The 109,018-nt window shown below is 45.9% G+C and overlaps 3 protein-coding genes across 4 annotated transcripts; 1 reads left to right on the top strand and 2 right to left on the bottom strand.

The window, feature by feature from the left end:
- Positions 1-490: 490 nt before the first annotated feature.
- On the bottom strand, positions 491-47,946 carry PDE6C (phosphodiesterase 6C). Its single transcript, XM_066355287.1, has 22 exons — positions 47,274-47,946; positions 43,116-43,268; positions 42,922-43,011; positions 41,478-41,618; positions 37,033-37,107; positions 35,564-35,628; positions 35,394-35,460; positions 33,826-33,873; positions 31,496-31,645; positions 30,801-30,944; positions 29,094-29,162; positions 22,647-22,793; positions 22,309-22,416; positions 21,510-21,619; positions 19,121-19,208; positions 10,085-10,185; positions 8,527-8,634; positions 8,375-8,438; positions 6,143-6,217; positions 5,946-6,029; positions 5,396-5,552; positions 491-1,591 (listed from the first exon to the last, which is right to left on the bottom strand). The coding sequence occupies exons 1-22, from the start codon at positions 47,739-47,741 to the stop codon at positions 1,530-1,532; spliced, it is 2,574 nt and encodes an 857-aa protein (XP_066211384.1). The 5' UTR covers positions 47,742-47,946; the 3' UTR covers positions 491-1,529.
- Positions 47,947-58,068: 10,122 nt separating this feature from the next.
- On the top strand, positions 58,069-66,270 carry RBP4 (retinol binding protein 4). 2 transcript variants are annotated; one of them, XM_066355323.1, is made up of 6 exons: positions 58,069-58,220; positions 58,355-58,483; positions 58,569-58,705; positions 58,854-58,960; positions 63,538-63,750; positions 65,962-66,270. In XM_066355323.1, exons 2-6 carry the CDS (start codon positions 58,373-58,375, stop codon positions 65,997-65,999), a joined length of 606 nt encoding a protein of 201 aa, XP_066211420.1. In that variant the 5' UTR covers positions 58,069-58,220; positions 58,355-58,372; the 3' UTR covers positions 66,000-66,270. The 2 variants fall into 2 exon arrangements, with proteins under 2 accessions (XP_066211420.1, XP_066211421.1); XM_066355324.1 differs by having other exon boundaries at positions 58,087-58,220; positions 58,360-58,483.
- Positions 66,271-66,416: 146 nt separating this feature from the next.
- On the bottom strand, positions 66,417-92,191 carry FFAR4 (free fatty acid receptor 4). The gene is made up of 3 exons (XM_066355322.1): positions 91,474-92,191; positions 79,304-79,432; positions 66,417-68,668 (listed from the first exon to the last, which is right to left on the bottom strand). Exons 1-3 carry the CDS (start codon positions 92,038-92,040, stop codon positions 68,279-68,281), a joined length of 1,086 nt encoding a protein of 361 aa, XP_066211419.1. The 5' UTR covers positions 92,041-92,191; the 3' UTR covers positions 66,417-68,278.
- Positions 92,192-109,018: the final 16,827 nt, after the last annotated feature.

Below are 109,018 nucleotides of genomic sequence, written 5' to 3' on the forward strand. Positions count from 1 at the left end.
AGAATCACTATATAGTTCTAGTAATCACTTTTAAAAGTAATCTCTCTTGATGTCCTTCCCAATGGCTTTTAAATGTGTTTTTTTTTTAAGTGAGAGAAGGGGTGATAGACAACCACATGTGCCCCAACCAGAATCCACTTGGCAACCCCCATCTGAGGTCAATGCTCAAATCAACTGAGCTATTATCAGCACCTGAGGCCAAGGCCGACCAACTAAGCTACCTTCAGTGCCTGGGGCCAATGCTCAAACCAATCAAGCTACTGGATGTGAAAGGGGAAGAGAAAGAGAAGGGGGAGAGAAAGGGGGAGAGAGGCAGATGGTTGCTTCTCCTGTGTGACCTGACTGGGGATCAAACTCAGGATGTCCACACACAGGGCCAATGCTCTATCCACTGAGCAAACTGGCCAGGACCCCTGATGGCTTTTGATAGTAAAGTTTTCACATAATTAAACACATGCTTCTTAATAATGCATAATATTTATTTGCTGTTTTAACCTGAGTTAGAATTATCCAGGTAAATGTCTTATAAACTGATAATTCTTTCAATGAGAAGAACAGTTCTGAACACAAAATATTCTGTTACACTTAAACAGTTTCAGACTTGTAGGGAAAGATGGGCATAGGACAAGACAGTTTATAAGCTGCCGAAAGCGGTGTGGTCTTTACCATTCCATTAGCAAGGGTCAAAGTAGAGGAAAGAGATGATAAGCATTTCAGATGGAATAACATTTGACATCCTTCTTATTTGTTTTCCATTTATAGTATTTACATGCATTATACATTCTATTCTGACAATAAGACATGCTGATGAGATATTTTTAGTTCAGGAAGGAATTTGAGTGTAAATATCAATGATTAATGTTAAGGACTGAATTGTGCCCCCTCAAAGGTCCAAGCCTAGTACCTCAATGTGACTGAATTTGGAGATAAGGTGTGTAAAGAGGTAATTAAGGTAATATGAGGTCGTTTGAGCGGGCTCTAATCCAGTATGACTGTGTCCTTATAAGACATTAAGACACAGACACACAAGAGGGAAGACCATGTAAAGACTCAGAGAGAGGCTGGCCATCTACAAACCAACGGGAGAAAAGCCTCACAAGAAACCAATCCTGCCAACATCTTGATCTTGGACCTCCAGCCTCCAGATGGTGAGAAAATAAATTTCTGTTGTTTAAGACACCCATTCTGTGGTATTTTGTTATGGTAGCCCTAGCAGATGATTACAGTTAATAAGAATTGTTAAAAAAGAATTGGTGACTAGTTTCAGGATTATATATTTTTAATTTAAAACAAATTGGCACCAAAAAATGCACTCATTTTCATGTTGTTTTGCACTTTCGTTGAACTTCATTTTACCCTCAGACTTCTCAGTCTATTTACTCTTGACAGTCACGCGGGTAGCTTTTCTGAAGCCCCTTTGTTATTTTACTTGATGGTTTGCTGAATGAAATTTGCTGAAGTGTTTTTGAATGTCTTCTGTTTTTCTTCAAAAAGTAAAAACATTTGAAATTTAGACCAGTTGGCTCATATTATAACATCAGACATGTTTTGGACTTTTTGTCATCAACACCACCTCCCGAATCTTCTGCAGCTAGTAAAAAGGAGAAAAGCAGTATTATTGGGAGTTGTGGATAGGTAGTGTTTTTATTCTAACACTCTAATGATATTAGTATCAACTTTATAGTCTAATAGTTGTGACAAAACAAATACTTAGGGCTTGATGACCATTTAAAAACTTGAATTTATATTCAGAATTGGGCCATTTAAAAATGGAATCTAATAAATAATTAGCGACTTATAACATCTGTTTCTCAAGGGAGTTACTGAACTACACAACGTGGGAATCTGGGTTGTTGCTTTGTGCCAGCCACGAATCTTGTTGCCTAGAGATACAAAATAATGTTCCTAGTTCACAGAACCTTCTCAGCATAATAGGAAAGAAAGCCAGAAATAATTCCTGATGCACATAAAATATGGAAGATCCATGTCCGACAACACACTGAATACTAAAAATGTCACGAGCCACTTAAAGGATATATATCCTGTTCAGCATAAAATTGAGATAAAGATTCAATTTAATTGTACTAAAAAATATCTTTACTTTCACTTGCTCAGTAAAATTACACTTCTGTTATCTTTTTTGCAGTGCAGATGAGATCTTACTGCTTTCCTGTTTAAATCCCATTAATGACTTCCCATTGCTCTTCTGGAGGTCAGATCCTAGAAGGTCCTCACGGCAGCAGCCTGGCGGAGCTGCCTGCATGGCCAGCTTCGTCTGGTACTTTGCCTGCGCTGCTCTCTATTCTCCCGCTCTGCACCCCTTCCTAAGTTCTTCATTGCACCAAGCTTATTGCCACTTCAAGGCCTTTGTCCTTATTCTCTTCTTTGCTTCCCCCCCAACCCCTTCTCCTTTCTTTGATTAACCAAAGCCTAATGTGTCCAGAGTTTAGCATAAGCATCCTTCTTCAGGAAAGCCTTGCCTGGTGGCCCAGGTACTCACCTCATACTTCCTCTGACAGTCCGGTAATTAATTGTTCATTTATTGTTTTAATATCTAGCTCTCCCACCAGAGGGCAGGCTCTGTGAGATAGGGACCCCATCTTTCCCCAGGGCCTGCCTAACAAAGGGTTTTGTACAGAATAGACACCCAATAAGTACATTTTCTCCCCTGGTATGTAGCTAGCCATGTGGCTCAGACCCCCTTAGAGGGGAATCAACAAAGGGGCCGGAGAATAGCCCTTAAGCATTAACCCCTGGGGATGACATCCAGGCCTCGGTCGTGTTTCAGCTCCACAGAACAGCAGGAAAACCAGACAAGCAATAATAATATCAAGGCTGACCTCAGGACCAACTCTACCGCTCACAAAAATTAGGAGATATTTCAAAATGAATATGAAGCAATAAAAAAAAGAAGTATTTGATTTTTTTTTTTTTATTAAACAAGAACATCAGAAAAGCAAACAGCAAGTCAAAGAAAGTTTAATTATGCAAATGAGATGCAAAACCAACTTTTATTTCATTGGTGAAAATGCACTGTACAAAAAGTCTGTAAGTACTGGAGTGTCTGCATGTGCCCTGATCCCCTAATTTTTGTGAGCAGTGTACATTGACTAATGATCCCCTGCCCTGGGATCAGTGGACACCGTAACCCTGCAAGGACATTTTTTAGAGGGCTGATTAATATTCTATTAAGATCCTTCCCTGGGCCCTGGCCGGTTGGCTCAGCGGTAGAGCGTCGGCCTAGCGTGCGGAGGACCCGGGTTCGATTCCCGGCCAGGGCACACAGGAGAAGCGCCCATTTGCTTCTCCACCCCTCCGTCGCGCTTTCCTCTCTGTCTCTCTCTTCCCCTCCCGCAGCCAAGGCTCCATTGGAGCAAAGATGGCCCGGGCACTGGGGATGGCTCTGTGGCCTCTGCCTCAGGCGCTAGAGTGGCTCTGGTCGCAACATGGTGACGCCCAGGATGGGCAGAGCATCGCCCCCTGGTGGGCAGAGCGTCCGCCCCTGGTGGGCGTGCCGGGTGGATCCCGGTTGGGCGCATGCGGGAGTGATCCTTCCCTGGGACCTCCCCCAAACTCTCCACCCTTAAAAATCCCTAGGCTGGAGGACCTAGCGAGCTCTCCCTCCCAGGAGCATGCCCACACCTTTCCCCTCCCCTCACTTCTTCCCCCCAGGCGTGTTACCTTTACCCTTCTTTTTGCCTCTGTAACTTGTTTCCTGAGCCCGTTCCTTCTACAGCTCATTTCTTCTACCCTTGTGACTTTTTAAATAAACTTTCTCTTAGTTCTGAATTATTTCCTAGCCAGAACTCAAGTACTGAGGTCTCTGAGCCGAGGGCTGGTCTGACCCCACTGGCCTAGCACCTGGAGCCGTTTTCTTGCTGCCACCAACAATCCCACCTGATTCTGTGGTTTTCATATTATTTCTACAAACTCAGTATTCTGCATAGATACCTCTGGAGCCACCTTCTAGAGTGGATGGAGAAGTCTAGCCCCAACCCCTACTTCACCTGCACCAGTCAATTCCATCTAGAATTATACTTAAGATCTTGTTTTGGAGGAAAAAAAACCACTAACATGTTTTTCTTTTCTTTTCTTTTTTAGCAAGAGAGAGACAGACAGGAAGAGAGAAAGAGAAGTATCAACTCGTATTTGTGTCACTTTAGTTGTTCACTGATGGCTTCTCATACATGCCTTGACTGGGAAGTTCCAGCCAAGCCAGTGACCTCTTGCTCAAGCCAGCAATCCTGGGCTTCAAGCCAGTGACCTTGGGCTTCAAGCCAGGGACATTTGGGTTTAAGCCAGCGACCATGGAATCATGTCTGGGATCCCATGCTCAAGCTGGCGACCTCCCATCAAGCTGGTGAGCCTGTGCTCAAGCCGGCAAGTTCAGGGTTTCAAACCCGGGACCTCGGCACCCCAGGTCAATGCTCTAGCCATTGCACCATCACCAGTCCGGTCCACAAACCTACGTCTTAAAATTATCAGATTGTGTACACTAAAGCAAGTTCAATGTTTGTATTTACTTTGTATGGTTTGGTCATGTGAGATTATGCTCAGTTTGACTTTTGCCCTCTCAAAAGAGGGAAAAACAAATTTCATCTAATCTTTTTCTTTCTTTTCTTTCTTTTTTTTTTTTTTTGTATTCCTCTGAAGCTGGAAACGGGGAGAGACAGTCAGACAGACTCCCGCATGCGCCGGACCGGGATTCACCCGGCACGCCCACCAGGGGCGACGCTCTGCCCCTCCGGGGCGTCTCTCTGTCGCGACCAGAGCCACTCCAGCGTCTGGGGCAGAGGCTAAGGAGCCATCCCCAGTGCCCGGGCCATCTTTGCTCCAATGGAGCCTCGGCTGTGGGAGGGGAAGAGAGAGACAGAGAGGAAGGAGGGGGGCGGGGTGGAGAAGCAAATGGTCCCTTCCCCCATGTGCCCTGGTCGGGAATCGAACCCGGGTCCCCCGCACGCCAGGCCGACGCTCCACCGCTGAGCCAACCGGCCAGGGCCTTTCTTTTTTTTTAAGTGAGAGAAGAGGAGATAGAGAGACACACTCCGGCATGCGCCCTGAGTGGGATACACCTGGCAACCCCTGTCTAGGGCCAATGTTTGAAAAATCTGAGATACTTTTAGTGCCTGAGGTCATTGCTCAGACCAAAGAAGCCATCCTCAGAGCCTGAGGCTTTCACTCGGACCTACTCAGCTATCTTCAGTGCCTGGGGCCATGGTCAAACCCACTGAGCCACTGGATGTGAGAGGGGAAGGGGGAGAGAAGGGGGAAAGGGGCTGGGAGAAAACAGATGGTCACTTTTCTTGTGTGCCCTGACCAGGAATCAAACCTGGAATGTCCATATGCCAGGCCGACGCTTTCTCCACTGAGCCAACCACCCAGGGTCTCATCTAACCTTTTTCAACTGTGTTTCCGTCTTCCTGCTTTTTCACCTCTTCTTCAATGACCTTCATCTTTGCATCATATTCATCAGCTAGGGATTTCCATTCCACTCTGTTATTCTGAAGGCCATTCAGCATAGGTGTGACTTCCTTGTGAAACCGTGAGAACTCCTACAGAGAATTTTAGGTCAAAAACTACTTAACTTATATGGTTGGTATTCAGTATTTTTCATTTGCAGAGGAACTAAAAGACATTGTTACAGTGCTTGGAACTGCTAGGGTGGATTGAATTCAGTGCCTTGGAACTGGGAAAGACAGGTGCCATCTTTCCTGCTGTCTTTCCTGCCTGCCTAAAGCAATCTGTTCAATTTGCTCTCGAGTTCTCCCTCCTTTTATCCCATTGTTGAATAAGAGATTGAGATAACACCTCACACTACTTTGGAGAAATAAGGATATCACTAAGGGCTTTCCTTTCAGGGCCCTTTTGAGTTTGGCTATAGCTTGAAAAAAAAATCTCATCCAGATGATTATGTATTTCACTCAATAATCAATTTGTTTACTTACCTTATATACAAAAGTACAAACAAAATCAATAAATCCAACTTGAAGTTTAGGTAGTTCGTCTTTTTTGTTTCTGTCCATCATAGGCTAGAAAGAAAAATAAATCCTTTAAAAAGTTTTCTAAGGTTCAGTGAACAAAATAGACTGATTTGTATTGATAATTTTTAATAACTAGTGTGCTTTTATGTCAAGGCCTTTACAATAGGTTGTTGCTGTAGCACTGTTCTCTCCAGATCTCCTTGTTCCCAGAATTCACTTGCAACCAGAAGTGCCACCTGCAAATAAGAAAGACTTGGTTCATGAAAGCAACCTATTAATAGAGAATTTGCATTGTATTAGCATGAGTGACATTTAAGAATAGGGTTTATAGTTAATGCTTGAGGTATTATTATACAATATGCTCTTTGGTTTTAAAAAGTTATTTACAGATTATATTGAAATGGGAAAGGGGAATTTCTCCTCCTCCCAGTTTTCTAAACTCATTCCAGGAGTGCCTACCTCCTGTTTGCTATCACCACCACCTTGCAACAGTAAAAAGGGGAGTTGGGTAGATGTTTCATTCTCATATGATATGTAATGTATATATTACATAATTATACATTGTATATATTACATAATAAAATATAATAATTCTTACATAATATATATGATGTAGAACAATATTATGCTTCAAGATCTAACGCCTCCCAAGTCCTCCTTTTGTCCTGCTTACCTGTTAGCATCTAGTTTATATCTGCATATGTGATATGCACAAGCACTCACACATGCGCACACAGAGACTAGCACACAGCTTTTACTTGATTATGATATGCAGGTATTTGAGAGTTAATTTATGTAGGTTTTTAAAAACCCAATATCAAGTTTACTGAACACCTACTAGCTGCCTTACATTGGCAGAAGACAGGCTTGCCAAGAGGAATAAGATGTGACCTTTTTCTTTAGGGTGCTCACAGTCTAGTGAAGACAGTCATGTCAACAGTGTGGTCAGTGCTATAAGAGTAATAGTACGAAGTGCTATGGATCAAGGAGAAGCACAGTGTGGTCAGTGCTATAAGAGTAATAGTACGAAGTGCTATGGATCAAGGAGAAGGGAGTAAAGATGAGTTTAATAAAGGAGGGAGTTGCATGTTGAAGATGAGATTGTAGGAGCAAAACCATCCTTAATAGAGGAAAGCACTAATGATTCATCCTCATACTGATTTACTGCCTCTGTTTAAAAAAAAAAAAATCATGCAATCCCTGAATAAGTGTATATAAACTTTTTACAGCCTGCTCAGTGATAAGGAATTCTTTCAAGAAAGCATTTTCTTCTCAATATTCCTTCTATTTATCTTGTTCTGGGCCCTGATCAAAAAGACTGACATTTGCCCCTGGCCAGTTGGCTCAATGATAAGAGTGTTGACCAGGCATGTGAGGAAGTCCCAGGTTTGATTCCCGGTCAGGGCACACAGAAGAAGTGACTAATTCTCCTTCCTCTCCCTTCTCTTTCTCTTCTTCTCCAGCAGCCATAACTTGATTGATTTGAAGGGGTTGGCCCCAGGTGCTAAGGATGGCTCCATGGAGCCTCCACCTCAAGAGCTAAAAATAGCTCAGTTGCAAGCATGGCCCCAAATGGGCAAAGCGTAGGTCCCAGACATAGGTCACCGGGTCGATTCTGGCCAGGGATTGCATGATTCTGTCTCAAATACGGAAAAGAAAAAAAAAAAAAGACATTTGTGAGCTGTTGAAAGCTATGTGCCTTTCTTCATTAACAGAAACCGAACAGGGAACATTTTATTTTTGTCTTAACTTCTCAAGTTCCTCTTTCCTTCTTTTTAAATTATAAACCAATTGTTTGAGAGAACAAGTCCAGGGTAATGAAAGATAATTGACTGTAAAATATATAGTCATATAAGTGATAGCTAAAATAGAATTCTGAGGCCCTGGCCGGTTGGCTCAGTGGTAGAGCGTCGGCCTGGCATGCGGGGGACCCGGGTTCGATTCCCAGCCAGGGCACATAAGGAGAAGCGCCCATTTGCTTCTCTAACCCCCCCCCCCTTCCTCTCTGTCTCTCTCTTCCCCTCCCGCAGCCAAGGCTCCATTGGAGCAAAGATGCCCCAGGCGCTGGGGATGGCTCCTTGGCCGCTGCCCCAGGCGCTAGAGTGGCTCAGGTCGCGGCAGAGCGACGCCCCAGAGGGGCAGAACATCACCTCCTGGTGGGCAGAGCATTGCCCCTGGTGGGCGTGCCAGGTGGATCCCGGTGGGGCGCATGCGGGAGTCTGTCTGACTGTCTCTCCCCGTTTCTAGCTTCAGAAAAATACAAAAAAATAAAAAATAAAATAAATAAATAAAATAGAATTCTGAGGTTGCCAACTATCCTCATGTTGACTTTTACAATGGGACCCAGACAGTCCTTGAGAGTGTGACAGAGAAGGAAACGTAACTTTATTCACCTGACTTTGTACCTCCCAGGGTTTGGTTATAGCTGACAAGTCACATGCAGTCATCATCATCGCCCTTTGGAAGAGAACAAAAATTGTTAATATAGAAAGAAATACCAAATAAGTTATTTTTGCCAAAGGTAAATATAACTCTGACTGCTCACATGATAATCTCTTTTTTGGTCGGATCAGTGGTTACGTATTTGATGGCCTCTTGTTCGGTTTCCATTTTTTCACAGGCATCAACAATTTTTTGAAACATGGTTCTCTTCCTAAAAAAAAGATGCAGCTATGCAATAGCATATAAAAACAGGGGTAAGAGGAAAGTATCTTTAACATGAGCTTTTCAGAAATCCTGAAACACATCCAATAATATATTGATATGGACCCCAATAATATATTGGTGCATAAAAGTATATCCATATTTACCTGACTGTATCTGAGACAAGCTTTATGGACACTGTATTGTTCAGTTAAATTATCTTATTGCATAAAATCTGTTGGGTCAACTTTTGTGAATACCATGTGGTGTAAAATTGAAGATATGCAAACCTTACAGTGATCTCATTTCTAGGGAGAGTTTAGTGGAAACTCTCATATGTATACAAGGGCATAGAAAGCAGTATTATGAGCAATTAGAAAAAATTTGAAGTAATCTAAATGTCCATGAATAGAAGAATGGTTAAATTAGTTGTGGTATATACATTTAAAAGGAATGAACTAGATTTCCATTTACCGCCAAGATAAATCTTTAAAAGGAACTGTTGCGTGAAAAAAGTAAGTTGCAGAAACCTATGTACAGTATGAAACCAATTATAGAACATTTAAACATACTTCACAATACCATATAAAAACAGAGATGAAAAGAACAAATATTCATCAACATCTGGATGGTGATGTCTGTGAAGGAGAAGGGAGGGGTCTTTCATGGAGTCGGGGGGGGGGGGGGATGCCTCACTTCCATCACTTTTTTTCTCCTTATAAAAGATCTAAGACAGGTGTGGCAAAATCTTAGCATTTGTTGAATCTGGGTTATGGATATTTGGATATCAATTATTTATTCTAAGTATGTGTCTTCATGTTATGTACTATATAATAATTAAATTTTGAATTAAGAAGGATCAGAGAGGCACAACTTAATACTGTTCATTCAAGTTATTAACTATTTGGATCCTATAGCTTGTTCACCTTGTTCTAACCCATTTTCAATATGCAACTTCACAGTTCACTAACAAGAAAATGTGCAGAAGCTCAAAGCGCCTGGTCCTTGGTAACTGTTACGATAAATAAGCTGACACTCTGCTGTATGTAACTCAGAACGCTGAAAGTTTGGTTAACGTGCATCAGGCTCACCAACACTATTCATCTCCCTGACTCTGACAGGATCAAATGTCAGACTCGGATCAAATGGCAGCTTCATCAGGACAAAAAGCCACCCTGTAAGCTTTTGTGGTATCACTCCTCTGGCAACGCACCAACCTTGCTGCATATGCTTCAACTCAAATTTCCTCAGATAACAAACTAGTTAATATTAGGGGTTTAGCTATTTAAAATGTTTCCAGATGTCTAATAAAATTAACTGTTAGGCATCTTGAAGGTATTATATTGATTATCCAGAAGAAAAATGAATAAATGTGTATGTGAATAAATGCTTTTCAAGTTCAATGCAATAGATCATTTATGGAAGGCAGACCCACACAGATATAGAAATGATGTACTTACTTGAAGTATAAAGCCAGGTCAGTTGCTATTATCGCAACTTCAAACAAATGAATAACTGTTTCAAACTGGCGTTTATTTAGGTTCTGGAAGATGTTTAAACTCTGTAAGATCAAAATTCACAATAAAGGGCAATCATTAATTTGCGTTTGATTCAACAAATAAACCAAACCATGCCTAACAAAAATAAAGATTATTATATTACAGAGAGAAGAAAACTAAGTCTTCCACTGTTTTGCTTTCAACTTTTATATCTTGGATTAAGTAAACCTCTCTACTTTAAGTAAGATAAATTACTTATAAAAAATAGATATTATTAGCAAATGTTCATGTAATCAATGTATGAGTTTTTGGAATAAATAAAAGTGTTTTCTTACAGGATCATTAAAAAAATAATAATAGATTAGAAATTTGCTTGTATTAATTGAAGAGCTTTAATAAAGAATATTCAATAGATGTCAATTACCCACCAGGTAATTTCAGAGTGATCACAGAAGCTGTTGGGAAACTTCCAGAAACTGCTAATTACACTGGTACTTATGTGTAGGAAAAATAATAAAATCCTCCCAGGCTTTTCTTAAAATGTTCTCTTGCAATTACATTTTACAAAGGTTTAACTAGACCTTTCTTCAAAGAGTTTCCCATCACATTTCCTACTGCTCTAGAAAACCAGAGTGGGCTCTGGCTGGGAAGCCCTGGTGGTTGGACATGCCAAGGGTGCAGGTTCGATCCCCGGTAAGGGCATGTACAAGAATTACCACTAATGGAATGAATGCGTGGAACAGCAAATCGATGCTTCTTTCTCTCTCTCTCCCCCTTCCTCTCTCTCTAAGAATCAATAAGAATTTTTAAAAATTAAATAAAAATAAAAAGGAAAACTGGAGTATAAAGTTGGGAGTGATTTTTAAAAATTCTGATATTCCGCCTGACCATGCGGTGGCACAGTGGATAGAGCGTTGGACTGGGATGCAGAGGACCCAGGTTCGAGACCCAGAGGTCGCCAGCTTGAGTGCGGGCTCAGCTGGTTTGAGCAAATCTCACCAGCTTGGACCCTAGGTCGCTGGCTTGAGCAAGGGGTTACTCGGTCTGCTGTAGCCCACGGTCAAGGCACATATGAGAAAGCAATCAATGAACAACTAAAGTGCTGCATCGAAAAACTAATGATTGATGCTTCTCATCTCTCTCTGTTCCTGTCTGTTTGTCCCTATCTATCTCTCTCTCTCTCTGACTCTCTCTCGGTCTCTGTAAAAATAATAATAATAATAATAATAAAGTTCTGATATTCCAAATAGACCATTTTAGGCATAAAGGCTAAAGGACTGATATATAGTGATTTTGCCAAATAAAGTTGACTGTTATGAAATACAGGAAAAGTTTCACTAGAAAGAAAAGAGGAAATAGTCTATTAACCTACGTAGTGATTGAGGCGACATAACATAGAAAAGTATACTAGACTAAGCACTAATAACAACTCGCATAATGCTTACTACTTACCAGGCACTATTCTAAATGCTTTATGAATACGTACTCTTAATCTCTCAACAAACCACAACACCGAGAGGTTAAGTAACTTTCCCAAGGTTAAACGGCGAATACACGGCAGGGCTGGAATCTAAACCAATGCAGCATGGCACTATACTGTCTCTGGGTACACTCACAGGGAACCCAGGCTCAGTTCCCAGATTCACCACTTGGCAGTTGTATAATCCTGGACATGTCACTTAACATCTGTGCGTATTTGCTTTCTCAAACGGGGATAATAACAGCTGCCCTGCCTAACTGCCTAGCACTTAGTCTATGATCAATAAATATTGGTGGAATGTTGACTCAAATGAGATAACTGAGTGCATTTTAAAACCGTAAATTGCTACAAAGGCGGTATTATTATTCTTATTATATAAAGTTTTGAGGCTAGCTTCAGGTTAAAATAGAACTGCAAACCCCAAGGCCAACTATGGCTCCTGTCATTCCAGGAGATTGAAATATTAGAAAGCAAAAATGGACCTGACCAGGTGGTGGTGCAGTGGATAGAGTATCGGACTGGGATGCGGAGACCCAGGTTCGAGACCCCAAGATCACCAGCTTGAGCGTGGCTCATTTGGTTTAAGCAAGGCTCACCAGCTTGAGCCTGAGGTCGCTAGCTTGAGCAGGGGTTCACTCCATCTGCTGTAGCCCCCCCATCAAGGCACATATGAGAAAGCAATCAATGAATAACTGAGGTGCTGCAACAAAGAATTGATGCTTCTCACCTTTCACCCTTCCTGTCTGTCTGTCCCTATCTGTACCTCTCTCTGTCTCTCTCTCTGTCTCTGTCACACAAAAAAGCAAAAAATGGACAAGAACTCAAGTTTTCTGTATTATATGTTATACATATAAACCTTCACTTAAGTCATCTTTTTTATAACTACTTCCAGGACCAAAAAAAAAAAAAAAAAAAAGGAAAAAAGTACACAGCAGATGTAAGAAAGGGAAGCTGTGAAATTTTTTGCTAAAATAATGAGTTTATAATAGCAACTATAGTCTTTTTGAACTGATAGAATAAAAAACGACTGTTGAACACACCAAGAAGTATAAGTAAAAAAGCATGTCTAGATCAAAATCGATTTCTTACTTGAGACAGTTTGCAGCAGTCCCTTGGGCATACAATATCTATCCATACGCTCTGAACCAAATCTTCTGGATACAAGCTATTTTTTTTAAGACTTTATTTATTCATTTTTAGATAGGAGAGAGAGAGAGAGAGAGAGAGAGAGAAGGGAGGAGCAGGAAGCATCAACTCCCATATGTGCCTTGACCAGGCAAGCCCAGGGTTTCGAACTGGCGACCTCAGCATTTCCAGGTCAATGCTTTATCCACTGCACCACCACAGGTCAGGCCACAAGCTATTTTCAGCCTGGTCTGGATTGGCCAGGAAAAAGGAAGAGGAGAGGGGGCATTTATAACTTTAATCCCACTTAACATGCCCCTCAATTTGGCACCACAGTGGCCTTTGAACTGGCATGTGTATGTCAGTGAGTCACTGCCTTTATTTGCTCACTGCTATACTTTTTTATGTTCCAAATGTAATATGTATTGTAATTCTGACATATACTTTGTGGATCCAGTAATACTTAAAGTCATCCTTGACTGCTGTGGGGGGGGGGATGACGATGACTGGAGGGCATCTGTGGAAATGCTTTAAACTTTTAGACAAATGAGTGTTATAAGCACATGAAGTCATTTTAATATTCGTTGTACACTGAAAATTTGTTAAGAGAGCTCTCGCCACACATGCACAAAAAGGTAAATATGTGAGGAGATGGGTATGTTAGTTGTTATCTTGACTACAGTAATCATTCACTGTGTATATCAAAACATCATGGTGGGCCCTGGCCGGTTGGCTCAGTGGTAGAGCGTCGGCCTGGCGTGCAGGAGTCCCGGGTTCAATTCCTGGCCAGGGCACACAGGAGAAGTGCCCATCTACTTTTCCACCCCTCCCCTTCTCCTTCCTCTCTGTCTCTCTCTTCCCCTCCCACAGCCGAGGCTCCATTGGAGCAAAGATGGCCCGGGTGCTGAGGATGGCTCTGTGGCCTCTGCCTCAGGCACTAGAATGGCTCTGGTCGCAACAGAGCGACACCCCAGATGGGCAGAGCATCGCCCCCTGGTGGGCATGCCGGGTGGATCCCAGTCGGGTGCATGCGGGAGTCTGTCTGCCTCCCCGTTTCCAACTTCAGAAAAATACAAAAAACAAAACAAAACAAAAAAACAAAACATCATGTTGTACACCTTAAATATTTGTAATTAAAAAAATAAAATAAATAATAAGTTAGGAAGAAGAGCCAAATAAAAACAGAATGGGGAAGGGAGGAAAGCAAAACAGCCTGCTGAATTTAAATAAATAACCCCTTAGGCTAGAACTTCCTGTCTCTGCCAATGTCAGATTGTACAGAGCACATGAGCTATAACCATCGAACAAACAAATCAATATTTATTTTTTATGCACCAATTATTTTAATGTATGTTGCTTCCATTTGTAAACCTGAATACCTGCTGCTATTTGTTAAATATATGTGTGTGAGAGAAAAATATACATATAAAGAGAAATATAAAAATAAATGACTAATCCTGTTGTGCTCCATTTAAGTCATTCTTTTTTCCAATCCAAAATAATAAAACAGCTGTATTAAAGCTGAACGAGTATCAGAGGTCTGTCACTTTACAAAGTAAATCAATATTGGATTTTAAAAAGATAAACAATGGCATACTTCAAAAATTGGTAGAACTAAGGGAAAAAGGTGTAATTCAACTTTGCCATACTGCTTTTTAAATAAAGAGCACAGTAGACCTGAATTTCACTTATCTTTTTTCCTCATTTATTTTCACTTTTATCTAAAATCATGTACAAGTCTACTAACTGAAAACACCTTAATTCCACATCGTTTTATATTTTCTTTTTGATTCCTTTCATAGCAAGATTCTTTCTTAAAAGCTTCTAAGTGGTTTCTTTTTAAGATATGGATACAGATTCATATAAAATATCCTGCTTCTGTTTTGTGTTAGTTCCTGGAAAACTCTTGATCGAATTTGTGGCCATGTCTAAGAAATGTTCATACTTCACTGTACACATTTTGGGAACATTCTGGACCTTTATCATACTTTGTCTTATTTTTCTATTAGCCTTTGATTTCTTTTTCTTTAGTGTTAAATGTATTTTTGGAAGCTCCACTTAATCATTTTGGAAAAAATTGAGGATTAAACACATATACATGCATGTAATTGTTGTGTTTTTTAAAAAGTAAGCAAAGGCAGAACCTACGATCCTTTTTTTTTTTTTTTTTTTTTTGTATTTTTCTGAAGCTGGAAACGGGGAGAGACAGTCAGACTCCCGCATGCGCCCGACCGGGATCCACCCGGCACGCCCACCAGGGGGCGATGCTCTACCCCTCCGGGGCGTCGCTCTTTTGCGACCAGAGCCACTCCAGCGCCTGGGGCAGAGGCCAAGGAGCCATCCCCAGCGGCTGGGCCATCCTTGCTCCAATGGAGCCTCGCTGTGGGAGGGGAAGAGAGAGACAGAGAGGAAGGAGAGGGGGAGGGGTGGAGAAGCAAATGGGCGCCTCTCCTGTGTGCCCTGGCCGGGAATCGAACCCAGGACCTCTGCACGCCAGGCCGACGCTCTACCACTGAGCCAACCGACCAGGGCCGCCTACGATCCTTTAATTAGAGCAAGGGCTCATTTTCTCAATGAAAGAGTCTGTTTTTATTCTCTTCCTACTATTAAAATGTCAATAAAAACATAAATTTTGTGTAGCACACCAAAATAGGTAGAAGTGGCTCTAATTCATTCTGATTAGGGCTCCCAGGTGAGGACAGGCCACAGAAAGTACAGGCAGTTCTAGTTTCCATGTTGGAGAAGACTGCCAACATGCTCACGGCTCGCTGGTGACCGTACACAAGATACTGAATTTCTTCTTCATGCCTTCTTTGTGTAAGACGGGGTTGGTATAAAAAAGCATAAATAGCCTGACCAGGCAGTGGCACGGTGGACAGAGCTTCAGACTGGAACGCAGAGGATCCAGGTCTCAGGCTTGAGCGCGGGCTCATCTGGTTTGAGCAAGGCTCACTAGCTTGAGCCCAAGGTCGCTGGCTTGAGCAAGGGGTCACTTGTTCTGCTGTAGCCCCCTGGTCAAGGCACATATGAGAAAGCAATCAATGAACAACTAAGGTGCCGCAACAAAGAATTGATGCTTCTTATTCTCTCCCTTCCTGTCTGTCCCTATCTGCCCCTCTCTCTGTCTCTGTCACACACACACACACACACACACACACACACACACACACACACACACAGCATAAATAGAATTATCATATACTGTGTAAAGAAGTGGTTTTGAATAACAAAAAAGTTCTGCTACTTAGGCTGAGTAATTTATTTTGTCATTTCTGCAGAACACTATAATATTAAAATGTATATTCTTACAAATTTGACTAACAAGGTTTTTCCAGCTATTCACACAAGTGAAAGGGTGGGTTTCTGTCTGGCTAGAGTTTAGATTCTAATTCTCGAAGCACTGAAGCCCACTCGACTGGGATATAAGGACATTTTAGGTCAAAGTCTATTAATATGCAAAACAAAATGTTTGAGTCATGCCCATGAAATGCCAAAATTGCTAGCTAAATCCTAAAGATTTTCCTTATTAAAAAAATAAAAGGGTTTTAACGTAGATTTTTTTTATACAAAAATAAGTGAATAAATAAGTTGCATTGTCTATATATGATGGCTAAAATTTTCATTTTTTTCAGCATTCAATTCGCCTGTTTATTAAAAGCTCTGTGATTGCATTGCCTAGCAACTCTATTTACAGGCCTTAAAAGTCTGCAATTAGCAGCTTGAATAGCATTGTAGACAGGTCCTCGCAAGGATGGTAAAGATTACTGAGATACACTATTCCTGTTTAGAAAGAATAATAAAAACCTTTATATAGCCATCAAAACCAGTTCAGACTGCAGAGTAAATAACATTAAAATAAATTAAGATGGAAAACCACAACTCTATTATAAACTCTCCAGTCCCAGAAGGAAAAAAATATATGAGATAGAGGAGCTTTCCAGTGTTAAGCATTTAAATATTTGACTGTAGTTTTAACATATTTTTCTTTAGTAAATAAATGTAAAATGAAGTAATAAAATTTAAATACATTTGACATGATTTGTCTGTGGTATTACACAATCACTGGGAATTATAGAAAATTTTTATTCAAAAATATAAGATTGTGTCAACCAATAAAACAAAAATTTATAACAAATGGGGTGATTTACAATTTGTTCTTATCTCTGACTTGCTTTCAATTCTCCTTTTAATTCTCATAGAACAGGAATTATTTTATGGCATAAATCTTAGTGCAGGGAGAGGTTTTGGCTATGCATCAGAATAATTCCTTTTTTTTTTCTTTTTTTTTTTCTTTTTTAAGATTTTATTTATTCATTTTAGAGAAGAGAGAGAGAGAAAAGAAGGGAGAGAGAAGAGGGGGAGGAGCAGGAAGCGTCAACTCCCATATGTGCCTTGACCAGACAAGCCCAGGGTTTTGAACCGGTGACCTCAGCGTTCCAGGTCAACTCTTGACCCACTGCGCCACCACAGGTCAGGCCAGAATGATTAAATTTCTTGTTTAAAATGCAGAAGCCCAGTCAGTATGTACAAGAAGAAGCCCAGGATCTGTTTTTAACAGCCCCCCACCCCCTGCCGCTAAATCAGTGATTTTGACACGGCTGGTCTGGGTCCCCATGTCTGCATGCAGCACAAATCATAGGCTATTAAAAACACTCAAGTCACGTTTTGTTGGGTTTTTCCTCGTTTTTCTGCTTGGTTATAGTATTTCCTTTTCTGCCTTACAAGTATTTCCACTTGGCTTTTCATTATCTAGAAGAATGTAGCGTTATCTCGAAACTTGGGACAGATGTCTGTGTATTCCTTCCCCTGAGCCTTTAATGAAAGATTATGATCCAAACTGAGTCAAGCCTCTCTCAATGAGCACCTGCAAATCTAAACAAGTTCTCTGACATGACAAAACAATTGTCCCCCTCTGTCTAATAAATGACTCATTTTCATTGTTTTTTTGGTTTGGAACTTTTTCAAGTGATCTTAAAAAAAAAAAAAGAATAACTAGATTATATCCACCACTTTTCCACAAACCTATGTGTCCCTAAAATAAAACTGATAAAGGGAAGATTGACTTTATTAATTTCACATAATGTTAGTAGCATGTGATACGTGCAAATCAAAGCGAATATAAGACACATTCAAAGGCACTTCCTGCACACAGTTGTTCTGATCCAAGGCCTCTTCTCCCCTGTGACGGCCCACTCCTGGGAGTAGCGTCTCACTCCAGAACTCTCAGCCCCTCTCTGACGGCGGCGGTCCCATTCTGTCTTATATCCCCATTCCATGCCTCCCTCTACACCAGGAGTCCCCAAACTTTTTACACAGGGGGTCAGTTCACTGTCCCTCAGACCGTTGGAGGGCCGGACTATAAAAAAAAACTATGAACAAATCCCTATGCACACTGCACATATCTTATTTTAAAGTAAAAAAACAAAATGGGAACAAATACAATATTGAAAATAAAGAATAAGTAAATTTAAATCAACAATCTGACCAATATTTCAACGGGAACTATGCTCCTCTCACTGACCACCAATGAAAGAGGTGTCTCTTCTGGAAGTGCGGCGGGGGGCCGGATAAATGGCCTCAGGGGGCCGCATGCGGCCCGCGGGCCGTAGTTTGGGGACCCCTGCTCTACACCAAAGCTTGACTTTCTGAAAGCACAGACCATGCCACACAGGAAATGCCCATGAATGAAAAAGAAAATGAGTGGCTGTGTAGCCATTTTCTCTCGCTTTTTTAAAAAATTATTTTTCAATTACACTTTACATTCAATATTATCTTGTATTAGTATCAGGTGTGCCATTTTTCCTTTTTACAGTTACACATCTCCTTTTATTTCCCCTGTTGGCTTTTCTACAGACACACAGAGATTCTGTGACTTTCCATAGCTCTTTTATCTGCTATCCCAGCTACTTCCAACTTAGTTGTTCAAAAACTGTTGCACCTCACCAGTGGTGGCGCAGTGGATAGAGTGTTGACCTGGGACCTGAAGTCGCCAGCTTCAGTGCGGGGTTGTAGGCTTGAGATATGGAATCATCAACATGACCCCATGATCACTGGCTTGAGCCCAAAGGTCACTGGCTTGAAGCCCAAGGTCGCTGGCCTGAACAAGGGGTCACTGGCACAGGTGGAGTCCCGGGTCAAGTCACGTATGAGAAGCAATCAATGAACAACTAAAATGACGCAGGAAGAAAGATGAAAAGAATCAGCTCATAATTGCGTCTCTTTCTCACTAAACAAACAAACAAAAAATAAATTTTTTTTAAAGAAACCCAAAAACTGCTGCAATACAGCAGCGTCTATCAATTGACTTTTCTGAAGTATGCACTGTTGGCCTCCATAATTCAAGGCCATCCTCTTTCGAGCATTCTTGTGGGCGACCCAGGCAGGGGTCATACCTCGTCCTGCAGCAGAGTCTTGCTGTACTCCAGGTGGTGCCTCTCCAGAATGGAAGATCCGTGCAGCTTCGCCAATGGAGACGTGGATCTGGAAGGAAAGGGGCGTGCCCTGATTGCAGCTGGTTAAAGACTAGTCATATGTCCGTGCAATACAGAATCTTTACCATCTGAGGAGTTTTTCTTTCTTCTCTCTCCCTTTCTACATGAAATGGTTAAAAGTTACATATTCAAAAAAAATTTTTTTAGATTTAGAAGATGAGAATATGTTCTTTAAAACAAATTCTTAAAAAAATCCCAAAAAACCCAAACCCTAATTTGTTAAATGTATAAAATTGAATTATTGTTCAAATTCAGAAGTTTAGTTCAAACCCTGCATCTAAAATCTTTGTCCCCTGGAGTTTATGGTGGTAGAATATGATTTACAGAACGCAGAGCAAACCTGTTGAAACCTATAGACCATTTGTAAAAAAGGTGTTCATTAAGAATAAAATATTCTTATAAATAAAGCATAGAGAATATGGTCAATAATATTGTAATAACTATGTATGGTGTCAGATAGGCACTTTGACTTATCACTTCATAAATTATATAAATGTCTAATCACTATATTGTATACCTGAAACTAGTATAATATCGTATGTCAACTGGAAATAAAAAACTTTTTTTTTTTTTTTTCAGATTTCTTTTTTTTTTTTTTTTTCATTTTTGCGAAGCTGGAAACAGGGAGGCAGTCAGACAGACTCCCGCATGCGCCCGACCGGGATCCACCCGGCATGCCCACCAGGGGGTGATGCTTTGCCCCTCTGGGGCATCGCTCTGTTGCATCCAGAGCCATCCCCAGCGCCCGGGCCATCTTTACTCCAATGGAGCCTCGGCTGCGGAAGGGGAAGAGAGAGACAGAGAGGAAAGAGAGGGGGAGAGGTGGAGAAGCAAATGGGTGCCTCTCCTGTGTACCCTGGCCAGGAATCAAACCCGGGACTCCTGCACGCCAGGCCGACGCTCTACCGCTGAGCCAACCAGCCAGGGCTGGAAACAAAAAACTTTTAAAGAAAGAGGAAAAAAAAGAATTTCTAGGAACCAAAATGAAGATCATTTTATAAAGTAACATTTCTTTCCTCTTTCAAGACAGTAAGATAAATTTAATTTTAAATTGTCTGTTTCTTAATGTTAGCATCACAGGCCCAATGTGAGTGGGACCTCTCAGTCTTTGGCACTGGGTCTTTCTTTAGTTCTTCCTGTTCGAGGAAGGGGAGTAACATTAAAAATAACAAGGTGGAAAAAAGCTAAGATGGAGAAAAGGCTGAGGCCAAAGATCTTACGGAAATACAGAACAAATCATTTTAAGAAAGGAAGAAATCAGTAATACAGGTGACAGTCTTAGTAGAGAATTCTGATTTTATTTCAGAAAGAACAGAACTCTAAGGAGGGGAGGAATCATGAACAGTTCTGGTAAACCAAATACTCTCGTTAGGAATCAGAATTTTAACTCATATTCAAAAGCATATTCTGTGTCAGCACTGGAGATTTAAAAAACATCAGTCAGAAAGGGCTACAGGGGAGCTAGACATTCACCCAGTCTCAAAATAACACCTTACAGATTATTTATTAGTACAAAGGAGAAAATGTACCTTTGCATAAAGAGATCGGCTGCACATTATTCATAAATAGTTTAACTTAACCTCATAATGGGACAAATTAATATCATAGGTCTCCTGATTTAAGGCACTGAGAAGTATAGAATATCTATGTAGAATTTCTATCCAAAATATTTCCTGGAATCTAGAAATCTGGAAACAACCAGACAAAGCCAAACTGGGGCATATTCTGCAAAACAACTGGCCTAGACTCTTCAAAAACATCAACCTCCTGCCTTGGCCAGTTGGCTCAGTGGTAGAGTGTTGGTCTCATGTATGGATGTCTCAGGTTTGATTTCCGGTCAGGGCACACAAGAGAATTGACCATCTGCTTCTCTCTGCCTCCCTCTCCCACTTCTCTCTGTTTTTCCCTCCCACAGTCAGTGGCTCAATTGGTTCTAGCACTGGCCCCAGGCACTGAGGATGGCTCAGTTGATCTGAGTACATCAGTGTGAGGTGCTAAAAATAGCTCTGTTGCTTCCAACGTCGGTACCAGACAGGGGTTGCTGCATGGATCCCGGTCCGGGCACATGCGGGTGTCTATCTCTATCTCCCTTCCTCTCACTTAAAAACAAAACATAATAAAAACCATCAACATCTTGAAAGACACAACAAAGTTGAAGAATGACTCCAGATTAAAAGAGATAAAAGATATTGACAACTATATCTGGTCACAAGGTGATTTTTATTTATTCTCCCCTTAGACACCTTCACACGTCACAGTACATGTCGATATTGCACATGTGTTCACTTACTTCATCTGATACAGATTATTGGTGCCTCTGTGGTCAATGTCATGGCAGAAAGCAGCAGCGAGCATGGCAAAGGCTTCAAGATCTGTGTAGTATTTCTTTAGACTTCCTGTCTAAAATATATATATATATATATACATTTACTTGGATTAATACACTTCTATAGCACTTGCTGTGAGGCCTGCCTGCAATGCAGAAGGGGACCTACTGTATTTTTAGAGCTGGTTGGTTTTATTTCTTGTTGACTATTATAGCTCATTCTGAGCAATTACAAACCCAGCAGGATAGGAAGGGGTTAGGAGATGGGTGAAAAAATAAAAAGCTTAAGATGTACAAATTCCAGTTATAAAACATTCATGGGGATGTAAATCACAGCACAGGGAATACAGTCAATAATATTGTAATAACTACGTATGGTGTCAGGTGTAATTAATTTGTAAGGTCTATAAATGTCTAATCACTATGCTATACACCTGAAAGTGATATAATATTGTATGTCAACTATAATTGAAAAATTTTTTAAATTAAAAAAAAGCCCATCAGGTAACTGAAATTTCTTTTAAGGAGATATGTGATTGTTGTCACTTAGTAAGTTTAAGGTTTCCCTTAAGAGAGGATCCAGCCAAGTGCCCAGGGATCCCCATATTGTCTGGTATCATCCACAGGGGCCTTTGGGGCTTACAGGATATTGGGTTCATGCATTCAAGAATAAATGATCTAAACTGTGGACTGTCTCCAGTTCTTGCCACGCTCAACAGGGAGACGTGCAGGTTGATACTGACTTCCTGCACTTCGTACCCACCGTCAGCAGAGTGAACATGGTCTGCCCCACGTTGAACCCGTGCCGCCAGTTGTGGTAAGTGATGGAGCGGTACCCTTTTCTCACGGTGTACATCCATCTGGTAAGAACCTGTCACCACATGAAGAGAACACCATTCAGACTTTGAAACAGAATGCTAAAGGTTAGAAGGTCTGTGACAATCTTATCGGTGGGTCTTGTTTACAGAGGTTAAACTGATATATTTACAAAGTTAATAATAATTTAAAATCCAAACTAAAGTTAATCTTTTAAACCACAGGAAACGTTAGTGAAGTACAGCAAGAGAATCACCCGGTTTTTTACATTAAAGACTATCTGACCTCTACCGGTACTTTAAATTTCTCCACCACATTGATTTCAAAAAACAGTCGCAGTCCACACTTAATCAGCCCGTGCTCTGTAATGGGGAAGTCACTGAAGTGGAATTCATACAGGTCTGCTGTCTTTGGGTCTGGCAAATCCTCTTTCTGTTGAAATAAGGACAAACTGTGTCAGTTTGCATTCATCTTTTTTTCCTATAGTCTCACACATCCAACATTGGGTGTGAAACAAAACTACAGTAAAAAGACACCATGTGCCAGGCACTGGGTTATGCAGTTTGCATGTATTATCCTCACAAAAACCCTGCACAAATACCCCCAGTTTACAGGCGGTGAAACTGAGACTCAGCTATCTCAAGAAACTTTCTAAGTGGTGGGATTCAATTCCAATCCTACTCCAGTGGCTATTTTCTTTCTATGAATGCAAAAGAAAATGTTTAATTGCAGGACCTTTACCCATTTACAGTACTCAACCTCTCTTTTTTCCTTTTCAAGAAGTATTCAGTAAACAACAAAACGATTGTTTAATTCAATTTTATCATTTTTTTTTACATACTCAATGACACTTTACCATGGGACTGTGAGCTGCACCAGGGGGATCATGTCTCTCTTATTTGCTGTGGTGTCTAAGAACCCAGAGAGCTGTCCCGTGGAGGTGTTTGGTAAGTGTGTGTTGAATGAATGATTGAATAAACACATGAATAAATGAATGAATGGATGAATTGCCTGGCAGTGGTAATTGGTACAGTTGCAGATAACCTATTTAATCCACAGAACCATGTGAAAAAATAGTGAACGAGGCACATGAGTATTGACATGGCTTGGGATATTAAAAAAATATTTATCTTGGCCCTGGCCGGTTGACTCAGCGGTAGAGTGTCGGCCTGGCGTGCGGGGGACCCGGGTTCAATTCCCGGCCAGGGCACATAGGAGAAGCGCCCATTTGCTTCTCCACCCCCCCCCTCCTTCCTCTCTGTCTCTCTCTTCCTCTCCCGCAGCCAGGGCTCCATTGGAGCGGAGATGGCCTGGGCGCTGGGGATGGCTCCTTGGCCTCTGCCCCAGGCGCTAGAGTGGCTCTGGTCGCGGCAGAGCGACGCCCCGGAGGGGCAGAGCATCACCCCCTGGTGGGCAGAGCATCGCCCCCTGGTGGGCATGCCGGGTGGATCCCGGTCGGGCGCATGCGGGAGTCTGTCTGTCTCTCCCCGTTTCCAGCTTCAGAAAAATACAAAAAAAAAAAAAATTTGATCTTACCCTTAAGGAACTTAACTTACTGAAATAGTTATAAACAATACAGACTCTGGAAAGGTGAGAGCTTAGAATACTCACAGAGCATAGCATCAAGTGTATCAAGTGCCTGGGACTGTGGGAGAAATCGAATGCCCCGGGGCACGAGGGAGGAATTAAAGAAGGAGGTATTCTGGAGGGGTGTGTAATCAGCTGATTTGGTAGGAGAGAAAGCGCCAGGAGGCAGAAGTTCGCAAATGCCATATAGGTCTACTGGATAGACGTGGAGGAGCAGTTCAGTTCAGCGGGCATTTACCGAGTCCATTGTCTGTCCTTAATACTGTGATGAGGTCGCTTCTCTTGGTAAGCTTAAGGTTTGCCTTAAACTTTTTTATACAAATTTCAACACCAAATGGTATATGGATGTTTTAGGTAAAATTATGTTTTCTGGTCCTCTAGCCCCTAATCTGGGCTGGGCCCTCACACCCATGGCCTTCTATGCCATTCTCAGACTGTCATTTTAGGCAAAGTTTTTCCTGCTAAACAATAGCTTGGAGTCAGGAGACTAGTGTTCAGTTCTGGGTTCGGATTAGCTACATCTCTCAAATGGAACAAGCCTCAGTTTTCTCATCTGTAAAATGGAAAGAATGTTAGCAATATTTTTGTCTTTGGTGTTTTTAACTAAAAAGCAATTCCAATTCTATTTGCATGTATCAAAGAAAATTAGCGAAGACTCAATCCACAGCCCATGGTGATATTTTGCAGAACACCTTTTTCCATTTCTCATAGGACCTGTCTATGCCCTTTGTTCCTTTCTCTCTCTAAACCAGGGGTCCCCAAACTTTTTACACAGGGGGCCAGTTCACTGTCCCTCAGACCATTGGAGGGCCGGACTATAAAAAAAACTATGAACAAATCCCTATGCACACTGCACATATCTTATTTTAAAGTAAAAAAACAAAACGGGAACAAATACAATATTTAAAATAAAGAACAAGTAAATTTAAATCAACAAACTGACCAGTATTTCAATAGGAACTATGCTCCTCTCACTGACCACCAATGAAAGAGGTGCCCCTTCCGGAAGTGCGGTGGGGGCCGGATAAATGGCCTCAGGGGGCCGCATGCAGCCCACGGGCCGTAGTTTGGGGACCCCTGCTCTAAACCTTCCCTGATTCCTTGCCCAAACAGGCTCTTCTTTTTCACTTACTCATCTATTATTTAGTCATCCAACAAACATTTGTTGGTTCCTCTCTGTGTTCTCTGCATTATGGACAAAGCAATGAACAAGGCAGACGTTGTCACTGCCCCTGAAACATGTTCTCATGAGGAAAGACAGAAAATAAGCACAGCTTTCAAAAATCAGAGTAAGAGAGGAGAGTTGGGGGCTGTGGTGGGTGCCCTATGCTGCAGAGCCTCCCTGCTGGGGGCCGTCTCTGCTCTCCAGTCCCCAGGGTGCTACAAAAAGACTAAGTGTGAAATTGTTTGTTCGTGCATTTCAGGGTCAGTCCTACTTAAATGTAAACATGCATTTTAGCAGAGACAAAGTAAGCTCTCAGAATGATGATTCCCAGGCCCCGTGTGCAGTTAAAGAAGAACCAGTCTAACAACACTTTAATACAGAAATCACGGGTTTTGAAGAACACCCACTGGTAAGACTGTGATACAGAAAGGTCGATACAATAAAGGCTTTTGATTCATCTGAGAAGTAGAACCTCTCTGATTTTCTCCTCTCTGCAGAGTGGGGAGGGAGCTGCCGCAGGGGGCTGCTCGACCTGCTGCCAGAAGGATGCTCGGAAACGCCCGCAGGTCACGTCCTGGGTCTCAGTGTGCTGGGCTGTCGTGGTGTCTCCAGCCTCCTGCCTCACAGGCTGCTCCTCCCTGTGCTCACCATGGCTCTGGCTCCAGCCAGCTGTCTTTGGTTTCCCTAAGACAGCAAGCTATGTTGTGTCTCCACGCTCTGGTCTGTACGTCTCTCTTCCCCTTCTCACCTCCAGCCATCTCCACGCCCTTGGTGCTCATAGTCTGTGAACCTGTCCATTCAGGGCACTGTCATTACTTGTATTTTTGTCTCCCTAATAATCCTGAACTAGATAAAAAAAAACAAAAAACAGACCATACTATCTTCTGCCTTCAGGACCTGATAAAGTTTTTTTTGTTGTTGTTGTTTTTTTGGTATTTTTCCAAAGCTGGAAACGGGGAGAGATAGTCAGACAGACTCCCACATGCGCCCGACCGGGATCCACCCGGCACGCCCACCAGGGGGCGACGCTCTGCCCACCAGGGGGTGATGCTCTGCCCCTCCGGGGCGTCTCTCTGCCGCGACCAGAGCCACTCTAGCGCCTGGGGCAGAGGCCAAGGAGTCATCCCCAGCGCCTGGGCCATCTTTGCTCCAATGGAGCCTCGGCTGCGGGAGGGGAAGAGAGAGACAGAGAGGAAGGAGAGGGGGAGGGGTGGAGAAGCAGATGGGCGCCTCTCCTGTGTGCCCTGGCCGGGAATCGAACCCGGGACTTCTGCACGCCAGGCCGACGCTCTACCACTGAGCCAACCGGCCAGGGCCAAAGTTCTTTGTGTTACACTACGTCTCAGTAATTACTGAGTGAATGAAAAAATAATGACTAAAGGATGATTGAGTGCGGCACTTCTCTGGGGAGTTCTTTCCAAATCTTCTACCTATGAATAACCCGAAATGTTCTGGAAAACAAGAGAAAGATGACAGGAGAGCTTTCCTTTGTCTGGGTCAGTACACGGCTGCCTCAGCCCTTCCTAGCACAGTGACGTGCACCTGTTGTCACACCTATAAAACAGGGCCGGGCCTTCCCTGAATCTAGAGTTAAAGGGCACACCTGGAGGGAGAATCAAGGTGAGTTACAGACACATAAATAACTATGCAATTATGCTGAGATAATTTTAAAGAATCCCTCCGAAATACTTGTTTGTTTCTCAATTTCTTATGTTTTATGCAGCCATGATTTGGGGCAAACCTAGAGCCGATTTTCCATTAAAATAGTGTGTTTTGGTAAAACGACTGGTTCTTTACCCATTTTACAGCTTCCCCCATATAAGTCCCTTTCTCCTCTAAATAGACAACCGGAGAATTTCTAAGGTGTCATGGATGTCACTAAAAATTCTGTTTTACAAGAAGATGTACGTTGGTGAAGGCAGGTAAGGGGAAGGAAGGGTTGTCTTCTGGGCCAAGTGGTCTTCTGAGGAAAGTGCTTAGCGGTCGAGCCAAGAAGAACGGGAGCCTCAGGTGACACAAACTATGAGGGAGGAAATGGAACCCTCAAACAGGGCTCAAAGGCCACTAGCTTTTTGGTAGCAAAGGACAGGAAGACAGAGGCTATCAAAGATGGGAAGGGGGAAGGTGAGATATTCAACACGTCTTAGGTTAGAAGGCAGAAGACTTAATTCACGGATGGCAAAGAATCAGAGGAAAACAAAGATGAGGTAGTTAGTGAAGGAAATAAATGTGACATTATTTCAATTTCAATCAAATTGTATTCAAACTTTTAGAATTTAAGGCTTAGAGACCTCCGTTTTCAGTTAGGATTCCAGAAGGGCCGCACTCTAGAAATAATGGCTCAATCCTTTGTAGTAAAGGGCAAATCTGAAATGAATCATCCCCCTGCCCTCAAAAAAAAAAAAAAAAAAAAAAAAAAAAAAAAAAAAAAATCTAAACCAAACTTTATTCACCTGCAAAAAGAAAATTTAATCCTCTTTGCCAAAAGTTAATACCAGCTGAAGCCCCTAAAGGTTTTTTTTTTTTTGTTGTTGTTGTTTTTTTTTTTATTGAATACAGAGAGAGGAAGGGAGTAAGGGGGAGACAGAAGCATTAATCTGTTTCTGTATGTGCCCCAGCCAAGGACTGAACCAGCCACCTCTGCATTGCAAGACAATGCTCCAGCCAAGTGAGCCATCCAGCCAGGGCAGCCCCTAAAGTTTTTTATACACAATGTCCAGTTTTTAATAAAAATAAAATATCATGAAGCATGCTTTAAGATGATCAAGTGACTAAAAGCTAAGAGTGAACCTGAACAGCAGAACCAGACCTACAGGTAATTCAGCTATTGAGATAGAAAATTTCAAATGACTGTGGTCAATCAAGTCAAGAAAATAGAGAAAAATATACACAAATAAAATGATGAAAAGTTGGAATCTTAAAAAAAAATTAAATGTACATTCTAAAACTGAAAAAGGTTGTCTCTGGAATTAAAAACTTATTAGATACGTCTAATCATACACAGGGGAGGATGAGTTTGGTTAGGTTTAACAGTAGACACACAAAATACAGGACTGATGAATTGGAAAAAGAGTACATTTCAAAACCAGAAATAACAGATGGCCCAATGACAACTAAAAACAAAAGAAAACTGGATTACTCCAGGCTCCAGGAGCGAAGCTAGGGATGGTGCTGATAATTGTGCCTAGAAGGGTCCTATGTTCTGTAACCCTGTCATGTGCTCTGGGGTGGCCATGGCATATACAGAACTATTAAAATAGATCAGGACATGACATCTCCAGACTCTGCACCTAAAGTCCCTTAGGCCATAGTCTGGGTTAGCTGTGATTCTAAATTATGTGTGTGGATAGGACGGTAGGGGACAGAGAGGAAGAAAAGCAGGGAGGCAGAAGACTACTCTTGAGAAGAACTAATCTTTCTTTTCAGCTTTTTTTTTTTTTTTTTTTTGTATTTTTCCGAAGCTAGAAACGGGGAGAGACAGACTCCCGCATGCGCCTGACCGGGATCCACCCGGCACGCCCACCAGGGGGCGACGCTCTGCCCTCCAGGGGGCGATGCTCTGCCCCTCCGGGGCGTCACTCTGCCGTGACCAGAGCCACTCTAGCGCCTGGGGCAGAGGCCAAGGAGCCATCCCCAGCGCCCGGGCCATCTTTGCTCCAATGGAGCCTCGGCTGTGGGAGGGGAAGAGAGAGACAGAGAGGAAGGAGAGGCGGGGGAGGGGGGGGTGGAGAAGCAGATGGGCGCTTCTCCTGTGTACCCTGGCCGGGAATCGAACCAGGGACTTCTGCACGCCAGGCTGAAGCTCTACCACTGAGCCAACCGGCCAGGGCCAGAAGACGACTCTTGAGAAGAACTAACCTCTCTTTTCAGCTTTAAAAGTTGCCAGGGAAGAAGAAACTCAACATATAACTGAAAAATAAGCAAGCATGTCCTAATATATTTTATTCAAAAGGCACTAAGGATAGAAGTAAAACACTTACCAAAATTGTGACAAGTTGTTTTTCTTCACAGTCTTCGATTACATCTACATTTAACTTCTCTTTAAATTTCTAAAATGTAAAAAACAATTGAGGTATGAAATTCCTAGAAAGGAGAAGATTTCTCTCTGATTCTTCTGCTCATAAAATCATTTAAAGTCTATTTTAAATATACTGTAATGAGTTTCACAACGAAGAAGCATTCTGGATACAAAGAAGACCTAAGGCACCTGATTATAAAGAATTTTCTCCAAGAAATAACCTAATATAACTGATTTCTCTATTCCCCCAAAAGGTAACTATCATAGAGGAGAGAGAGGGGCTGGTGGTTTGTATGCATGGTAGGTAAGAAAATCGAGTGGCTTACATTTCTTTTTAATTTATAGCAATTTCCCTTTATTCTCCCCAGACTTTCTCATCTTCAACTTCTCAATCTCTCAAGTCAAATTTTCTACCTCTCACCCTGGTTGGGTAGCTCAGTGGATAAAGCATCATCCTGGTGTGCCGAGGTTATAGGTTCAGTCCCCAGTCAGGGCACGTACAAGAAGCAATCAGTAAGTACGCAACTAAACAGAACAAGTAAGTGCATCTTTTCCTTTCTCTCTCTCTCTCTCTCTCCCCTCAAATCAATAAAAAAAATTTTAAAAAGAACTTAGAAAATTCTCTTAACTCTCAAATCATCAAAACAAAAAACAAAGTAAAGGAACCACCCAGCAAAACTATACCTATGCATACAATCTAAAAGCTGGGGAAATAAAAGGAATAGAAACAGTGTGATATTGTTCCTTCATTTGGTGGGAATTAGAACACTGTTAGCAAATAACTACTTGCTTTCCTATCATCTGTGATGTTCATCTTGAACATGTTTGGCCAATGAGAATTTCAGTAAATGTGGTGGTTAAGCAGCATTACATGGCAATAGCTAACTGATATATTTCCCTTCCTGGAAATATTCTTTTTCTTGGTAACACACTTGAATCTAGATATCACTATTCAAGCTCCTACAGAGCCAGAAGCTATTTTTTTTTTTTTTTCCGGAGCTGGAAACGGGGATAGACAGTCAGACAGACTCCCGCATGCGCCCGACCGGGATCCACCCGGCACGCCCACCAGGGGTCCCACCAGGGGTCCCACCAGGGGATGATGCTCTGCCCACCAGGGGCGACCCTCTGCCCACCAGGGGGCGACCCTCTGCCCACCAGGGCGTGATACTCTGCCCCTCCAGGGCGTCGCTCTGTCGTGACCAGAGCCACTCTAGCGCCTGGGGCAGAGGCCAAGGAGCCATCCCCAGCACCCGGGCCATCTTTGCTCCAATGGAGCCTTGGCTGTGGGAGGGGAAGAGAGAGACAGAGAGGAAGGAGAGGGGGAGGGGTGGAGAAGCAGACGGGTGCCTCTCCTGTGTGCCCTGGCCGGGAATCGAACCCGGGACTTCTGCACGCCAGGCCGATGCTCTACCACTGAGTTAACCGGCCAGGGCGAGCCAGAAGCTATTTTTAACAAAGTGCTATTCCAACCAAGCAGCCTAGAAGCCAGTCAGGGCCTATGTACCCTGGGCCACCCCGTCCCTCCTTAACTCCTCCTCCTTTGCCTCCTTGCCTTAGCTCAAGACTAAGACTCTTCTCATTAGTCAGACCTCTGGGTTATTAGGTGAACTGCAGTAGTCCTGGTTAGATACCTCCTAATGTCCGCAGGACTAAATTGCCCACTTACCAAAATAGACTTGATTTCATCAGAAGAAGCCTTTGTCTGGTTCATGAGCATTTCCTGAGCTATGTTCTTTCTGTTTTCTAGCTTATTCATTTTCTCATAGGTATCAGTATTTAAAAGAGACCATCCAAGAAATTGCGTGAGTGTCTGAAATGTATAAAATGTGATTTGATTCTCTAAAATTAAAGAAAAATTTGTTTAAAGGCAGCAACCACATGCTTCCCTCCCAAACTCCCTGTTAATCTAAGAAAAAGACATACTAATAATGCCCCCGACAGTAAAATTTGACTAAGCCCCGATTTCCAAAGTGCACCATGCACCTGAATACTTAATCAGAGGAGAGAAATAACAAAAATCCAGTGGAATAGGCATGACTTGAAAATCAGAGAGAGGGCTGGGGGTAAGAACAGGAACGGTAGGGACTAGAAGGAGGTGGAGAGAAAGGAGAGGAACCTTCTTTCCCATTTCTTAGGCTTGTGAAGAATTTTGGTAAGCCAGAAGTTCATACTTTAGTAAAAAATGTTGCAGTTTACAGAAGTCCGGAAAGAGAAATGATACAATAACAACATGTTGGCTGCAACTATGTGTGACTCATGTCTTAATTGCCCTTCACAAATATCACTCCAGAATAACAAATAATTACGCTTCTATTATTTCATTAATTTCATCTGCCTCCCTTATTTTATAATTGCACTTACCTCAGTAATGTGCTCGTCATACTCATCAAAAGGTTTTCCATCCTTCCTGTTGTAAAATGTTGCTACTCCCACAATGTCTTCTTTCTTGTTGACAATAGGCAGGGACAAGACGTTTCTAATGACCCAGCCCGTTTCATCTACAGGTCCTTTCTACACACGAGAGAAACACTTAAGTTATTTTTTTTAGTTTTAAATTCTGAAGTAATTATAGATTCACAGGATGTTGCAAACAAAGTGTACAGAGAGGTCCCATGTACCCTTCCCCCAGTTTTCTCAGTGGTCACATCTGTGTCACTATAGTACACTATCAAAACCAGGAAATAGGCCCTGGCCGGTTGGCTCAGCGGTAGAGCGTCGGCCTGGCGTGCAGGGGACCCGGGTTCGATTCCTGGCCAGGGCACATAGGAGAAGCGCCCATTTGCTTCTCCACCCCCCCCTCCTTCCTCTCTGTCTCTCTCTTCCCCTCCAGCAGCCAAGGCTCCATTGGAGCAAAGATGGCCCGGGCGCTGGGGATGGCTCCTTGGCCTCTGCCCCAGGCGCTAGAGTGGCTCTGGTCTCAGCAGAGCGACGCCCCGGAGGGGCAGAGCATCGCCCCCTGGTGGGCAGAGCGTGCCGGGTGGATCCCAGTCGGGCGCATGCGGGAGTCTGACTGTCTATCCCCGTTTCCAGCTTCAGAAAAATACAAAAACAAAACAAAACAAAAAACCCCCCAGGAAATAGACATTGGTATGATCCATGACATTTATTCGGATCTCACCAGATTCATGTGTATTTGTGTGTGTGTGTGTGTGGTTCTTTGCAAATTCGTCACATGTGTAGATATGTGCACCCTCCACTAGAACTGAGACACAGAACTAACCCAGGCTCCGCTGCCTTAGCCTTTTATAGCCACCATCCCTCCACTCCCTGCTTGGGTTATTTTTAATTTAAAGAAAGAATAATCTGTGGGTGTTAGATGCGAATTCCTATGTTGTATCAGAACATCTGTAGGATTATACAGTCATAAAAGTATTCTGGTACATTCAATTAAGTGTCCTAGGCCCAAGTGTCTACGCTGTAACAACCCGAACCTCTGCTCTCTGTCTCCCCAGCCTGAGGGACGAGAAGCACTCGCCTCTGTGTTATCTCAGTGTTCCCTACTCCTGTTTTCTATCCTCCAACACCTGTCCAGCTAACTTCTCAAATGAAATCTCTTCTGTTGAAATCAGTCTGTTTTCCTGACTGACCCATCCAGGAGGTCTTTTGTTCTGAGATGTACTTCTATCTAGTAAACATCTGTCAAGCCCCTATGATGTACCAGGACCTGGCTAGTTGCTGAGTACAAAAATGAATAAATCACAGGTACTAACCGCCAGATGACAACAGTCAAGTGGGGGGTACAGATATTAAGGAGTGCTTCTCAAAGTGTGGCCCAGGGCCACACGCAAGATTTTTTTTTTTTTTTTTTGCTTCATAATCTCTGAGCATGAATCTTTTTTTTTTTTTTTTAATTTTTTTTTTTGGTATTTCTCTGAAGCTGGAAACGGGGAGAGACAGTCAGACAGACTCCCGCGAGAGACAGTCAGACAGACTCCCGCATGCGCCCGACCAGGATCCACCCGGCACGCCCACCAGGGGCGATGCTCCGCCCACCAGGGGGCGACGCTCTGCCCCTCCGGGGCGTCGCTCTGCCGGGACCAGAGCCACTCCAGCGCCTGGGGCAGAGGCCAAGGAGCCATCCCCAGCGCCGGGCCATCTTTGCTCCAATGGAGCCTTGGCTGCGGGAGGGGAAGAGAGAGACAGAGAGGAAGGAGGGGAGGGGGATGGAGAAGCAAATGGGCGCCTCTCCTATGTGCCCTGGCCGGGAATCGAACCCGGGCCCCCCCACACGCCAGGCCGACGCTCCACCGCTGAGCCAACCGGCCAGAGCCTGAGCATGAATCTTGAATGAGCTCGCAGGTAATTCTGCTGCCTTCGCAGTCTGAGAACTTGGCACGATGCCTGCACAGCACGTGGCGAAAGCACAGGTAGCCAAGCGCTCAGCAGACCACGTGACTCTTTCCACAGCCTCCTCCTGTCAGTTTGTTTGGTCATCCTGCGGGACCCAGGCTAAGCCACACCTCTCCCATGAAGCCTTCTCTATTTTCAACCATATGGAGCTTTTCTTCTGCAGAATTCCAGCAGCACTTAAAGTCTGACCCATCTAATTTAGCGTTTAGATATTTTCCAAATGCTTCAGGATGTTTTTTTTGGGGGGGGTATTGTCTCTCAGTCTAATGCAGACCATGAAGGGGGCAACGCTCTCCTCGTTTCAGCGCTGAGAGCGGAGGCCTGGCAGAGGGTGAGGTTACCTGAAATGTGAAGTATTCATCTGCAGGCGCATTCAGCATGTTACATATCTGTAAAGTGAGAGGAAACACAGGTACTGAAACAGCACATGTTGGAGCCATTAAGCCTACAAGGCCGAAGAGAGAACGCGTCCTGTGTGAGTATTTCTTCCATAGGTCTCCATGGCTCACAAGCAAGTTATTCACACTGGACCTTGGCGGGGCCAAATTTGCTGAGCATTGAAGCTGGCGTCTCTCCTGCTGACTAAGCCAGTGGAGGGCGTTTAGCCCCATCTCTGCTCCTTTCCCCACTCTCCCAGCCTCTAAGGAACTACTAGGTGAATGAACACTGCCCAAAACACAAGGACAACACTAAAGAAAAAACAAATATGCAAATAAATGCTGTAAACTTGGATCTGAAGAGGGAATAAAGAAAAATGTCAACATAAAGAAATGTTGAAAGCATCGAACATTCTTGCAGGGAGGAATCCCGATGCCAAAAGTGATACAGATGGTGGAGAAGCCCAACTTGGGGGAAAAGTCAGCCACGAGAAAGCGGAGAGTGTGGTTGAGGCCAAACGGAAAAGCTATGGGTGACCCTGTCTTTTAGCCTTAAGACCTATAGGACCGACCAGAGATGGCTTGTTTGTTGTCTCCCTGCACTTGACCTCTCTCCATCAGACCTGGCCTCCAGTGCCCCGCCCCCACCTGACGGACCAGGGCAGAGGTCCTCACTGCCTTTATCATTCACTACACTTTGCATTGCGATCAGTGACAAAGTGCTCTCTTTATACATTTTTCTTTTGTCAGGAATCATCCATGCTTCAAAAGTCTTGACCAAGGGAACTGCCCTTGAAATCAAATTAAACTCAGCACGAATCATGGGGTCACAGACTTCAAAGGACTCGGAAATTTGTGGGGCTGCGGAAGAACAGCTGGGGCCTACTGTGTGGATTGCTTAGGTGATGCCGTTATTTATTGCATTACATGTATTCATTTCATGGAGACACTAAGGAAAACATGTCTTTCTAGTCTTTGTATCAGAATATACAGTGTTTTATTCTAAACAACTTGATTTTGTCTCAGGAGCACAGTCAGTTCTGTAACTGATCAGTTTCCCCTTTTCTAAGCTCTGTGGGAAGGTTAGAGCAAATGAGCAGCCTAATTCAATGACCGTGGAGGGCCCTGAGGAGCAGGTCATTGTGACCTTTAGTTCTGGCTCTAATGTACGTGTCTCTCTTGATGTTTTTTCTTTTGATTTTACGCCTATTTTTATTTTGTGTTTTATTGCTTTATCTGGTTGTTGAAAGTTAAATCCTTTTTGCTACAAGGCAAATATAAGTAAACATTTATGGGATTTAAAAAAAAAAGCTGGGAATGGATCCACCTTTCTCCTGTTGATGAGCTATTTTCTCAAGAGTTTGAGAATCCCAAGTTAACCCACATTCAACTGCTAAGGTTGCTCTTTCCTATGACTTGTATAGAACTGGCCACCACACTTTTCCTTGATACATTCACATTTGTCTGCATCTCTTAGCTAATAAGAGTTTCAGCCAATATAGCTTAAGATTTGAATTTGTTCGATAACTTACAAATCCATTCTCAGCGACATATGTTGGCAACCCACTCACGAGAGTCCAGTGGTCTGCGGGCGGCGTCCTTGAGGAAGATTAGAAGAAAGAAAATCATTGCTCTACAGAGATATACCCTGTGCACAAAAATAAAACGGCAATTCCTGCAGCTGCTTTATGACAATACTCACGGAATCACTTTGATCTCTTCTTTTCCATGTAAAATGTAATCAATGATTTTATAAAAGATGATTTCCTTAGAGCAAAGAGAGGGATTATGAGAAAAATCTGATTTCCTCAAAAACACTTTTCAATAAAGAATTTATACTTAAAAACTCATCTTAATAGTGCCTTATTTCCTAACCACATTTTTCTGCATTTACCAAACTGCTCATGTTCTGATTACAAGCTTGTAATCAAACTAGAAATATTATTGGCCACTTACCTACAGAACAAGACTGTTGAACTAAATTTAAAAGGTTGAACTCACCTGAATAATTTTTAGGGGAACTTGTTTTTCCTTTAACTAATCCTTCTCTACCGTCCAGAAATATCTGACTGACAAGCCCAGGGGAACAAATCACGTAATTTCCCAGCCTCAGTCACTGTTCCCCCCACCCCCACCCCACTGGAGGAAGCACTTCCCCCTCCAGCACGGGTTTGTCTGAGCAGGTGCCTCAGAAGCCAGATTCGGTGGGTATGCTGAGAACCAGCCTCTCTACATCCTTGGACAGATGAAGCATCTGAGGCCTGGACACACTCTGTCCTGTTTCCTTCCCTTTCCTGCGTGCTGGGGATGCAATGGTGAAACCTGGTTCCTGCCCTGCGACGCTTGCAGTCAAGCGGGGAAGTAAATCTACCCCAACCCTTCCCTGGAGATGCCAATGCCAATGCCGATGCAGGATGTCCGAAGAAGAACTTGGACACAGGACGTTTAAAAAGCTGTGCAAGCCCTGGCCGGTTGGCTCAGCGGTAGAGCGTCAGCCTGGCGTGCAGGGGACCCGGGTTCGATTCCCGGCCAGGGCACATAGGAGAAGCGCCCATTTGCTTCTCCACCCCCCCTCCTTCCTCTCTGTCTCTCTCTTCCCCTCCCGCAGCCAAGGCTCCATTGGAGCAAAGATGGCCCGGACGCTGGGGATGGCTCCTTGGCCTCTGCCCCAGGCACTAGAGTGGCTCTGGTCGCGGCAGAGCGACGCCCCGGAGGGGCAGAGCATCGCCCCCTGGTGGGCAGAGCGTCGCCCCTGGTGGGCGTGCCGGGTGGATCCCCGTCGGGCGCATGCGGGAGTCTGTCTGACTGTCTCTCCCCGTTTCCAGCTTCAGAAAAATACAAAAAAAAAAAAAAAAAGCTGTGCAAGTAGCTCTGATGTGTCCCTCGCTGATCAGAACCACTGGTCCCAAGCCCTGACTTTACAGAGAAGGAAACTGAGACATTAAACAGTGAGTTAAGGCAAGGGTCACCCAGCTGACCTGGCACGGGGCTGGCACTGGCACTTCAAACTCCATGTGCAGTACTCTTTCTACTACCACAAGGTCCCAGAGGAAGTTACAGGACTAGAACCCGGGCCTTCTCGGGCTTATGTTCTCTTCTCTATGCACGGCGGCCTCTGGATTTAGCACCTCGCACCACACAGATAGTACCAAGGAAGGTGCCCGCACTTACTCTGCCATCTGGTGTCTTCGGACCTTTATAAGGCTCGACCTCTCCAAGTTTGATTGGCCATTCATCGTAGAATTCCTGGAGGCAATTATAGTAAACATTATTAAAGAAACTGTTTCATGGCCTACTATAGGTTATATGAATTTCATGTGTTTGCGAATTTTATTTTAAATTATAATTCTGGAATTTTAGATCTGAAAAAGATTTGTAATTCCCAGCAATACTGCTTATAGGAACTCATGACTATGAACAAGTCACTTAATTTTTTTCGTTGGTTAAATGGGGATAATAATGGAATTTATACTATAGGGTTGTAGTAAGAATTTATTGAATATTACATACAGAGCAACTACCATGACACATATTTAAAAGTACTCACTAGAAAGCAGCTCTTTTATATATAATTAAACTAAATCTAGATAGGCTGAGAGACCTTGCCAAGGTCTTGAAAACAGCCAAGAGTGTTGGTTGCCTTACTTAATGTCCAGTCTCCCCTCTTCTTTGCTAACAGAACCCAATTTTATTTGGGCATTGGGTGGTAATCTGTCAGGGATTATAGGCCTGGCACAGCCCACAAGTGGTTTATATGAGGTTACTTGGACTAGTTTGAAGGCAGGAAGGTGGCCTAGTTCTGGACAATGAAGATGGAGAAGAAGGCTGCCAGGGGGGCTCCTGGGAAAGGCATTCTTCAAAGGAAAGGTAATGAAAATGACACTTGCAGGGTGTTGTCATGCATTATTGTCACAGACATTGTCATGTCTATGTCCATGCCTTGAGCTGGAAGAGCCATCTTGCCACCATTAGAGAGGACTCACCCACATGCTGAAGAAAGCAAAGACCATCCCAGGACAACGGGGAAAACACCTAGGACTTTGATGACTGTCCTGAGATCTGAATTAACCAGCCTTAGAACTGTCCCACCTTGGGACTTCTTATTAAGTAAAATAATAACTATCTTATCATTAAAGATGCTTTTGTCTGGGTCTAATGCTACTTGTAGCCAAAAACGTCCTAACCAATATAATCAACTAGAAATTCCCAGAGCTGGGATCAAAACTGAGCTCTCCTCATGCTTGGTCCTGTATTAATCCACTTCAAACAGTTTTGCTGGAAAAATAACTTACAGTCACATGGACAGGAAGAAATATAAGTGATATGATATTCATTAGTTATGTTATTTATCTCTTATTTTTTAAAGATTGTTTTTATTTATTCATTTTTAGAGAGAGAGAGAGAGAAAGGGGGGAGGAGCAGGAAGCATCAACTCCCATATGACCTGGCAAACCCAGGGTTTCGAACTGGCAACCTCAGCATTCCAGGTCAATGTTTTATCCACTGTGCCACCACAGGTCAGGCTTTATTAGTTATGTTGAACTAGAAGAGCTACAACAGAATTAATGAAACAAGATGAGAAATGAGCATTATATTGTGTATGAATATATTAAATATTGAATTATTTCTACTTTAAAATAATTTCAACTTTTTAGACTATAAAACCTTGAATTGGTAATGACAATGTCATTTATTATGCCACTATTATGTACTAGGCACCATATATATGTATATAGTATGTGGGCATGTGTGTATGTGTGTATGTATATATGTATGTGCATATATATATATATATTTCTCACAACTGATAAGAGAGATATCCTCATTTTACAGATGAGTAAACCAAGAATCAGGGAGGTTAAATGACTTGCTGAAAAAAAAAACAAAGTCAGAAAACTGACACTACATGACTTTAAGACTTACCTACCCTGAAGCTACAATAATCAGGATGGTGTGGTATTGGTGAAGATAGAGACAAATCAATGGAACAGATTAGACAGCCCAGAAATAGACCCAAACAAATATAGTCAACTGATTGGCAAAGGAGTAAAGACAATGGAGAAAGGATAGTCTTTTTGACAATTGTACTGGAACAACTGGACATTAACATGCAAAAAAAAAAATCTACACTCAGATCTTACATCCTTCACACACAAAAATAACACAGAATGAATCATAGACCTAAATGTAAAATACAAAACTATAAAACTCTTAGAAAATGACATAGGAGAAAATCTAGGTGAATTTAGGTTTGGTGGGACTTTTAGATATGTCACCAAAAGCACAATCTATGAAAAAAATATGTAAAATTAGATTTCATTAAAATTAAAATTTTCTTTTCTGCAGAAGACACTGTGAAAAGAATAAAAATACAAACCACAGATTGAGAGAGAATATTCGTAAAACATATATCGGGTAAAGGACTTGCATACAAAATATACAAAGAACTCTTAAAATTAAACAATAAGAGATAAACACTGTAATTAAAAAGTGGGCAAAGCCCTGGCCGGTTGGCTCAGTGGTAGAGCATCAGTGTGTGAAGTCCCGGGTTCAATTCCCAGCCAGGGCACACAGGAGAAGCGCCCATCTGCTTCTCTACCTTTCTCCCTCTCCTTTTTCTCTATCTCTCTCTTTCCCTCTGGCAGCCAAGGCTTCATTGGAGCAAAGTTGAGGATGGCTCCATGGCCTCAGCCTCAGGTGCTAGAATGGCTCCTGCTGCAATGAAGCAACGGCCCAGATGGGCAGAGCATCGCCCTCAGTGGGCATGCTGGGTGGATTCCTGTCGGGCATATGCAGGAGTCCCCACTTCTCACTTCAGAAAAATACAAAAGGGGGAGGGTGCAAAATCTAAACAAACATCTTACATACATATGGTAAATAAGCATATGAAAAGATATTTCACTTCACATGTCATCAGGGAAATGTAAATTAAGACAATGAGATATCATACACATCTATTAGAATGGCTAAAATCCATAATACTGACATCACCAACTGCTGGCAAAGAGGTGGAGCAATAGAAATTCTCATTTATTGTCTGGGGATGCAAAATGGTACAGCTACTTTAGAAGACAGTCTGGCAATTTCTTACAAGCCTAAATATAGTCTTACCATGTGATCCAGCAATAGCCTTCCTTGGTATTTACTCAAAGGAAGTGAAAACTTATGTTCATATAAAAATCTACACTTTATTTATAATAGCCAACATTTGGAATGTTGGCAACCAAAATGTCTTTCAATAAGTGAATGAATAAACTGTGGTGCATCCAGACAATGGAATATTATTCAGTATTTTTAAATGGACTTTGTGCCTGACCAGAGGTGGCACAGTGGATAGAGCATCAATCTGGGACACTGAGGACACAGATTCGACCTGGGCCGGTTCACCCCTCCTTAGGCAACCTAGTGGTCCCCCGCTCCCGGGAGGTCACCATATTGATGCCGAACTTAGTGCAGACACCCGATCGGCATAGTGCACTACAGCCCAGAACTCCTGGGCTCAAGCGATCCTCCCGCCTCAGCCTCCTGAGTAGCTGGGACTACAGGTGCGCGCCACCACGCCCGGCGAGGACACAGATTCGAAACTTTGAGGTTACTGGCTTGAGTGTAGGCTCATCCAACTAGAGCAATGGCTCCAACAGCTTAAGCACAGCATTGATGGCTTGAGCCTGGGATCATGGACATGATCCCAAGGTCGCTGGCTTCAAGCCCAAGGTCACTGACTTGAGCAAGGGGTCACTGGCTCACCTAGAGCCCCCGGATCAAGGTACATACGATAAGCAATCAATGAACAACTAAAATGCTGCAACTACAAGTTGATGCTTCTCATCTCTCTCCCTTTCTCTCTCTCTCTTTCTCTCTATCAAAAATAAATAAATTTTAAAAAGAATTTGAGCCATAAAAAGATATGGAGGAAACTTAAACACATACTGCTAAGGGAAATAACCCAATCTGAAAAAGCTACACACATTAACTACATGGTATATGGAAAAGGCACAATGATAGAGGGAGTAAAAATCAGTGTAGCCAGAGACTTGGGGCAGAAAGAGGGAGGGATACTAGGTAGAGCACAGGATTTTTAGTTGAACTATTCTGTATGCTACTGCAATGGCAGAGATATGACATAAAGCATTTGCAAAAACCCATAGACTGTATAACACAAAGAATGAACCAGAATGTCAACTGTGGGCTTTAGTTAATAATCATGTATCTACATTGATTCATCAACAGTAACAAATGTATCACATTAATGAGAGATGTTTCAATGGGAGGAATAGGTAACAGGGGAAACTGGGGTTGGGGGGAGAGAACATGGGAGTTTGCTGAACTTTCTGCTCATTTTTGCTATAAACCTAAAATGTGTCTTAAAAAATAAAGCCAATCAATATTTTAAAAAGACTCATTGAAGACACAGACAACTAGAAAATGGAAAAGCCTAAGTCTTTTTTGCTCCAGAGTGCGCCTGTTTGTACCATGCTTTCTTGGCACTGGTTCTTGTGACCTATCATGACTGATTATTTACATAGTGGATACATTTTTTAATGGATTGCATTTCCTGTAAGTTGTATTTTACAGGTGATTTTAAGCAAGACAAAAATATAGGGAACAGTGAGGACCTTCTCCTTGGTCATGTCTAGCAGTCCAATGGAGTATCGTTCACAGTTCAGATATGCTCGGACCGTGTAGAGAGCTTTGTGAAACTGTCGCTCAACATCTGTGAGCTCTTCAAATACTTTATTGGCTGACCACATAAGGATCTGAAAATAGATATTGAAAAGAAAACAGTTAGAATGAAATACACTATGAAAAGATAGAGCTTTAGCTGGGAGGTGTATCAAATAAAATGAATCCATGTCACTAGAGTCTAGACCAGGGGTCCCCAAACTTTTTACACAGGGGGCCAGTTCACTGTCACTCAGACCATTGGAGGGCCGGACTATAAAAAAAACTATGAACAAATTCCTATGCACACTGCACATATCTTATTTTAAAGTAAAAAAACAAAACGGGAACAAATACAATATTTAAAATAAAGAACAAGTAAATTTAAATCAACAAACTGACCAGTATTTCAATGGGGACTATGCTCCTCTCACTGACCACCAATGAAAGAGGTGCCCCTTCCAGAAGTGCGGTGGGGGCCGGATAAATGGCCTCAGGGGGCCACATGTGGCCCACGGGCCGTAGTTTGGGGACCCCTGGTCTAGACGGACAGCACAATTTCATTTTTGAACATGTCCACATTGGACAAACACTGACTCTCTGTGTGGGATGATGAGTAGACCTTTGCAAGGCTGTGGGCTAAAAAGGTGAAGCTCTTATTGTTCCCTATGTCCAAGTGTTTTAACTTCAAAGTGCAAATGATTTAAAATTGGATGCAGATACTGTCCCTGGGCCGAGAGTCCAGTATTGGTGGTCCACGGGCTCTTGCTGACCCTCACCGGGAGAAAGCCGCATGTCTCCTTCCGTGCATCCTGAGCTAGTCAGAGGTAGCCCGACTTGAACACTTGGAATAGGAAGGGATCGTGGAAGCCTTCCATCCCGACTCCCTTCCCACCATTGTGTTAATGAAGAAACAGGTCTGGAGAGTGGTCCAGACTCAGGTATCATGGTTACCAGTGTTGTTCTTCATACTCTGGCTCAAGGAAGAAACAGAATTCAGAGGAATGGTTTGCTCCTCAAATTAATAGCTTTATGTACCAGGAACTGCTAAAAAACTTTATGAAAACTAATTTATCTAATGACCATTTTATAATCACAATAACCATGTGGGGTAGGTACTATAATTATTCACTGCCATATCATAGATGAAGAAAACATGGCTACTTCGGATAAAGACTGAAGAAAGACAAGCCAGTTACATGTACAAATGGAGGAGTAGGCAGGCGGGGAAAAGAAGCCAGGGCAGATCATGAAGGGACACCTGGCACTGAAGTTTGGGGAACTGCTCCATGTGGCTTAAACCCCCACCATGGGAAAGGAGGGGGCTGAGCTTGTGACTTATGGGTCTTTATGTCAGAACAGGTCAGCATGGAGTGATTCATGTCACCTTCCCTTTACCTGGCTTTTTCGAGATTCAACACTGTGCAGGTAGTTGGTATGATGAAGCTTTAGGATGACAGAAACAAAGGCGAGGTATTTGGAAAAGACCTACGGATGGCAGAGAGAGACAAATTAGGTATGACATCTTTCTTTCGGATACATAACACATAAGTTATCTGAGCCTCCTGCTGGATGCCCAGGGATAGCGTTACCTCTTCATCTTGTTTAGAAAACTCAGACGCATTTCTTTTGTTGACCGCCATGACCACAGCCAGAACCTCCTTGCCCATCACGATCGGGGTCGCCAGCAGGTTCTCAGTGACATACCCAGTTTGCTTGTCCATGAAGTCAGAAAAATGGCTGTTCTGAAAAACACATTTGTACATTTGCACAGCAGCACAGAACCGTGGGGTGCAGATCTAATCCAGATAGTATCGATAGACACTCAGGGCCCCAGCACAGTGGTCCTGAGCAATCATCCCCCATCCTGTGATTGCATAGAATGGAATTGCCTGTTTCAGAGTGAGCATTTTCCAGGGGGCCTGTGGCTTATCTAGGTTAGGCTGAGGTTAGGCCAGGAGAAAAGAGGTGATGTCACAGCCAAGGGGAAAGAAGGTCTTACACAGCGAATCTGGGCACTAAAGCGATAACCGTAACCCCGGAAGCACGCACTCGAGACGGAGTCTGAGTCTCCTGGTAACACTTCACTCTGCAGATCCAACACCTGTGCTATTTCATTCTAGATTCTACACAGGAGGAAATGTTCTCAAGTTCCACAGGCTATTTTGAGAAAATGGTTTATAAATTTAAAAAGTAGAATGATTGCTTATTACTGTATCTGAAAACCCTGGATAAAACCACCCATCAGATTACAAGGTAGGTGAAATGAGGCTTTCTGCTTTTTTTATTTTCACTAGCTCGAACAATCCTTACTTAAGTGTGTTTGAGTAAATTCTGTAGTTCTCAAATTCACAAACTCCCCTTGATGTCCTTCTTCAAAGAAACCACTGAAAGTAACTGGAGAGAACATTGTTTAGAACAGCAGGCCACCTGGATCCCTCCTCCGATTGTAGCATTGTTACATTCTGATTAAATACCCTTATCCCTTGAGAGCAGGAGTCAGAGAGGAAAGAAGGAAGAGAGAGGAAGAAGGGAAGGGTGCTATAAGTGCCCTGTTAATCATTGAAAACTTAGGGTTCTCCATGGCTTTCTTTTAACCACAGTCAGAATGAAAACCGCCCACCCATAGAATTAATCAACAGCTTTCCCAATAGAAAAAGAAATGATTAACTTCAAAGGAGTATCTCAGTTTCCTGTTATTTAAAGTTTTCTTGCTTGTAACCTGTTTTAAAAATAGACAGTAACCACTGACCCAGTTTTAACCACCCACACACAGCTCCCAAGCCCCTTTTGGCATTAAGATAATATTCTCATAGGTCATTTATTGAGCATCTACCAAAGAATCAGGCACTTGTGTCCATTTAATCTGCATATTTTGTTACCTATATTACTCAGTTGCAGAAACCCAATCCATCAGAGTTACCCAGGTATGTCTGATGCCGCTGCTGTCACCCTACACCACGTGGCTTCCCTGTTACACCCTTTGTGAACTCCCAAAGTTGAGAGTATCTGGTTCTGCCTTTGTCTAGGGGTGAAAAGTCCTTCTCTTACTTGTGCCCACACTACCAACCAGAGAGAAGTCATGTGTGGTCAGTGATCAGTGGTCAGAGGGAGGCCCCCGAATTCTTCAGTTATGGTCTCGGACCCGCCATGTCTTCTTGCCTAATTGATGTTGAGAAGATTTCTTACATAGACAGGATGGAAAGATATATACGCCTTTCACACGGGGTCTTTGCCAGAATCAAGTGAGATTAAGAACGGAAAAAGCAGCCCTGGCCGGTTGGCTCAGCGGTAGAGCGTGGCCTGGCGTGCAGGCGACCCGGGTTCGATTCCCGGCCAGGGCACATAGGAGAAGCGCCCATTTGCTTCTCCACCCCCCCTCCTTCCTCTCTGTCTCTCTCTTCCCCTCCCGCAGCCAAGGCTCCATTGGAGCAAGGATGGCCCGGGCCCTGCGGATGGCTCCTTGGCCTCTGCCCCAGGCGCTAGAGTGGCTCTGATCGTGGCAGAGCAACGCCCCCTGGTGGGCAGAGCCTCGCCCCTGGTGGGCGTGCCGGGTGGATCCCGGTCGGGCGCATGCGGGAGTCTGTCTGTCTCTCCCCGTTTCCAGCTTCAGAAAAATACAAAAAAAAAAAAAAAAAAAAAAAGAATTAAGGAGAACATTAAAAAAGAGAAAGAGACGACAGAGACGGGGTTCACTGCGGGTCCCGGGGCCCTGGGAGAGACGCTGCTCCCGTGCCCCGCCTTCCTGTCCGCCCAAGGAAAGGCCGGCTCACAGCTCCAGGGCCCTTCCACGTAGCATTCCACAGTTCGTCCGAAATGCACTTTCTTCTCTTGCATCTGTTCACCGAAGAGACAAGTGGTTTTCGACCCTGGCTGCATATTAGAATCATCCAGGGAGCTTTTAAAAGATTGGAATGCCTGCATCCCAATCTCTCTGAGTCTATGTAATTGATCTACCGAGCGTCTCAGACATCAGTATTTTTAAAAGAGCTCCCAATTTGATTTTAATTTTATCTAAAGTTGGAAAATCGCCACGCTTGGGGGGGGGGGGGTAATGCTTAGAAGCAGTAGAAATAGAGAACAAATGAAGATGTTGTCTCTCCTCTGAGCAGAGGAGGGTGCCTGCTTTCAACACATAATAGCTGTCCCACCGTAAGAGCCAGGAGTCCCCAGGAAAAGGGAGAGCTGACAGACAGGACACCCCGCCCGCAATTACCGCCCTGTCCATGCAGGGGCTCACCATGGACAGCAACAGACCAGGGCCACCTGCCCTTTATACAGCTCCACTCTGTCATTTCCTCCTCAACGTGGAGAACTGGGCTCATTAACAAAGTAGTACAGCAGAAGTCATTTTATCCACCTCTTCTTTAAAAAAAAATTCAGAAAACAGATCTTGTATGTCACATCCCTTTGGAGAGGCCTCAGCTGCAGACTGGCCGCAAGCATATTTCCGTGGGAAACCCTCAGGGTGTGTGGGTGGGTGCAGCCCCCCCATTGTCAGCCAGAGAACTCTGCCATAGCGCACACCTCTGTGTAGTCCCTAAAGCAGCTACTCAACCCAGCTTAAATGCACTGGTGGAAGGGATGGAAAAGGACTAGGAATGCCATGTGCCCAAGGGCAACCCTTGCCCCTGGGAGCCATCCTGGGGTTGTTTTGCCGAGTGTTTGCTAATGTTTGACAGCTCTGCGCCTTCTGGATCCGTGGGGCCCTCCTCCAGTAATCAGCTTGAGGAGGCCTGAGGGAGATTATCCTCCCGCCCGCCCGCCCCGTCACGCCTCCTTCACAGGCCAGTATAAACCCCTGGCACAGAAAGCACGTCAGGGTGGATCCCCATTGACTGACAGCACGGTCTGCCTCCCCTTCTCTTAAGGGCCAAACACAATCATAGGACACAGGTAGAAAAAGGGCTGGAGGGAGAAAGCCAAGCTGCTGCCTCTAGTGACTGCTGAGTGGAGAGATAGATTATGGGTGATTTGCATTACCTCTTTTTTATTTATATTTTCTAATTTTCCTAAAATGAACAAGCATTGCCATGTTAGGGAGAAGTTAAATGTTCCATTTTTAAAAGAAGATAACCATTTGTGCAATATTGGTCTTTGGGAGGGTCCAATATCCCATTTATCAGATTGGAATTCATTCTTGATAGATCTGAGTTATGGGGCATTGGGATGGCCAATGGCACTTAGTCATCACCTAAATTCACATTTTTAATGAGCTAAATCTGAACTTCAAATAGTATTATTTTTCTTTTTACACATTTGTCTATAGGCAAAAGTATCCATTTATGAGCCAATCCATCCCCGAGAATTGAGTTGTGGGTAGGCAGCTGAGCGAGCAGCTCAGGACTCTGGGCATTGGGCATGTGCGCTGACCTCACCAGTGGGAGGCCTGCCTGGTGGTGGTGTTCAGAAGGAGGTGCCAGAGCATGGAGGAGGTGTGAGGGAGAAGGTGTGGCATGTACCTAGCCCAGGTAAATTGCCTGGTAAAATGCCAAATTTACACTAAGAAATTATTTATTCTTTATCTGAAATTCAGATTGAACTACACATCTTGCCTTTTTTATTTGCTAAATCTGGTAGCTCTGAACCTGGCTGTTCCTCTTCCCTGTGCCTGCACTCCCCAGGAGAGAGCCAAACCAATGCCACAAGGACAGGCCCCTGGACCCCAGCTCTCCTTCCCATTGTCCCTCTAGGACCCCTCACCCCTCAAGTCTTCATCTCCCCTCCCCCAATGTCACAAGGTCACCTACCTTTTTCACATCTGGGACATTAAGGGCTTTCTTCGTGTGAGCAACCCAACCTACTATTCCGATGTCCAATGGAAACACAACTTCCCTGTCAGGGACCACCAGGTTGTCTTCAAACTTGGAGGCTGGGGTGACATCGAACAGCTTGGAGGCCACCTCAGGAGCGCCATTGCGGGAGCGGCACAGGAACAGGCTGCAGCGGTCGGCCCGCAGCAGCTGCGCCAGCCTCTGCAAGGCCCGGTGCGCCGCGGGCTCGGGGCTGCCTGCCTCCTCCCGCACGGCCTGGAGCAGCTCCAAATACAGGGTCGCCTCCTCCTCTGGCGACAGCCCCGGGAAGGAACCGCCGGCTGGGCCCTGTACCGCCCTGTGCTCCGATGCTTCCGTCCGCAGCTTTTTGTCGAAGTACTCCTTGGCAAACCCAGGATTGTCCTCCAAGTATCTCTCCACGGCCTCTTGGCTGATCTCATTCATGGTGTGCCTTGATTTGCTGCTTGTTGTTCGGGAAGGAAGACCCTCAGAGCACTACCTGGGGCAGAGGGACCTAAGAGGAACTACATCCTGGTCAAGGTTACTAAGAAAATCCCAAGTGATGCTTCATAGGAACCCCAGAGGTCAAGCAGAATGATTGTTTAACAGAGCTTTCAAACTGCCTGTAACTCTTGAGATGTGACAGAAGGTCCTGGTTTAGAGTGGGATTCAGGAAGCACGGGATTACAGAGTTCTTCTTCAGGACACAAAATCCTTAAGAGCGATTAGTTTGTCAATCCTCAAAGAATCCTCAGAGCATCTTCTATCAGCCAGGCAAGTGACAAGTTGAAGCGACCATTCCAGAAATATAAGAAATATAACTTCACATGGTGGTTCCGCAGCTAGGAAGAATCATCAACATTTCCTTGAATTACATTAGCATCAGTTGACAGCTTGAATCTTTCTTTCAAGATAGTGATACAAAGTGAAAATACATAACCTTGGCTGTGCCCGCTTGCACCGCACTTCCAATGAACCTGGAGGAGATGGAAAGGCTTAATATCAATACTACATAAAATGGAGTATTAATTTTCCTCTTCTTTTTTTTTGTATTTTTCTGAAACTGGAAACGGGGAGAGACAGTCAGACAGGCTCCTGCATGCGCCCCACCGGGATTCACCCGGCTTCACCCGGCACGCCCACCAGGGGGCCACGCTCTGCCCACCAGGGGGCGATGCTCTGCCCCTGGGGGGGGGGGGGGTCGCTCTGCCGCAACCAGAGCCACTCTAGCGCCTGGGGCAGAGGCCAAGGAGCCATCCCCAGCGCCCGGGCCATCTTTGCTCCAATGGAGCCTTGGCTGCGGGAGGGGAAGAGAGAGACAGAGAGGAGCAAATGGGCACTTCTCCTATGTGCCCTGGCCGGGAATCGAACCCGGTTCCCCCGCACGCCAGGCCGACGCTCTACCGCTGAGCCAACCGGCCAGGGCCATTTTTCCTCTTCTTAAAAGTCCTTTGATCATGCAGGTTACATGGCCTACTTTTTTTCTAAAACCCTCACCTCCCAATTCCCCTCACTTTAGAAAGCTGAACCTCAGAAGTGTTTTAAAGGGACAAACCTTGAGCTTATTACTAGAAAGGTAAATATGGCAAAACATTTGCCTGTGATCCAAGCCTAATCAAGCTACAACATAAATAGTAATCCTTATCAAGAGACATGATCACAAAGAGCAACCCATGCAGCCGCTAACTGGCTTTCCCTGCTAAGCATATTAGTTTGGATCTTGTTTTCAATAGTAATAGCCAGATCTCATGCATTTTTGCTCCAAGGTTACAGCCTGTTAAATCTACTGGATAAAGCCTGTCTTGTCTGTTGCTAGGATCTTTAATGTCTCAGGGACTTCTGGCCTGGAAAGTACACTTACCACTACTTAGTTTTGTTTAATGTTCAATTTATTAAGCTTTTACATTGATTAAGCACATTTTCCCAAATATTTAAACACTATTATGCAACTGATAAATCAAACTACATGTTTCATGAACCAATTTCCTTAAATATTTAAATGTTGATTTCAACCTTAGTCAACCTTAAGCATTTCAGTAAACCAGCAAACTCTATAATAACAAACTCTCTTGAATGAAAACACACCGCACATGCTATAGTGAGTCTAAAACTTATTGCTAGACTCACATGTAAGTTCACTTCAAAATTGCAACTCTGTGGGTTTCACTTATTCCTCTAAACTTAAAGCTTTTACCTCTTTAGAGTGATACTAGTCTTAGACTGGAAAAAAAAAAAGACACCCACCGGAATAAAGAAATTCATAACCAAAGCTTTTAAGGCTATTTTCATAGGCTATGAGTAAGGTGGCTTGGGCACAAAAAAGGAAAAGACAAATGAGACACACAATTCCAGGCGGCAAGTGACAGGAGGGGCAATTGATTAGTTAGAAAAAGCAAGCAAGCAAGCAGGCTCACTGGTGACTGCTTTGAGCACTGAAGAACAGTTTCTAAAGACAAAGGTCATTTTTATACAAATTGCAATACTGGAAGCCTGCCTTTTAGCACACTCAAATACCCCTCCCCTTCCCTTCCGTCCTTGACTAAACTCTCCTGTTGCCACTTCCTCCTCAGTTAGTCCTTGCCGTCTCTAGCCTGTGCTGACAAGGCCTCTGCGTCTCTTATTGGCTGTTCAGTTCGAAGCACTGAAAAAGCAAAAAAAATTATGGGGGGAAGAGGGAGAGGGAGAGGGAAAGGGGGAGGGGGAGGGGCACAAAGAAAACTAGATAGAAGGTGACAGAGGACAATCTGACTTTGGGTGATGGGTATGCAACATAAGTGAACGACAAGATAACCTGGAGTTGTTATCTTTGAATATATGTATCCTGATTTATTGATGTCGCCCCATTAAAAATAAAATTATTGAAAGCTAAAAAAATAAAAAAAAAATAAAAAATAATAAAATAAATAAAAAAATAAAAAAAATTATTGAAAGCACTGAAAAAAAGCAAAAATTATATATATATATTAAACCACCAAAAAGATCATTTAGAATAACACTGCAAATTAATGGTTGATTTTGTTAAACATCACTGTTTAATTTTTATGTCAGCATTTCCAGTTCATTTAAAGCATAGATATTTTTTTAAAAATAAAGCATTAACTTACAGGGAGAGTGAGGGGAAAGATCAATATCCTAGATGTTATTAACAATCATTTATTTAGATAAAACATATCTGAAACAATAAGTCAATGTGAAAACTCCATTTCATTTACACAGAATATTTTTAGAGCTGTAAGTCACAAGGTTACGATAATAAAAAATGTGATCCATTAGGACAGCTAACATTGTAATATGTAATCTGTGCCAGGCACTCTTCTAGGACCCTTCCATGTATTATCTCATTTAATTCTTGCACTAACTTTATGAAGTAGGTACTTATCTGTATTTTACTGATGAGAAATTAAGTAACTTGCTCAAGGTCAGACAACTAGTAAGTGATAGTAACCTACCTCAAAACTACCAGTTTAAATGAGATTAAAGAGCTCACCCATGAGGTGTACAACACATCATACTAGCTGCTTACAGGGGAATATACAAAAGATCTTTCTTCCTGACCAGGCAGTGGCGCAGTGGATAGAGCGTCGGACTGGGATGCGGAAGGACCCAGGTTCGAGACCCCGAGGTCACCAGCTTGAGTGCGGGCTCATCTGGCTTGAGCAAAAAACAAAACAAAACAAAACAAAAAACTCACCAGCTTAGACCCAAGGTCACTGGTTCAAGTAAGGGGTTACTCGGTTTGCTGAAGGCCCGCGGTCAAGGCATATATGAGAAGGCAATCAATGAACAACCTAAGGCGCCGCAAAGAAAAACTGATGATTGATGCTTCTCATCTCTCTCCATTCCTGTCTGTCTGTCCCTATCTATCACTCTCTCTGTTCCTGTAAAAACAAACAAACAAACAAACCCAATGAAAGATCTTTCCTTTAAGATATTAAAATCTAGACAGATATCATTAAATGTCAAACACCAATATAAAAGTTAAAAATTCCAGGAACTCTTTTTAAAAGCCTACACATATACCAAAGAATGGTTTACCTTTCTTAAACTTTCTGCTGAATAGGTTTACATTTCTCAGTAGTATACTATAGTAATGGACAAACATAATATTTAATTCCAATACTGCTAAAATTTTCTACTGCAGTTAACCATTTCTATAGGAAGTAATGCTTATAGAATAGCCAAAAATATGCACAAGGTTGAAGCACTCACACAAAATTAACCACAATACCCCTGGAGTAATTGAATGAAGTTTGGGCCATTATAATAAACCCACTCTTTAGCTCCATCTTAGCCAAATTCTTTGTACTTCCCACATTTATCAATAAAAGTAACCTCTAATGTCAGAGATGTCAGGCACATCCTGGCAGCTAACTGTAAAGGACCCTTTCACCTGGCCCATTTAACTCTCAAGAGAGTCTCTGCCTGCATGTAATTGATGAGTATGACCAGGTATCTCAGAGATTATTCATGGTGAGATCCATGTTATTTTCAACTTAATCAATTAAACTCAATTATAGCTTTGTAACCACTGATAAAGCCTTATTGGAAAAATTAGTTTGAACTTTTTGTACCTGAACATGTTTGTAGAATAATCTTTTCATTTTCCCATCAATTATTTTGGCATCTTTTAAATGCAGTCAGAAGACAAATGCTACCCATTTTTTTCTCTTTTTCCACTTTTCTTGACCTGTCAGGATGTAGATGTAAATGTCAGTTTGTACAAAAAGAAGCTGGTTGGAAATGCTTAATTTTTATAATGATAAGGACTTACATTTCTTGCATCAGATCTTTTAATTATGGTAAAAAACATTTTTCAATATTTACTAGGAGTTAGTGGCTAATTTCTTGATAATTTAGTTAAGGTAACACTAGCTTCTGTTAGAATAGGTAAACCCTAAATCTCAATAGCTTAATCCAATGAAAGTTTATTTCTTATTTGCATAGAGTTAATCACTAGTGAGGGTCCCAGGCTGACGGAGGCTCCACCAGTGGACAGATGAGGAAGAGGAGAACCAGGACAATTGGATGGGCAGCTTTCATGAGCCCTGTCTGGAGTGACACCCTTTAATCCACCTTCTAGTGACTGAAATTTAAGCCTATGGCCTAACTGAGATGCAGGAAGTGGGGAGATGCCCTTTGATAGATCAGCCTCTTCCCCAAAACTCTACATAGTGGAAGGAGAATGGAAAGTTTTTTGTTGTTGTTGTTGTTTTGTATTTTTCTGAAGCTGGAAACGGGGAGAGACAGTCAGACAGACTCCCGCATGCGCCCGACCGGGATCCACCCGGCACGCCCACCAGGGGGCGACGCTCTGCCCACCAGGGGGCGATGCTCTGCCTCTCCAGTAGGTCGCTTTGCTGTGACCAGAGCCACTCTAGCGCCTGGGGCAGAGGCCAAGGAGCCATCCCCAGCGCCCGGGCCATCTTTGCTCCAATGGAGCCTTGCTGCGGGAGGGGAAGAGAGAGACAGAGAGGAAGGAGAGGGGGAGGGGTGGAGAAGCAGATGGGCGATTCTCCTGTGTGCCCTGGCCGGGAATCGAACCGCGGACTTCTGCACGCCAGGCCGACGCTCTACCACTGAGCCAACCGGCCAGGGCGGAAGAATGAATACCTATCTCTGCTACAAGGGCTAAATCTTGAGAAATTATATTTCAGAAAGAATGACCTCTGACTAGGGTTTTTTTTAAAAAAATATTCCATGAAGCTTACCTAAAATGATTGGTTTCGATACAACAAATTAAATCAATGTCTATCGATTGAGCACCTACTATGTGCAAGTGTCTTGATGAATCCCATGGAAAAGATGAATGAAACATAGTCTGTCTCTCCATAAAGTATGACAAGAAAATGAACTTTTGCATATGCAACTCATAAAATGTAAATGAAAACATAACTTAACATCTAGAAAAAAAAAGACTGTTTGCAAAGAGAATGTTTGTTTTCTATTCTGATTAAACATTTTTATTGTAGAAAAACTTGGAAACTACAAAAAAGGTTCAAATTTAAAAAATTAAAAACAGAACAAAACAAAAAGCACACCTTTACGTGCCCTAATTCTATCACAGAGAGGTAATCACTGTGAACATTTATCCCGTTAACATTTTATCTATAAAATACTTGAAATCTTATTTTATGTAGATAAATTTCAAAGCACTGAAGTTAAAACATCAGTTGACCTGTATTCACGTATTTGTAATCATGAAGAAATTTGAGGGAGAAGGCCAAAATAAACTGTTTTTCTTTGCTGGTATCTGGGACACCAAGGTTCTTTTTTTTTTTTTTTTTTTTTTTTTTTTTTGTATTTTTCTGAAGCTGGAAATGGGGAGAGACAGTCAGACAGACTCCCGCATGCACCCGACCGGGATCCACCCGGCACGCCCACCAGGGGCGAAGCTCTGCCCACCAGGGGGCGATGCTCTGCCCATCCTGGGCGTCGCTCTGTTGCGACCAGAGCCACTCTAGCGCCTGAGGCAGAGGCCACAGAGCCATCCCCAGAGCCCGGGCCATCTTTGCTCCAATGGAGCCTCAGCTGCGGGAGGGGAAGAGAGAGACAGAGAGGAAGGAGAGGGGGAGGGGTGGAGAAGCAGATGGGCGCCTCTCCTGTGTGCCCTGGCCGGGAATCGAACCTGGGACTTCTGCACGCCAGGCCGACGCTCTACCACTGAGCCAACCAGCCAGGGCCTAAGCCCAAGGTTCTTGATTTATAATTAAAAGAGAGAGAGAGAGAGGAGGAAGAGGAGGAGGAACACTTACTCCGACCTTTAAGCATTTAAGAAATATAGGAAAACATGTTGTTGTATATAAAAACAATCCTTATGAAAATGCACTCAAATCCCCTACATTAATTCAATGTATGGTGTGTGTAATTTAATCACCGAATATGATGTAGGAGAAATGGTTGAAAGGGCTGGAGATATTAGGTGAACATTTCTATCATAATAACTGTCCAAAGGCAGTGGGGGTCAGCCGGGAACTCTCCGTCACGGGAGCTGTTGGAGGAGAACCTGAAAGATCTTTACTCTGGAATGTCAGAGGGGATCCAAGCACTGGACAGGGAATTGAGAGATGCCCTAGGACCGGGTGCCTTCCCACATACAGTACACAGATGCTACCACATGGATGGCCATACATATGGTTCCTGCAAGAGGGGCTCTGGAGCAGACCTCATCTCAGCTGGTTGGTATTATACAGGGGTCCCCAAACTTTTTACACAGGGGGCCAGTTCACTGTCCCTCAGACTGTTGGAGGGCTGGACTATAAAAAAAACTATGAACAAATCCCTATGCACACTGCACATATCTTATTTTAAAGTAAAAAGACAAAACGGGAACAAATACAATATTTAAAATAAAGAACAAGTAAATTTAAATCAACAAACTGACCAGTATTTCAATGGGAACTATTCTCCTCTCACTGACCACCAGTGAAAGAGGTGCCCCTTCCGGAAGTGCAGTGGGGGCCGGATAAATGGCCTCAGGGGGCTGCAAGCGGCCTTTGGGGACCCCTGGTATTATACATTCTGTGATAAAACTGGCCTAACCAGAAGATCTTCTAGTTAGCCGGTTGGCCAGAAACAGGGCTTTCATAGCTCGGGGGCACAAGGAGATAAATGCGTCATCATTGGCTCTCCAGAGGCAAAGGAGACTCAAATGGGAGCAGGAGTGAAGGGAAAGGTGGAATGTGGAAGCCTGAAGCCTTCTTATTTACCATACTTCATTCAAATTAGGCTAAGGTGACATCCCAAGATTCCCTTTCTGAAGCAGATTTTTCTATTGTAGTCTCTGGAGCACAAAAGGGAGAGAGTCAAAGGTTCTTTTCTGAATCTTTTGGGGTGTTTTTTTTTTGTTTTGTTTTTTTGTTGTTTTTTTTTTACAGAGGCAGAGATAGACAGGGAGAGACAGACAGGAACGGAGAGAGATGAGAAGCATCAATCATCAGTTTCTCGTTGCGCGTTGCGACTTCTTAGTTGTTCATTGATTGCTTTCTCACATGTGCCTTGATCGCGGGCCTTCAGCAGACCGAGTAACCCCTTGCTGGAGCCAGCGACCTTGGGTCTAAGCTGGTGAGCTCTTTGCTCAAGCCAGATGAGCCCGCACTCAAGCTGGCGACCTCGGGGTCTCGAACCTGGGTCCTTCCGCATCCCAGTCCGATGCTCTATCCACTGCGCCACCACCTGGTCAGGCTGAATCTTTTGTTTTTTAATAACCAACTAAATATCAGCATCCCAAAAGGCATCTTCAAGGCGGTCAAGGTGGCAAAACTTTGGTCCCCTTCAACAGGAAGGTGATGAAAAGCTCAGGCGTCTTCTCAGGGGCGTGACTTAAAAGTAAGTCACACCCATGCTTTACCCTGTAAAGTGCAGGTCAGGGACGATCAACTCCTTTTTTCTGTGTTTGACAACCAACCTTCTCTTCCCCCACCCTCGCTTAGTTCAATGGAATGATCAAAAATCATCTTTGTTCTTTCCAATTTGGGTCATGGAGACACAACTGACATTTCAAGGAAGGGAAGAACGTTACAAAAATGTACAGTATTTCTTTGTCATATAACCAGTGGTAAGATTAAAATAATTTAACAACCGGTTCTCTGCCCTAATGACCTTTTTAAGTATAAAAAAACCATATATCAAAAGGTAGTTTATTATTTCATGCATTTAATACTTAAGTAAGAACAATAAAAGATTTACACAAAATTAGATTGTTACAAGAGTTTTAAAATATTAATGAAAAAATATTAAATAATACCTGACAAAAAACAACAAAAAACTGTTATTTATTTCCATATTGCTTCTTGATTGGAGTCCTCACTTGCAATTTTTTTCACCTATGGACAGAATGAACACTACTACCAGAGCTTAGAACAGGGGTCCCCAAACTTTTTACACAGGGGGCCAGTTCACTGTCCCTCAGACCGTTGGAGGGCCAGACTATAAAAAAAAAACTATGGCCCTGGCCGGTTGGCTCAGCGGTAGAGCGTCGGCCTAGCGTGCGGAGGACCCGGGTTCAATTCCCGGCCAGGGCACACAGGAGAAGCGCCCATTTGCTTCTCCACCCCTCCGCCGCGCTTTCCTCTCTGTCTCTCTCTTCCCCTCCCGCAGCCAAGGCTCCATTGGAGCAAAGATGGCCCGGGCGCTGGGGATGGCTCTGTGGCCTCTGCCTTAGGCGCTAGAGTGGCTCTGGTGGCAACATGGCGACGCCCAGGATGGGCAGAGCATCGCCCCCTGGTGGGCAGAGCTTCACCCCATGGTGGGCGTGCCGGGTGGATCCTGGTCGGGCGCATGCGGGAGTCTGTCTGACTGTCTCTCCCTGTTTCCAGCTTCAGAAAAATGAAAACAAAAACAAAAACAAAAACAAAACAAAAAAAAACTATGAACAAATCCCTATGCACACTGCACATATCTTATTTTAAAGTAAAAAACAAAACGGGAACAAATACAATATTTAAAATAAAGAACAAGTAAATTTAAATCAACAAAGTGACCAGTATTTCAATGGGAACTATGCTCCTCTCACTGACCACCAATGAAAGAGGTGCCCCTTCCGGAAGTGCTGCGAGGGCCGGATAAATGGCCTCAGGGGGCCACATGTGGCCCGCGGGCCATAGTTTGGGGACCCCTGGCTTAGAATATGCTGTTGTGCAGATGAACGTTAAAAAAAGAGTAAGGAATGTAAATTTGTGATTTCCACACTGGGTGGCTGCCCAGGTACCCACCTTAGATAGAACCCTGATTACAAGTGTCATTTTAACCACCTGTTCGCTGAACTCAACAAAAAATTAGGCATCGTTTCTGTGGAATGGGTGCGAAACAGCTGAATCCCACCACTGCATATAACTAATTCTCATTCAGTCAAAAGCCGTATCTTCTGGCTGCTTTGATCAGAATAGAACTCTTCAATTCCAAATGGAAAGAGAAAAATACGGTCAGTAAATTGTGTCATCACGCAGTCAGAATAACATAACTAGTCACAGCATTGTGACTTAATTGACCATTAGACGCTTGTCATAGAGTTTTGTTTACCTCTCCCCCCCCCCCATCCACTCCTCAGCCAACTAGCCTTGGCTGTTTTGAAAACAAAACGAAATTCTACTATGGCTTGAAATAAAACTGTATCATAAACTATTGGTAGGTGTGTTTCAAAGTGGTTTGAGCAAAGTGCCACAAAGTAGGCGACCACCGAGGTTGCTAAAATATTTCCTGTCCTGACCAGGGTTGCGTTTCTGGAGAATATTTAACAGGGAGGGTTTTAATGCTTCTAAAGATGTTGAAACTAAAGAACAAATATTGACCCAGAGGGCACCACAACTCTCCTGAAAGGGAGTAAAATACATCCTTTATAAAATGAAAAACTACTTGGCTGAAATATGCCCAGAGCCCTTCACAATTGGCCCTCAGAGGGCGGAGGGGCCCGTTTGGCACGGCCGGCCTGGCACTGACGCACCAGGCATCATCATCGCAGGTCCTGCCGCTCTGGGAGGCCACGGTTTTCCCGCCAGGCCGACCTGGGCCCCCGGCCAGAGCAACCGGGCGCCGAGGCCACCCCAGGCCGCAGCTGGCTGCCGCTGGCACAAGTGCTAGGCACCTCGGCCAGGGCTTGTTCCCGCGGCTCATCGCCGCTGGAGAGTTTGGGCTCCGGCGAGGCCACCCTGCGCGGCGGCTCCACCAAGCCCCGGGCCGCACTGGAGGGAAGACTCTGGCCAAAGGGACCCTCCCTGCGTGCGGGCGCCGGTGAGTCAGGGCGCGTTATGCAAGTGCTGGCCCGCTGGCCCCCGCGCCTCCCCCCGCGCCTTTCCCTCGGCGAGGTTGCGACAGAGCGACCCCCTCCCCCCAGAGCTATAAAGCGGCCGGGTGGCCCCCGGCGCGCTCGCCTCCCTCGCTTCTCGCGCGCCCGGACGTCCCGGTCAGCTCAGCGCGCGTCTCCCGGTGGTGAGCGGCGCCCGGGCCAGGACCTGCGGGGACCTGTGGGGACCTGCGGGGAGGGCGCGACGGGGCCGGAGCGGGGGACGGTAGCGGGCCAGGTGGCTCCGCAGCCCAGAGCTCACGGCGCGCGTGTCTCGCAGGGCAGATTCCTGAGCGAGATGGAGTGGATGTGGGCGCTCGTGCTGCTGGCCGCGCTGGGCAGCGCTCGGGCGGAGCGCGACTGCCGCGTGAGCAGCTTCCGAGTCAAGGAGAACTTCGACAAGGCTCGAGTAGGTTTCGTCCGTGGCCCCGGTCTCCGCGTCCCCGCAGCCTGCGGCCAGCAGGACACCAAACCTGCTCTCATCTCTTTCGCAGTTCGCCGGGACCTGGTATGCCATGGCCAAGAAGGACCCCGAGGGCCTCTTTCTGCAGGACAACATCATCGCCGAGTTCTCCGTGGATGAGAGCGGCCAGATGAGTGCCACGGCCAAGGGCCGAGTCCGTCTTTTGAAGTCAGTAGCCTCTGGGCAGCAGAACCCGCTCCAGGGTCCCCCGGGGTTAAGCGCCAAACCCTGACCGGGGAGGGAAGGGAGTACCCGGGTTGGGATGAAGGCAGGGACCCTTTGCCCGATCTGGCTCACGAGTCCCTTGGCTTTGCAGCAACTGGGACGTGTGCGCAGACATGGTGGGCACCTTCACAGACACCGAGGACCCTGCCAAATTCAAGATGAAGTACTGGGGTGTCGCGTCCTTTCTCCAGAAAGGAAGTAAGTAATCAGCTCAGTGGGACTGTCTTGGGGATTAGGAAGGCCATAACCTGGCCAAAGCTCTGGGTTTCTTCTCCAGGGGCACCCTTGGGACAAATGGCCTGTAAGTAGCAGGAATCCTCTGCACCGCCTGAGGTTAGGAGCGTGAGGTTGAGTGTAGTTAAACTCCTTCCCAGTCCCCCTACACCCCCCTCCCCAGCTCAAAAACCTGGCTCAAACTCAAACGACCTTTGGGCTTGTCAGGTGACCTCTTACTGCCATGTTCCTGTCCAGCCACTGTGCCAGGGTGTGTAACCTCCTCCAAGCTTACACCTCCCACCCCTCCAAGACCCAGCCTCCACCCAGGTGGCATCACCACTCTGCCTGGCATTGCACTTCCTCTATCTTTTTGGGATGAAACCCTGAGACAGCCTGACTATATTCCAGGATGTAGGGAGCATGATGTGTAAGGTTGGCCCACTGCCTGCCCAGTGCCCTACCTGCTGATACTGAGATTCTGAATCAAGCACAGTGCTCTTGGCAACGGTATCCTCTTCCTTTTCTCCCCAGCACTGAAACTCAGATGGGGGGAGGCAGAGTGTTGCGGACTCTCAGAAGAGCATCCTAGAACTTGGCCCAATCACGCAAACATAACATCTGTATACTTTTTCTACTCGTCCTACCATTTCTCCTAAATGTCAAATCTGTAGTCTACTTGGTACCTGGAGAATTATGCAAGCCAGGGGGATCATGGGATTTTAGAGATAGTTAACCCTATAAAGGGGTTTCAATAAACAGGTGAATAAACTGAGGCCAAGAAAACGTAGTGCTTTGCCCATTGGTCATACAACAAGTATGTGAGAGTCAGTGCCAGAGCCAGCAGTTCCAACTCGTAGGCCAGGATTAGGTGGCCCTGAGCAGCAGGGACTTCTAATACAGACCGGCTTTTACAAAATACTGTTTGAACTCCTCTCTAGGATAAAGCACAGGGCTGTTCAGCAGGACTCTCTGAGCTGGTGACCAGGGTAGATGCATTCTTTTTGTGGGCCATCACTCTTCACATGGTGCACACATAGCTTGACGCCCTCCAAAGTTCTATCTTAGATGAAATTGCATTTTTTTTTTCTTTTTTTTTTTTTTTTTCTGAAGCTGGAAACAGGGAGAGACAGTCAGACAGAGTCCCGCATGCGCCCGACCGGGATCCACCCGGCACGCCCACCATGGGGCGACGCTCTGCCCACCAGGGGGCGATGCTCTGCCCATCCTGGGCGTCGCCATGTTGCGACCAGAGCCACTCTAGCGCCTGGGGCAGAGGCCACAGAGCCATCCCCAGCGCCCGGGCCATGTTTGCTCCAATGGAGCCTTGGCTGCGGGAGGGGAAGAGAGAGACAGAGAGGAAAGCGCAGCGGAGGGGTGGAGAAGCAAATGGGCGCTTCTCCTGTGTGCCCTGGCCGGGAATCAAACCCGGGTCCTCCGCACGCTAGGCCGTGAAATTGCATTTTTTATCAAACTGCCTCTTCAGCGCTGATTTACACTGTACAGAAGGAGCTGATATTTTACAAGGGGTAAAGAGATTTTTATCCTTAGAAGTAATAAAAAATAATTACAAACAATGCGGCAAAACTTTCTCAAGTGTTGAATCAGACTGCACTTTGACAGGGCCTGCTGGGTTTTGAGGCGATGAGTCAGAACAAGCATCATACCACCATCTGCCCGGCTCACCTGGGCAGTGAGGCCTGAGAGCCGTAGAGAGCCCCTCATCCCTTTAGGTGATGGGAGGACGCAGGTTTGAGGTCCTGAGGCTGAAGGCATGTGTTCCAGGCCCACCACAGTGAGTCAGAGTTTGGCTCCCTCTGAGGGTTTTTTTTTTTTTTAGACTGGTGATCAAAACCTTTAAACCAGTCTGTGTGGGTACAGTATAGATACAGTAGCAGTGTGACCCCACTTCCTGGGATGGTAGCAGCACTGTGGCCGCTGTCTCCACTCTTCTTAGCTCTACTGTGTGCGGATAGCTGCCATCTGGTAATGTTTGGGGTGTTTGGCTCTCCGTAAGGACCCACCCCAGCTGCTGGCAGTGAGGAGGTTGGTTGCCTGAGCTCATTCTCTCCAGCGGGGCTCACAGTTCATTTCTTGTCTTAATAGGGAGTTGTCCAGTAAAGATTGTTACAGTTTAAATTCTCTATCTCTGTATTTAGCCAGAAAGAGCCTGGCGATAACACCAAACCAACTTTTAGGTCTTTTTTAAAAATCAAGAACAGTTGTCAATTTTCTTAAATCTGAGCTTTTGAAAGTTACTTAGAGTTCATATTCTGGCAACAACGCTGGGGGGAAAAAAATTAAGCTGCAGATTTGCTGAGCTAATAGCTGCCTGGATCATGAATTGGAGACACATTTCAAAGGAGTGCTTCTGAGTCTGAGGGTAGACTGCTGGGCCGCCTGAGACCGACCGACATAGTGAGCACTATAACCAGGGAAGAAATGATTTCATTCGGAGAGAAGGAAGACAGTCCAGGCGCCTGTGAGGGGAGCTGGTGGTTAGGGGTGGGGCCCCATGGCTTCTGTTTCTAGCCCTCCTGCTGAGTAACTGCAAGGCCACCACTGAGCAGTCATATGAATGAGGGCCACTCCTCCAGCCTCCGACACTCTTTGTGGTGCGAGGTGCAAGGGCGGTTGGTTCATTCTTCCTGCAGCGCCTGGAGGAGCTGAAGAGGGTCTTCACTACTCCCTTCTTCGCAGCTCTCCTGCAGGGCCCGGGTTTGGGCTGAACCCCTGCTAGGCTGGCACTCCAGGGATTCTCAGAGCCAAGAGGCGCGGCCAGAGGTGCCTAGTGAGTGTTAGCCATCTCCCTTATGCCTTCTAAAGCTGGAAATTCAGTATCTTTGCATTTCTCCAGCGTGGAGCACGACATAGGGCAGAGATGACAACTTGTGTCGCAACCTGGGCATGAGATGGAGATACAAAGCTGTTTTGTTTCTCATTCCCTCTCCTCCAATTTGCTTATTGTGTGGAGACCGTGTGATGTGGAGTTGAAGCACCTCTGGTCTCCAGAATCAGATTGAATCCCAGTTCTTTGCCCTGCTCTTTGGCATCCTAGGTGAATTATTTAGTTTCTCTGTGCCTCATTTTCCTTATCTGTAAAATAAGGATGGTAGTGTGTACTTTTGGGTCTATGTGAGAAATAACTGAGAAAACATGGAAAATATCTACACAATGACTGACGTAATTAAGTGCTCAGAAAACCCTTTTCCTGGTTATATGTCAATGAGAATGTTAAGTAGAAGTGTGGCACTTTTTTACCAGGCATAAGGTATTTGGATAAACCTGAGCATCATTTCTCCACGGCTGATCCTTCGCATACCTTCTTATTTCCCTTCCTGGAGAATTTCTTCCACCTTCGTTTATGCTTATTCTTCATGGCTTTCATCCCAGTTTTAGAAAGAAATATAATTTCAATTTTTCATGGGCTCAGCTCTGCCTCTATCAGGGGAGTTCTGAAGAGCACAAGCTTTAAAATAAAAAATTCTGATGACAGGCGATAAGCATCTTGTGCCCTCCAAAGCAAAAACTACTCTTGCCATCTAGGAGAAGTGGGCAGGTCTCCTAAACTGGAATTAGGAGGGAGCCAGAAAAGCCATGAACCAGACCATCAAAATGGCGGCCTCCAGTGGGCTGAGAGGCAGGAAGGCAGCGTGGTTACGGAGATGACCGGGAACTAGCTGCTATAGACCATTTCAAGAGATAACATCCTGATGTTGGGGATATATAAGTTGGTGGCCATCAGACATCAGGCACAATGGCATAGATATTGTTGGAGAATAAATGGAGAAGACAGAGTAGAAATACATATTCCATGGTTTTGATGCCCCACATTCTCGGTTGTGTTTTAAAAAGATGCTATCAGGCCCTGGCCGGCTGGCTCAGCGGTAGAGCGTCGGCCTGGCATGTGGGGTCCCGGGTTCGATTCCCGGCCAGGGCACATAGGAGAAGCGCCCATTTGCTTCTCCACACCCCCCCCCCTCCTTCCTCTCTGTCTCTCTCTTCCCCTCCCGCAGCCAAGGCTCCATTGGAGCAAAGATGGCCCGGGCTCTGGGGATGGTTCCTTGGCCTCTGCCCCAGGCGCTAGAGTGGCTCTGGTCGCAACAGAGCGACGCCCTGGAGGGGCAGAGCATCGCCCCCTGGTGGGCAGAGCGTCGCCCTCTGGTGGGTGTGCCGGGTGGATCCCGGTCGGGCGCATGCGGGAGTCTGTCTGACTGTCTCTCCCCGCTTTCAGCTTCAGAAAAATACAAAAAAATAAAAATAAAAATAAAATTAAAAATAAAATAAAATAAAAAGATGCTATCACATTTATCATCAGAGTGAGAGGTAATCATTGAAGTGAATGAGGTTCGCCCCAACTCTGGAACTTTTCTCTGTAATAGAGAACAAAATTCTTTCTCACTTTCTCAGTTTTATAAAAGCTGTCTGAACTCTCACTGGTCTCCTGCTCCTAACAAAATGAACCCAGTTTCAGGGTGTCGCTGGCCCTCAGGGGTGCTGAGTCGCCCTGACGGCCGAGCTGGCTGAGGGAGAGGCATTGGCTCTGGCTTTCTGGCTTGCAGACGACGACCACTGGATCATCGACACGGACTATGACACCTATGCCGTGCAGTACTCCTGCCGCCTCCAGAACCTCGACGGCACCTGCGCTGACAGCTACTCTTTCGTGTTTGCCCGCAACCCCCACGGCCTGCCTCCGGAGGTGCAGAGGATCGTGCGGCGGAGGCAGGAGGAGCTGTGCCTGGCCAGGCAGTACAGGCTGATTGCGCACAACGGTGAGTGGCTGGGCAGCTGGGCGGAGGGAGCCAGGCAGCAGCCAGCTCTCCTTGAGGGCTCTGTGGGCAGTGAGAGTCGGCCCGCCTGCCAGTGAGATGCATTTCATCGACATGAACAAGAAAACAGACAGCCTTGGGAGCTCCTCTGGGCCCAAGTTTTGGTTCTTCTTGACCAGATCTTTCAGTGGCCTCATCATGGGGCTGATACAAAAGGAGAGGGGAAAGGCCTTTCTCAAAACCCTGACACTTTCACCTGATTGGTGGTGGCGCAGTGGATTGAGCACTGACCCGGGACACTGAGGGCCAGGTTCGAAAGCCCAAGGTCGCTGGCTAGAGTGCGGGCTTGCCGGCTTGAGTCGTTGGCCTGAGCTTGAGATCATTCACATGATCCCATAGTCGCTGGCTTTGAGCCCAAAAGTCTCTGGCTTGAGCCCAAGGGTGCTGCTGGCTTGAAGCCCAAGGTCACTGGCTTGGCTTGTGCACCCCCACCCAACTGTCAAGTCACATATGAGAAGCAATCAATAAACAACTAAAGTACCACAACTAGGAGTTGATGCTTCTCATTGCTCCTCTTCCCCTTTCTCTACGTTTCTGTCGCTCACTCTCTTAAAACAGAACAAAAAAACTCACACTTTTAATGAAATAAAACTGCAGGGGACACTCCTTTCCTTTCTTTCTACTAACTTAGCCCTCTCTATAGTCACATGATTTTTGCCTGTGGCTATTCAGCCCTAATAGCATTTTGACCGAATTAATATTAATTGGGGATACACTGGTCCCAGTTGAGGAGTTAGGCTGCAAGTGTGGCCATTGGTGTTAAAACTTAGAGACATCACTACAGCAAGTTTAAAAGAGAATGATTTTTAACAAATGATCTTTCTCTAACATGAAACCGAATTGACTAGCTAATTTTCCTCACATTTTATGAGATTCCTTAGAATGGCCATTGGGTCTTTAATTATTTTTTTATTTTTTTACAGAGACAGAGAGAGTCAGAGATAGACAGGGACAGACAGACAGGAATGGAGAGAGACGAGAAGCATCAATCATTAGTTTTTCGTTGCGCGTTGCAACACCTTAGTTGTTCATTGATTGCTTTCTCATATGTGCCTTGACCGCGGGCCTTCAGCAGACTGAGTAACCCCTTGCTGGAGCCAGCGACCTTGGGCTCAAGCTGGTGAGCTTTTTGCTCAAACCTGATGAGCCCTCGCTCAAGCTGGCGACCTTGGGGTCTCGAACCTGGGTCTTCCGCATCCCAGTCCGACGCTCTATCCACTGCGCCACCGCCTGGTCAGGCGCCATTGGGTCTTTATATAGATACTACCCTCACCTGATGCCGATTTAAAACCAGGAACATTCTGAAGGAAAGCGTGTTTTCTGCCTGAATTGACACTCACTCCCATGGGAAACTGGGCTTCAAAATACAAATATGGCAAGACTAAAATGTAGGAAAAAGAGAACAAAACTGAACTTTTCTGGTGGTCCTCTACCTAGCTAAGCAAAAACTACATTAAAAAGATTCGAATCCAGACCAAAAACATAAGTCAGTAAGATTTTGATGTTTCACCCTGGGATGCACTAAACGAAGGATTAGGAAAGGATTTTACCACCGCCAGACTCCAGGCCAGACCCTTTGCCTACGTCTCGTAGAATCCCCAGAGATACCTTATGAAATAGATACTCTCATTATTGACCTTCTCATCTATCCAATGAGAAAACGAAGACTAAAAAGGTTACAAAAAGCTGCCCAACACTGGTAGTAAGTAGCTGAGTTGGCTGCAAACCAAGGATTTTTGTTTGTTTGTTTGTTTGTTTGTTTTGTTTTTTGCTGCACTGAAGCCCCTGAGGCACCACCTGTTGATACGTGGTACAGGACATGGTGACCATTCTATAAAACCACTAATGGCATGGCTGAGATCAGACCCATTTTCTGAAATAGGAGGATGCACCCCCCCAACCCTTTGAAATGCAGTGAGGCAAATTTCAGACAAATAAAAACAAAACTATTTCATACAGCAGATGCCATTGCCCCCAGAGAAATGGAGAGGGCTGCAGAAACAGCCCGGAGGATGTTTATGAGTTATAGCCTTCTCCAGCTGTAACCTTACAAGGAGCACTGGAACCAAGCCAAGTCCTGAGGCCATGATGACAGACGTTCAACACTGGGTCCATCTTTCAATGTCACTAATGACTTTGTTTTCTACATTTCAGGTTACTGTGATGGCAAATCAGAAAGAAACCTTTTGTAACAACATCGAGGATGTCAAGTTTCATTTGAAGACTTCCCACTAACTCTCACTTGGCCTTCAACTCTATTTATCTTAGTTTAGCTTGGCCCTCTCTCCTCCCCTTTCCCTCAGGAAACATAAAACCTTCAGTACACATAAAAATATATGTGGGAATAAGTGAATCAGTTTGCACTCAGATGTGTATGTTTTTATTGGTGTTTTCTAAAGAATCATTTGAGGCTTAGGATTCCAGACTTTGATTTCTTAAAATACAGTCTCCTGTTTCCTATGATTTGGGTCATCATTTGTGTTCACGTGTGTGTCAAAGTGACAAGTTCTGCAGGTGGCTGGGTAGGGATACACTTTTATACCCTGGGAGGTGTTTTTCTCTCTCTGGTTCTTTATGACCTTTGGCCTAGTATAGTACCTAATCTCCATTAACGACCAGGGCTTCTCCCAACTTCCTGAAAAAGGGTGTTCCCTATTAACCCAGGAAGGCCTTAACTGCCCACCTGGAGGAGGCACCCAGGCTAAACCAGCTGGTGAGTGAGTGGAGGCTAGAGCAGGCCAGTGAGCCCAAAGCCCCGGTCAGCCTTGGACCCGTGAAGGGGGCAGGATGGCTGGCTCACCCAGCTGCTTTTGAGAGGCACGAGTCTGGGTCAGCTCTAGTGAATGCCCCTCCCCCCACCCCCACCCCCACTGCCCCAGTCCTTCACTGACTCTAGCACTTAATTCCTTTCTTATTTCAGATATGGCCAAAATGTTGAAGGAGGGGAGGGCTTGGGCTCCCCTGAGGGCATTGGAACATGAGGTCTGGAGGAAGCTCACAGCTCCCTTACCTGGACCTGGAGCATGCGGGAAAGGCACGGTGGGCGGGGGTGAACCCCAAGGTCCTACACCACCAGCAGTACTTGTGAGCATTACTGTATGATGGCATGCAGAGCCATTTGCCTCAGTTTCCCAGGAGCTCCCAGGAACCTCAACTTGAAAAGGAATTGGGCTTTGGTACCAGAGTCTTTAAGTCAAAATCCAGTCAGATATATATTAGCTGTGTGATTTGAGCTGATTGCATGGCTACACTGAGCCTCACTCTTCTCTTGTGAAAAACGGGGAAACAGTATCTGCCTGTTAGGATTTAAGAGACCACATAGGAGCTGTGCAGACACAAGTGATGCCCAGAGGTGGGGAAGGACCCTCTTACTCTGAGCGGAGATCTCTGCCTGGTGCTGGCATACCAAGGACCTATGGGGGCTCCTGGGTCCTCCACCCCAATGTGCTTGGTCTCCCACCAAGGCAGGAAACAGGTGACCATGTATGGGAAAGCCCTACCTGTCATCATACAGAACAGGTAGGTTCCTCAGCTTCGGTGTGACAACCCCAGAGACCCATAGATAGCCATACATCAGGCGACAAAAAATGATCAAGCCTGGGCTTGGAAAGCCAAGAGTTATTTGAGGCTATGTAACTGAAATCTCAGGGAGATTCGTGTGGAGAGTAGGTAACTGGATGCAGGCATGTGGAGTGTGGGCCTGAAGGTACAACGCTGAATCATCAGATTATGTTTACAGGCCTGTGGTTCTATGAAATATCCAACCAGTGTGAGGCTACAAATCTAGAAGTCACCCTCGAAGCCTCTCTTTTCCTCATATTCTACATCTTGTCCATCGATAAAGCGTGTTTGCTCCACCTTCTCAAAGTATGTCCAAAGATCGTTTCTCACACCCCCCCCCCCCCAAATATTGGAGTCATCTTATCTTCTCTGATTTCATGACACATTTTCTAAGGGAGTTCATGGCATTTCTTACAAATGATAAAAAAAAAAAGAAGTCACCTTTAATTGGTCCTGAGAAATTCCTCACGCATTATTGACATTAATAAACGACAGAGAGGCCTCGCAAGTCTAGACTAGAGTCTACCTAGAGTGGCCCTGACCCTTCAAAGAAATCCGAGTTCTGGACCAGTTCCAAGAGTTGCTTCAGAAACCAGAAGGGTGTGGCTTTATATGTAAGAGATGTGATTGTTGAACAGTTATAAATAAAAATTTATTAAATTCAATCATTACAAACACACTGAAAAAGTTCATATTTAAAGAAATCCAAAACAAAATCCTTTTTTAAAGGATAAAATTCTTATACTGACTGATCACCCCTTTTAATTTACTGATGCCATAAATGTATTTGCATAGGTCACATTTTCTGAAAGCAGGGTACTCTGGTGTGACAGTCCTGGAAACGAACTCCTTTGAAAACACACTTTGGCTTGCCAGGGAGTGACAAACTCGGCCTCTAGAGCAAAATCAATTAGCTGGAGATAATAGACAGGTCATTTCTCCTGAGAGACGTGTCTGTAAACATGGCTCCCTTCTCTGGGAAGAAGATGCCGCGAAAAATTTTCCTCCATTCATTCCTAAACAGTGACATGTTGTAGAGAATGGGGTTGAGAGCCGAGTTGGCGAAGGTAAAGGCCACCACCCAAAAGAAGAGGGACGGCCAGATGACCAGGTCGCGCTTGAAATTCTGGACCAGGATGAGGAGGATGGTGATGATGATGGGGCTCCACATGATGAAGAAGGAGATCATGAGCAGGAAGAGCGTGCGGAAGAGCCGGAAGTCCTGCTGCGACACGCGGATCTGGTGGCTCTCCGAGTACGCCAGGCTCACCGTCAGCCTCCTCCGGGACGCCTTGGTGATCTGCAGGGACACAGAACAGCCGCAGCCACAGTTTACCGCAGGGCGTCAGGGAGTTGTTGTTTTTTTAATTTAAAAAAAAATTTTTTTTTATTTATTCATTTTAAAGGAGAGAGAAGGGAGAGAGAGAGACAGAGAGTGAAGGTGGGGAGGAGCTGGAAGCATCAACTCCCATATGTGCCTTGACCAGGCAAGTCCAGGGTTTCGAACCGGCGACCTCAGCATTTCCAGGTCAGCGCTTTATCCACTGTGCCACCACAGGTCAGGCGAGTCAGGGAGTTTTGATTCAGGAGGAGCACAGCACTCCAGGTTGGAATCTGCTGCCTCCGCTGCACTGGGACTATTTTGTGCAGGGAGAGCCCCCTTTTTAAAGGTTTGTCCCCCCCCTTAGGTGTGCTGAAGAAATGGGGTGGCAGGGAATCATCCACCTCGTAAACGGAGTTGATGAGGGGACACGAAAGGCCTGAATTGGGTAGTGTTGGAAGAGACAGGAGAACAGGAGCACATTGCTTTGGGCTAAATGGGTCCTTCCCCCAAATTCCTACGTTAAAACCTAACCCCCAAGGTGATGCTAGTAGGAGGGGGGGGCCTTTGGGACATGATTAGATTATAGAGAGGGAACCCTCCTGAGTGGGGTTAGTGCCTTTGAGAAAGAAACAAAAGGCTTAAAAAAAATACAAATTGGCAGTTACAGAATAGTCATGGGAATGTAGTCAATGATATTGTAATAATTATGTACGGTGCCAGGTGGGTACTAGACATCGGAGGGATCACTTTGTAACTTACATAAATGTCTAACCACTATGCTGTACATGTAAAAAACTAATATAATATTGTATATCAACTGTAATTTTTCAAATTTAAATTAAATATGAAAAGAGGCCTGAGAGAGCTCCCTGGGCACTTCCGCCCTGTGAGGACACGGTGAGAGGTCAGTAGCCTGCAACCTGGAAGAGGGCTCTCTCCACGATCCCACGTGCTGGCGCCCTGACCTGGGACTTTCGGCCTCCAGAACATTTCTATTGTTCATAAGCCACCAGTCTGTGACATTTTGTTATGGTAGTCCAAAGAGACTGAGACCCACATCTTCCCTGTTGTCCTTTTTTCGGAAAAAGCTAAGTATTGACTGTATAAAAACAAGATGTGCTGGCCCTGGCCGGTTGGCTCAGCGGTAGAGCATCGGCCTGGCGTGCGGGGCACCCGGGTTCGATTCCCGGCCAGGGCACACAGGAGAAGCGCCCATTTGCTTCTCCACCCCCCACCCTCCTTCCTCTCTGTCTCTCTCTTCCCCTCCCGCAGCCAAGGCTCCATTGGAGCAAAGATGGCCCGGGCGCTGGGGATGGCTCCTTGGCCTCTGCCCCAGACGCTAGAGTGGCTCTGGTCGCGGCAGAGCAACGCCCCGGAGGGGCAGAGCATCGCCCCCTGGTGGGCAGAGCTTCGCCCCTGGTGGGCGTGCCGGGTGGATCCCGGTTGGGCACATGCGGGAGTCTGTCTGACTGTTTCTCCCCATTTCCAGCTTCAGAAAAAAAAATAATAAATAAAAAATAAATAAAAACAAGATTTGCTGAAGATGCAAACTTCAACAATACGCTACCCTAAGGAGTGTGGGCGGGGCCGAGGTCCCGCATCTGTCCCCCGCGCCTGCGTGCTGCTGCTGCTGCTGCTGTCCGAGGACCGCACGTTGAGTAGCGGGGCTGACGCCGCCCCTTCATTGTACAGGTGAAGAAATAGCGCCTGCAGGAGAGTTTAGCCGAACTACTTTGAAAATAGGAGCTTTGGAAGTGTTCGCTTCAAGTAAAAAAAAACCACCACAAAAGCTGAATCTGAGAGAGAGAAAGTGGCGCTGCCATCCAAGTGTGACTCCCAGGCGCAGGCTGATGGGCCTGCTGGGTGGGTCTGACCTCCCAGTGGCTGGAAAGAGCCCAGAGCTCAGGCGCGGGCTGCCTGGGGGTATATATACAGCATCCTGCCTTCCTGCGTAATTTTAATTGTCCTTTAAGCACAGTCAACAGGCAGAAGGCCTGCTGTCTCCTATCACTTGCTCAGCTTTGATGATACCCAGAGCACTGGGGCTTGTGATGGTGAATAGGGGAGGGGACAAATGGTGCACAGCTCGTCCAGGATGTGACGGGGCACTGCATGTGTTAGCCAGACATGTTTTGTTCCAGCCTGGCACCTCTGTTCCCAGGGAGATCAAATTCAGAATGTCTTGGCCAAATTCATGGTTCTCAATAACTCCCATTTGCTCAGTCTGGCCCTGTGTCCTTCGCTGTAACCACACAGGGGGTACCTACATGTCTGTAGACTTTAATGGTCACAGATCTCATTAGCTTAGGCCCATTTCCCAAAGATGCTCAGATCTCAAGAGGGGAAGTAATTTGAAAGCAATTAGCATCTTTTACAGTTCGGGCAAGTTTAACTCCAAGATCCCAATGGCTTAAAATAGTCTCCTTAGAATACTTCTCACTAGCTAATTAAAAGGATACCTGTTTGTTTTATGATTAAATGCAACTGCTTCCTTGCTCCTGCGCAGCAGGGTAGGTCCACCTCTTGGTGACAGAGACCAGGGCAACGGAGGCCCAGTGAGCAGAGCCCCTTCTCCCCCGACTCCGCAACAAGAACAGTGGGAATCAGGATCGCTGAGCCCTAGAAAGGGCTCCCTGTGTATAGGCACTGTGCTGTGCATTTTTTTTTTCTTTTTTTTGTATTTTTCTGAAGCTGGAAACGGGGAGAGACAGACAGACTCCCGCATGCGCCCGACCGGGATCCACCCGGCACGCCCACCAGGGGCGAGGCTCTGCCCACCAGGGGGCGACGCTCTGCCCCTCCGGGGCGTCGCTCTGTTGCGACGGGAGCCACTCTAGCGCCTGAGGCAGAGGCCACAGAGCCATCCCCAGCGCTCGGGCTATCTTTGCTCCAATGGAGCCTTGGCTGAGGGAGGGGAAGAGAGAGACAGAGAGGAAGGAGAGGGGGAGGGGTGGAGAAGCAGATGGGCGCTTCTCCTGTGTGCCCTGGCCGGGAATCGAATCCGGGACTTCTGCATGCCAGGCCGACGCTCTACCACTGAGCCAACTGGCCAGGGCCTGCTGTGCATTTTTTAAAAAAGAATAACTTGTCATATTTCATCTCTATAGTCACTGAATTTTTACTATTATTCTCACTTCAGAGATGAAGATATTGAATCTCAGGCAATTTGAGCTCCTTGTTGCAGGTTACTCCCCTGATGATACATGATCCAAGCCCTCACCTGTGCAAATCCAGCTTCGCTGAGCTAAAGAAGAGCCACGTCATCAAAGGCTCCAAAGGGCTGCCACCCTGTTCAGCCCTCCCCACTGCTGCCTGTTCTGCCAGGTGGGATGCTCTGGAGACACAACCTACCATCTCAGACTCACATGCCTGAGGTCACGGTGGCACAACCAAATCTGTAAGCTGCTGTATAGAAGCAAAGTTAGAATGTGTGTTCAGGTGAAAGCTGGTTAATCTGAGACTATTTTGGCCAACAAACCTGGGAGAGTAATAGCTGGGTAGGCTGGTAGGTGGGCAGGCTGCAAGGGAAATGCCACCACCTCTGTGTAGGACTGTCACTCGGTCCTAAGTGCAGCCTGGTGGGCACATAAGAAATGATTCCAGATGCAGCTTCAGCAGCTGTGCTGCCCACATTGCTCTGCCAAGGAAGAGGGAGTCCCTGGTAGAGTGTCTTATAATTTTTTTTATTTTTATTTTTTGTATTTTTCTGAAGCTGGAAACGGGGAGAGACAGACAGACTCCCGCATGTGCCCGACCAGGATCTACCCGGCACGCCCACCAGGGGCGAGGCTCTGCCCACCAGGGGGCGACGCACTGCCCCTCCGGGGCGTCGCTCTGCCGTGACCAGAGCCACTCTAGCACCTGGGGCAGAGGCCAAGGAGCCATCCCCAGCGCCCGGGCCATCTTTGCTCCAATGGAGCCTTGGCTGCGGGAGGGGAAGAGAGAGACAGAGAGGAAGGAGGGGGGGGGTGGAGAAGCAAATGGGCGCTTCTCCTATGTGCCCTGGCCGGGAATCGAACCCGGGTCCCCCGCACGCCAAGCCGATGCTCTACCGCTGAGCCAACCGGCCAGGACCGTGTCTTATAATTTTTATTAAGTGAATGATGTTGATGAAAGTTTATATTTATTGAGCATTTACATGCCAGGCCTGGTACATATCAATCACTTGGTCTATCTCTTTAAATTCTCCCAACAATTCTGTGACATATGTACTTTGAGGATCCCCATTTTACAGATGAGGAAACTGAGGCTCAAAGAGGTTAAACAACTTAGCCAACGGTACCCAGAAGTTGCAGAGCTGGGCTTCAAGCCTTGGCAGTCTGACTCCAGCCCATACTCTTAATCTTGAGCTAGTTCCTTTTTACCCTCTTCTATCTCTGTCGAGGAAAGCCTCTGCCCTGTCTATAACTCTAAGCCAGGGGTCCCCAAACTTTTTACACAGGGGGCCAGTTCACTGTCCCTCAGACCATTGGAGGGCCGGACTATAAAAAAAAAAACTATGAACAAATCCCTATGCATACTGCACATATCTTATTTTAAAGTAAAAAAAAACAAAACAAAACGGGAACAAATACAATATTTAAAATAAAGAACAAGTAAATTTAAATCAACAAACTGACCAGTATTTCAATGGGAACTATGCTCCTCTCACTGACCACCAATGAAAGAGGTGCCCCTTCTGGAAGTGCGGCGAGGGCCGGATAAATGGCCTCAGGGGGCCGCATGCGGCCTGCGGGGCCGTAGTTTGGGGACCCCTGCTCTAAGCTCTAATGCCAAAAATTCTGGGAAGGCTTCCTGGTTCATCTCTTGCTTGGCATCCTGCAGCGCTTTGTTTCAGGACGTTACATGGCACTCACTCGCCACATATACCGTGTGATAGATGTTGAAGCATCATTCTTACCTCCGCGCCTCCAGCTCCCTGGGTGCTGGGCAGCCTGTGGCTTCTGAGCCTGACAATGACTGTGAGCGGGCAGACAGAACGGGCTGACTCATGGGCCAAGTGGATAAGTGGTTGGGTCTTTTTTTAGCACTGACTGCTGCTACCATTTCCTTCCGTCCACAGTTCCCACAACTTGCAGAGAATGAGAAGGAAAATGGGCCTAACTGTTACCCAGGGTTTTCAATGTCCCTGGCATTGAGCAGAATGCTTGGTGAGCTTTTTTAGATTAAACTGAATGCTCAATTAACTTTTGATGATGAACTTAAATCCTTAAAACAAGGCTACGGGGTAGGTTCTGTCATGATCCCCTTTGGAGGACAAGAGACAGAGGTGCTCAGAGGTGAAGAGACTTGAGCAAAGCCTCGCGGTCAGTGGGGGACGTGTCCCTCAAGGGGAGGCCCCTGAGTTCATCACCAGACACACTGCTGCGGGGAGAGGACAGTGCTTCGGGAATGTGGTCTACGGCCACCTGTATCAGGCACCTGGCACTTAAGCCTATGCACCTGCTTGGGCCCACATTTCAACACTGATTCTGTGGGCTGAGGGAGGCCCAGGAAGCCCCCCTTTCCATACACTCCCCAGGTGATTCTTGCTCACTCAGCTCTGAGAATTACTGATCTAGGACAACAGCCTTGACGTTTTCCCCAGACCTTTGAAGAGAATCACTTTCTAACTTGTTTGAGACTCACTGCCTTCCTCTGAAGCCCGTGAGGGAAAGTCTGCACCCCACGCCCGTGGCCACTCCGTGCCAGCAGACCATGGTTGCTGACGGGTGGGTGCAGGGAGAGGCCGCTCCCCACTGACACAGCTCAGGTCCCCGGGTGCTGGGGCTCCTTGGCAGCTGCTTGGTCAATCAGCAACCTCCTGATTAGAATCAGCAGACAAGGCCCTGGCCGGTTGGCTCAGCGGTGGAGCGTCGGCCTGGCATGCGGGGGACCCAGGTTCGATTCCCGGCCAGGGCACATAGGAGAAGCGCCCATTTGCTTCTCCACCCCCCTCTCCTTCCTCTCTGTCTCTCTCTTCCCCTCCCGCAGCCGGGGCTCCATTGGAGCAAAGATGGCCCGGGCACTGGGGATGGCTCCTTGGCCTCTGCCCCAGGCGCTAGAGTGGCTCTGGTCGAAGCAGAGCGACGCCCCGGAGGGGCAGAGCATCGCCCCCTGGTGGGCAGAGTGTCGCCCCTGGTGGGTGTGCCAGGTGGATCCGGGTCGGGCGCATGCAGGAGTCTGTCTGTCTCTCCCTGTTTCCAGCTTCAGAAAAACAAAAAAACAAAAAAAAACAAAAAAAACAAAAAAACAAACAAACAAACAAAAAAGAATCATCAGACAATATCCTCCGTCTTTCCGGAGGACCCACCTCCCTTTCCATCATCAGCAAACAGGCTGCAAAGCTGGGAAATGAGGGTCAGGCATGGACAAAGGGCTGGCGTGTTCACTACCTGACATCTGTTTTGCTGAAACAGGTTCTGTTCCTTGGTTAAGCTCTGAGATAGAAAAGCGTTTCCCAACTTTAAGCCACAGACTTACTCCCATGCAGTAAGTATTTATTGAGCCCCTACTAGGTGCTAAGCACTCTTATAGGTGCTGAATATACAGCAAGAAGCAAGGGAGCCCTGCCCACTTTGCACTTCCATTCTAGTGTGTAGTAGGGAATGGGGAGGAGGAACAAGAAACATAAACCGTCACAAAGGGTAGGAGCATCTCATCTTGCCATGGCAACGGTTGCTGGGTGACCTGGTAAACCAAGCCCCAACAGCATTGCCCGCCTGATCGAAGGTACTTGGGAGTGGCTGGGAGACTATTCCCCTGGGAACTGCTGATTGGAAAAGCCACTGAAGATGTATCTCATGGCTGAGTCATGAAGGAAAAGGAAACGGAGTAGGCAGAGGGTGGAGAATGCCACTGCCCTAAGCACCTGAAGTGGCCCTGGAGGAAAGGGCCCTGTCCCTGAGTGTGAATATCTTCAGAGGGAGAGAGGGGAACACCACGAGGGCCTGCCCAGACCCTTCATCCTCCTGGCAGCAACTTACCTACGTCCAAGTTACCAGGCTGCCAAACCCACAGGTGCAACGTGAGGACAAATGTTATAGCCCTCCTGGAAAATGGGCAACAGTTTTGCTAGTGAGTAGGAAATAATTTTTTTATAAGTCTTATATTTGTATTAATGTTGTGATTTGCTTTCCCACCCCAAATTTATTTATTGATTTTACAGAGATAAGAAGGGGGAGGGAGAGAGAGAGAGAGAGAGAGAGAGAGAGAGAGAGAGAGAGAGAACAATCTATTCCTGTATGTGCCCGGACCAGGAATTGAACCCACAACCTTAGAGTATTGGGATGACACTCAAACCAATCAAGCTATCCAGCTAGAGCTAATGTTGTGATTTTTAAAACATTATATCAGGACTCTCATTTTGTTATTATGTTAAACAATCCTCTGAGTCCCATTTAGCTCCAGAGAAAACAGAAGCCTATATTAGTTAAACGACTTGCCTAAAGTCACACAGTAATAAAGCTTGGACTAGAACCTGGGTCTTATGACTCTTCATCCAGTGACTTTCTCACTGCCCAGGAGGAGAAGGTATTGTGGACCCTTTCAGTGCCTTACTCATTCAATGAGTTTTTATTGAGTACTTACAATGGATAATCCAGGCCCCTGTTCTAAGCACAGGGCTATAACAGTAAACAAAGTCTCTGTCTTCATGGAGCTTGCTTTCTAATGGAAAGTACAGATGACATACAAATAAATATACATAAATGGAATATGACAGGGGTTGTAAGTGCTCTGAAGGGAAGTAAATAAAGAGAACTAAAGAATAATGGGGAGTCTCTCTAGGAAACAGCCTTTTGAATAGAGATGTAAATGAAGGAGAGGAATGCCCCACACCAGAGTTTTGGAAAGAGAGATCCAGTAAAAGAAATGGCAGGTGCAAAGGTCCCAAGGCAGCAGTGTGTTGGCCTGTGTGAGGAACAGCCACAAGGCCGACATGGACACAAGAGAGGGGGAAAGATGAGCTGAGACAGGCAAGCAGGGGCCAGATCCCATAGAGCCTTAAGGAGATGTCCTCTTATCCAATTTGTTGCTTTCCAGATACTTTGTATATAAACCCATGACCAGCCTTCAGTTCCTCTGCTGGCAGACCCCAGGACAGCTCCTGGATGAAACAGAGTATCTATCACGACTCACAGTTGTGAAATAGTGCCCTGAATAATGGGTCAAAGATATAATTTAGATCCTATCACTTTTTATACACCTCCCCCAACTCATCAGAGCTCTTGGGATCTTTCAGAATGTTTCCAGGTGGGCCCTTGCCTGAAAATAAAAGATGAAGGGGTGAAGGGCTGGATGGGAAACGTTTCCACAGAATGAGCCAGTCCTCCCTCAGCAGGCGGCTGAGAAGCCCGAGACATGAGTGGAAGCAGAAGACTAGCCTGCAGGCATCCCCAAACTACGGCCCTCGGGCCACATGTAGCCGCCTGAGGCCATTTATCCGGCCCCCTGCAGCACTTCCGGAAGGAGCACCTCTTTCATTGGTGGTCAGTGAGAGGAGCACTGTATGTGGCAGTCCTCCAACGGTCTGAGGGACAGTGAACTGGACCTCTGTGTAAAAAGTTTGGGGACTTCTTCTCCACTTCTAAGGAACTCTGGGGTCAGACTACCTTATACTGGGTTTAAATTCTGATACTGCTGCTTATGAGCTGTGTGACTTGGTTTCCTCATCTGTCATTCTTAGTAGGATTAAATGAGTTAGTTCCTAACACACTAGCAACACTACATAAATACTCGTTAAATAATTTTTTAAAAATAATTTTAAATTACTTCTATATTTCCACATCTTTGTACCCTCTATATTTCTCTTTCTTTCCCCCTCACTTGAATTCTCTTAACACAACGATGACAGCTGACACATAACACCGGCACAAGCCAGGTCCTACTGCAAGCACTTTACAGAATAAATCTTACCAGTACTGGCCTCATACCCTTGAAAATCTGAGATAAGGGAATCTTTTAAAGGAGGATCGGAAGTCAACTGGTGGTGGACAGTCTAGGGAACAACATGGGAAGGCCATCTCCCACAGGACCCAGGCATTAGCAGGCCAAGATGGAGGTTGGCCTGGCTTTGGGTTTTGAGCATCAAATATGGTGACATCCTCAGCTACAAAGAAAGGGCCATAAAAGTGGTCAGACAGCAAGCGGGACCTGCAGGGCCCTACTTCAATATCCTTGTTTGCCAGATGACCCATTACATGCTATAAAACCAAGATTTAACAACTGTAACCCTCTGAGAGAACTCAAAGGCTTTGCATCAAACCTTCACACATAAGCATGAACACACACGCTATCTGCCTGGGCCAGCAGCGCACATGGAAATGGGCTCTCTCTCGGGCAGGAAACAGGCCGGCAGGCCTTTCTCTTGACCCCGTACCTACCTGCTGCTCTGAAGGCAGAGACCATGTCCTGTTTCAGCCCACTTTTTTTTTTTTTTTTCTGAAGCTGGAAACAGGGAGAGACAGTCAGACAGACTCCCGCATGCGCCCGACCAGGATCCACCCGGCACACCCACCAGGGGCGACGCTCTGCCCACCAGGGGGTGATGCTCTGCCCCTCCGGGGTGTCGCTCTGTCGTGACCAGAGCCACTCTAGCGCCTGGGGCAGAGGCCAAGGAGCCATCCCCAGCGCCCGGGCCATCTTTGCTCCAATGGAGCCTTGGCTGCGGGAGGGGAAGAGAGAGACAGAGAGGAAGGAGGGGGGGAGGTGGAGAAGCAAATGGGCGCTTCTCCTATGTGCCCTGGCCGGGAATCGAACCAGGGTCCCCCGCATGCCAGGCCGACGCTCTACCGCTGAGCCAACCAGCCAGGGCCTCAGCCCACTTTTGAAAGGCACATTTCCGGGGATCAGGGGCAGAAAACAAAAGGTGACTGGTGGCAGCTTTGGGTAAGGTTCTGTTTCTGGGAGCTGCTTTGGGAGTGTGATCAGTTTGCAGCTGTGCGTGTATGCTAGGTGTGCTGTTCCATATGTATATGATACTTCAATAAAAAGTTTTACATATATATTCTCTATCACTTACATTGCTCTGTGTGATAGGGAAACAATGAACACAATCCAAAAGCTCATAAAATAAATTGTGTCACAGCCGTGTGACAGAAAACAATCAAGTCATTAAAAAGAATGAGGTGGAGACAAAGGAGCTGAAACGGGAAGATGTTATGATAGAGTGTTAAGTGAAAAAAGGAGGTTAAGAAATAGATACTATTATCTCAAATCTGAAAATAAAAGTTAGGTTGAACCATAACAAATAGTTGATACTTGATCATTTTATGTGGTTTATCACATATATAGCATAAAAGTATATATATATGTAAATTTATTTTAAAAAATAACCTGAAAAAACATACTATGAATTGTTAACAACGGAGATAGAGTAGATTTTTAGTTTCTGTGTTACACATTTTTATATTTCTTTAATTTTTTGTAATACACTTATATTTAGTGATTAGTGAAAAATAATACCAATCATAGAGGTATAACTCTTTTTGCAGGGGGGGGTAGAGCTGGGCAGGGAAGCAGAATTAGACTGGCATGAATATTAAGATAACTTCTGACCCAGAAATGCTAAGATTCCACCTGAAATACCCCAGAGCAGAGTGAAGGTCGGCTGTGGTCTGGAAGCAAACGTACCTGTAATATTTTGGAGTAACTGATCACAATGAGCAGTCCCGGCACCAAGAAGTTCAAAGTAACAAATGACACATCCCAGGAGATTTCTCCAGCAACGGTGGGCCAAACCAGTGTGCAAATCAGAATTTCCTAGTCACAAAAAGGAAAAGATCATTTAAATGCTGGCTGCTTATTTGGTCTTTAGCTCAGTCCCAGTTGGGGATCACCTGGCACTGTTACACTGTTGGGTTAGTCCAGTGGTTGGCAAACCGCGGCTCGTGAGCCACAGGCGGCTCTTTGGCCCTTTGAGTTTTTAGCAAAGGCAAGCTTAGAAGTACCTTAATTAAGTTAATAACAATGTTTAAGTTTAAAAAAATTTGGCTCTCCACTTTATGAATTTGACTCCAAAGGCAAGGGAAGTGAAGGCAAAGATAAATGAATGGGACTATATCAGACTAAGAAGGTTTTGCACAGCAAGAGAAACTGATAACAAAACAAACAACCAACTAAATGGGAGATGATATTTTCAAACAACAGCACAGATAAGGGCCTAATATCCAAAACATACAAAGAACTCATAAAACTCAACAACAAACAAACAATCCAATATAAAAATGGGAAGAGGACATGAATAGACACTTCTCCCAGGAAGAAATACAAATGGCCAACAGATATATGAAAAGATGCTCATCTTCATTAGCTATTAGAGAAATGCAAATCAAAACTACAATGAGATACCACCTCACACCTGTTAGATTAGCTATCATCAACAAGACAGGTAATAGCAAGTGTTGGAGAGGCTGTGGAGAAAAAGGAACCCTCATCCACTGTTGGTGAGAATGTAAAGTAGTACAACTATTATGGGAGAAAGTATGGTGGTTCCTCAAAAAATTAAGAATAGAGCTACCATATGACCCAGCAATCCCTCTACTGGGTATATACCCCCCAAACTCAAACACACTGGTACATAAAGACACATGGCAGCCCCATGTTCATCGCATCATTGTTCACAGTGGTCAAGATATGAAAACAACCAAAAAGCCCTTCAATAAAGGATTGGATAAAGAAGATGTGGTACATATATACTACGGAATACGTCTCAGCCACAAGAAATGATGACATTGGATCATTTACAACAACATGGATGGACATTGATAACATTATACCGAGTGAAATAAGTAAATCAGAAAAAACTAAGAACTGTATTATTCCATACATAGGTGGGACATAAAAATGAGACTCAGAAACATGGACAAGAGTGTGGTGGTTATGGGGGGGGGGGGGTGAGGAGGGAGGGGAGGGGCACAAAGAAAACCAGATAGAAGGTGACGGAAGACAATTTGACTTTGGGTGATGGGTATGCAACATAATCAAATGTCAAAATAACCTGGAGATGTTTTCTCTGAACCTATGTACCCTGATTGATCAATGTCACCCCATTAAAATTAATAATAAAGGAGAAAAATGTTTGGCTCTCAAAAGAAATTTCAAGTGTTGTACTGTTGATATTTGGCTCTGCTGACTAATGAGTTTGCCGACCACGGGGTTAGTCACACTATCACACAACAAACATGACAAGAAATCCCAGAATCCCTCCCAGTGCCCATACAACCCCACTTATAAACTATTTGCCTCTGGTTTAGGAATAACCTTAATTATTATTCCCATTCTCCCAGGGAGGCAACTGGGCCTCAGGGTCACAGGCTGGTAAGAGCTAGAGTCAGTGCCCAGGCATGACCCCAGGTCCAGTGCTTTTTCTACTTCGCTGGACTGAGCAGCAAAGAGCTTTTGTGCCTTCTTCTCTCAAGCCCTTCATTTTACAGGTGAAAAACTGACCCCTGAAGGGTTTCATGGGTCGGAAGTGGCATGCTACACACAAGCATATCTAAACAGGAGCCAGGTTTTTATGCAAGCACACTGTGTATGCTCAAGGCAACAGGGTCCCTGGTAAGGCACTCAGTGTTCATTTGGGGGATGTTCAAACATCTACACAGTGCCCCGCTGCATCAGAGAAGGGCGTGGCTTATTCCAAGACAATGCTGGTGCCCAGACTCAGGAGCTCTGTCCTCATGCACCTCTCCCGCAGAGGAACCCACAGCCTCGGGCCAAGGCGCAAACATACTATCAGCTCAAGAAGTAAAGAAGAGCCTGAAGGCCCTGGCCGGTTGGCTCAGTGGTAGAGCGTCGGCCTGGCGTGCAGGAGTCCTGGGTTCAATTCCCGGCCAGGGCACATAGGAGAAGCGCCCACCACCCCTCCCCATCTCCTTCCTCTCTGTCTCTCTTTTCCCCTCCCGCAGCCGAGGCTCCATTGGAGCAAAGATGGCCCAGGCGCTGGGGATGGCTCCTTGGCCTCTGCCCCATGCGCTAGAGTGGCTCTGGTCGCGACAGAGCGATGCCCCAGATGGGCAGAGCATCGCCCCCTGGTGGGCGTGCCAGGTGGATCCCGGTTGGGCGCATGCGGGAGTCTGTCTGACTGCCTCCCCGTTTCCAACTTCAGAAAAATACAAAAAATAAAAATAAGAGCCTGAAGGTTTGTGATCTTGCTGTGCTACCACTATGTTGTGATCAAGTCAAATATTTGGCACTAATACAAATTCCTAAACAGTGGGACTTTACTGAATAATTATTAAGAGAGATGCTGCAACAATTTCTTCTGATGAATAAATAGGTCAATAAGAGTCCTATCTATCTATCTGTCTGTCTGTCCGACCATCCATCCATCTATCCATCCCTCCTTCCAAACATAAATGACTTCTGTCTACTTGACTATGGGGACAAAATTATTTGGAAAACAAGCTGCCCTTCTAGACATGTAGACTTTTAAGAACCCATTTGTGTAAAAAGACCACATTACTGATTTTTGGTGAACAAGGGCTTCTTAACCAATGTCCAGGGGAAATATTATCATCCACAGCACCATTCATTCATTCAATATTTATTAAGTGATATACTAGCTAAAGGCAAAGAATTTCTACCATTTTCCAACATGTATAATTAGGTGGTCAAACTAAAAATACAGTCAAATAGTTCCTTCTCCTATTTAGTATTAACAAAGCCCTTGCCTGTGCCAGGCAACCATTTATATACATTATCTCATTGAGTGTTCACAGCAATCTTATTGAAGTGCATTACTATTATCTCCATTACACAGAAGAAGAAATTAAGGCTTAGAAACAACCTCCTAAAATAAGTCTATTACACGAAAGATGTCATCCTTTATAATCCTACAATATTTTCCCTAAAAACTTAAGACCTACCAAGAAGACTCTAAGGGCCCTGGCCGTTTGGCTCAGTGGTAGAGCGTCGGCCTGGTGTGCAGAAGTCCCAGGTTCGATTCCCGGCCAGGGCACATAGGAGAAGCGCCCATTTGCTTCTCCACCCCCACCCCCTCCTTCCTCTCTGTCTCTCTCTTCCCCTCCCGCAGCCGAGGCTCCATTGGAGCAAAGATGGCCTGGGCGCTGGGGATGGCTCCTTGGCCTCTGCCCCAGACACTAGAGTAGCTCTGGTCGCGACAGAGCGACGCCCCGGAGGGGCAGAGCATCTCCCCCTGGTGGGCAGAGCGTCGCCCCCTGGTGGGCGTGCCGGGTGGATCCCGGTCGGGCGCATGCAGGAGTCTGTCTGACTGTCTCTCCCCGTTTCCAGCTTCAGAAAAGTACAAAAAAAAAAAAAAAGAAGACTCTAAGGTTAGTCGAGCAGAGAAGAATTATTTAATTACACCTGCACCTTGAAAGGGTGGGGGGGGGGGCTGAGAATGTTGCTTCCTTTTCCTACTTTGTTTGAATGGCTCACAAATGCACTGGGCATTCCAAAAACTTGTTCCTCCATCCCCATCCCCACTGTCCACACCTGGTGGGAGAAAGTTTATTAGATCTTTCTACATTTTGGATACTGGAAAGAAACTTGTGCCTCTCAAGAATCTTCTGAATATTGGCAGCGGTGGCCACAGAGCTTTAGAGAATCCACGCAACCTTTGCTGGTACTCAGCCCCGCCACCATGGCCACCACGGGCCCCTCATCTTACTACACTGGTGGGCAGCGTGTGCCGACAGATAAACTGAAACACTAATCGGGAGAAACAGGTTCCAACCCTGAGTGTGACTCGATCTCTAACTCCTATGCTTGTATAGGAAGGGCAGAAAAACAGACGACCCCAGAACATTTCTTAAAACTCCCAAGAGGCCCCAAGTCTTTGCAAGAGGCTTCTCTAGAATGTTTGCCAAAATCTCCCCAGGCTTAACAAGATTTTGTGTGTATCTGTAATGACACTAGATGGCACTTTTAAGTTTCTTTCATTTTTCTAGCTTATTTGAGTTATCTAAATTTTCTATAATCTGTCTATATTAGTTTTATTAGAGTGAAAAAAATGGTTAGTAAAAGTTAATTCTTAAGAGAAGTGATGATCAAACATGAAACGTAGATGTCCCTGATAGCTAAGCAAAACTAACTGGCTATTTTTTCTTTGTCTTTCTTTTTTTTAGGTGAGAGGAAGGGAGATAGTGAGATAGACTCCCTCATGCCCACACCAGGATCTACCAGCAACCTGCTGTCTGGAGCTGATGCTTGAATCAGCTGCACTTGAGGCTGAAGCTTGGACCTCAGACCAACTGGACCAACCGAGCTATCCTCAGCGCCCGGGGCCACAGTCGAACTAATTGAGCCACTTGCTGCGGGAAGGGAAGAGAGAGAGAAGGGGGAGAGGGAGGTGGAGAGAAGCAGATGGTCATTTCTCCTGTGTGCCCTGACTGCGAATCAATCCTGGGATGTCCATATGCGGGCCACACGCTCTATCCACTAAGCCACCAGCCAGGGCCACCAGCTAGTTCTTCAACAAAGACGATGAACCTGACCCAGGAAGCCTCTAAGTTCCAGGTCTGATGAAAACACTCTTTCTCCTTTGATTTGTGGCACCCACTCCTGGCACAGAGCGTGAAAGTAAGCAAGATAAGAACTCTGCACAACACCCCACACAGAGGCTAAGAGTGGGGCTGGTCTGGGTTTTTTTTTAAATTTTATTTATTTATTCATTTTAGAGAGGATGGGGGGAGATAGAGAGAGAGAAAGGGAAGGAGCAGGAAGCATCAACTCCCATATGTGCCTTGACCAGGCAAGCCAGGGTTTTGAACCAGCAACCTCAGTGTTTCCAGGTTTACGCTTTATCCACTGCGCCACCACAGGTCAGGCGAGTGGGGCTGATCTGTATGGACTAAAAGGACTGATTTTTATGCTCTCTAGAAAGATTTACATGGCATCATTGATTAAATGCAGTGTTTATTCCCATTTAAAAATATTTTTTTAAAAAAAAAAACAAGCGCCAGGCCCACAGTCGGAGACCTAAGTGGCGTTGTAATTTTGTTTCTGTGGGAAAATCTATCTGAACTTGCTTTGATGCTAGGTGTTCTCTCCTAGGCCAGGGGTCCCCAAACTTTTTACACAGGGGGCCAGTTCACTGTCCCTCAGACCGTTGGAGGGCCGGACTATAAAAAAAAACTATGAACAAATCCCTATGCACACTGCACATATCTTATTTTAAAGTAAAAAAACAAAAACAAAATGGGAACAAATACAATATTGAAAATAAAGAATAAGTAAATTTAAATCAACAATCTGACCAGTATTTCAATGGGAACTATGCTCCTCTCACTGACCACCAATGAAAGAGGTGCCCCTTCTGGAAGTGCGGTGGGGGCCGGATAAATGGCCTCAGGGGGCCGCATGTGGCCCGCGGGCCATAGTTTGGGGACCCCTGTCCTAGGCTGTGGCTTACAGGAGTTCGGCAGGCAGTCAAATCTGGAAGGTGGGGACATGAGCATTATAATATTCTCTGCACATTTGAGATGTTTCCCAATTTTTTTTCTAAGTGAAAGGAGGGGAGATAATGGGACAGACTCCTGCATGCACCCCAGCCAGGATCCACACTGGCAACCCCTGTCTGGGGCTGAAGCTTGAGTACCAAGCTATTTTTAGCACCTGAGGCTGAAGTACTCGGACCAATTAAGCCACTGTCTGCGGGAGGGGAAGAGAGAAAGTAGGGGGAGAAGGAGGAGAGAGAAGCAGATGGTCACTTCTCCTGTGTGCCCTGACCGGGAATTGAACCCAGGAGGTCCATATGCTGGGCCAATGTTCTATCCACTGAGCCAACTGGCCAGGGCCTGTTTCCTGATTTAAAAAAGGAAATTTGGAAATTCAAAGTGCTAGGCCTGCTTTGTTACTGAGCTATGGAAGTAAAGCTGGCTGAGTCAACAGCCGCGTCCTATAATTCATTTGTTCGACCACTTTATGACCCAAGCCATGGTGGCTAAGCCACTGTGAGGCCACAGTGAGCATGAGGTTGGTCTTGGCCCTTAAGGAGGCTACAATGCAGTCATGAAGGGAGAGGCTCTAGGAAAACTCAGTGCTGAGCAGGGAGCCAGAAACATCCTGAGATCTACAGGATGGGGAAAGTGGAGTCACCTGGCAAGGCTGCACCCTGTGTCAGCTTGTCTGAAAGGGTGGGCTTCAGCCAGGGGAAGAGAAAGGTCTGACTCAGTGCCAGGACCAGAAGGGCTGAAGGCAAGAAGACATGGACGACATGGTTAAGTGTGGGTCAGGGTGACTTGCGTCCTTCCCCGCCCAACCTCCTCTCTTCCCTGGCACTCCCACTCATTTCCATTGGCTTCTTTTTTGCAGATGATGCTGAAATCTACTCTTTTCAGCCCAGTCTTCTCCTGAATCGCAGACCCACCCCAATGCCCCAGGACATCTCTGCAGGATGCCTCACAGGCACATCCCAGGCCCCGTGGGTTCCACCCCCTGCAGCCACTGGCTCGGGGTGGGGCTTGGAGCTGCCCTTCCGCAAGCTGCCAGACACCCGAGTATATACCAGCCTTCTGCCTCCTTCCTTCTCTCTCCCCACTCAGAGAGCCTTTCAGTTCTGCCTAAAATCTATCCGACCCACCCACATATCTCGTTCCCACTGGCCTATCTCTCCCTCAAGGGGTGTACCTGGCCCTTCTCCAGCTAGCCCCTGACAGCCCTTCTAGCATAATCTCTTGCGGACTGTGGGTTATTTGCTGGCCCTATAATGTTCTTTCAGTCCCCCACATCCTTGTCTGGCTAATTGCCTCTCCTCTTCTGCTAGATATCATTCTGTCCTAAGAAGACTCCCCTGTGGGTAGGGACACCTATGTACAAGCAGGGCTCGAATGCTGCCCCCCTCCACCACCACCACTGCTTGACTTGCATGCAATTTCCTGTCAGCTTCTCTAACAATTCTTCTGGAACAGCACTGGGGACCCCCTTGTAAATCATTCTTCCTGCCTCACCTCTTCAAACAAAAAATAGAAGACTTCAAGGTCTTTTTCAGGAACTGGGAATCCTACTTAGATAACTTCTCTCCTATCAGCTTCCCAATAGAAAAGGAAATATCAGTGCCAGAGATGGACTTGCTTTCTCTGTCTTAAAAGCATCCTCCAACATTAACAAAGGCAAGCAAGCAGTGTTTGTCTCCTCGGCCAACCCACACTCAGTAGAGACACGAAGGCTTTATTGGCCTGGTATTAAATCAGACCGTGTGTAGAGGCAGAGCGACCAAGGGCTCCTAAGGAAATGTAAACTCAGGAAAATGACACCAAGACGAACAGACTGACCCCAAGCTAAAATCCAGTTCTATCTTTTGCCTGCTCTGTTACTTTAGGCATTTCTTTCTTTCTTTCTTTCTTTCTTTCTTTTTTTTTGTATTTTTCTGAAGCTGGAAACGGGGAGAGACTGTCAGACAGACTCACGCATGCGCCCGACTGGGATCCACCCGGCACACCCACCAGGGGCCATGCTCTGCCCACCAGGGGGCGATGCTCTGCCCCTCCGGGGCGTCGCTCTGCCGAGACTAGAGCCACTCTAGCGCCTGGGGCAGAGGCCAAGGAGCCATCCCCAGCGCCCGGGCCATCTTTGCTCCAATGGAGCCTTGGCTGCGGGAGGGGAAGAGAGTGACAGAGAGGAAGGGGGGGCGGTGGAGAAGCAAATGGGCGCTTCTCCTATGTGCCCTGGCCGGGAATCGAACCCGGGTCCCCCACACGCCAGGCCGACGCTCTACCGCTGAGCCAACCGGCCAGGGCTAGGCATTTCTATGTCCAGGAAATAAACACAAGGACTCCTACTCATGGGACTGAATTGTGTCAGGGTCTGGGACCACCTGTGTACCTCCTTCAAGAGAATAGTGTCTTGGTCATGTGACTCATGGAGAAGGCAGGGGAGGAGTGCTCAGTAAATGTTTGTAGACTAAATGGACAGCATATCTCAGCCAGGGTGGACAGTCCTTCCCACCTGCCGGTGAGAGCCAGCACCCGGCCGGGGCCACAGCACACATAGGCAGGAATCCGCTGGAACAGGCTGAACTGACCTGGCTAAGATGTCTGAGTTACTAGGATGTGTCCACCCTCCTAAAATGGCAGTCTATTATTTTACAGCATTCAGAAGAATTATATTGTTTGAAGAATGTTTAAAATATTTATAACCAAAGATAAAGAAACTAATCATAGCTGGCAATTCTTGAATGCTTAACTGTGTCTGTGCCAGATGTTGGCCCATTTACTGAACATTAGTCCCCATGACAATCCTATAAAGTTAATATCTGTTATCATGCCCACTTTGCAAATGGAGAGAGAGGTACAGACAGGCAGGACCACTCGCTTCTCCCACACAGCTCCTAAATGGCAGAGATGGTCAGAACATTTGACTCCAAGTGCACACTCATAATACCAAATTATGCAGCATTTTCTGGAATATCTATTATTTCATCCTCCCTTCAGGGAAGTTTTAGAGAATCTAGTCACCCTGGACTGCTGGGCATCCACTGCCTAGATGGACAAAAGTGATTGTGTTTCTGATTTTGTGGGATTAGGGGGTGGGGAGTCCAGATAAGCAGAAAGCTCCCTGGCCAGCGCTCCTTCAGGGGAGAGAGCCAGCTTGTGCTCAGGGTTTGTTAGTTCATCCTCTCTGCCCACAGTTTGGGTAGGAAAATGTCCCCCATCCAAAACTTCCACATTTTGTGTCCAAGTGGGAGGGGGCAGGCCAAAAGTACAGCCAGGAAGTGAGGAGTCAAGGACTGAGACAACAAACCTTTACTAATTTTAATATGAGACTCAGTTCAGTCTAGACTAGATATTTCTCTGTCTCTTCTTTAATGCTCCCCCCCCCCCATTTCTCTTTCTTTTCAACTTGTTTTTTAAACCACTGAGCCTGTCTGTTCACCTGTAGAATGAGATGTTCCACGCATGCTCAGGTCACAGCCTTTGAGGATCCAGGGTTTTTTTCTGTTGGCTTACTGGCAGGTGTGTTTGTGTGTGTGTGGGGGGGGGCATAACACAAAGGGGAGAAGACAAAGATGATGGAGAGCTGGAAAGGACTGTGAAGTTTTCATTATAAGCTAGCTTTCCTCACCTCCACTAATTTCCAGGAACAGAGCTCCCGTAGCCAACTCACTGGCCCCCAATCTTCTGAGGTGCTGTGTGGGCCCATTCTCTCCCTGTGGCTTTGCCCAAATCCCTGTCCTATCACTCTGAAGACCAAGAGGAGTTTGTGTGCCTTGCTCTAGGGCAGGCATCCCCAAACTACGGCCTGCAGGCCGCATGCGGCCCCCTGAGGCCATTTATCCAGCCCCCCACCGCACTTCCGGAAGAGGCACCTCTTTCATTGGTGGTCAGTGAGAGGAGCACTGTATGTGGCGGCCCTCCAACGGTCTGAGGGACAGTGAACTGGCCCCTTGTGTAAAAAGTTTGGGGACCCCTGCTCTAGGGGGACAAAGGGAAAGCCACCAAAACACTGATCCCCATAGAAGCACCTTGCAATACAACTCTGGTCATTCCGGAATTGGAATGCAGAGGGCTTGGACCACATACAGATGCCCCGCCAGTAAATACAAAGTAGAAAGACACAGAAGTTCCCCCATCTGTATGAAGACCTCGCTCAAACTACTGTCAATGTCCATGTTGGCAAGCAGTTTTAGTCTGGGCTTTTGGCCTGGAGGTGACAATAGCCTTATTTATTTATTTATTTTTAGCATTATTTGACAGGAAAGTAAGACTGTACCTACAACAATTGTGAAAAAGAGAGGCACAAGATACACATCTGGAAACAAGATACTCTTAAGATACATTTTATTTGATCCTTAATTTCTAAATGCCATTTTTTTTCTGTAAGAAAAAAAAAGGGGGGAGGAATTCTTCCAAGTTCTATGAAAAATACAGAAATGCTGTAACTCAGGGACAGAATAACTTTTTGAAACATCAGAAGACTGATGGTGGAAGGCCAGCTCCAAGTTGATCCAGTTGCTTTGGAGTGAGGGACAAGTGGTCTGGGATGAGGCCGGATCCTCCACTTGTTTGAGAGCATCTATGTGACTCACCTTGAGTCTTAGGTATCTGGGCAGGAGAGGACAAGCCTGTCCACTAAGCTAGGGTCCTTGCTGTCCCCACGCCAATGTCACTCACACACCAAGTCAGCTAATCCCAGCTTTCAGACCCCACCTCCACCGTACACTTAAAAGAAACATGCCACAGGCTTACGTATTCTTTGATCAAGCACCACAGGCCTGAGACACTTCCTACTTGTTAGCCACAAAACAAAACAAACAGGCAAAACCCCCACAATGCATTCCACACAAGAAATAAATATTAGGAAAGAGACCTTTAGGATTGATTTGAGTTAAAAAGGAAAAAGACATTGCTTACATTGGATGCAGACTTCACCCCCAATAAAAGGCCTGTGTGACAGACTGATCAGGGGTGACCCCCAAGAAGCCCACCGCTGTGTCCAGGCTCCTTCTTTCAGGTGACTTCTCCTCCAGCCCTCACTCTCCCTCCCCCGCTGTCTTCCTACCTTCCCACCCACTCTGGCCACTGCTGCACACAGCGCTCTTGGGGACTGTGGTTTGTGTCAGGCTGGCTCAGAGCGCCCCACACTCTCTCTTAGGTCTTAGGGCCAGAGTTGAGCGCGGTGCCCAGAATAAAGCCGAGCGACCTCTGTAGGAAAAGGGGTGGGGGTTGGGATGGGGGAGCAGTCCTTTGGGAAGGCTGAGTCTGGAGTGAGGACTCACACCTTCCTTTCCATAAGGTGCAGACCCAAGTCCTTTCCCTGCCCCTCTCAGAAAGGTGCGAAAGGACTCAGACCTGGGGGATGAGAGACAGAACCGCGGGTCACTGTCCTCCACCCTGCCCTCCACCCCGCCCGAGCCAGGGCCCGTGTCGCGGAGTGAATCACCGCTCGCCAACCCGGCAGCGGCGCCGTAACTAGCAACGCAAACAGACTCACGCTCGCGATTCTGGAACGCGGACTAGGGTGGACCCGAACTAATGTCACAAGCTGTTCGCAGAACCCTTTCTGGATCGTGGACCGTTCCCCCACTCCATGATCCCAACGACAACCGGGAGGCGTGATGCTCAGAACGAAGCTCACCCGCCCAGCCTCTGGAGTCTGCGGACACTTCGGGTGTCCAGGGTATTCGGAAGCCACCCGTCACCCAAGATTCCCAGGGTCGTCAGATCGACCCTGTGGACCAGTCTAATCCTTCCGTCTTCCGCTTGGAAAAACTGAGGCTCCAGGAGGGGGAATCACAACCCCTCTGGAGGCAGCATTGGGTTTGGGGATCCTTAAATCTCTAATCCGCTCTCTCTCCCGCCCGTCCACACGCACCTGCCCTCGGGGGCTCAGAGCAGGACCCGCGCGCAGCCCGCACGGAATCCGCAGAGCGCGAGCTCAGCGCCTCGGGCGCTAAGGGTGAGATACCTCGAGCAAGTTACTCTCCTGCCTCGGCTTCCTCGGCTTTAAAGTGGGTGTGATAAGAGTACTGTCGCACCCGGCGAGGAAGCAGACTTTAAAATAATGTGAGTAGCCACTCCGAATCCCCGAAGTTCCGTCTGGCTGGCTGTTAAGCAGCCCGTTATTTCATCAACTCTGCAATAGAGTCAGTGCAATTGACAGACATTTTTGGGGACTCCACTTATATACAGTTTTGGTGGGCGTTTACGGGACCCACATGGCAGCGTTTTAGCGAAATTTAAGAGATAAAACTTCACAGAGCCAGGCACAGCGTCTAGACGAAACAGTTTAGTTAAGTGCAACAAATGGCCTATGATTGTTGCTGTTAACCTTCCTCCCCGGTTCCCGTTCCCGTCGGGTCCCCGCCGGCCAGCCCCCCGGGCCAGACGCACCGCGCTCACCTGGTCGGAGCCGGGAAGCCGCTGCGAGACGACGAGGAAGAAGACGCAGAGGGGCAGCGCGGCGAGCGCCGAGTAGCCCCAGATGAGGGCGAGCAGCGCCGCCCGCGCCCTCGGCCCCGGGCCCCGCACGCCGCGCTGCAGGCGCACGATGCACACCATGCGCTCCAAGCTGACGGCAGCCAGCGTGAGGATGGTGACGCTGCCGCTCAGGCTCATCACGTAGAAGAGCAGATGGCAGACGACCGGGCCCAGCACCCAGGCCTCCGTCCAGCGCACGGCCAGCACGAGCGGGATGGCACTGGTGAAGAGCAGGTCCGCGCAGAAGAGGTTGAGCACCAGGCAGGCGGTGGTGCCGCGGCGCCGTCGGCGCGCCACCAGCACCAAAGCACCCACGTTGCCCAGCAGCGACACCACAAAGATGAGCGACAACACGACGGTCTCCACGACGCTCAGCGCCAGCCGGTGGTCGCCCTTGACTTCAGAGAAGAAGGGGAAGAAGGTGCGGTTGGCCTGCTCCGGGCTGCGCCGGGGCCCAGTGCCCGCCGCCTGTGCGCAATTAAGGGACATGCCCGGCGCCCGGCGGCCCGCAGCTGTCTGCGAGCGCGCTCATCTGGGAGGTGACTGAGCGCCAAGGCAGAGAAAGAGGGAGGGAAGCTGTTGCGACAGCTCCCCTCTGACCCCCTCCGCCCTGAGGAGCGCCGGCGCTGGGCGTAGTGAGCTGAGCCCTGGGCGCGCGGGAACGAGGAAGTGCCAGGCGACAGCGGCTGGAAACACCCCTCCCGGAGGGAGGCGGTGGCCTAGGCAAAGATTTCACGCCCACCGGCAACTTGAGGAGAGCCCGAGGGTCCGAGAAACCCCACCACTTGAACCCTCAGAACCCCTGAGGGGGCCTCTCCAGCCTCTTTCACCCTCCAGGGGCACCCATATGCTTTTCACCCACCGATTTAGCTACAATTCATGGAGGAGTGTCAGAGCTGGACTTTGGAGATCATTTTGACCTGTGATGTTCAGGCTTCACCATAGAAGCCCCGAATCTGAGAGTAAATCCCCAAAACACCTTGCAATGGACCCAGATTTTTTTGAGGGGCTGATGGAGGAGAATCTTTTATCATTGCTTAGTAACATGTGACTTTGGGGGAGTTGTTTCATCTCTCTCTGTCCTAGTTTTTTTAAACCTATAAAATGGAATAATAAGACATCTCTTGCGGGGTAATTATGAAGATCAGATAACTGCTTACAAAAATTAGGGGATATTTTATAGCTTCATATTCATTTTGAAATATCCCCCTAAATTTTGTGAGCAGTATATATTAACACAACACTTGACACAGTAATTGCCCATGAAGTGTCATCAATTATTAGTTTCTATAATTAAAATGCATGTAAATCTTGTATCCTGAGCAATGATATAAAATGCCTTTAAGTAAAAAGAGTAATCTTGAATCAACTTGGCACCCAGGAAGACAGGTTTCCGGGTGCACACAGGCTGTGAATGTGTCTCAGGGACTCAGTCTGACAATCAATGAGCAATCAAACCCCCTTAGAGATGAGAAGACTGAGCATAGCCAGAGTGATTTGTCCAAGGAGGCCCCGGTTAGTAGTAAAAAGACATGTCCCTGCCTCTGGCCCTGCCCTCACGTTTCCACCACACCCGTGCTGTCTAGTTTGCAGTGACAGTAAACTAGGCAGTTAGGGAATATAGGGTGTGCTTGCTGCCCTAGCAGTGACTACTTCCTTCTCACCCGAGCCGTCACCCCCTCTCCCCTTTGCCGTACTGCCGGGCCTCTCCCAGTTGCCCATTCTGTCTTGTGATCATCTCTGTGTATTCATGAAGGCTCCAGTGCAGCATTCTCAGTGCTTTCTGAGGGGAGGAGGTGCATTTGTGTCTGCTTATTGCTACGTCCTGTGGGTCTAAGTTGGCAATATGACCTCTGACCTGAGGGGCAGAGTGCATGTTATTGGAAGATGCTCAGCTTGAACCTTGACTAAGTTCAAGTTACTTCTGACACAGTTGAAAGGGGTCAATAGATTGAAATAAAGGGAACTCAGATGGAAAATGGAATGTGGCATTGTCTGATTGGGGTCAGGGACAACAGTTTTGTGTGAGGGAAAGGAAAGTTGTGTAACAGAGAATGAGAAAGAGAAGGAGGGGCGATTCCATTATCCCAGGCTGATGTGCCATGGGGACAGATCATTTCCCCAGAGTGGACAACCAGGGTGAGGTCTCTGTACTAGAAGGACTTCAGCATCACTACCCAGTGGTTCTCCCAGTGGTCAAATGATGAGTGCAGAGGCCACGAAACTTTCTGCTTCCCATCACTTTCAGGGTGTCCTTAGACCCCCCAAAATAACTAACAGTTCCATTTGTTAAACAGCTGGGTCCAAATGACTCAATAAGACTTCATCTCACCTGACCGGACGGTGGCGCAGTGGATAGAGCACCGGACTGGGATGCCAATGACCCAGGTTCGAGACCCCGAGGTTGTCAGCTTGCGCGCAGGCTCATCTGGTTTGAGCAAAAGCTCACCAGCTTGGACCCAAGGTCTCTGGCTTGAGCAAGGGGTTACACTTGGTCTGCTGTAGCCCCACGGTCAAGGTATATATGAGAAAGCAATCAATGAACAACTAAGGTGTCGCAATGAGCAACGAAAAACTAATGATTGATGCTTTTCATCTCTTTGTCCCTGTCTATCCCTCTCTCTGATTCTCTCTGTCTCTGTATAAAAAATAAAAAAAAAAAAAAAAAGACTTCATCTCCTAACAACTTAGTAGGCATCAGGGAAAACCATAAATATGAATTGAAAAATAAAATTTTCGTTTCATCCTTTGTTTAATTTTTTATTGACTTTATTGGCATGACCTTGGTTAATAAGATTATACAGGTTCCAGGTGTACAATTCTATTAATACCTCATCTGTATATTGCATTGGGTGTTCACCACCCAGTCATCTCCCTCCGTCACCATCTATCTCCCTTCTACCCTCTTCCACCTCCCCCACCCCTTTCCCTCCTGTAATCCCACGCTGTTGTCTGTGTCTATGATCCCTCTGCTTAATCCCTTCCCCTTTTTCACCCACCCCCAACCCAATCCCCTCTGACATTTTCTGTTCCACATTGATTTTATTGTATCTGCATTTTATCACAGTAAACCCTGAGAAACCCGCTTTGTAAGCGGGTTTAATGTTGAAACACTAAATGAGTGACCAAGAGCTAGTAGTTCACATGGAGTCCCATGGATATTGAGTAGTGCTGTGTGTCCCTGGGCACGGAGCACCCGTGGACCCAGTGGTTAGACACGGGCTTGGAAGCTCACCGGCCAGGATGCGAATTCTGGCTGTACAACTTACGTTGGGCAAGTTACTTTAGCTTCTAGTTCTTCGGTCTTCCCATCTATAGAAAGGGTATAATAATAATACTGACCTCATAAAGTGTTTTTGGGAGGGGGTATTAAATAAAGATCCTGCATGTCAAGCACTTAGTGCAATAGTCACCAAGTAGACCCTGGGTCAGTTTCAGCACTTAACACTCTATAGACTTATAGACCAACCACACATAGCCGTTTGCAGAGACAATCTCAGGTTATGAAATTACTATTAGAACCCTCTTTCTCTCTCAAATTGCCCTGGTTTGGAGAATAAATTGTATGGTCAGAATATCTTTTTGTTTATTAAACCCATTCAGTGCTCCTACAAGCTGCAGGCACTGGAATTCGTATCTAGGCAGTCACACTCCAGCGCCCTTGCTCTAAACCACCAACCAGAGTGCTTCTTGGGGAGATTTTGTGCACATACATGTGCACACACACACACACATCCCACAGAGGCATTCGGTAATATCTGGAGACATCTTTGGTTGTCACAACTGAGGAGGAGTTGCTACTGGCATCCAGAAGGTAGAGAGACCAGGGCTGCTGCCGACATCTTGCATGCACAGGACAACCCCCAGCAAAGAATTGTTCAGCCTCAAAGGCTGAAGAGCTGAGGCTGAGAAATCTTGTACTGGAGGCTATGATCTCTTGGGACCCCCCACTCCCCAGATTTTACCTCTTACTGTTGTTCTCTGTTGTAAAGTCCCACCAAGTAACAAAAGCCAGAAGTGTTATCATTTTCCTGGTAGGGGTTACACCAGAAACTCTCTTATCCCTTTAACCAACACACGGTGAGGCTCAGAGAGTGCTATGGCCCCAGGTGTGCACAGCTGCCAAGTCTCCTTGGTCCACAGGGCTGGTGCGGGGCCGTCAGGGTGGACCAACCTCAAGTGTTCTTCAGAGACAAGACGACAGGAAATCATGGGCCGAGCCCTGCTGAGAGTGGTATTTATTGCTCATAGTCATTAATTACTATTATTAGCATGTTCCTTTGTCTCTTCGTCCTTAGATAAAATGGTAAAAATGGAGACAAGGACCCACCAAGTGTAAATATAGACAGTCTTGTCTCTGAGTCTAAGGGAAAACCTCATTGCATCACTGCATGACTTCTGTGTCTGTTTATTTTATATTTTTAAGCAAACAGGAGGAGAAAAGTTTCTCTGTTTCTGATTCTTTTTGTTATTTTACTTTTTCTCTGGAAATTTTTTTAAAAGTTTATGTTCAAATGCTTATTGGCCCATTGCTTCCTCTTCAAACATCTTTGTCAGTAGTCTGTCATCTATTATCTATCTCCCTATCTATCTATCTATCTATCTATATTGAATTTGAGACGTAAGTCCTAGCAGAGATCAGAGTAACTCCTTGCAGAATTAGAATATATTCTGTTCTAGAGCAGAACGCAAGGGTTGCTTGTCTCTGGGTAAAGATTTGAAGTCTCCTTCCTCCCTCTGTACCTCTGCTCCCCCACTTGTCAAAGAGGGTCCCCACCACAGTCCTAGCCCAGCTGTCCCGAGTGTTCACAGCCCAGAAGCCCCCTTGGCCAGGTCGGCGGGCTGAAGAGGGGTCGCTTACGCTCTGAGACGCTTCTGTGCTCCTTCAGGGAGGCCCGAGAGCTCCTCGGCAGACAGGCCCTGAGTGGAATTCTAGCGCCTGCAAAAGTGGGGAGGCCTGAGGCCCTGGCCAGTTGGCTCAGCGGTAGAGCGTCGGCCTGGCGTGCGGGGGACCCGGGTTCGATTCCTGGCCAGGGCACATAGGAGAAGCGCCCATTTGCTTCTCCACCCCTTCCCCTCCTTCCTCTGTCTCTCTCTTCCCCTCCTGCAGCCAAGGCTCCATTGGAGCAAAGATGGCCCGGGCGCTGGGGATGGCTCCTTGGCCTCTGCCCCAGGCGCTAGAGTGGCTCTGGTCGGGGCAGAGCGACGCCCCGGAGGGGCAGAGCATCGCCCCCTGGTGGGCAGAGCATCGCCCCCTGGTGGGCAGAGCGTCGCCCCTGATGGGCGTGCCGGGTGGATCCCGGTCGGGCGCATGCGGGAGTCTGTCTGACTGTCTCTCCCCGTTTCCAGCTTAAAAAAGAAAAAAAGAAAGAAAAAAAAGTGGGGAGGCCTGAGAGCCTAAGGAAGGGCGTTTCCAAGCGCCTCCGGCCTGTCATCCTCTCTACTGTCCATAGTATACCTATCAGCCAAAAGAAGGAAATCCAAGTAGTCTGATTGGTGATTGCACAGTGGATAGATCCTCAACTCGGAACGCTGAGGTCCCAATTGGAAACCCCGAGGTTCTCAGCTTGAGTGCAGATTTGCCAGCTTGAGTGTGGGGTTATCAATATGGGCCCAAATCACTGGCTTGAGCCCAAGCTCACTGGCTTGAGCAAGGGATCACTGGCTTGGCTTGAACCCCCCACTCCCACCCTGGGTCAAGGTACATATGAGAAACAATCAAGGACAACAAAAGTGAAGCAACTACAATGCTTCTCATTGCTCTCCTCCCTCTCTCTACTGTCCCCTTTCCCTCCTTCCCTCTCTTTCTCTCTCTCTAAAAAAAAAAAAAAAATCCAGGTAGAAAATGGAAAATGAAGAAGCTAAACCCATGAAACGAGTGAGTAGCCACCTGGTTGGGAAGTATTCACATACTAGGGACCCAGGGCAGGGGTCTTCAAATGATCTGGTGGCCTAGCCACAGCCACCATATGCAATGCTTTATGTACTTTAGAGAAAGTGCCGGCCCTGAGCAGACACTCAGGAAAAGGCAGTCCTTCCTCAGGGCTGACGCGGCCGAGGCTCCGAGCTCAGCAGCGGGGCCTGGCCGGGTCTCAGCCCCGTGGGCACCCGTGGGGTGGACATCCTTTGCGGGGAGCTACCTGCACATTGACTCGCTGTGGCTGTGCCGCGTGGGCTGTGGGCTTGTGGCAGCGAGGCCCTTCTCACTGGCTCTTCCGCCCACTTACTGGTGGTTTCTGCCCTCAACCCCCCCACTCCCCCAACCCCCCGGATGTGTCACCAAACCAATCTCGTGTCTGGGGAGTCTCCTCAGCTCACTGTTGCAGGCATGTTGTCTGAGGAGATGAAGAGAGGAGAGTGCAAGGCCTGCCTTGTAGCAATGAGAGTGGGAACTACGATGTACAAAGAGGGGCTGAGGCCTCCGCTGGCTGGCGGCCAGGCCTGACCGCCACCTTGCTGTCCAGAGTGACCACACGGTTTCCTGAGGCGGATGACTAGGGCGGGGCCAGTCCTAAGGAAGCCTCTGCTTCCCTGACTGCGTCTCAGGAACCAGTAATTTAAGGAGGGATCAACCCCCACCTCTGAGGCAACTTGGGGGAAAAGGACCAGCGAGGAGCAGGACTGGCAGGGTGAGAAACAATAATAGTAATACTAGCCTGAGCTGTGGTGGCGCAGTGGATAAAGCGTCGACCTGGAAATGCTGAGGTCGCCGGTTCAAAACCCTGGGCTTGCCTGGTCAAGGCACATATGGGAGTTGATGCTTCCAGCTCCTCCCCCCTTCTCTCGCTCTGTTTCTCCTCTCTCTCTGTGTCTCTCTCTCTCCTCTCTAAAATGAATAAATAAAAAATTTTTTTTTAAAAATAATAGTAATACTAATTAATATATTAATTATATTAATTAATAGTAATACTAATTAATATAGTAATAATAATAATACTCCAGGCTCTGTTTTGTTTTTTTTTTTGTTTTTTTTTTTTGTTGTTTTTTTTTAACAGAGACAGAGAGTGAGTCAGAGAGAGGGATAGACAGGGACAGACAGACAGGAATGGAGAGAGATGAGAAGCATCAATCATTAGTTTTTCATTGCGCGTTGCAACACCTTAGTTGTTCATTGATTGCTTTCTCATATGTGCCTTGACCGCGGGCCTTCAGCAGATCGAGTAACCCCTTGCTGGAGCCAGCACCTTGGGTTCAAGCTGGTGGGCTTTTTGCTCAAACCAGATGAGCCCGCACTCAAGCTGGCGACCTCAGGGTCTTGAACCTGGGTCCTCTGCATCCCAGTCCGACGCTCTATCCACTGCGCCACCGCCTGGTCAGGCCAGGCTCTGTTTTAAGCACTTACTTGTATTAACTCATTTATACTTTTCTTGAATTATAATGAATGTTTTTATTTTTATTTTTAAGTTGATTTTAGATGCGGGGGGAGGACGGGGGGGGAGTGAGACAGAGAAGCATTCATTTGTTGTTTCACTTAGTTGTGCATTCATTGGTTGCTTTTCCCTATGTGGCGTGCCAGGGGAGCGAACCTGCAAACTTGCTGTTTTGGGGCGATGCTCTAACCCAGTGGTCCCCAACCTTTTTTGGGCCACGGACCGGTTAATGTCAGAAAATATTTTTGCAAACTGGCCTTTTAGGGTGGGACGGATAAATGCACAAAATAAAATTATGCAACCGGCATAAAAACTGTGGTATTTTTAAATATAATTGTCGAACTTACGAGACAAGCATCAAGAGTGAGTCTTAGGTGAATGTAACAGAGGGAATCTGGTCATTTTTTAAAAATAAAACATCGTTCAGACTTAAATATAAATAAAACAGGAATAATGTAAGTTATTTATTCTTTCTCTGCGGACCGGTACCAAATGGCCCATGGACCTGTACCGGTCCGTGGCCCGGGGGTTGGGGACCACTGCTCTAACTGACTGAGCTACCCAGCGAGGGCCTCATTTATTCTTCACAACAATCCTGGGAAGTAGTGTGATGGTTATAAAATAGAGCTGCAGACTTTTGGACACTCCTCCCTTCAAAAGGTGGAGCCTAATTCTCATCCCCTTGCTTGAGGGCTGCTCTCATTTTCCTGTAGCGAGTGAATGTAGCAGAAATAACACGATGTGACTGCACAAGCCAGGTCACACACAGGATATAGCTCTGCCTGGCTCTCTCTCTGGCATCACTTGTTCTGGGGGGAGGGAACCAGCATGCTGTGAGGACATGCAAACAGCCCACTGAGAGAGAAACTGGGGCTCCTGCCAACTGCCAGCACCAGCTTGCCAGCCGCATGAGTGAGTGCCTAGGAAACATCTTCCAGCCCTGATGGGGCCTTCAGACCTAGCCCCCGTCTGGCCGAACCTCTTGAGAAACCTCATGACAGAATCACCCAGCGAGGCTGCTCCTGACCCACGGAAATTGAGACAGAGTAAATATTTGTTGTTGTTTTAAACTGCTCAGTTAGGGGGTAATTTGTTTCACAGCAAAAGATAACAAATGCAAATTGGTACTTTTATTATCTTTATTTTACAGATGTAGAAACAGAGTGTAGAGATGTCATGGACTTTGCTTAAGGTACTAATGAATGAGATCTGAAAGCAGGCCATCTGGCTCCTGGTCCTGTGTGCTTCACCCCCACAGGGCACCCGTCTCAGAATCCTAAGGAAACTGAGGCCTGAATAGGAGATAGGATTCGGGTCCTCAGCAGTAGTTTCTACAGCTTGACTGGTTTGGGGTCCTGCTCATATTATCAGTGGGCTGTGGTCTTCCTGCCTAAACTGGGAGTTACCAGGAGACTTTACAATGCAATTCTTTCCTGCTTAAATTGGCCAGAATGAACTCTTTTGCCTGTCACCAAGGTGCCTAATCAATGGAAGACCTGCTGTCCTCAAGTCCTGTTGTTTGAAAGATGGTCTTATTTTAATGGGAGTCAGATTGCCTCTAAGATGGGAGCTTAAACTCCTAAAGGGATCTTGGTGATCACTTTGTTCCATTCATCCAAGGAGAGATGCAATCAGAGCTTTTGAATACAAACTTTTAAACTCGGAAAGGAAATCAGCATGAGGATGGTCCATTTCTACCCAAGTGGCAGCTTTTCTCTGTGACCCCTCTTGGCCATGAGTCACAGCGGCCAGTCTAGTACAGAAAGCAGTCCACTCAGCACACACTGATAGAACATGTACTGCACGCCAGGCACCTGGCCCGGCCCCAGAAATGTAAAGACGGGGGGGTAAGTGACGCTAGCACAAGCCCAGAAGAGTCTTCTTCTGTCCAAGATGTGGCTTCACTGAAATTTTGCACCTCCCAGAGAGACCATCAGCGAAGGTCTTACACAGTGTGTTGCATGATTCCTCTTGCATCACTTTTTTTTTTTAACTTTATACATTCTCTGTTTTTTATTATGAAACAGGAAAAAATAGAAGAGTCAAGAAGTAACTCAGAGAAAATAGACATGATCACTCTTCTTCCATCAGAAGTAACCCTGTGGATTTTGCCGTATAGCCTTCCGGTGTTGTTTTCTGTGCATCTGAGGCTGTCTGCGCATATATGGGTATTTTATAAATGAGGGCTCATGGATCACACACTATTTTGTAAAATGCATTAACTTTTATTTTCTGGGATGTTACTTTTCTGTTCTGTTCTTTAGTTCCCCCTGTGCACATGGCTGCCCCATGATGTAACACCTAAAGACCAACAGTCTCCAGCAATGGTTCCTGAGGCCCTGAAGTGAAATTGAGGAAAACACAGACCACGTAGTTCATCACAAGACTAAATGCATTCACCATTAACTGCAAGATTCTGTCCTGCCTGCTTTTTTGTTAAACTCCTATTTCTTTTAGGACAGAGTCTTTGTGGCAGTCATTTAAAAAAAAAAATCTTATGTAAAAAGTTGGCCATCTTAAGTGACGTATTGAGATTTATAATGGAAAATAGTTCCTGGCCTGTGCAGTCCTGAGGCTGGAACTTCTGCTCGGGCCTCTAAGGGAACTCGACCAAGGCACGCCAGCCTGGCTCCTGGCAATAATAATGACATGCGGATTTATACAAGTAAAGACCTCTGAGTTTAAAAACACTGCCATTTTCATGCTCTTCTCTCATACCGACGGGGACAGCTCTCCAGTATTCTAGCTCAATGGTTTGTTAGGTCCTAATCTAGCAGACCCTCGTCCCAGTGAACTTGGAGGGGCTCTTCTCTGAGCTGCATCTTTGTTTGAGGTGATGCTGGGTCCCACACAAAGTATAGATGTGCAGTTACAGAACTGAACTGGATGGAACATTCTGGAATTCCATAAATCTACAATGCATGCAAATGGTCAGAAACCTAGGCCTGGAGGTCTCTGCCGCTCCGGTCGTCCCCTGGCCCCCAGGCTGTGTGCTTACCCTCTCTGTGGCCGCCTGCTGGGATGCAGGGTCCTGGGCACGAGCCGCCACAAGCCTAACAGTGAACATTTGCAGGAAATGCCCTCTCATTTGGGTGGCAGCCTTCAAGTGTTGATTCCAGTTCTGTGGCTCACTTGTCCCTTGGACCCCTGTTTCCTCACGCATAAAAAGGCACTAATAATACTTCTTTCACAAGCTTGTGTAAAATAATCATGTTAGGCCTTCGCACAGTGCCTAGCGAATAACTGCAAGATCGTGTTACTGTTTCAGACCTGACACATAGTGGATGTTTTAAGACTTTTGAATGAAAACAAAATTTCAAGGTTTTGTGTTTTCTCCATCTATTTCTTTCTGCTATCTAAGGCATGGTCCTTGAGGAATATGCTGTGAAAATATGTGGACAGCCAGAAGGGGAGAAGAGAGCCACAACCTTGCTAGTATTCTCCCCAACACACACACACACACACACACACACACACACACACACACACACACACACACATGAAATTAAATAGCAAGGCTAGAAGAAATGATATGCAAGAGAAGTAAATTTTGAGAGAAGTATAGTTGGTGTAGGACATGTTCTGAAAATGGGGTTCTTCCTTTTCTGGGAAATATGAACCAAAGTGATGCAGGTCTCCCAAAGAGAAAGAGACAAAGAGGGAGACCAGTGAGGGCCCAATTCAACAAAACTGGCTCCACAGTTTGATTCCTGGGATGATTAGCATGGGAGAGCAGAGGGAGCAGAGCAGAGAGCAGAAAGAGGCCATGTGGCCAGGAGAAGCAGCCAAGATGGCGGAGTATTGAGTGAGAGGCCAGTTTGTGCAGTTTGACGCTGGAGAGGGAAGGAGATGGGGAACAGAGGTGAATAAATCTGGTGAGCTAGAGAAAAAAAAAAGAAAGAAAGAAAAAAAAAACTGGCACCACGTTGGAGCTGGGAAGACACAGGAGGCCCTGAATGATGCACTCAGTGGTTCATTTTCTTAGTGCTGCACATCTCCACCAGCCAGAAGCCAAGAGGCAGCTCCCAAGAAGGGCTCCAGGGGATAATGAAAGAGGCTTGGCAGCACCAGGGCCCTCAGAGCAAGAGCCTGGGGAGCTGGGTTTATGGGCGTACTACAATAGAAAGGGTACTGGACCAACTTAAGAGCTCGGCTCAGGAGTTGTGTACCTCTGGGCACAGCCATTGCCCTCTTGGGCTTCAAGTCCTCCTCTCACAAATGAAAATGTTGAACAAAATAAGGTGTAGAAAATCTGCCAACCAGGGTTTGGTAGAAAAGTCTGAGGAAGCCTTCACAAGCTGCTCCACACTGCCCCCTCGTGGCATTTGGTTACCATGACCATTGTCCCTCAAAGCTCAAGTATCCATCCATCCATCCATCCATCCATCCATCCATCCATCTTTTCTTCAAGAATACTGATAAGCACTCTGCCAGTTGTTGAGGACTCCATAGCAAATGAGATATTGTTCTTGTCCTAAAGTGATACTCACAAAGTATACATAGATAAATGAGTCCATTGAGTAAATACCCCAAAGAAGGTCTTGCACGAAATGTCATGGGAGATGGGTGGGGATAATAGCTGGCTTTCCTGGGGGACCCAATCAGAATGCTGGTTGGTCATTCAACGAACGAGCACTCTGGGGTAGGGGCAAATACAAACCAGGCAGTGCCCATGCACTAGGAGGGGAAAGGTAGACACGAGAAAGCTGAGGAAGAAGAGAATCTTTCTCCACACATAGTTCAACCTCCCTTATCCAGGCTCGTGGGGTTCCTCCAGGCACTGTCACCTGAGAGTGTGGGGTAGAGACTGCTTTGGGGCATCACCTTTAATGTATTTTCTGGGTTTTTCTTTTCTTTTCTTTTTTTGTATTTTTCTGAAGTTGGAAATGGGGAGGCAGTCAGACAGACTTTCACATGCACCCGACCGAGATCCACCCGGGATGCCCACCAGGGGGCAATGCTCTGCCCATCTTGGGGCGTTGCTCTGTTGCAACCAGAGCCATTCTAGCGCTTGAGGCAGAGGCCACAGAGCCATCCTCAGCGCCCGGGCCAACTTTGCTCCAATGGAGCCTTGGCTGCGGGAACGGAAGAGAGAGACAAAGAAGAAGGAGAGGGGGAGGGGTGGAGAAGCAGATGGGTGCTTCTCCTGTGTGCCCTGGCCGGGAATCAAACCCGGGACTCCTGCACGCCAGGCCGACGCTCTACCACTGAGCCAACCGGCCAGGGCCTGGGTTTTTCTTTTCTTTTTAATGTTTACTTTTATTGATTTTAGAGAGAGGAAGAGAGAGAACAAGAGAGATACAGGAACATTGATCTGTTCCTGTATGGGTCCTGACCTGGAATCAAACTAGCAACTTCTGTGTTTTGGGACGATGCTCTAACTAACCAAGCTATCCAGCCAAGCCTGCTTTCTGGGATTTTCTAAAGAAACCCATTAGAGCAGTGTCTCAACTCTCTCTCCCAAAATAAGATTTCATGTGGTAAAAGACTAAAATCCAATGCTTTAAAAAAAATTACTTGTCTGTACATCCTAAGTTTGATGGCTGAATTCCTCTTTAGGGCCACTCGGATAGGCCTTTGCTTCTGCAGAGAGAACAACCAGAGATGAGTCCTAAGGGGAGAGGACGTGACAGAACAGCCAACTACTCTGTCGCATTAGGAGTATCTGTCCCGTGGGCCTGGAGTGTCTCTGAGGAGTGTGCCAGCTCTTCATTTCAGAGGGAGGGGAAAAGAGAGACCTGAGTTTATGTTTGGGGGAGGGGGGTCAATGAAAATCTAAAGGAGCAGAGCCACAAGGAGCAGGGTGGACCAGGTAGTACCTGCAGCGGCGGTCTGAACTCAGAGGGGTTGAGTGACACTCAGATGAAAAGACTGGGATCCGGCTGCTGGTGGGGCTTGCATGATGGTCCTTTGAAGTTTTAAGGATGAAATCACCTGGAAATGGGACCTTGAGACCTGGATCCTATGTCTATTCATAGGCATATACACAATATAAGAATGCTGCTGGGGGTGTGCACATACTTGATGGCTGTCCTTCTGAGCCCCGTTCTGTGACTAGAAAATCTCCAACATTATGGGTCTTGCCTCTCTGAAGTCAAAGGCTTGACACTGGCTTTCCCAGTCCCCTTACAGCAGGCTTCGCCAATCAGACACCATGATACACCTGGCCTTCACGAGGGAACGTGAGGAAGATGGAGCTGCATAGACTCCACTTCGGGGTAAGGGTTTGGGCACAGCTGTGGGTCTCTGGCATCCAGTGGCCAATACCAGTGGTGCGAGTGGAATTGGAGTCTGTGCCCGGGGGCGATGACAGCGGGTACCCCACTGGAGCAGCCCCCATGGTGAGGACATTGCTCAGGACTGGGAAGTCTCCAAGACCAACTCCCTGACCCTCTCCTCGGAGTCCCTGTGGGTTACACAATGCCCTTTTCTGTTTAATCCGGCAGAGTGGGTTTGTATATAAATTTTGTTGCTCCTGTGCTAATGTTTTTTTTTTAACCTCAGAGCCCTCTGGCTGGACTTAATCACTCACAACCTCCTGGAAAAACAAGCAGTCTTTTTTTTTTTTTTTTTACAGAGACAGAGAGAGAGTCAGAGAGAGGGATAGATAGGGACAGACAGACAGGAATGAAGAGAGATGAAAAGCATCAATCATCAGTTTTTCGTTGCGACACCTTAGTTGTTCATTGATTGTTTGCTCATATGTGCCCTGACCGTGAAAAACAAGCAGTCTTAACTAAACATGTTCTGAGTGCCCCCACCGCGTCCTTTCTTCCTCTAACCAATGCAGTAATGAGGTGAGAAGGCCTGGCTAACTTTCTCCTAGTTTACTTCCCCTCTCTCCAAACTGCATTGCAAAATCACCCATTTCGGTACTGCCAACCATGTCACCTCCCCTTTCTCCACCTCTCGCAATCTCTGCTCTTTCTAACAACTGCCAATAAGCTGTTTACCCACGGCCCAGCAACCTAGCGTCACCTGGCATTGAAGAGGGAACCCCAAGGGACTGAGTGAGCGTGTGTGAGGAAGGTAGGGTCAGTGATTCACATGCCAGGGCGACGAGGACGGACCGGCTGCTTGCTGCCAGGCCCGTCCCGAAATTAAGAAATAGCAACTCCCAGGCAGATGTTGCTGACACAGAGCCTTCTCTTTTCTCATAACTTATGTTATAGGAATTGATTCCCTATAATTTTATGCAGAGAGCAGTTCTTTCTCTCTCTCTTTCTCTCTCTTTCCTTTTGAGGGGAGTAGGGGAATGAGCTTTTCTGAATTCAGTTTTTCCTAACTCGTTATAAAAAAAATAGGTAACAACAACGGACCCTCACGATGTGACAGGCACTTTATGTGCATTGACTCCTGTAAATCCTGCAATGATCTTATGTAGAAGGTGTGCAGCCCTGCTTGTATCTTCATTTCATAGGTGAGAAAACTGAGACAGGGAAGTGTAGTTGTCAGGAGTCTTTTGGTTACACCTAACAGGAATTCCACTCCCAATTAAACAAACAAAAAAGAAGGTGGAGGAGGAGAAATAGGAGGAGGCAGAGGGGAATAAAGAAAGAAAAAAAAAAAGGAATGCACTGGCCCAGGTAAGCAAAATGTCTAGTAAGTGGATCCAGCTCTAGGCACCCAGGATCCAGGCCCCCAAACAACGTTTGGGCATCTGTCTTTGCCTCCTGACTCTTTTTTCTGATTGGCTTTGTCTCAGGCATCAGACAGTCCCCTGTGGGAACACAGAGGCCACAGCAGCTCTTGCCTACTTGCTACCAGCTCAGCAAACTCTTTCTTTCTTTCTTTAGTTTATTGTGTTTACATAGATTCTAGTGTCGACCCGAATGCATCCCCCCCTCCCCTGTATTCCCCTCAACTTGCCCCCTTCCCAACACCTCCCTCCCCCTTCCCTTCAGGTTTATCCCATCCTATCATCCCCTTTCCCTCTGTCCTCTTTTCCTCTGGTCCCTTTGATCCCGCCTCTGTCTCAGTTCCGTTCCTCAGTTCACATTATTTCTTGGACTCCTCAAATGAGTGAGGTCATATGATATTTTTCTTTCTCTGCCTGGCTTATTTTACTTAACATAATAGTTTCCAGGTCCATCCGTGTTGTTGCAAAAGGTAATATTTCCTTCTTTTTCATGGCCCCAAAGCATTCCACTGTGTATATGTACCACAACTTTTTAATCCACTTGTCCACTGACGGACACCTGGGCTGTTTCCAGATCTTCACTATTGTGAACAATGCTGCCATAAACATGGGGGTGCATTTCTCCTCTTGAAACAGTGCTATGGTCTTCTTGGGGTATATTCCTAAAAGTGGGATGGCTGGGTCAAAAGGTAGTTCGATTTTTAATTTTCTAAGGAATCTCCATACCTAAAATTCTACAGTGGCTGCACAAGTCTGCATTCCCACCAGCAGTGCAGGAGGGTTCCCTTTTCTCCACATCCTTGCCAGCACTTATTCTGTGTTGTTTTGTTGATGAGCGCCATTCTGACTGGTGTGAGGTGCTGTCTCATTGTGGTTTTAATTTGCATTTCTCTAGTTAGTGATGTTGAACATTTTTTCATACGCCATCTGTATGTCCTCTTTGGAGAAGTGTCTATTTATTTCTTTTGCTCATTTTTTTGATTGGATTGTTTGTCTTCCTAGTGTTGAGTTTTACAAGTTCTTTATAAATTTTGGTTATTAACCCCTTATCAGACGTATTGTCGAATATGTTCTCCCATTGTGTGGTTTGTCTTTTTATTCTGTTCATATTGTCTTTAGCTGTACAAAAGCTTTTTAGTTTGATGTAGTCCCATTTGTTTATCCTGTCTTTTATTTCACTTGCCCGTGGAGATAAATCAGCAAATATATTGCTGCAAGAGATGTCGGTGAGCTTACTTCCTACGTTTTCTTCTAAGATGCTTAGAGTTTCACGACTTACATTTAAGTCTTTTATCCATTTTGAGTTTATTTTTGTAAATGGTATAAGTTGATGGTCTAGTTTCATTTTTTTGCAGGTAGCTGTCCAATTTTCTCAACACCATTTGTTAAAGAGGCTGTCTTTATTCCATTGTATGCTTTTACCTTCTTTGTCAAATATCAGTTGTCCATAAAGGTGTGGGTTTATTTCTGTGTTCTCTGTTCTGTTCCATTGATCTGTATGCCTTTTCTTATGCCAGTACTGTGGGTGGAGCGCAGAGCACATTCCTAGCAGCTGTGGCTGATACAATGCTGTGAGAATACTCCAGCTCCCAGAAGCCTCCTGGGCACACCCAGGAAGGGAGCTCGCCTGCTATAAGGAAGTGACTTAGTGCCAACCACACAGCTCCCTGATCTTTTCAGCCACTGGCTATGAAGGACACGCTGTAACACCCTATAGGCTAAACCCCTATACATAAGCTAGCTTATTTCCTGAATAAAGTGGATCTGCATCACTGAACCTGGTCCCTGACAGAGTCGGGTCTCTGTGTCTCCATTGTCCTCACCCCTGGCAGGCCTTGTCCACACAGTAGCAAGCTATTTTGAGTACAATGGCCTTGTAGTATAACTTGATATCGGGAAGTGTGATACCTCCCACTTTATTCTTCTTTTTCAAGATTGCTGAGGCTATTTGTGTTCTATTTGGTTCCATATGAATTTTTGGAATATGTGTTCTATATCTTTGAAGTATGTCATTGGTATTTTAATTGGTATTGCATTGAATTTATATATTGCTTTGGGTAATATAGACATTTTAATGATGTTTTTTCTTCCTATCTGTGAATACGATATATGCTTCCACTTGTTTGTATTTTTCTTGATTTCTTTTATCAATGTTTTATAATTTTCTGAGTACAAGTCTCGAATCTCCTTGGTTAAATTTACTCGTAGGTACTTTATTTTATTTGTTGAAATAGTGAAGGGGATTGTTTCCTTAATTTCTCTTTCTGACAGTTCATTGTTGGTGTATAAAAATGCCTCTGATTTCTGAGTATTAATTTTATATCCTGCCACCTTGCTCAATTCATTTATTATGTCCAGTAGTTCTTTGACTGAGACTTTAGGGTTTTCTATATACAGTATCATATCATCTGCAAATAATGATAGTTTTACTTCTTCTTTTCCAATTTGGATGCCTTTT

This window comes from Saccopteryx leptura, chromosome 13 (assembly GCF_036850995.1).
Source record: "Saccopteryx leptura isolate mSacLep1 chromosome 13, mSacLep1_pri_phased_curated, whole genome shotgun sequence".
NCBI lineage: Eukaryota > Metazoa > Chordata > Mammalia > Chiroptera > Emballonuridae > Saccopteryx > Saccopteryx leptura.

Excerpts from the sequence above, each read along its gene's own strand:
- PDE6C (XM_066355287.1), bottom strand. The coding sequence starts at position 47,741 with ATGAATGAGATCAGCCAAGAGGCCGTGGAGAGATACTTGGAGGACAAT. Across the intron at positions 35,629-37,032 it reads CGAAGACACCAGATGGCAGA|GAAATCATCTTTTATAAAAT; the intron begins GTAAGTGCGGGC and ends CTTTGCTCTAAG. Across the intron at positions 1,592-5,395 it reads CGGAAACACAGTTGAAAAAG|CTGCAGAAGATTCGGGAGGT; the intron begins GTTAGATGAGAC and ends CCTTTTTACTAG.
- RBP4 (XM_066355323.1), top strand. The coding sequence starts at position 58,373 with ATGGAGTGGATGTGGGCGCTCGTGCTGCTGGCCGCGCTGGGCAGCGCT. Across the intron at positions 58,961-63,537 it reads GTCCTTTCTCCAGAAAGGAA|ACGACGACCACTGGATCATC; the intron begins GTAAGTAATCAG and ends TCTGGCTTGCAG. Across the intron at positions 63,751-65,961 it reads CAGGCTGATTGCGCACAACG|GTTACTGTGATGGCAAATCA; the intron begins GTGAGTGGCTGG and ends TCTACATTTCAG.
- FFAR4 (XM_066355322.1), bottom strand. The coding sequence starts at position 92,040 with ATGTCCCTTAATTGCGCACAGGCGGCGGGCACTGGGCCCCGGCGCAGC. Across the intron at positions 79,433-91,473 it reads GGCTTCCCGGCTCCGACCAG|GAAATTCTGATTTGCACACT; the intron begins GTGAGCGCGGTG and ends TTTTGTGACTAG. Across the intron at positions 68,669-79,303 it reads GTTACTCCAAAATATTACAG|ATCACCAAGGCGTCCCGGAG; the intron begins GTACGTTTGCTT and ends GTGTCCCTGCAG.